We start from the raw sequence: 144,179 nt of genomic DNA, 5'->3' as shown, positions 1-144,179 counted from the left end.
ACTCCTCCTAATCACTGTATAATAGCCTGCTCTGCACAATACATGCTGCTACACTGGCTGCAGGGGGAGGACTCCTCCTAATCACTACATAATAGCCTGCTCTGCACAATACATGCTGCTACACTGGCTGCAGAGGGAGGACTCCTCCTAATCACTGTATAATAGCCTGCTCTGCACAATACAGGCTGCTACACTGGCTGCAGGGGGAGGACTCCTCCTAATCACTACATAATAGCCTGCTCTGCACAATACAGGCTGCTACACTGGCTGCAGGGGGAGGACTCCTCCTAATCACTACATAATGACCTGCTCTGCACAATACAGGCTGCTACACTGGCTGCAGGGGGAGGACTCCTCCTAATCACTACATAATAGCCTGCTCTGCTCAATACAGGCTGCTACACTGGCTGCAGGGGGAGGACTCCTCCTAATCACTACATAATAGCCTGCTCTGCACAATACAGGCTGCTACACTGGCTGCAGGGGGAGGACTCCTCCTAATCACTGTTTAATAGCCTGCTCTGCACAATACAGGCTGCTACACTGGCTGCAGAGGGAGGACTCTGTTGTGAATTTGCTTTTTGCTCCCTCTAGTGGTTACTAGTTTTTTGACTCTGGTTTTTCTGTCATTCCTTTTATCCGCACCTGGGTCGTTAGTTAGGGGTGTTGCTATATAAGCTCCCTGGACCTTCAGTTCAATGCCTGGCAACGTAGTTATCAGAGCTAGTCTGCTGTGCTCTTGTCTACTGATCCTGGTTCCAGTTATATCAGCTAAGTCTGCCTTTTGCTTTTTGCTATTTGTTTTGGTTTTGTATTTTTGTCCAGCTTGTTCCAAATCTATATCCTGACCTTTGCTGGAAGCTCTAGGGGGCTGGTGTTCTCCCCCCGGACCGTTAGACGGTTCGGGGGTTCTTGAATTTCCAGTGTGGATTTTGATAGGGTTTTTGTTGACCATATAAGTTACCTTTCTTTATTCTGCTATCAGTAAGTGGGCCTCTCTGTGCTAAACCTGGTTCATTTCTGTGTTTGTCATTTCCTCTTACCTCACCGTCATTATTTGTGGGGGGCTTCTATCCAGCTTTGGGGTCCCCTTCTCTGGAGGCAAGAAAGGTCTTTGTTTTCCTCTACTAGGGGTAGCTAGATTCTCCGGCTGGCGCGTGTCATCTAGAATCAACGTAGGAATGATCCCCGGCTACTTCTAGTGTTGGCGTTAGGAGTAGATATATGGTCAACCCAGTTACCACTGCCCTATGAGCTGGATTTTTGTATTCTGCAGACTTCCACGTTCCTCTGAGACCCTCGCCATTGGGGTCATAACAGTTTGCCAGGCCAGTATTAAATGTTTAATGCATTGCAGAAGAGGGATTATAAGAAAGAAGATTCTGAGTTTGTTTTTTTCTCCTTCCCCTTTACCTCAGAGTGGCTATGCTTGCTGCAGACATGAATGTCCAGACCTTGATTACAAGTGTGGACCAGCTGGCTACTCGTGTGCAGGGCATACAAGACTATGTTATCAGAAATCCTAGGTCAGAACCTAAAATACCGATTCCTGAACTGTTTTCCGGAGACAGGTTTAAGTTTAGGAATTTCGTGAATAATTGTAAATTGTTTTTGTCCCTGAGACCCTGTTCATCAGGAGATTCTGCTCAGCAAGTAAAAATTGTTATTTCGTTCTTACGGGGCGACCCTCAGGATTGGGCTTTTTCGCTGGCGCCAGGAGATCCGGCATTGGCTGATCTTGATGCGTTTTTTCTGGCGCTCGGTTTACTTTATGAGGAACCCAATCTTGAGATTCAGGCAGAAAAGGCCTTGCTGTCTATGTCTCAGGGGCAGGACGAGGCTGAAGTGTATTGCCAAAAATTTCAGAAATGGTCCGTGCTGACACATTGGAACGAGTGTGCACTGGCCGCTAATTTTAGAAATGGCCTTTCTGAAGCCATTAAGAATGTTATGGTGGGTTTTCCCATTCCCACAGGTCTGAATGATACTATGGCACTGGCTATTCAAATTGACCGGCGGTTGCGGGAGCGCAAAACCGCAAATTCCCTCATGGTGTTGTCTGAACAGACACCTAATTCGGTGCAATGTGATAGAAAAACCGCAAATTCCCTCATGGTGTTGTCTGAACAGACACCTGATTTAATGCAATGTGATAGAATCCTGACTAGAAATGAGCGGAAAATTCATAGACGCCGGAATGGCTTGTGCTACTACTGTGGTGATTCTACACATGTTATCTCAGCATGCTCTAAACGTATAGCTAAGGTTGTTAGTCCTGTCACCGTTGGTAATTTGCAACCTAAATTTATTCTGTCTGTGACTTTGATTTGCTCACTGTCATCTTATCCTGTCATGGCGTTTGTAGATTCAGGTGCTGCCCTGAGTCTCATGGATCTCTCATTTGCTAAGCGCTGTGGATTTACTCTTGAACCATTAGAAAATCCTATTCCTCTTAGGGGTATTGATGCTACACCATTGGCAGCAAATAAACCGCAGTATTGGACTCAGGTTACCATGTGCATGACTCCTGAACACCGCGAGGTGATACGTTTCCTGGTTTTACATAAAATGCATGATTTGGTCGTTTTAGGGCTGCCATGGTTACAGACCCATAATCCAGTCCTGGACTGGAAGGCTATGTCAGTCTCAAGTTGGGGCTGTCGTGGTATTCATGAGGATTCCCTGCCTGTGTCTATTGCTTCTTCTACGCCTTCGGAAGTTCCGGAGTATTTGTCTGATTATCAGGATGTCTTCAGTGAGTCTGAGTCCAGTGCACTGCCTCCTCATAGGGACTGTGACTGTGCTATAGACTTGATCCCAGGCAGTAAATTTCCTAAGGGAAGACTGTTTAATCTGTCGGTACCTGAACATACCGCTATGCGTTCATATATCAAGGAGTCTCTGGAAAAAGGACATATTCGTCCGTCTTCTTCCCCTCTTGGTGCGGGATTCTTTTTTGTGGCAAAAAAGGACGGATCTTTGAGACCTTGTATTGATTATCGGCTTTTAAATAAGATCACTGTCAAATTTCAGTATCCTTTACCGCTGTTGTCTGACTTGTTTGCCCGGATTAAGGGTGCCAAGTGGTTCACCAAGATAGACCTTCGTGGTGCGTACAACCTTGTGCGCATTAAGCAAGGTGATGAATGGAAAACCGCATTCAATACGCCCGAAGGTCATTTTGAGTACTTGGTGATGCCTTTTGGGCTCTCCAATGCGCCTTCAGTTTTTCAGTCCTTTATGCATGACATTTTCCGGAAGTATCTGGATAAATTTTTGATTGTTTATCTGGATGATATTTTGGTTTTTTCTGATAATTGGGATTCGCATGTGGAGCAGGTCAGGTTGGTCTTTAAAATTTTGCGTGAAAATTCTTTGTTTGTCAAGGGCTCAAAGTGTCTCTTTGGTGTACAGAAGGTTCCCTTTTTGGGGTTCATTTTTTCCCCTTCTGCTGTGGAGATGGACCCAGTCAAGGTCCGAGCTATTCTTGATTGGACTCAGCCCTCGTCAGTTAAGAGTCTTCAGAAGTTCTTGGGCTTCGCTAACTTCTACCGTCGTTTTATCGCTAATTTTTCTAGCATTGTGAAACCTTTGACGGATATGACCAAGAAGGGCTCCGATGTAGCTAACTGGGCTCCTGCTGCCGTGGAGGCTTTCCAGGAGTTGAAACGCCGGTTTACTTCGGCGCCTGTTTTGTGCCAGCCTGACGTCTCACTTCCCTTTCAGGTTGAGGTGGATGCTTCGGAGATTGGGGCAGGGGCCGTTTTGTCGCAGAGAGGCCCTGGTTGCTCTGTTATGAAACCTTGTGCCTTTTTCTCTAGGAAGTTTTCGCCTGCCGAGCGAAATTATGATGTGGGCAATCGGGAGTTGTTGGCCATGAAATGGGCATTTGAGGAGTGGCGTCATTGGCTCGAGGGTGCTAAGCATCGTGTGGTGGTCTTGACTGATCACAAAAATCTGATGTATCTCGAGTCTGCTAAACGCCTTAATCCGAGACAGGCCCGCTGGTCATTGTTTTTCTCCCGCTTTGATTTTGTTGTCTCGTATTTACCAGGTTCAAAGAATGTGAAGGCCGATGCTCTTTCTAGGAGCTTTGTGCCTGATGCTCCTGGAGTCGCTGATCCTGTTGGTATTCTTAAAGATGGAGTTATCTTGTCAGCTATTTCTCCGGATCTGCGACGTTTGTTGCAGAGATTTCAGGCTGATAGGCCTGAGTCTTGTCCACCTGACAGACTGTTTGTCCCGGATAAGTGGACCAGCAGAGTCATTTCCGAGGTTCATTCCTCGGTGTTGGCAGGTCACCCGGGAATTTTTGGCACCAGAGATCTGGTGGCCAGGTCCTTTTGGTGGCCTTCCTTGTCAAGGGATGTGCGGTCATTTGTGCAGTCCTGTGGGACTTGTGCTCGAGCTAAGCCTTGCTGTTCTCGTGCCAGCGGTTTGCTCTTGCCCTTGCCTGTCCCGAAGAGACCTTGGACACATATCTCCATGGATTTCATTTCTGATCTTCCGCTATCTCAGGGCATGTCCGTTATCTGGGTGATATGTGATCGCTTCTCCAAGATGGTCCATTTGGTTCCTTTGCCTAAGCTGCCTTCCTCTTCCGATCTGGTTCCTGTGTTTTTTCAGAACGTGGTTCGTTTGCACGGCATCCCTGAGAATATTGTGTCAGACAGAGGATCCCAGTTCGTTTCCAGGTTCTGGCGATCCTTTTGTAGTAGGATGGGCATTGATTTGTCGTTTTCGTCTGCTTTCCATCCTCAGACTAATGGACAGACGGAGCGAACCAATCAGACTTTGGAGGCTTATTTGAGGTGTTTTGTCTCTGCTGATCAGGACGATTGGGTGACATTCTTGCCGTTGGCTGAGTTTGCCCTTAATAATCGGGCTAGTTCCGCCACCTTGGTTTCGCCTTTTTTCTGCAACTCTGGTTTCCATCCTCGCTTTTCTTCGGGTCATGTGGAGCCTTCTGACTGTCCTGGGGTGGATTCTGTGGTGGATAGGTTGCAGCAGATCTGGAATCATGTGGTGGACAACTTGAAGTTGTCACAGGAGAAGGCTCAGCGCTTTGCCAACCGCCGCCGCGGTGTGGGTCCCCGACTACGCGTTGGGGATTTGGTGTGGCTTTCTTCCCGCTTTGTTCCTATGAAGGTCTCCTCTCCCAAATTTAAACCTCGTTTTATTGGGCCTTACAAGATATTGGAAATCCTTAATCCTGTATCTTTTCGTCTGGATCTTCCTGTGTCGTTTGCTATTCACAATGTATTTCATAGGTCCTTGTTGCGGCGGTACATTGTGCCTGTAGTTCCTTCTGCTGAGCCTCCTGCTCCGGTGTTGGTTGAGGGCGAGTTGGAGTACGTGGTGGAGAAGATCTTGGATTCTCGCCTCTCCAGGCGGAGGCTTCAGTACCTGGTCAAGTGGAAGGGCTATGGTCAGGAGGATAATTCCTGGGTGGTCGCCTCTGATGTTCATGCGGCCGATTTAGTTCGTGCCTTTCATGCCGCTCATCCTGATCGCCCTGGTGGTCGTGGTGAGGGTTCGGTGACCCCTCACTAAGGGGGGGGTACTGTTGTGAATTTGCTTTTTGCTCCCTCTAGTGGTTACTAGTTTTTTGACTCTGGTTTTTCTGTCATTCCTTTTATCCGCACCTGGGTCGTTAGTTAGGGGTGTTGCTATATAAGCTCCCTGGACCTTCAGTTCAATGCCTGGCAACGTAGTTATCAGAGCTAGTCTGCTGTGCTCTTGTCTACTGATCCTGGTTCCAGTTATATCAGCTAAGTCTGCCTTTTGCTTTTTGCTATTTGTTTTGGTTTTGTATTTTTGTCCAGCTTGTTCCAAATCTATATCCTGACCTTTGCTGGAAGCTCTAGGGGGCTGGTGTTCTCCCCCCGGACCGTTAGACGGTTCGGGGGTTCTTGAATTTCCAGTGTGGATTTTGATAGGGTTTTTGTTGACCATATAAGTTACCTTTCTTTATTCTGCTATCAGTAAGTGGGCCTCTCTGTGCTAAACCTGGTTCATTTCTGTGTTTGTCATTTCCTCTTACCTCACCGTCATTATTTGTGGGGGGCTTCTATCCAGCTTTGGGGTCCCCTTCTCTGGAGGCAAGAAAGGTCTTTGTTTTCCTCTACTAGGGGTAGCTAGATTCTCCGGCTGGCGCGTGTCATCTAGAATCAACGTAGGAATGATCCCCGGCTACTTCTAGTGTTGGCGTTAGGAGTAGATATATGGTCAACCCAGTTACCACTGCCCTATGAGCTGGATTTTTGTATTCTGCAGACTTCCACGTTCCTCTGAGACCCTCGCCATTGGGGTCATAACAGGACTCCTCCTAATCACTACATAATAGCCTGCTCTGCACAATACAGGCTGCTACACTGGCTGCAGGGGGAGGACTCCTCGTAATCACTGTATAATAGCCTGCTCTGCACAATACAGGCTGCTACACTGGCTGCAGGGGGAGGACTCCTCGTAATCACTGTATAATAGCCTGATCTGCACAATACAGGCTGCTACACTGGCTGCAGAGGGAGGACTCCTCCTAATCACTGTATAATAGCCTGATCTGCAAAATACAGGCTGCTACACTGGCTGCAGAGGGTGGACTTCTCCTAATCACTGCATAATAGCCTGCTCTGCACAATACAGGCTGCTACACTGGCTGCAGGGGGAGGACTCCTCCTAATCACTGTATAATAGCCTGCTCTGCACAATACAGGCTGCTACACTGGCTGCAGGGGGAGGACTCCTCCTAATCACTACATAATAGCCTGCTCTGCACAATACAGGCTGCTACACTGGCTGCAGGGGGAGGACTCCTCCTAATCACTGTATAATAGCCTGCTCTGCACAATGCAGGCTGCTACACTGGCTGCAGGGGGAGGACTCCTAATCACTACATAATGACCTGCTGTGCACAATACAGGCTGCATTACTGGATGCAGAGGGAGGACTCCTCCTAATCACTACATAATGACCCGGCCTGCACAATACAGGCTACTGCACTGCCTGCAGAGGAAGGGCTCCTCCTAATCACTGTATAATAGCCTGCTCTGCACAATACAGGCTGCTACACTGGCTGCAGAGGGAGGACTTCTCCTAATCACTGCATAATAGCCTGCTCTGCACAATACAGGCTGCTACACTGGCTGCTGAGGGAGGACTCCTCCTAATCACTGTATAATAGCCTGCTCTGCACAATACAGGCTGCTACACTGGCTGCAGAGGGAGGACTCCTCCTAATCACTGTATAATAGCCTGCTCTGCACAATACAGGCTGCTACACTGGCTGCAGAGGGCAGACTCCTCCTAATCACTGTATAATAGCCTGCTCTGCACAATACAGGCTGCTACACTGGCGGCAGGGGGAGGACTCCTCCTAATCACTACATAATAGCCTGCTCTGCACAATACAGGCTGCTATACTGGCTGCAGAGGGAGGACTCCTAATCACTACATAATGACCTGCTCTGCACAATACAGGCTGCTACACTGACTGCAGAGGGAGGACTCCTAATTACTGTATAATAGCCTGCTCTGCACAATACAGGCTCCTACACTGGCTGCAGAGGGCGGACTCCTCCTAATCACTGTATAATAGCCTGCTCTGCACAATACAGGCTGCTACACTGGCTGCAGAGGGTGGACTCCTCCTAATCACTACATAATAGCCTGCTCTGGACAATACAGGCTGCTACACTGGCTGCAGAGGGACTCCTCCTAATCACTGTATAATAGCCTGCTCTGCACAATACAGGCTGCTACACTGGCTGCAGGGGGAGGACTCCTCCTAATCACTACATAATAGCCTGCTCTGCACAATACAGGCTCCTACACTGGCTGTAGAGGGAGGACTCCTCCTAATCACTGTACAATAGCCTGCTCTGCACAATACAGGCTGCTACACTGGCTGCAGAGGGACTCCTCCTAATCACTACATAATAGCCTGCTCTGCACAATACAGGCTGCTACACTGGCTGCAGAGGGCGGACTCCTCCTAATCACTACATAATAGCCTGCTCTGCACAATAAAGGCTGCTACACTGGATGCAGAGGGCGGACTCCTCCTAATCACTACATAATAGCCTGCTCTGCACAATACAGGCTGCTACACTGGCTGCAGAGGGAGGACTCCTCCTAATCACTGTATAATAGCCTGCTCTGCACAATACAGGCTGCTACACTGGCTGCAGAGGGACTCCTCCTAATCACTACATAATAGCCTGCTCTGCACAATACAGGCTGCTACACTGGCTGCAGAGGGCGGACTCCTCCTAATCACTACATAATAGCCTGCTCTGCACAATAAAGGCTGCTACACAGGATGCAGAGGGCGGACTCCTCCTAATCACTACATAATAGCCTGCTCTGCACAATACAGGCGGCTACACTGGCTGCAGAGGAAGGACTCCTCCTAATCACTGTATAATAGCCTGATCTGCACAATACAGGCTGCTATACTGGCTGCAGGGGGAGGACTCCTCCTAATCACTGTATAATAGTCTGCTCTGCACAGTACAGGCTGCTACACTGGCTGCAGAGGGAGGACTCCTCCTAATCACTGTATAATAGCCTGCTCTGCACAATACAGGCTGCTACACTGGCTGCAGAGGGCGGACTCCTCCTAATCACTACATAATAGCCTGCTCTGCACAATACAGGCTGCTACACTGGCTGCAGAGGGAGGACTCCTAATCACTACATAATGACCTGCTCTGCACAATACAGGCTGCTACACTGGCTGCAGAGGGACTCCTCCTAATCACTGTATAATAGCCTGCTCTCCACAATACAGGCTGCTACACTGGCTGCAGAGGGAGGACTCCTAATCACTACATAATGACCTGCTCTGCACAATACAGGCTGCTACACTGGCTGCAGAGGGACTCCTCCTAATCACTGTATAATAGCCTGCTCTGCACAATACAGGCTGCTACACTGGCTGCAGAGGGAGGACTCCTCCTAATAACTGTATAATAGCCTGCTCTGCACAATACAGGCTGCTACACTGGATGCAGGGGGAGGACTCCTCCTAATCACTGTATAATAGCCTGCTCTGCACAATGCAGGCTGCTACACTGGCTGCAGGGGGAGGACTCCTAATCACTACATAATGACCTGCTGTGCACAATACAGGCTGCATTACTGGATGCAGAGGGAGGACTCCTCCTAATCACTACATAATGACCCGGCCTGCACAATACAGGCTACTGCACTGCCTGCAGAGGAAGGGCTCCTCCTAATCACTGTATAATAGCCTGCTCTGCACAATACAGGCTGCTACACTGGCTGCAGAGGGAGGACTTCTCCTAATCACTGCATAATAGCCTGCTCTGCACAATACAGGCTGCTACACTGGCTGCTGAGGGAGGACTCCTCCTAATCACTGTATAATAGCCTGCTCTGCACAATACAGGCTGCTACACTGGCTGCAGAGGGAGGACTCCTCCTAATCACTGTATAATAGCCTGCTCTGCACAATACAGGCTGCTACACAGGCTGCAGAGGGCAGACTCCTCCTAATCACTGTATAATAGCCTGCTCTGCACAATACAGGCTGCTACACTGGCGGCAGGGGGAGGACTCCTCCTAATCACTACATAATAGCCTGCTCTGCACAATACAGGCTGCTATACTGGCTGCAGAGGGAGGACTCCTAATCACTACATAATGACCTGCTCTGCACAATACAGGCTGCTACACTGACTGCAGAGGGAGGACTCCTAATTACTGTATAATAGCCTGCTCTGCACAATACAGGCTCCTACACTGGCTGCAGAGGGCGGACTCCTCCTAATCACTGTATAATAGCCTGCTCTGCACAATACAGGCTGCTACACTGGCTGCAGAGGGTGGACTCCTCCTAATCACTACATAATAGCCTGCTCTGCACAATACAGGCTGCTACACTGGCTGCAGAGGGACTCCTCCTAATCACTGTATAATAGCCTGCTCTGCACAATACAGGCTGCTACACTGGCTGCAGGGGGAGGACTCCTCCTAATCACTACATAATAGCCTGCTCTGCACAATACAGGCTCCTACACTGGCTGTAGAGGGAGGACTCCTCCTAATCACTGTACAATAGCCTGCTCTGCACAATACAGGCTGCTACACTGGCTGCAGGGGGAGGACTCCTCCTAATCACTGTATAATAGTCTGCTATGCACAATACAGGCTGCTACACTGGCTGCAGAGGGAGGACTCCTCCTAATCACTGTATAATAGCCTGCTCTGCACAATACAGGCTGCTACACTGGCTGCAGAGGGCGTACTCCTCCTAATCACTAAATAATAGCCTGCTCTCCACAATACAGGCTGCTACACTGGCTGCAGAGGGACTCCTCCTAATCACTGTATAATAGCCTGCTCTGCACAATACAGGCTGCTACACTGGCTGCAGGGTGACTCCTCCTAATCACTACATAACAGCCTGCTCTGCACAATACAGGCTGCTACACTGGCTGCAGAGGGAGGACTCCTCCTAATCACTGTATAATAGCCTGATCTGCACAATACAGGCTGCTACACTGGCTGCAGAGGGCGGACTCCTCCTAATCACTACATAATAGCCTGCTCTGCACAATACAGGCTGCTACACTGGCTGCAGGGGGAGGACTCCTCCTAATCACTGTATAATAGCCTGCTCAGCACAATACAGGCTGCTACACTGGCTGCAGAGGGAGGACTCCTCCTAATCACTGTATAATAGCCTGCTCTGCACAATACAGGCTGCTACACTGGCTGCAGGGGGAGGACTCCTCCTAATCACTACATAATAGCCTGCTCTGCACAATACAGGCTGCTACACTGGCTGCTGGGGGAGGACTCCTCCTAATCACTGTATAATAGCCTGCTCTGCACAATGCAGGCTGCTACACTGGCTGCAGGGGGAGGACTCCTAATCACTACATAATGACCTGCTGTGCACAATACAGGCTGCATTACTGGATGCAGAGGGAGGACTCCTCCTAATCACTACATAATGACCCGGCCTGCACAATACAGGCTACTGCACTGCCTGCAGAGGAAGGGCTCCTCCTAATCACTGTATAATAGCCTGCTCTGCACAATACAGGCTGCTACACTGGCTGCAGAGGGAGGACTTCTCCTAATCACTGCATAATAGCCTGCTCTGCACAATACAGGCTGCTACACTGGCTGCTGAGGGAGGACTCCTCCTAATCACGGTATAATAGCCTGCTCTGCACAATACAGGCTGCTACACTGGCTGCAGAGGGAGGACTCCTCCTAATCACTGTATAATAGCCTGCTCTGCACAATACAGGCTGCTACACTGGCTGCAGAGGGCAGACTCCTCCTAATCACTGTATAATAGCCTGCTCTGCACAATACAGGCTGCTACACTGGCGGCAGGGGGAGGACTCCTCCTAATCACTACATAATAGCCTGCTCTGCACAATACAGGCTGCTATACTGGCTGCAGAGGGAGGACTCCTAATCACTACATAATGACCTGCTCTGCACAATACAGGCTGCTACACTGACTGCAGAGGGAGGACTCCTAATTACTGTATAATAGCCTGCTCTGCACAATACAGGCTCCTACACTGGCTGCAGAGGGCGGACTCCTCCTAATCACTGTATAATAGCCTGCTCTGCACAATACAGGCTGCTACACTGGCTGCAGAGGGACTCCTCCTAATCACTGTATAATAGCCTGCTCTGCACAATACAGGCTGCTACACTGGCTGCAGGGGGAGGACTCCTCCTAATCACTACATAATAGCCTGCTCTGCACAATACAGGCTCCTACACTGGCTGTAGAGGGAGGACTCCTCCTAATCACTGTACAATAGCCTGCTCTGCACAATACAGGCTGCTACACTGGCTGCAGGGGGAGGACTCCTCCTAATCACTGTATAATAGTCTGCTATGCACAATACAGGCTGCTACACTGGCTGCAGAGGGAGGACTCCTCCTAATCACTGTATAATAGCCTACTCTGCACAATACAGGCTGCTACACTGGCTGCAGAGGGCGTACTCCTCCTAATCACTAAATAATAGCCTGCTCTCCACAATACAGGCTGCTACACTGGCTGCAGAGGGACTCCTCCTAATCACTGTATAATAGCCTGCTCTGCACAATACAGGCTGCTACACTGGCTGCAGGGTGACTCCTCCTAATCACTACATAATAGCCTGCTCTGCACAATACAGGCTGCTACACTGGCTGCAGAGGGAGGACTCCTCCTAATCACTGTATAATAGCCTGCTCTGCACAATACAGGCTGCTACACTGGCTGCAGAGGGAGGACTCCTCCTAATCACTGTATAATAGCCTGATCTGCACAATACAGGCTGCTACACTGGCTGCAGAGGGCGGACTCCTCCTAATCACTACATAATAGCCTGCTCTGCACAATACAGGCTGCTACACTGGCTGCAGGGGGAGGACTCCTCCTAATCACTGTATAATAGCCTGCTCAGCACAATACAGGCTGCTACACTGGCTGCAGAGGGAGGACTCCTCCTAATCACTACATAATAGCCTGCTCTGCACAATACAGGCTGCTACACTGGCTGCAGGGGGAGGACTCCTCCTAATCACTGTATAATAGCCTGCTCTGCACAATACATGCTGCTACACTGGCTGCAGGGGGAGGACTCCTCCTAATCACTACATAATAGCCTGCTCTGCACAATACATGCTGCTACACTGGCTGCAGAGGGAGGACTCCTCCTAATCACTGTATAATAGCCTGCTCTGCACAATACAGGCTGCTACACTGGCTGCAGGGGGAGGACTCCTCCTAATCACTACATAATAGCCTGCTCTGCACAATACAGGCTGCTACACTGGCTGCAGGGGGAGGACTCCTCCTAATCACTACATAATGACCTGCTCTGCACAATACAGGCTGCTACACTGGCTGCAGGGGGAGGACTCCTCCTAATCACTACATAATAGCCTGCTCTGCTCAATACAGGCTGCTACACTGGCTGCAGGGGGAGGACTCCTCCTAATCACTACATAATAGCCTGCTCTGCACAATACAGGCTGCTACACTGGCTGCAGGGGGAGGACTCCTCCTAATCACTGTTTAATAGCCTGCTCTGCACAATACAGGCTGCTACACTGGCTGCAGAGGGAGGACTCCTAATCACTACATAATAGCCTGCTCTGCACAATACAGGCTGCTACACTGGCTGCAGGGGGAGGACTCCTCCTAATCACTGTATAATAGCCTGCTCTGCACAATACAGGCTGCTACACTGGCTGCAGAGGGAGGACTCCTCCTAATCACTGTATAATAGCCTGATCTGCACAATACAGGCTGCTACACTGGCTGCTGAGGGAGGACTCCTCCTAATCACTGTATAATAGCCTGCTCAGCACAATACAGGCTGCTACACTGGCTGCAGAGGGAGGACTCCTCCTAATCACTGTATAATAGCCTGCTCAGCACAATACAGGCTGCTACACTGGCTGCAGAGGGAGGACTCCTCCTAATCACTGTATAATAGCCTGCTCTGCACAATACAGGCTGCTACACTGGCTGCAGGGGGAGGACTCCTCCTAATCACTACATAATAGCCTGCTCTGCACAATACAGGCTGCTACACTGGCTGCAGGGGGAGGACTCCTCCTAATCACTGTATAATAGCCTGCTCTGCACAATACATGCTGCTACACTGGCTGCAGGGGGAGGACTCCTCCTAATCACTACGTAATAGCCTGCTCTGCACAATACAGGCTGCTACACTGGCTGCAGAGGGAGGACTCCTCCTAATCACTGTATAATAGCCTGCTCTGCACAATACAGGCTGCTACACTGGCTGCAGGGGGAGGACTCCTCCTAATCACTACATAATAGCCTGCTCTGCACAATACAGGCTGCTACACTGGCTGCAGGGGGAGGACTCCTCCTAATCACTACATAATGACCTGCTCTGCACAATACAGGCTGCTACACTGGCTGCAGGGGGAGGACTCCTCCTAATCACTACATAATAGCCTGCTCTGCTCAATACAGGCTGCTACACTGGCTGCAGGGGGAGGACTCCTCCTAATCACTACATAATAGCCTGCTCTGCACAATACAGGCTGCTACACTGGCTGCAGGGGGAGGACTCCTCCTAATCACTGTATAATAGCCTGCTCTGCACAATACAGGCTGCTACACTGGCTGCAGAGGGAGGACTCCTCCTAATCACTACATAATAGCCTGCTCTGCACAATACAGGCTGCTACACTGGCTGCAGGGGGAGGACTCCTCCTAATCACTACATAATAGCCTGCTCTGCACAATACAGGCTGCTACACTGGCTGCAGAGGGAGGACTACTCCTAATCACTGTATAATAGTCTGCTCTGCACAGTACAGGCTCCTACACTGGCTGCTGAGGGAGGACTCCTCCTAATCACTGTATAATAGCCTGCTCAGCACAATACAGGCTGCTACACTGGCTGCAGAGGGAGGACTCCTCCTAATCACTGTATAATAGCCTGCTCAGCACAATACAGGCTGCTACACTGGCTGCAGAGGGAGGACTCCTCCTAATCACTGTATAATAGCCTGCTCTGCACAATACAGGCTGCTACACTGGCTGCAGGGGGAGGACTCCTCCTAATCACTACATAATAGCCTGCTCTGCACAATACAGGCTGCTACACTGGCTGCAGAGGGAGGACTCCTCCTAATCACTGTATAATAGCCTGCTCTGCACAATACAGGCTGCTACACTGGCTGCAGGGGGAGGACTCCTCCTAATCACTACATAATAGTCTGCTCTGCACAATACAGGCTGCTACACTGGCTGCAGGGGGAGGACTCCTCCTAATCACTACATAATAGCCTGCTCTGCACAATACAGGCTGCTACACTGGCTGCAGAGGGAGGACTCCTCCTAATCACTGTATAATAGCCTGCTCTGCACAATACAGGCTGCTACACTGGCTGCAGGGGGAGGACTCCTCCTAATCACTACATAATGACCTGCTCTGCACAATACAGGCTGCTACACTGGCTGCAGGGGGAGGACTCCTCCTAATCACTACATAATAGCCTGCTCTGCTCAATACAGGCTGCTACACTGGCTGCAGGGGGAGGACTCCTCCTAATCACTACATAATAGCCTGCTCTGCACAATACAGGCTGCTACACTGGCTGCAGGGGGAGGACTCCTCCTAATCACTACATAATAGCCTGCTCTGCACAATACAGGCTGCTACACTGGCTGCTGAGGGAGGACTCCTCCTAATCACTGTATAATAGCCTGATCTGCACAATACAGGCTGCTACACTGGCTGCTGAGGGAGGACTCCTCCTAATCACTGTATAATAGCCTGCTCAGCACAATACAGGCTGCTACACTGGCTGCAGAGGGAGGACTCCTCCTAATCACTGTATAATAGCCTGCTCAGCACAATACAGGCTGCTACACTGGCTGCAGAGGGAGGACTCCTCCTAATCACTGTATAATAGCCTGCTCTGCTCAATACAGGCTGCTACACTGGCTGCAGGGGGAGGACTCCTCCTAATCACTACATAATAGCCTGCTCTGCACAATACAGGCTGCTACACTGGCTGCAGGGGGAGGACTCCTCCTAATCACTGTATAATAGCCTGCTCTGCACAATACATGCTGCTACACTGGCTGCAGGGGGAGGACTCCTCCTAATCACTACATAATAGCCTGCTCTGCACAATACAGGCTGCTACACTGGCTGCAGAGGGAGGACTCCTCCTAATCACTACATAATAGCCTGCTCTGCACAATACAGGCTGCTACACTGGCTGCAGAGGGAGGACTCCTCCTAATCACTACATAATAGCCTGCTCTGCACAATACAGGCTGCTACACTGGCTGCAGAGGGAGGACTCCTCCTAATCACTGTATAATAGCCTGCTCTGCACAATACAGGCTGCTACACTGGCTGCAGGGGGAGGACTCCTCCTAATCACTACATAATGACCTGCTCTGCACAATACAGGCTGCTACACTGGCTGCAGGGGGAGGACTCCTCCTAATCACTACATAATAGCCTGCTCTGCTCAATACAGGCTGCTACACTGGCTGCAGGGGGAGGACTCCTCCTAATCACTACATAATAGCCTGCTCTGCACAATACAGGCTGCTACACTGGCTGCAGGGGGAGGACTCCTCCTAATCACTACATAATAGCCTGCTCTGCACAATACAGGCTGCTACACTGGCTGCTGAGGGAGGACTCCTCCTAATCACTGTATAATAGCCTGATCTGCACAATACAGGCTGCTACACTGGCTGCTGAGGGAGGACTCCTCCTAATCACTGTATAATAGCCTGCTCAGCACAATACAGGCTGCTACACTGGCTGCAGAGGGAGGACTCCTCCTAATCACTGTATAATAGCCTGCTCAGCACAATACAGGCTGCTACACTGGCTGCAGAGGGAGGACTCCTCCTAATCACTGTATAATAGCCTGCTCTGCTCAATACAGGCTGCTACACTGGCTGCAGGGGGAGGACTCCTCCTAATCACTACATAATAGCCTGCTCTGCACAATACAGGCTGCTACACTGGCTGCAGGGGGAGGACTCCTCCTAATCACTGTATAATAGCCTGCTCTGCACAATACATGCTGCTACACTGGCTGCAGGGGGAGGACTCCTCCTAATCACTACATAATAGCCTGCTCTGCACAATACAGGCTGCTACACTGGCTGCAGAGGGAGGACTCCTCCTAATCACTGTATAATAGCCTGCTCTGCACAATACAGGCTGCTACACTGGCTGCAGGGGGAGGACTCCTCCTAATCACTGTATAATAGCCTGATCTGCACAATACAGGCTGCTACACTGGCTGCTGAGGGAGGACTCCTCCTAATCACTGTATAATAGCCTGCTCAGCACAATACAGGCTGCTACACTGGCTGCAGAGGGAGGACTCCTCCTAATCACTGTATAATAGCCTGCTCAGCACAATACAGGCTGCTACACTGGCTGCAGAGGGAGGACTCCTCCTAATCACTGTATAATAGCCTGCTCTGCTCAATACAGGCTGCTACACTGGCTGCAGGGGGAGGACTCCTCCTAATCACTACATAATAGCCTGCTCTGCACAATACAGGCTGCTACACTGGCTGCAGAGGGAGGACTCCTCCTAATCACTGTATAATAGCCTGCTCTGCACAATACAGGCTGCTACACTGGCTGCAGGGGGAGGACTCCTCCTAATCACTACATAATAGTCTGCTCTGCACAATACAGGCTGCTACACTGGCTGCAGGGGGAGGACTCCTCCTAATCACTACATAATAGCCTGCTCTGCACAATACAGGCTGCTACACTGGCTGCAGAGGGAGGACTCCTCCTAATCACTGTATAATAGCCTGCTCTGCACAATACAGGCTGCTACACTGGCTGCAGGGGGAGGACTCCTCCTAATCACTACATAATGACCTGCTCTGCACAATACAGGCTGCTACACTGGCTGCAGGGGGAGGACTCCTCCTAATCACTACATAATAGCCTGCTCTGCTCAATACAGGCTGCTACACTGGCTGCAGGGGGAGGACTCCTCCTAATCACTACATAATAGCCTGCTCTGCACAATACAGGCTGCTACACTGGCTGCAGGGGGAGGACTCCTCCTAATCACTACATAATGACCTGCTCTGCACAATACAGGCTGCTACACTGGCTGCAGGGGGAGGACTCCTCCTAATCACTACATAATAGCCTGCTCTGCTCAATACAGGCTGCTACACTGGCTGCTGAGGGAGGACTCCTCCTAATCACTGTATAATAGCCTGCTCAGCACAATACAGGCTGCTACACTGGCTGCAGGGGGAGGACTCCTCCTAATCACTACATAATAGCCTGCTCTGCACAATACAGGCTGCTACACTGGCTGCAGGGGGAGGACTCCTCCTAATCACTACATAATAGCCTGCTCTGCACAATACAGGCTGCTACACTGGCTGCTGAGGGAGAACTCCTCCTAATCACTGTATAATAGCCTGATCTGCACAATACAGGCTGCTACACTGGCTGCTGAGGGAGGACTCCTCCTAATCACTGTATAATAGCCTGCTCAGCACAATACAGGCTGCTACACTGGCTGCAGAGGGAGGACTCCTCCTAATCACTGTATAATAGCCTGCTCAGCACAATACAGGCTGCTACACTGGCTGCAGAGGGAGGACTCCTCCTAATCACTGTATAATAGCCTGCTCTGCTCAATACAGGCTGCTACACTGGCTGCAGGGGGAGGACTCCTCCTAATCACTACATAATAGCCTGCTCTGCACAATACAGGCTGCTACACTGGCTGCAGGGGGAGGACTCCTCCTAATCACTGTATAATAGCCTGCTCTGCACAATACATGCTGCTACACTGGCTGCAGGGGGAGGACTCCTCCTAATCACTACATAATAGCCTGCTCTGCACAATACAGGCTGCTACACTGGCTGCAGAGGGAGGACTCCTCCTAATCACTGTATAATAGCCTGCTCTGCACAATACAGGCTGCTACACTGGCTGCAGGGGGAGGACTCCTCCTAATCACTACATAATAGCCTGCTCTGCACAATACAGGCTGCTACACTGGCTGCAGGGGGAGGACTCCTCCTAATCACTACATAATGACCTGCTCTGCACAATACAGGCTGCTACACTGGCTGCAGGGGGAGGACTCCTCCTAATCACTACATAATAGCCTGCTCTGCTCAATACAGGCTGCTACACTGGCTGCAGGGGGAGGACTCCTCCTAATCACTACATAATAGCCTGCTCTGCACAATACAGGCTGCTACACTGGCTGCAGGGGGAGGACTCCTCCTAATCACTACATAATAGCCTGCTCTGCACAATACAGGCTGCTACACTGGCTGCTGAGGGAGGACTCCTCCTAATCACTGTATAATAGCCTGATCTGCACAATACAGGCTGCTACACTGGCTGCTGAGGGAGGACTCCTCCTAATCACTGTATAATAGCCTGCTCAGCACAATACAGGCTGCTACACTGGCTGCAGAGGGAGGACTCCTCCTAATCACTGTATAATAGCCTGCTCAGCACAATACAGGCTGCTACACTGGCTGCAGAGGGAGGACTCCTCCTAATCACTGTATAATAGCCTGCTCTGCTCAATACAGGCTGCTACACTGGCTGCAGGGGGAGGACTCCTCCTAATCACTACATAATAGCCTGCTCTGCACAATACAGGCTGCTACACTGGCTGCAGGGGGAGGACTCCTCCTAATCACTGTATAATAGCCTGCTCTGCACAATACATGCTGCTACACTGGCTGCAGGGGGAGGACTCCTCCTAATCACTACATAATAGCCTGCTCTGCACAATACAGGCTGCTACACTGGCTGCAGAGGGAGGACTCCTCCTAATCACTACATAATAGCCTGCTCTGCACAATACAGGCTGCTACACTGGCTGCAGAGGGAGGACTCCTCCTAATCACTACATAATAGCCTGCTCTGCACAATACAGGCTGCTACACTGGCTGCAGAGGGAGGACTCCTCCTAATCACTGTATAATAGCCTGCTCTGCACAATACAGGCTGCTACACTGGCTGCAGGGGGAGGACTCCTCCTAATCACTACATAATGACCTGCTCTGCACAATACAGGCTGCTACACTGGCTGCAGGGGGAGGACTCCTCCTAATCACTACATAATAGCCTGCTCTGCTCAATACAGGCTGCTACACTGGCTGCAGGGGGAGGACTCCTCCTAATCACTACATAATAGCCTGCTCTGCACAATACAGGCTGCTACACTGGCTGCAGGGGGAGGACTCCTCCTAATCACTACATAATAGCCTGCTCTGCACAATACAGGCTGCTACACTGGCTGCTGAGGGAGGACTCCTCCTAATCACTGTATAATAGCCTGATCTGCACAATACAGGCTGCTACACTGGCTGCTGAGGGAGGACTCCTCCTAATCACTGTATAATAGCCTGCTCAGCACAATACAGGCTGCTACACTGGCTGCAGAGGGAGGACTCCTCCTAATCACTGTATAATAGCCTGCTCAGCACAATACAGGCTGCTACACTGGCTGCAGAGGGAGGACTCCTCCTAATCACTGTATAATAGCCTGCTCTGCTCAATACAGGCTGCTACACTGGCTGCAGGGGGAGGACTCCTCCTAATCACTACATAATAGCCTGCTCTGCACAATACAGGCTGCTACACTGGCTGCAGGGGGAGGACTCCTCCTAATCACTGTATAATAGCCTGCTCTGCACAATACATGCTGCTACACTGGCTGCAGGGGGAGGACTCCTCCTAATCACTACATAATAGCCTGCTCTGCACAATACAGGCTGCTACACTGGCTGCAGAGGGAGGACTCCTCCTAATCACTGTATAATAGCCTGCTCTGCACAATACAGGCTGCTACACTGGCTGCAGGGGGAGGACTCCTCCTAATCACTGTATAATAGCCTGATCTGCACAATACAGGCTGCTACACTGGCTGCTGAGGGAGGACTCCTCCTAATCACTGTATAATAGCCTGCTCAGCACAATACAGGCTGCTACACTGGCTGCAGAGGGAGGACTCCTCCTAATCACTGTATAATAGCCTGCTCAGCACAATACAGGCTGCTACACTGGCTGCAGAGGGAGGACTCCTCCTAATCACTGTATAATAGCCTGCTCTGCTCAATACAGGCTGCTACACTGGCTGCAGGGGGAGGACTCCTCCTAATCACTACATAATAGCCTGCTCTGCACAATACAGGCTGCTACACTGGCTGCAGAGGGAGGACTCCTCCTAATCACTGTATAATAGCCTGCTCTGCACAATACAGGCTGCTACACTGGCTGCAGGGGGAGGACTCCTCCTAATCACTACATAATAGTCTGCTCTGCACAATACAGGCTGCTACACTGGCTGCAGGGGGAGGACTCCTCCTAATCACTACATAATAGCCTGCTCTGCACAATACAGGCTGCTACACTGGCTGCAGAGGGAGGACTCCTCCTAATCACTGTATAATAGCCTGCTCTGCACAATACAGGCTGCTACACTGGCTGCAGGGGGAGGACTCCTCCTAATCACTACATAATGACCTGCTCTGCACAATACAGGCTGCTACACTGGCTGCAGGGGGAGGACTCCTCCTAATCACTACATAATAGCCTGCTCTGCTCAATACAGGCTGCTACACTGGCTGCAGGGGGAGGACTCCTCCTAATCACTACATAATAGCCTGCTCTGCACAATACAGGCTGCTACACTGGCTGCAGGGGGAGGACTCCTCCTAATCACTACATAATGACCTGCTCTGCACAATACAGGCTGCTACACTGGCTGCAGGGGGAGGACTCCTCCTAATCACTACATAATAGCCTGCTCTGCTCAATACAGGCTGCTACACTGGCTGCTGAGGGAGGACTCCTCCTAATCACTGTATAATAGCCTGCTCAGCACAATACAGGCTGCTACACTGGCTGCAGGGGGAGGACTCCTCCTAATCACTACATAATAGCCTGCTCTGCACAATACAGGCTGCTACACTGGCTGCAGGGGGAGGACTCCTCCTAATCACTACATAATAGCCTGCTCTGCACAATACAGGCTGCTACACTGGCTGCTGAGGGAGAACTCCTCCTAATCACTGTATAATAGCCTGATCTGCACAATACAGGCTGCTACACTGGCTGCTGAGGGAGGACTCCTCCTAATCACTGTATAATAGCCTGCTCAGCACAATACAGGCTGCTACACTGGCTGCAGAGGGAGGACTCCTCCTAATCACTGTATAATAGCCTGCTCAGCACAATACAGGCTGCTACACTGGCTGCAGAGGGAGGACTCCTCCTAATCACTGTATAATAGCCTGCTCTGCTCAATACAGGCTGCTACACTGGCTGCAGGGGGAGGACTCCTCCTAATCACTACATAATAGCCTGCTCTGCACAATACAGGCTGCTACACTGGCTGCAGGGGGAGGACTCCTCCTAATCACTGTATAATAGCCTGCTCTGCACAATACATGCTGCTACACTGGCTGCAGGGGGAGGACTCCTCCTAATCACTACATAATAGCCTGCTCTGCACAATACAGGCTGCTACACTGGCTGCAGAGGGAGGACTCCTCCTAATCACTGTATAATAGCCTGCTCTGCACAATACAGGCTGCTACACTGGCTGCAGGGGGAGGACTCCTCCTAATCACTACATAATAGCCTGCTCTGCACAATACAGGCTGCTACACTGGCTGCAGGGGGAGGACTCCTCCTAATCACTACATAATGACCTGCTCTGCACAATACAGGCTGCTACACTGGCTGCAGGGGGAGGACTCCTCCTAATCACTACATAATAGCCTGCTCTGCTCAATACAGGCTGCTACACTGGCTGCAGGGGGAGGACTCCTCCTAATCACTACATAATAGCCTGCTCTGCACAATACAGGCTGCTACACTGGCTGCAGGGGGAGGACTCCTCCTAATCACTGTATAATAGCCTGCTCTGCACAATACAGGCTGCTACACTGGCTGCAGAGGGAGGACTCCTCCTAATCACTACATAATAGCCTGCTCTGCACAATACAGGCTGCTACACTGGCTGCAGAGGGAGGACTCCTCCTAATCACTACATAATAGCCTGCTCTGCACAATACAGGCTGCTACACTGGCTGCAGGGGGAGATCTCCTCCTAATCACTACATAATAGCCTGCTCTGCACAATACAGGCTCCTACACTGGCTGCAGGGGGAGGACTCCTCCTAATCACTACATAATAGCCTGCTCTGCACAATACAGGCTGCTACACTGGCTGCAGGGGGAGGACTCCTCCTAATCACTGTATAATAGCCTGCTCTGCACAATACATGCTGCTACACTGGCTGCAGGGGGAGGACTCCTCCTAATCACTACATAATAGCCTGCTCTGCACAATACAGGCTGCTACACTGGCTGCAGAGGGAGGACTCCTCCTAATCACTGTATAATAGCCTGCTCTGCACAATACAGGCTGCTACACTGGCTGCAGGGGGAGGACTCCTCCTAATCACTACATAATAGCCTGCTCTGCACAATACAGGCTGCTACACTGGCTGCAGGGGGAGGACTCCTCCTAATCACTACATAATGACCTGCTCTGCACAATACAGGCTGCTACACTGGCTGCAGGGGGAGGACTCCTCCTAATCACTACATAATAGCCTGCTCTGCTCAATACAGGCTGCTACACTGGCTGCAGGGGGAGGACTCCTCCTAATCACTACATAATAGCCTGCTCTGCACAATACAGGCTGCTACACTGGCTGCAGGGGGAGGACTCCTCCTAATCACTGTATAATAGCCTGCTCTGCACAATACAGGCTGCTACACTGGCTGCAGAGGGAGGACTCCTCCTAATCACTACATAATAGCCTGCTCTGCACAATACAGGCTGGTACACTGGCTGCAGAGGGAGGACTCCTCCTAATCACTACATAATAGCCTGCTCTGCACAATACAGGCTGCTACACTGGCTGCAGGGGGAGGACTCCTCCTAATCACTACATAATAGCCTGCTCTGCACAATACAGGCTCCTACACTGGCTGCAGGGGGAGGACTCCTCCTAATCACTACATAATAGCCTGCTCTGCACAATACAGGCTGCTACACTGGCTGCAGAGGGAGGACTCCTCCTAATCACTGTATAATAGTCTGCTCTGCACAGTACAGGCTGCTACACTGGCTGCTGAGGGAGGACTCCTCCTAATCACTGTATAATAGCCTGCTCAGCACAATACAGGCTGCTACACTGGCTGCAGAGGGAGGACTCCTCCTAATCACTGTATAATAGCCTGCTCTGCACAATACAGGCTGCTACACTGGCTGCAGGGGGAGGACTCCTCCTAATCACTACATAATAGTCTGCTCTGCACAATACAGGCTGCTACACTGGCTGCAGGGGGAGGACTCCTCCTAATCACTACATAATAGCCTGCTCTGCACAATACAGGCTGCTACACTGGCTGCAGAGGGAGGACTCCTCCTAATCACTGTATAATAGCCTGCTCTGCACAATACAGGCTGCTACACTGGCTGCAGGGGGAGGACTCCTCCTAATCACTACATAATGACCTGCTCTGCACAATACAGGCTGCTACACTGGCTGCAGGGGGAGGACTCCTCCTAATCACTACATAATAGCCTGCTCTGCTCAATACAGGCTGCTACACTGGCTGCAGGGGGAGGACTCCTCCTAATCACTACATAATAGCCTGCTCTGCACAATACAGGCTGCTACACTGGCTGCAGGGGGAGGACTCCTCCTAATCACTACATAATAGCCTGCTCTGCACAATACAGGCTGCTACACTGGCTGCTGAGGGAGGACTCCTCCTAATCACTGTATAATAGCCTGATCTGCACAATACAGGCTGCTACACTGGCTGCTGAGGGAGGACTCCTCCTAATCACTGTATAATAGCCTGCTCAGCACAATACAGGCTGCTACACTGGCTGCAGAGGGAGGACTCCTCCTAATCACTGTATAATAGCCTGCTCTGCACAATACAGGCTGCTACACTGGCTGCAGAGGGAGGACTCCTCCTAATCACTGTATAATAGCCTGCTCTGCTCAATACAGGCTGCTACACTGGCTGCAGGGGGAGGACTCCTCCTAATCACTACATAATAGCCTGCTCTGCACAATACAGGCTGCTACACTGGCTGCAGGGGGAGGACTCCTCCTAATCACTGTATAATAGCCTGCTCTGCACAATACATGCTGCTACACTGGCTGCAGGGGGAGGACTCCTCCTAATCACTACATAATAGCCTGCTCTGCACAATACAGGCTGCTACACTGGCTGCAGAGGGAGGACTCCTCCTAATCACTGTATAATAGCCTGCTCTGCACAATACAGGCTGCTACACTGGCTGCAGGGGGAGGACTCCTCCTAATCACTACATAATAGCCTGCTCTGCACAATACAGGCTGCTACACTGGCTGCAGGGGGAGGACTCCTCCTAATCACTACATAATGACCTGCTCTGCACAATACAGGCTGCTACACTGGCTGCAGGGGGAGGACTCCTCCTAATCACTACATAATAGCCTGCTCTGCTCAATACAGGCTGCTACACTGGCTGCAGGGGGAGGACTCCTCCTAATCACTACATAATAGCCTGCCCTGCACAATACAGGCTGCTACACTGGCTGCAGGGGGAGGACTCCTCCTAATCACTGTATAATAGCCTGCTCTGCACAATACAGGCTGCTACACTGGCTGCAGAGGGAGGACTCCTCCTAATCACTACATAATAGCCTGCTCTGCACAATACAGGCTGCTACACTGGCTGCAGAGGGAGGACTCCTCCTAATCACTACATAATAGCCTGCTCTGCACAATACAGGCTGCTACACTGGCTGCAGGGGGAGGACTCCTCCTAATCACTACATAATAGCCTGCTCTGCACAATACAGGCTCCTACACTGGCTGCAGGGGGAGGACTCCTCCTAATCACTACATAATAGCCTGCTCTGCACAATACAGGCTGCTACACTGGCTGCAGGGGGAGGACTCCTCCTAATCACTGTATAATAGCCTGCTCTGCACAATACATGCTGCTACACTGGCTGCAGGGGGAGGACTCCTCCTAATCACTACATAATAGCCTGCTCTGCACAATACAGGCTGCTACACTGGCTGCAGAGGGAGGACTCCTCCTAATCACTGTATAATAGCCTGCTCTGCACAATACAGGCTGCTACACTGGCTGCAGGGGGAGGACTCCTCCTAATCACTACATAATAGCCTGCTCTGCACAATACAGGCTGCTACACTGGCTGCAGGGGGAGGACTCCTCCTAATCACTACATAATGACCTGCTCTGCACAATACAGGCTGCTACACTGGCTGCAGGGGGAGGACTCCTCCTAATCACTACATAATAGCCTGCTCTGCTCAATACAGGCTGCTACACTGGCTGCAGGGGGAGGACTCCTCCTAATCACTACATAATAGCCTGCTCTGCACAATACAGGCTGCTACACTGGCTGCAGGGGGAGGACTCCTCCTAATCACTACATAATAGCCTGCTCTGCACAATACAGGCTGCTACACTGGCTGCAGGGGGAGGACTCCTCCTAATCACTGTATAATAGCCTGCTCTGCACAATACAGGCTGCTACACTGGCTGCAGAGGGAGGACTCCTCCTAATCACTACATAATAGCCTGCTCTGCACAATACAGGCTGCTACACTGGCTGCAGAGGGAGGACTCCTCCTAATCACTACATAATAGCCTGCTCTGCACAATACAGGCTGCTACACTGGCTGCAGGGGGAGGACTCCTCCTAATCACTACATAATAGCCTGCTCTGCACAATACAGGCTCCTACACTGGCTGCAGGGGGAGGACTCCTCCTAATCACTACATAATAGCCTGCTCTGCACAATACAGGCTGCTACACTGGCTGCAGAGGGAGGACTCCTCCTAATCACTGTATAATAGTCTGCTCTGCACAGTACAGGCTGCTACACTGGCTGCTGAGGGAGGACTCCTCCTAATCACTGTATAATAGCCTGCTCAGCACAATACAGGCTGCTACACTGGCTGCAGAGGGAGGACTCCTCCTAATCACTGTATAATAGCCTGCTCAGCACAATACAGGCTGCTACACTGGCTGCAGAGGGAGGACTCCTCCTAATCACTGTATAATAGCCTGCTCTGCACAATACAGGCTGCTACACTGGCTGCAGGGGGAGGACTCCTCCTAATCACTACATAATAGCCTGCTCTGCACAATACAGGCTGCTACACTGGCTGCAGGGGGCTGCAGGGGGAGGACTCCTCCTAATCACTGTATAATAGCCTGCTCTGCACAATACATGCTGCTACACTGGCTGCAGGGGGAGGACTCCTCCTAATCACTACATAATAGCCTGCTCTGCACAATACAGGCTGCTACACTGGCTGCAGAGGGAGGACTCCTCCTAATCACTGTATAATAGCCTGCTCTGCACAATACAGGCTGCTACACTGGCTGCAGGGGGAGGACTCCTCCTAATCACTACATAATAGCCTGCTCTGCACAATACAGGCTGCTACACTGGCTGCAGGGGGAGGACTCCTCCTAATCACTACATAATGACCTGCTCTGCACAATACAGGCTGCTACACTGGCTGCAGGGGGAGGACTCCTCCTAATCACTACATAATAGCCTGCTCTGCTCAATACAGGCTGCTACACTGGCTGCAGGGGGAGGACTCCTCCTAATCACTACATAATAGCCTGCTCTGCACAATACAGGCTGCTACACTGGCTGCAGGGGGAGGACTCCTCCTAATCACTGTATAATAGCCTGCTCTGCACAATACAGGCTGCTACACTGGCTGCAGATGGAGGACTCCTCCTAATCACTACATAATAGCCTGCTCTGCACAATACAGGCTGCTACACTGGCTGCAGGGGGAGGACTCCTCCTAATCACTACATAATAGTCTGCTCTGCACAATACAGGCTGCTACACTGGCTGCAGAGGGAGGACTACTCCTAATCACTGTATAATAGTCTGCTCTGCACAGTACAGGCTGCTACACTGGCTGCTGAGGGAGGACTCCTCCTAATCACTGTATAATAGCCTGCTCAGCACAATACAGGCTGCTACACTGGCTGCAGAGGGAGGACTCCTCCTAATCACTGTATAATAGCCTGCTCAGCACAATACAGGCTGCTACACTGGCTGCAGAGGGAGGACTCCTCCTAATCACTGTATAATAGCCTGCTCTGCACAATACAGGCTGCTACACTGGCTGCAGGGGGAGGACTCCTCCTAATCACTACATAATAGCCTGCTCTGCACAATACAGGCTGCTACACTGGCTGCAGAGGGAGGACTCCTCCTAATCACTGTATAATAGCCTGCTCTGCACAATACAGGCTGCTACACTGGCTGCAGGGGGAGGACTCCTCCTAATCACTACATAATAGCCTGCTCTGCACAATACAGGCTGCTACACTGGCTGCAGGGGGAGGACTCCTCCTAATCACTACATAATAGTCTGCTCTGCACAATACAGGCTGCTACACTGGCTGCAGGGGGAGGACTCCTCCTAATCACTACATAATAGCCTGCTCTGCACAATACAGGCTGCTACACTGGCTGCAGAGGGAGGACTCCTCCTAATCACTGTATAATAGCCTGCTCTGCACAATACAGGCTGCTACACTGGCTGCAGGGGGAGGACTCCTCCTAATCACTACATAATGACCTGCTCTGCACAATACAGGCTGCTACACTGGCTGCAGGGGGAGGACTCCTCCTAATCACTACATAATAGCCTGCTCTGCTCAATACAGGCTGCTACACTGGCTGCAGGGGGAGGACTCCTCCTAATCACTACATAATAGCCTGCTCTGCACAATACAGGCTGCTACACTGGCTGCAGGGGGAGGACTCCTCCTAATCACTACATAATAGCCTGCTCTGCACAATACAGGCTGCTACACTGGCTGCAGAGGGAGGACTCCTCCTAATCACTGTATAATAGCCTGCTCTGCACAGTACAGGCTGTGCCTGCTAGTAGTCTTGTCTCTATGGTCCACACAGCTCAGGTCTTCTCAGCGATGACTCCGTGTGTATGATCACATGACCAAGACTCCTCCCACGCACGTGACTAATCAGTCACATGACACTGACATCACCACAGGTCCTGCTCCGCACAGCTTCTCATTGCATCTTTTTTGCTGTAGTTTATTTCTTGTGTGTGTGAGAGAGCGGAGCCGGCGGCGGGATCTCCTGTGTGCGGCAGCGGCGGCGGCACTGCAGTGTGTGAGTAACGGCAACATTCACCGTCCCCTGCTCTGAGGTGTCAGCTGTGCTGCACTGTCACTGCTACCCAGCACTGTGCACACGGCGGGCCCAGCGGTCAGGGGGGAGACTGAGGGGCACATCTATGTACTGTGTATCTATGTACTGTGCAAATATACATCTATATACTCATCTATACTGACATGTACACACCTATATATACACATCTATACTGACATGTACACACCTATATATATATATATATATATATATACACACATCTATACTGACATGTACACACCTATATATACACATCTATACTGACATGTACACACCTATATATACACATCTATACTGACATGTACACACCTATATATACACATCTATACTGACATGTACACACCTATATATACACATCTATACTGACATGTACACACCTATATATACACATCTATACTGACATGTACACCTCTTTATATACACATCTATACTGACATGTACACATCTATATATACTCATCTATACTGACATGTACACACCTATATATACACATCTATACTGACATGTACACACCTATATATACTCATCTATACTGACATGTACACACCTATATATACTCATCTATACTGACATGTACACACCTATATATATATATATATATACACATCTATACTGACATGTACACATCTATATATACGTCTATACTGACATGTACACCTCTATATATACTCATCTATACTGACATGTACACACCTATATATATATATATATATACACATCTATACTGACATGTACACATCTATATATACGTCTATACTGACATGTACACCTCTATATATACTCATCTATACTGACATGTACACACCTATATATATATATATACACATCTATACTGACATGTACACATCTATATATACGTCTATAGTCTCGTGGAAACCACCGGCATAGAACATGATTCATCGAATGTGGTTATTAATTTGACTGATCATACTTTGAGTAAATCCCATTTGTCTGCATTAGCAAAAGGTCTGAATTTTTGTCTCCCCGAGCCGTTTAATATGGTGGATTTCAGGATTGATATGTACAAGGCGGTAAGAAAGATACACTTGTTTAAAATGTATAAAACGAAAAGTAATAAATCTGCTGCCATAGCGTTACCTGCTGAAATTCCATGTACAGTAGGTCCCCTAGGTTTCTTACCACCCAATAATCAAACAGAAAATATAGGCGAGGATGTCCAGTTATTGTTGAGTCTCACGGATTCCCAGGAAATAAGCACACATAATGCCACAATAAAGCCTTTTTTGGGAGGGGTTAAATCGTCTTTTGTACCTCTGGTGTCACCCGGTAACCCGGTGGACATTTTTGAGGCACAGGTAATCAAGGACGTGGAGGCGCTACTTTATCAAACATCACCACCCAATTTATCTTTATCAGAAAATAAAGCTCTGAAAGAAATAAGAAGTTGGCAGGACACGGTGGTTCGCCCCTCTGACAAAGGAGGTAATATCGTCCTTTTGTCAAAAGATCAATACATGTCAGAGGCTTTAAGACAACTAACGGATGTTACGACTTATGAAAGAATTAAAGGGGATCCCACAATAAAACAGCAATGCGCATTAAGATCTTTATTAAGACAATATGTAGAGAGAGGTGCTATCTCAAAGAAGCAGGCAGAGAAACTAATACCAGGGTCACCAAATAAACCCCATTGGTACTATGTACCTAAGATTCATAAATCAGCTAATAACCCCCCAGGACGCCCTATCGTCTCTGGGGTGGGTTCCCTCACGGAACCGTTATCTAGGTACCTGGACTGGTTGTTGCGTCCCTTGTTACAGGATGTCCCTTCTTACATTAAGGACACCAATCACCTGCTTCGAGTATTGAAAGCTTTCTCCTGGCAGGAAACCTTTATTTTAGCCTCCATAGACGTAGAGAGCCTGTATACAAGGATCCCACAAAATCTAGGGGTGGAAACTGTAAGAGAGATCCTTGGCCAAACACCGACAGATGTCCAGACGATCAACTTTATATGTGATGGGTTGACTTTTGTGCTCAATAATAATGCATTCATGTTTGATAATATATGGTATACACAACGGGAAGGTACAGCCATGGGTACGTCGGTATCATGTACCCTGGCGAACCTTTTTCTAGCATACTTCGAAGAAAAATATGTGTACTCGACTAATAATCCTTTTCTTAGGCACATAAAGTCATTCATCAGATATGTGGATGACATCTTGGTAATATGGGACGGTGCAGTGGAGGACTTTACTAAATTTGTTGATTACTTGTCAGATAATAATAATATGAATATGAAATTTACCTCCACTTATGGGGACCAGACATTGGAGTTCCTGGATGTCAAGATTGCCATAAAAGAGGGGGTAATAGTCACAGAAGTCTTCCGTAAACCCACTTCATCCAATGCACTCCTCCATTTTAAAAGCGCACATCCGCATTACACAAAACGGGCATTACCCTTTAGCCAGTTCTTAAGAGTGAAAAGAATAAATAGTTCCGTTGAGGGCTATGAACAACAATCTAAACAATTGTATAAACGCTTTGAGCAGCGAGGGTATCCACGTCCTCTTTTGGACGCAGCATTGAAGCGAGTTGAGAAAGAAGCTCCCGGCACTTTAAAATCAATTGATAGAGCCAATACAGATGATAACAAACAATTTGTTTTTAGTTTTAAATACGGCCCCATGGATTCATATATTAGATCCACAATCAGAAAGAACTGGCACATTCTGAGTAAGGACGGGGATCTGACAGAAAGGTTGCTAGAAGGTCCCCTCTTTGCAAGCCGACGCAGCAGGAACATCGGGGATATGTTGGTACGTAATCGGGTCACCACAGACCGTTCAAACTGGTTAAATAAGGACACCCCAAAGGGAAATTACAAATGCGGACAATGCAGTATATGTCCACAACATATCATAGGTGGTACTGTTCAGATAGGACCAATAAAACATGAAGTCAAGGATTTTATTTCATGTAAGACCACCTATGTTGTTTATGTGATTTTCTGCAAATGTGGCTTTTATTATTTGGGTAAAACCATCCGCCCCTTGTATATTCGTGTAAAAGAGCATTTTGCATCAATTCGGACAGGGAAGGGTGTCCCCCGACTCATTAATCATATCAGACAATGCCATGCGGGCAATACCCAAACATTATCTTTCGCAGGCATATCACGGATCTATCCACCGCAACAAGGAGGGAATCAGAATCAGCTGTTGCTAAAATGCGAGGCTCGGTGGATTATGCGCACCAACGCCACGGGCCCTATGGGTCTGAATGAGCGCCTAGATATGTCGGTCTTTTTGTGAGACTGGGTCACCCTTCCTTGTCCGTATGACCTTGAGTTGTTTCAATGTTTAAAGTTACATGCAGGATACACCATTTATGTTTGTATTTGTACCTTCCAACTCATGCCGCATTTATAATTCCTTTTGATAGGTCAGGACAATGCATCTAATCGTGGTTTTTAGATTTTTAATTATATATTAATGTTGAGTAACAATTTGATGTTTTGTATTTGTGTGTTTAAAATATGTAGTCGTCACGTAGTAATTAGTGCCACCGGTGGTACACGTCAGCAGGAGAGGCGGCCCTTTGGTCTGAGCAGGACTATAAGTCCCCTTTCCTTGTTCCGTTGACGTTCTGGACCTGTAGAAGCGCACTTTTTGCGCGAAACAGCTGTGTCCCGTGTACCCACCCTGCCCGAACTCACCCGCTTGTACCTGTGATTATGCATCAATAAAGAAGAAGTTTTTATCGTCAGGACTGAGGAGTGCGCAATTTTTTTCTGTACTGCACATCTATATATACGTCTATACTGACATGTACACCTCTATATACACATCTATACTGACATGTACACACCTATATATACTCATCTATACTAACATGTACACACCTATATATACACATCTATACTGACATGTACACACCTATATATACACATCTATACTGACATGTACACACCTATATATACACATCTATACTAACATGTACACATCTATATATACACATCTATACTGACATGTACACACCTATATATACACATCTATACTGACATGTACACACCTATATATACTCATCTATACTAACATGTACACATCTATATGTACACTCCTATATATACACATCTATACTGACATGTACACACCTATATATACACATCTATACTGACATGTACACCTCTTTATATACACATCTATACTGACATGTACACACCTATATATACACATCTATACTGACATGTACACACCTATATATACACATCTATACTGACATGTACACATCTATAAATACTCATCTATACTGACATGTACACATCTATATATACACATCTATACTGACATGTACACACCTGTATATACACATCTATACTGACATGTACACACCTATATATACACATCTATACTGACATGTACACACCTATATATACACATCTATACTGACATGTACACATCTATACTGACATGTACACCTCTATATACACACATCTATACTGACATGTACACATCTATATGTACACATCTATATATACTCATCACTACTGACATGTACACCTCTATATATACACTTCTATACTGACATGTACACACCTATATATACACATCTATACTGACATGTACACACCTATATATACACATCACTACTGACATGTACACCTCTATATATACACTTCTATACTGACATGTACACACCTATATATACACATCTATACTGACATGTACACACCTATATATACACATCTATACTGACATGTACACACCTATATATACACATCTATACTGACATGTACACCTCTTTATATACACATCTATACTGACATGTACACATCTATATATACTCATCTATACTGACATGTACACACCTATATATACACATCTATACTGACATGTACACATCTATATATACACATCTATACTGACATGTACACACCTATATATACTCATCTATACTGACATGTACACACCTATATATATATATACACATCTATACTGACATGTACACATCTATATATACGTCTATACTGACATGTACACCTCTATATACACATCTATACTGACATGTACACACCTATATATACACATCTATACTGACATGTACACACCTATATATACACATCTATACTAACATGTACACATCTATATATACACATCTATACTGACATGTACACACCTATATATACACATCTATACTGACATGTACACACCTATATATACTCATCTATACTAACATGTACACATCTATATGTACACACCTATATATACACATCTATACTGACATGTACACACCTATATATACACATCTATACTGACATGTACACCTCTTTATATACACATCTATACTGACATGTACACACCTATATATACACATCTATACTGACATGTACACACCTATATATACACATCTATACTGACATGTACACATCTATAAATACTCATCTATACTGACATGTACACATCTATATATACACATCTATACTGACATGTACACACCTGTATATACACATCTATACTGACATGTACACACCTATATATACACATCTATACTGACATGTACACACCTATATATACACATCTATACTGACATGTACACATCTATACTGACATGTACACCTCTATATACACACATCTATACTGACATGTACACATCTATATGTACACATCTATATATACTCATCACTACTGACATGTACACCTCTATATATACACTTCTATACTGACATGTACACACCTATATATACACATCTATACTGACATGTACACACCTATATATACACATCACTACTGACATGTACACCTCTATATATACACTTCTATACTGACATGTACACACCTATATATACACATCTATACTGACATGTACACACCTATATATACACATCTATACTGACATGTACACACCTATATATACACATCTATACTGACATGTACACCTCTTTATATACACATCTATACTGACATGTACACATCTATATATACTCATCTATACTGACATGTACACACCTATATATACACATCTATACTGACATGTACACATCTATATATACACATCTATACTGACATGTACACACCTATATATACTCATCTATACTGACATGTACACACCTATATATATATATACACATCTATACTGACATGTACACATCTATATATACGTCTATACTGACATGTACACCTCTATATACACATCTATACTGACATGTACACACCTATATATACTCATCTATACTAACATGTACACACCTATATATACACATCTATACTGACATGTACACACCTATATATACACATCTATACTGACATGTACACACCTATATATACACATCTATACTAACATGTACACATCTATATATACACATCTATACTGACATGTACACACCTATATATACACATCTATACTGACATGTACACACCTATATATACTCATCTATACTAACATGTACACATCTATATGTACACACCTATATATACACATCTATACTGACATGTACACACCTATATATACACATCTATACTGACATGTACACCTCTTTATATACACATCTATACTGACATGTACACACCTATATATACACATCTATACTGACATGTACACACCTATATATACACATCTATACTGACATGTACACATCTATAAATACTCATCTATACTGACATGTACACATCTATATATACACATCTATACTGACATGTACACACCTGTATATACACATCTATACTGACATGTACACACCTATATATACACATCTATACTGACATGTACACACCTATATATACACATCTATACTGACATGTACACATCTATACTGACATGTACACCTCTATATACACACATCTATACTGACATGTACACATCTATATATACACATCTATACTGACATGTACACATCTATATATACTCATCTATACTGACATGTACACACCTATATATACTCATCACTACTGACATGTACACCTCTATATATACACTTCTATACTGACATGTACACACCTATATATACACATCTATACTGACATGTACACACCTATAGATTCAAGATTCAAAGAAGCTTTATTGGCAGGACCAAATACACATCAGTTTTGCCAAAGCAAGTGTATAAAGGCAATTGGAATAGGGACTGTGGGGATGTTGGGTAGGAGCTGTAGGGATGGTGGATGGGGGCAGATCCAGGGTAGGGGCTATAGTCCATGGCATAGGGGAGGTGGATGGGGGCAGATGTGTATATGTAGATGCCGAGCATCAGTATGGGGAAGAAAGGTGATTTGAGTGCCTTTGAACGTGGCATGGTTGTTGGTGCCAGAAGGGCTGGTCTGAGTATTTCAGAAACTGCTGATCTACTGGGATTTTCACGCACAACCATCTCTAGGGTTTACAGAGAATGGTCCGAAAAAGAAAAAAAATCCAGTGAGCGGCAGTTCTGTGGGCGGAAATGCCTTGTTGATGCCAGAGGTCAGAGGAGAATGGGCAGACTGGTTCGAGCTGATAGAAAGGCAACAGTGACTCAAATCGCCACCCGTTACAACCAAGGTAGGCCTAAGAGCATCTCTGAACGCACAGTGCGTCGAACTTTGAGGCAGATGGGCTACAGCAGCAGAAGACCACACCGGGTACCACTCCTTTCAGCTAAGAACAGGAAACTGAGGCTACAATTTGTACAAGCTCATCGAAATTGGACAGTAGAAGATTGGAAAAACGTTGCTTGGTCTGATGAGTCTCGATTTCTGCTGCGACATTCGGATGGTAGGGTCAGAATTTGGCGTAAACAACATGAAAGCATGGATCCATCCTGCCTTGTATGGAGCATCTTTGGGATGTGCAGCCGACAAATCTGCGGCAACTGTGTGATGCCATCATGTCAATATGGACCAAAATCTCTGAGGAATGCTTCCAGCACCTTGTTGAATCTATGCCACGAAGAATTGAGGCAGTTCTGAAGGCAAAAGGGGGTCCAACCCGTTACTAGCATGGTGTACCTAATAAAGTGGCCGGTGAGTATATATATATATATATATATATATATATATATATATATATATACACACACACACACACATCTATACTGACATGTACACATCTATATATACGTCTATACTGACATGTACACATCTATATATATACGTCTATGCTGACATGTACACATCTATATATACACATCTATACTGACATGTACGCACCTATATATAGTGCTATACTAGATCCACCGCACTCCCTAAGTGGAATATCTTGAGCAGAAATATGAATTTTGGAAAATGCCAATTTATTCAAGTGAAAAAAGAACAAACAATTGCGTCGGATCAAGTACAAGGCAATTATAACAAAGTGTATATGCGACTCAAAATGGTGACGTTTCGACCCTCCCGGGTCTTAATCTAGGGTCGCACTTAAACCAGGGTATTTTTTCAAAAGTAAATAATGTGAAAAACGTAGTCCCTGTAGTGTCCGGGGGCAGGTATTGCTCTTTAATAAATGTAGCCTAGTGGGTGATCCGTCTCTGGGTGCAACCTTATAGAGGAATGACAGCGACGTATCAGCGTCTTGCTGGTAATTTGGTAGCCAAGAGGGTGATCCGTTATTGGCTATAGCCTCATTAAAGAGTAACAATGGTGCATCTGCGTTTTGCAGGTGGTCTAATAATGAGTATGGCCAGAGGGGAGATCCGTTTTTGAATGCAGTCTTATTAGGGAATAACAGCGGCGCCTCTGCGTCTTGCTGGTGATATAACAATATATGCGGCCAAAAGGGTGATCTGTTTTCAGATATTGCCTTGTAACAGAATAACAGCGGCGCTTCTGCGTCTTGCTGATGATGTAGGCATGAAACCCTGATAGGCGTGTAAACGGCGCTCCTGCGTCCTGTGGTGTGGCAGATGCACCATTGTTACTCTTTAATGAGGCTATAGCCAATAACGGATCACCCTCTTGGCTACCAAATTACCAGCAAGACGCTGATACGTCGCTGTCATTCCTCTATAAGGTTGCACCCAGAGATGGATCACCCACTAGGCTACATTTATTAAAGAGCAATACCTGCCCCCGGACACTACAGGGACTACGTTTTTCACATTATTTACTTTTGAAAAAATACCCTGGTTTAAGTGCGACCCTAGATTAAGACCCGGGAGGGTCGAAACGTCACCATTTTGAGTCGCATATACACTTTGTTATAATTGCCTTGTACTTGATCCGACGCAATTGTTTGTTCTTTTTTCACTTGAATAAATTGGCATTTTCCAAAATTCATATTTCTGCTCAAGATATTCCACTTAGGGAGTGCGGTGGATCTAGTATAGCACTGACATTGGACCCCATGGTCTGTCACACCAGCACCCCGACCTAATACAGAGTGCAGGCCAATATTTCTATATTTATGTTCACACCTATATATATATACACCTATACTGACATGTACACATCTATATATACACATCTATACTGACATGTACACCTCTATATATACACATCTATACTGACATGTACACATCTATATATACTCATCTATACTGACATGTACACATCTATATATACACATCTATACTGACATGTACACATCTATATATACACATCTATACTGACATGTACACATCTATATATACACATCTATACTGACATGTACACCTCTATATATACTCATCTATACTGACATGTACACCTCTATATATACTCATCTATACTGACATGTACACATCTATATATACACATCTATACTGACATGTACACATCTATATATACACATCTATACTGACATGTACACACCTATATATACACATCTATACTGACATGTATACACCTATATATATACACATCTATACTGACATGTACACATCTATATATCCATATACAGTATATATACACACAGTACATACACTGATGACACCAGTTCCATTCTTTCCCGTGTTTCAGCATGGATGTGTGAATGAGGGCTGACATTGTGCGAGTGCTTCCTGCAGTGTCAGTGAGTGCTGGGCTGAGGATTGTCTGCAGGCAGCGCTGCTTGTCAACCATCATAAGGGGCAGGACAGAGGATGGTAATTGAGTGGTTGGGGTGGTGCCCTGAGCACTCGGCCCCACATAGGGTATGTGTCCACGTTCAGGATTGCATCAGGATTTGGTCAGGATTTTTCATCAGTATTTGTAAGCCAAAACCAGGAGTGGGTGATAAATGCAGAAGTGGTGCATATGTTTCTATTATACTTTTCCTCTAATTGTTCCACTCCTGGTTTTGGCTTACAAATACTGATGGAAAATCCTGACCAAATCCTGATGCAATCCTGAACGTGGACACATACCCTAATAGTGAACCAAATCTCTTTCATTTCCATATATAATAAAATGGTTTTGCACACAACAAAATTAGTTCTCTACATGACTGTATAAATGGTTTAGTTTGAGTTTTACGGGTGACAGATTGCCTTTAATCCTTACATATGTGCACACAAGCCTTCCCGTACATACAAGTTTTCATAGTTTATGTACAAAAACACCATGATGAGTCAATTAGGTTTTATTCCATTCTTAAAAAGATACACAGCTGCAGCAATGTGCAGCAATGGTTCAGACAATTCTGGACTTTTTCAAGCAAAGGTTTAAAGATAAAATGCAGCAAGTAGAAAAATGCACCTTCAGTAACATAATGACTGTAACAAGCATGTATTCCACATACACCAATATACCTAATATTGCAATGGCTCTGCATCTCTCAGTAATACAGGCTGGAGGTGAGCTCTGTGTGTATGCAGACTGCTGCTTTTTTCAGTAGCTCGCACTTTGGCACAGCTTCTTTCCTGCACTTCTCCATGCCCTTTCATCTGTAGCGTTTTTCTCTGTCCTTTCTAACATCAAATAGTTTCCCGTCTCCTCGGGGTGTAGATCTATGTACAACCCCTGCCGCTATCTCTATCACTAAGAGAGGGGATGGCGAGAGCAGAGAGCAGGACATCTGATGGATTCGTTAAAACTCCACAAAGCAGTAAGCTGGATAAAGGGCTTACAGACTTACTGCAGCAGCAAAATGCTAGAATTTTTTAAGAGAAGACTATTTAGATACTTGCTTAATAATAATAATAATCATCGCTGTCCCTATTGGGGCTCACAATCTAGATTCCCTATCAGTATGTTTTTGGAATGTGGGAGGAAACCGGAGAACTGGGAGAAAACCCACACAAACACGGGGTGAACATACAAACTCCTTGCAGATGTTGTCCTTGGTGGGATTTGAACCCAGGACCCCAGTGCTGCAAGGCTGCAGTGCTATCCACTGAGTCGCCGCAGTGCTATCCACTGAGTCGCCGCAGTGCTATCCACTGAGTCGCCACAGTGCTATCCACTGAGTCGCCACAGTGCTATCCACTGAGTCGCCACAGTGCTATCCACTGAGTCGCCACAGTGCTATCCACTGATACACATCTATATATACACATCTATACTGACATGTACACCTCTATATATACACATCTATACTGACATGTACACATCTATATATACTCATCTATACTGACATGTACACATCTATATATACACATCTATACTGACATGTACACATCTATATATACACATCTATACTGACATGTACACATCTATATATACACATCTATACTGACATGTACACCTCTATATATACTCATCTATACTGACATGTACACCTCTATATATACTCATCTATACTGACATGTACACATCTATATATACACATCTATACTGACATGTACACATCTATATATACAGTGGATAGCAGTGCTATCCACTGAGTCGCCACAGTGCTATCCACTGAGTCGCCACAGTGCTATCCACTGAGTCGCCACAGTGCTATCCACTGAGTCGCCACAGTGCTATCCACTGAGTCGCCACAGTGCTATCCACTGAGTCGCCACAGTGCTATCCACTGAGTCGCCACAGTGCTATCCACTGAGTCGCCACAGTGCTATCCACTGAGTCGCCACAGTGCTATCCACTGAGTCGCCACAGTGCTATCCACTGAGTCGCCACAGTGCTATCCACTGAGTCGCCACAGTGCTATCCACTGAGTCGCCACAGTGCTATCCACTGAGTCGCCACAGTGCTATCCACTGAGTCGCCACAGTGCTATCCACTGAGTCGCCACAGTGCTATCCACTGAGTCGCCACAGTGCTATCCACTGAGTCGCCACAGTGCTATCCACTGAGTCGCCACAGTGCTATCCACTGAGTCGCCACAGTGCTATCCACTGAGTCGCCACAGTGCTATCCACTGAGTCGCCACAGTGCTATCCACTGAGTCGCCACAGTGCTATCCACTGAGTCGCCACAGTGCTATCCACTGAGTCGCCACAGTGCTATCCACTGAGTCGCCACAGTGCTATCCACTGAGTCGCCACAGTGCTATCCACTGAGTCGCCACAGTGCTATCCACTGAGTCGCCACAGTGCTATCCACTGAGTCGCCACAGTGCTATCCACTGAGTCGCCACAGTGCTATCCACTGAGTCGCCACAGTGCTATCCACTGAGTCGCCACAGTGCTATCCACTGAGTCGCCACAGTGCTATCCACTGAGTCGCCACAGTGCTATCCACTGAGTCGCCACAGTGCTATCCACTGAGTCGCCACAGTGCTATCCACTGAGTCGCCACAGTGCTATCCACTGAGTCGCCACAGTGCTATCCACTGAGTCGCCACAGTGCTATCCACTGAGTCGCCACAGTGCTATCCACTGAGTCGCCACAGTGCTATCCACTGAGTCGCCACAGTGCTATCCACTGAGTCGCCACAGTGCTATCCACTGAGTCGCCACAGTGCTATCCACTGAGTCGCCACAGTGCTATCCACTGAGTCGCCACAGTGCTATCCACTGAGTCGCCACAGTGCTATCCACTGAGTCGCCACAGTGCTATCCACTGAGTCGCCACAGTGCTATCCACTGAGTCGCCACAGTGCTATCCACTGAGTCGCCACAGTGCTATCCACTGAGTCGCCACAGTGCTATCCACTGAGTCGCCACAGTGCTATCCACTGAGTCGCCACAGTGCTATCCACTGAGTCGCCACAGTGCTATCCACTGAGTCGCCACAGTGCTATCCACTGAGTCGCCACAGTGCTATCCACTGAGTCGCCACAGTGCTATCCACTGAGTCGCCACAGTGCTATCCACTGAGTCGCCACAGTGCTATCCACTGAGTCGCCACAGTGCTATCCACTGAGTCGCCACAGTGCTATCCACTGAGTCGCCACAGTGCTATCCACTGAGTCGCCACAGTGCTATCCACTGAGTCGCCACAGTGCTATCCACTGAGTCGCCACAGTGCTATCCACTGAGTCGCCACAGTGCTATCCACTGAGTCGCCACAGTGCTATCCACTGAGTCGCCACAGTGCTATCCACTGAGTCGCCACAGTGCTATCCACTGAGTCGCCACAGTGCTATCCACTGAGTCGCCACAGTGCTATCCACTGAGTCGCCACAGTGCTATCCACTGAGTCGCCACAGTGCTATCCACTGAGTCGCCACAGTGCTATCCACTGAGTCGCCACAGTGCTATCCACTGAGTCGCCACAGTGCTATCCACTGAGTCGCCACAGTGCTATCCACTGAGTCGCCACAGTGCTATCCACTGAGTCGCCACAGTGCTATCCACTGAGTCGCCACAGTGCTATCCACTGAGTCGCCACAGTGCTATCCACTGAGTCGCCACAGTGCTATCCACTGAGTCGCCACAGTGCTATCCACTGAGTCGCCACAGTGCTATCCACTGAGTCGCCACAGTGCTATCCACTGAGTCGCCACAGTGCTATCCACTGAGTCGCCACAGTGCTATCCACTGAGTCGCCACAGTGCTATCCACTGAGTCGCCACAGTGCTATCCACTGAGTCGCCACAGTGCTATCCACTGAGTCGCCACAGTGCTATCCACTGAGTCGCCACAGTGCTATCCACTGAGTCGCCACAGTGCTATCCACTGAGTCGCCACAGTGCTATCCACTGAGTCGCCACAGTGCTATCCACTGAGTCGCCACAGTGCTATCCACTGAGTCGCCACAGTGCTATCCACTGAGTCGCCACAGTGCTATCCACTGAGTCGCCACAGTGCTATCCACTGAGTCGCCACAGTGCTATCCACTGAGTCGCCACAGTGCTATCCACTGAGTCGCCACAGTGCTATCCACTGAGTCGCCACAGTGCTATCCACTGAGTCGCCACAGTGCTATCCACTGAGTCGCCACAGTGCTATCCACTGAGTCGCCACAGTGCTATCCACTGAGTCGCCACAGTGCTATCCACTGAGTCGCCACAGTGCTATCCACTGAGTCGCCACAGTGCTATCCACTGAGTCGCCACAGTGCTATCCACTGAGTCGCCACAGTGCTATCCACTGAGTCGCCACAGTGCTATCCACTGAGTCGCCACAGTGCTATCCACTGAGTCGCCACAGTGCTATCCACTGAGTCGCCACAGTGCTATCCACTGAGTCGCCACAGTGCTATCCACTGAGTCGCCACAGTGCTATCCACTGAGTCGCCACAGTGCTATCCACTGAGTCGCCACAGTGCTATCCACTGAGTCGCCACAGTGCTATCCACTGAGTCGCCACAGTGCTATCCACTGAGTCGCCACAGTGTGCTATCCACTGAGTCGCCACAGTGCTATCCACTGAGTCGCCACAGTGCTATCCACTGAGTCGCCACAGTGCTATCCACTGAGTCGCCACAGTGCTATCCACTGAGTCGCCACAGTGCTATCCACTGAGTCGCCACAGTGCTATCCACTGAGTCGCCACAGTGCTATCCACTGAGTCGCCACAGTGCTATCCACTGAGTCGCCACAGTGCTATCCACTGAGTCGCCACAGTGCTATCCACTGAGTCGCCACAGTGCTATCCACTGAGTCGCCACAGTGCTATCCACTGAGTCGCCACAGTGCTATCCACTGAGTCGCCACAGTGCTATCCACTGAGTCGCCACAGTGCTATCCACTGAGTCGCCACAGTGCTATCCACTGAGTCGCCACAGTGCTATCCACTGAGTCGCCACAGTGCTATCCACTGAGTCGCCACAGTGCTATCCACTGAGTCGCCACAGTGCTATCCACTGAGTCGCCACAGTGCTATCCACTGAGTCGCCACAGTGCTAGCCACTGAGTCGCCACAGTGCTAGCCACTGAGTCGCCACAGTGCTATCCACTGAGTCGCCACAGTGCTATCCACTGAGTCGCCACAGTGCTATCCACTGAGTCGCCACAGTGCTATCCACTGAGTCGCCACAGTGCTATCCACTGAGTCGCCACAGTGCTATCCACTGAGTCGCCACAGTGCTATCCACTGAGTCGCCACAGTGCTATCCACTGAGTCGCCACAGTGCTATCCACTGAGTCGCCACAGTGCTATCCACTGAGTCGCCACAGTGCTATCCACTGAGTCGCCACAGTGCTATCCACTGAGTCGCCACAGTGCTATCCACTGAGTCGCCACAGTGCTATCCACTGAGTCGCCACAGTGCTATCCACTGAGTCGCCACAGTGCTATCCACTGAGTCGCCACAGTGCTATCCACTGAGTCGCCACAGTGCTATCCACTGAGTCCCCACAGTGCTATCCACTGAGTCGCCACAGTGCTATCCACTGAGTCGCCACAGTGCTATCCACTGAGTCCCCACAGTGCTATCCACTGAGTCGCCACAGTGCTATCCACTGAGTCGCCACAGTGCTATCCACTGAGTCGCCACAGTGCTATCCACTGAGTCGCCACAGTGCTATCCACTGAGTCGCCACAGTGCTATCCACTGAGTCGCCACAGTGCTATCCACTGAGTCGCCACAGTGCTATCCACTGAGTCGCCACAGTGCTATCCACTGAGTCGCCACAGTGCTATCCACTGAGTCGCCACAGTGCTATCCACTGAGTCGCCACAGTGCTATCCACTGAGTCGCCACAGTGCTATCCACTGAGTCGCCACAGTGCTATCCACTGAGTCGCCACAGTGCTATCCACTGAGTCGCCACAGTGCTATCCACTGAGTCGCCACAGTGCTATCCACTGAGTCGCCACAGTGCTATCCACTGAGTCGCCACAGTGCTATCCACTGAGTCGCCACAGTGCTATCCACTGAGTCGCCACAGTGCTATCCACTGAGTCGCCACAGTGCTATCCACTGAGTCGCCACAGTGCTATCCACTGAGTCGCCACAGTGCTATCCACTGAGTCGCCACAGTGCTATCCACTGAGTCGCCACAGTGCTATCCACTGAGTCGCCACAGTGCTATCCACTGAGTCGCCACAGTGCTATCCACTGAGTCGCCACAGTGCTATCCACTGAGTCGCCACAGTGCTATCCACTGAGTCGCCACAGTGCTATCCACTGAGTCGCCACAGTGCTATCCACTGAGTCGCCACAGTGCTATCCACTGAGTCGCCACAGTGCTATCCACTGAGTCGCCACAGTGCTATCCACTGAGTCGCCACAGTGCTATCCACTGAGTCGCCACAGTGCTATCCACTGAGTCGCCACAGTGCTATCCACTGAGTCGCCACAGTGCTATCCACTGAGTCGCCACAGTGCTATCCACTGAGTCGCCACAGTGCTATCCACTGAGTCGCCACAGTGCTATCCACTGAGTCGCCACAGTGCTATCCACTGAGTCGCCACAGTGCTATCCACTGAGTCGCCACAGTGCTATCCACTGAGTCGCCACAGTGCTATCCACTGAGTCGCCACAGTGCTATCCACTGAGTCGCCACAGTGCTATCCACTGAGTCGCCACAGTGCTATCCACTGAGTCGCCACAGTGCTATCCACTGAGTCGCCACAGTGCTATCCACTGAGTCGCCACAGTGCTATCCACTGAGTCGCCACAGTGCTATCCACTGAGTCGCCACAGTGCTATCCACTGAGTCGCCACAGTGCTATCCACTGAGTCGCCACAGTGCTATCCACTGAGTCGCCACAGTGCTATCCACTGAGTCGCCACAGTGCTATCCACTGAGTCGCCACAGTGCTATCCACTGAGTCGCCACAGTGCTATCCACTGAGTCGCCACAGTGCTATCCACTGAGTCGCCACAGTGCTATCCACTGAGTCGCCACAGTGCTATCCACTGAGTCGCCACAGTGCTATCCACTGAGTCGCCACAGTGCTATCCACTGAGTCGCCACAGTGCTATCCACTGAGTCGCCACAGTGCTATCCACTGAGTCGCCACAGTGCTATCCACTGAGTCGCCACAGTGCTATCCACTGAGTCGCCACAGTGCTATCCACTGAGTCGCCACAGTGCTATCCACTGAGTCGCCACAGTGCTATCCACTGAGTCGCCACAGTGCTATCCACTGAGTCGCCACAGTGCTATCCACTGAGTCGCCACAGTGCTATCCACTGAGTCGCCACAGTGCTATCCACTGAGTCGCCACAGTGCTATCCACTGAGTCGCCACAGTGCTATCCACTGAGTCGCCACAGTGCTATCCACTGAGTCGCCACAGTGCTATCCACTGAGTCGCCACAGTGCTATCCACTGAGTCGCCACAGTGCTATCCACTGAGTCGCCACAGTGCTATCCACTGAGTCGCCACAGTGCTATCCACTGAGTCGCCACAGTGCTATCCACTGAGTCGCCACAGTGCTATCCACTGAGTCGCCACAGTGCTATCCACTGAGTCGCCACAGTGCTATCCACTGAGTCGCCACAGTGCTATCCACTGAGTCGCCACAGTGCTATCCACTGAGTCGCCACAGTGCTATCCACTGAGTCGCCACAGTGCTATCCACTGAGTCGCCACAGTGCTATCCACTGAGACGCCACAGTGCTATCCACTGAGACGCCACAGTGCTATCCACTGAGACGCCACAGTGCTATCCACTGAGACGCCACAGTGCTATCCACTGAGACGCCACAGTGCTATCCACTGAGACGCCACAGTGCTATCCACTGAGACGCCACAGTGCTATCCACTGAGACGCCACAGTGCTATCCACTGAGACGCCACAGTGCTATCCACTGAGACGCCACAGTGCTATCCACTGAGACGCCACAGTGCTATCCACTGAGACGCCACAGTGCTATCCACTGAGACGCCACAGTGCTATCCACTGAGACGCCACAGTGCTATCCACTGAGACGCCACAGTGCTATCCACTGAGACGCCACAGTGCTATCCACTGAGACGCCACAGTGCTATCCACTGAGACGCCACAGTGCTATCCACTGAGTCGCCACAGTGCTATCCACTGAGTCGCCACAGTGCTATCCACTGAGTCGCCACAGTGCTATCCACTGAGTCGCCACAGTGCTATCCACTGAGTCGCCACAGTGCTATCCACTGAGTCGCCACAGTGCTATCCACTGAGTCGCCACAGTGCTATCCACTGAGTCGCCACAGTGCTATCCACTGAGTCGCCACAGTGCTATCCACTGAGTCGCCACAGTGCTATCCACTGAGTCGCCACAGTGCTATCCACTGAGTCGCCACAGTGCTATCCACTGAGTCGCCACAGTGCTATCCACTGAGTCGCCACAGTGCTATCCACTGAGTCGCCACAGTGCTATCCACTGAGTCGCCACAGTGCTATCCACTGAGTCGCCACAGTGCTATCCACTGAGTCGCCACAGTGCTATCCACTGAGTCGCCACAGTGCTATCCACTGAGTCGCCACAGTGCTATCCACTGAGTCGCCACAGTGCTATCCACTGAGTCGCCACAGTGCTATCCACTGAGTCGCCACAGTGCTATCCACTGAGTCGCCACAGTGCTATCCACTGAGTCGCCACAGTGCTATCCACTGAGTCGCCACAGTGCTATCCACTGAGTCGCCACAGTGCTATCCACTGAGTCGCCACAGTGCTATCCACTGAGTCGCCACAGTGCTATCCACTGAGTCGCCACAGTGCTATCCACTGAGTCGCCACAGTGCTATCCACTGAGTCGCCACAGTGCTATCCACTGAGTCGCCACAGTGCTATCCACTGAGTCGCCACAGTGCTATCCACTGAGTCGCCACAGTGCTATCCACTGAGTCGCCACAGTGCTATCCACTGAGTCGCCACAGTGCTATCCACTGAGTCGCCACAGTGCTATCCACTGAGTCGCCACAGTGCTATCCACTGAGTCGCCACAGTGCTATCCACTGAGTCGCCACAGTGCTATCCACTGAGTCGCCACAGTGCTATCCACTGAGTCGCCACAGTGCTATCCACTGAGTCGCCACAGTGCTATCCACTGAGTCGCCACAGTGCTATCCACTGAGTCGCCACAGTGCTATCCACTGAGTCGCCACAGTGCTATCCACTGAGTCGCCACAGTGCTATCCACTGAGTCGCCACAGTGCTATCCACTGAGTCGCCACAGTGCTATCCACTGAGTCGCCACAGTGCTATCCACTGAGTCGCCACAGTGCTATCCACTGAGTCGCCACAGTGCTATCCACTGAGTCGCCACAGTGCTATCCACTGAGTCGCCACAGTGCTATCCACTGAGTCGCCACAGTGCTATCCACTGAGTCGCCACAGTGCTATCCACTGAGTCGCCACAGTGCTATCCACTGAGTCGCCACAGTGCTATCCACTGAGTCGCCACAGTGCTATCCACTGAGTCGCCACAGTGCTATCCACTGAGTCGCCACAGTGCTATCCACTGAGTCGCCACAGTGCTATCCACTGAGTCGCCACAGTGCTATCCACTGAGTCGCCACAGTGCTATCCACTGAGTCGCCACAGTGCTATCCACTGAGTCGCCACAGTGCTATCCACTGAGTCGCCACAGTGCTATCCACTGAGTCGCCACAGTGCTATCCACTGAGTCGCCACAGTGCTATCCACTGAGTCGCCACAGTGCTATCCACTGAGTCGCCACAGTGCTATCCACTGAGTCGCCACAGTGCTATCCACTGAGTCGCCACAGTGCTATCCACTGAGTCGCCACAGTGCTATCCACTGAGTCGCCACAGTGCTATCCACTGAGTCGCCACAGTGCTATCCACTGAGTCGCCACAGTGCTATCCACTGAGTCGCCACAGTGCTATCCACTGAGTCGCCACAGTGCTATCCACTGAGTCGCCACAGTGCTATCCACTGAGTCGCCACAGTGCTATCCACTGAGTCGCCACAGTGCTATCCACTGAGTCGCCACAGTGCTATCCACTGAGTCGCCACAGTGCTATCCACTGAGTCGCCACAGTGCTATCCACTGAGTCGCCACAGTGCTATCCACTGAGTCGCCACAGTGCTATCCACTGAGTCGCCACAGTGCTATCCACTGAGTCGCCACAGTGCTATCCACTGAGTCGCCACAGTGCTATCCACTGAGTCGCCACAGTGCTATCCACTGAGTCGCCACAGTGCTATCCACTGAGTCGCCACAGTGCTATCCACTGAGTCGCCACAGTGCTATCCACTGAGTCGCCACAGTGCTATCCACTGAGTCGCCACAGTGCTATCCACTGAGTCGCCACAGTGCTATCCACTGAGTCGCCACAGTGCTATCCACTGAGTCGCCACAGTGCTATCCACTGAGTCGCCACAGTGCTATCCACTGAGTCGCCACAGTGCTATCCACTGAGTCGCCACAGTGCTATCCACTGAGTCGCCACAGTGCTATCCACTGAGTCGCCACAGTGCTATCCACTGAGTCGCCACAGTGCTATCCACTGAGTCGCCACAGTGCTATCCACTGAGTCGCCACAGTGCTATCCACTGAGTCGCCACAGTGCTATCCACTGAGTCGCCACAGTGCTATCCACTGAGTCGCCACAGTGCTATCCACTGAGTCGCCACAGTGCTATCCACTGAGTCGCCACAGTGCTATCCACTGAGCCGCCACAGTGCTATCCACTGAGCCGCCACAGTGCTATCCACTGAGCCTCCGTGCTGCCCAAAGTAACTAAGCTTTTTATGTGTTTACTCCCCCCCCCCCCCCCATTAATTGCAAAGTCAATCATTTTAATTGAATACGTCATTGCAGTTTCGATGGCCGTTTTATGCTCCTTTTTGAGGTCCTGAGAACTGCTGCTCATCAAGATCTGTACTCTATATTCAGACAGTGTGTGGACTTCCCCTGTCTGAGCCCCTTGGCTTCTTAGCCGCATATATGTGTAGCACGGGGTTTGGAAGGGACTGTAACAAAATAAGGCAATAGGTGAGGAGATCAGGACAGTTCAGATCTTTATGCTTTAATTTTGCTTAAGAAAATGCAAGATAAAAATACATTTGTACATAGGCTTTAAAGAATAACTAAACTTTTACAACTTTTTTCTTGTATGTGAGCTCTTTTAATAATTGCAAGCAGAGTGATGGCATCTGGGGCTTGAGGTCCCCGACCGTCCATTCGAATAGTTTCCGTAGCGCGCCCAGAACCTTGTAGCCTATGCTTACCCTTATGTGTGTGCACGCTTAGGCAGGAGCTGTACGCCCCTCATTGGTGAGGTCAGAGGGGACGTCTGAGCGATCAGTGGGGTTCCGGGGTCCTGTGCTCGCACTGATCTGCAAGTCATTGAAAGGGCACTCAAATATTAAAAAAGAAAAAAGGAATATAGGTTTAGTTACTCTTTAAGGCTTTTTAATGGCCACAGATTTTCTCCGTTGAGGTCAGTGGTGGGATCTGGAAGGCTTACAGTCACTCGCTGATGACCTTTGGGGTATTTATCACAGAAGAGCTCTGTCCCTGCACCGTGATGACTATATGTGTACAGATCTTATGGACGACCTCCCTGTACCCAGGATATCAGAGTCCGGAGCATGGCTGGCACATACAGCACCGCTCCTGTCAGAACGTGCTTAGTGTATCCATTATTACACAGGGATGTGGTAGAGCATTAGAAAGGGATGTGGTAGAGCATTAGAAAAACCATTACTCCCCAGCAATACTTTAGGCTGCATCTGGTTGAGATCCCCTAGCAATCTCCAGTCCACATGGCAGTTGGCTTTCAGTAAGCTGATCACATGTGATAAAAACCCGTGACTCGCTCAACCAATCACTGGACTCAGTGGTATCGCCATTAATGAGGCTATCCTGCCGGTAAGGCTACTTTCACACTAGCGTTGTGTGACGTACGTCGCAATGCGTCATTTTGGAGAAAAAACGCATCCTGCAAAGTTGCCCACAGGATGCGTTTTTTCTCCATAGACTTGCATTAGCGACGGATTGCCACACGTCGCATCCATCGTGCAATTGATGCGTCGTGTTTTGGCGGACCGTCGGCACAAAAAACGTTCCATATAACTTTTTCGTGCATCGCGTCCGCCATTTTCAACTGCACATGCGCTGCTGAAACTCCGCCCGCTCCTCCCCGGACTGCAGAATGGGCAGCAGATGCATTGTAAAACTGCTCACGTCTTGCAGCGTCCATCGGTACGTCAGCCCGTCGGGCCCGTACCGACGGATCAGTGTGAAAGTAGCCTAATACTGCTGCTCACTACAACAGAACAGCTGTTCTTCTGGGCTTTTTACTCGATCCGACGGAACTGCTTGCGTCATGCTGATTGATAGCTGGCTTTCAGCACTTATGCAGTGAGTACTCGGCTGTCAATCAGCATGACGTCAACAGAGGGGAAGAGAAGCCGCTGCTATGTCAACTTGATAGCCGAAGCCGCTGAAACGCCGGCAGGATGAATCTGCCCTAAAATCGCCACAAGTCTGCCTAGTCCGTAGAAAGGTGCCCTCTGCAGTCGATGCATGGCAGTATGTACTATAGAGAAGCAGGTGATGAGGAGAGACTGACTATTACCAATAGTAAATCTCTCATTACACCATGGGAATACGATACCAGTCCTGTAATAAGGTATAGCTCCCGTCTGCTGGCGTTTAGACAATATAGTCCACATGCTCGAACACATAATGTCCCACGTCATTATTAACCAACACCCAAAAGAAAAGCTGAATGTCAGACACCTGGTCACACTGATCCTTTGTCTTTTCTAATTGCAGAGACGCTAGCAGAAAATAATTTGGACACGAGGAGCTCCCTATGTCAGAGGCAGAATAGGTATTCACATGGTAAGACAGTCATGTTAACCGAGATATGTTGTGATATGTGATGGTATCTGGCTGCAAGTGTTACATTTTTCTGCAGCACTCCCATAGGAGAAATGTAGTATTGCACGTTTCCTTGTGAAATCGGTGGACTGTGTATGAAATGTTTTGGACTTTTCAGGTCCACCAGCGAGAGGTGCTCTTTGTAGCTTTTCTGGAAGTTGTTGTGGGTTTTTTTCTACATAAATTCTTTTACATTTTAGCCTGTTGACATATTATAGCCTGCGGGTCACATCTGGCGTTTTGGCTGTCTTTGACAGGCTTAGAAATAAAATGTAAGTAAAGTGGTTGTATGGTTCTCGCATCATCGCAGTCTCATTGTACACAGCATGCACCTGATTTTAGCAAACACAAATCACTGCGACACAGCTTACTCCTGGACCTGTCCTGTCCGGCTGCGTGCACCTCATCTGTGTATATGCAGGTCACTGCAACACTACTTACTCCTGGTCCTGTCCTGTCAGTCTGCGTGCAACTCATCTGTGTATATGCAGGTCGCTGCAACACTACTTACTCCTGGTCCTACCCTGTCTGGCTGCATGCACCTCATTTGTGTATATGCAGGTCACTGCAACACTACTTACTCCCGGTCCTGCCCTGTCTGGCTGCATGCACCTCATTTGTGTATATGCAGGTCACTGCAACACTACTTAATCCTGGTCCTGTCCTGTCAGGCTGCGTGCACCTGATCTGTGTATATGCAGGTCACTGCAACACTACTTACTCCTGGTCCTGTCCTGTCCGGCTGCGTGCACCTCATCTGTGTATACGCAGGTCGCTGCAACACTACTTACTCCTGGTCCTACCCTGTCTGGCTGCATGCACCTCATTTGTGTATATGCAGGTCACTGCAACACTACTTAATCCTGGTCCTGTCCTGTCAGGCTGCGTGCACCTGATCTGTGTATACGCAGGTCACTGCAACACTACTTACTCCTGGTCCTGCCCTGTCTGGCTGCGTGCACCTCATCTGTGTATATGCAGGTCACTGCAACACTACTTACTCCTGGTCCTGTCCTGTCTGGCTGCGCGTGCACCTCATCTGTGTATACGCAGGTCGCTGCAACACTACTTACTCCTGGACCTACCCTGTCAGGCTGCATGCACCTCATCTGTGTATACGCAGGTCGCTGCGACACTACTTACTCCAGGACCCACCCTGTCTGGCTGCGCGTGCACCTCATCTGTGTATATGCAGGTCACTGCAACACTACTTACTCCTGGTCCTGTCCTGTCTGGCTGCGTGCACCTCATCTGTGTATATGCAGGTCACTGCAACACTACTTACTCCGGGTCCTGTCCTGTCAGGCTGCGTGCACCTCATCTGTGTATACGCAGGTCACTGCAACACTACTTACTCCTGGTCCTGCCCTGTCTGGCTGCGCGTGCACCTCATCTGTGTATACGCAGGTCGCTGCAACACTACTTACTCCTGGACCTACCCTGTCAGGCTGCGTGCACCTCATCTGTGTATACGCAGGTCACTGCAACACTACTTACTCCTGGTCCTGCTCTGTCTGGCTGCGCGTGCACCTCATCTGTGTATACGCAGGTCGCTGCTACACTACTTACTCCTGGACCTACCCTGTCAGGCTGCGTGCACATCATCTGTGTATACGCAGGTCACTGCAACACTACTTACTCCTGGTCCTGCCCTGTCAGGCTGCGTGCACCTCATCTGTGTATATGCAGGTCACTGCAACACTACTTACTCCTGGTACTGCCCTGTCTGGCTGTGCGTGCACCTCATCTGTGTATACGCAGGTCTCTGCAACACTACTTACTCCTGGACCTACCCTGTCTGGAGTAACATGTTTTATGAATGTATGTTGGAGGGCAGGGGAGTGCGGCTTGGGAAGCAATGGCATCCAAGGGAATGAATCCTGCTACAAATTCTAGTTACTGTGATAATACCCCAGGGGGATCAGCAGCATGGCATCAGAGGGATGATTACTGCTGCAAATTATTTCACCTTCACAAATGAAAAACAGTATGGAAAAATTTGTTAGTTTTGCAGTTTCTTAAAGTGTTGAATAGCTGCTGGTAATACATATTATGGTAAGGCTGCATTCACATATAGAAGTAAGAGATCCCCATGCCGTCCACATTCTTTTTTTATTTTGGAGAGCATACGGACCTATTGATTAAAATGGATCTGTACAAACTTTCGTTAAAATCTTGAATCCAAATATGAGATCTGTGAGACTCGGAGATGGTCTTATTCTGATCTGATTCTGAGGATCAGAGTAGAAATTACTATAGGGGTTTGTGATCTCTCAGAGGAAAAATCTGGCAGCCCACCGACACTTCACAAAGTGTGAATGCAGCCTAAGGCTCAGGCTTTGCTTGCACGTCATTCCCGTTCTGCGTTCTTAGGATTACGATTGAATAACCACAAAACACTAACCCTGAGTGGGCCACAGACGTCAGTGGCACAAACTAAGTTAAAATGAACACAATATGCACATTCCCGGCCACAATTCGACTAGACTGCTTCCTCGCTCAATACAAATGCATTGGTTGAGGCCGCGCACATCTAGTCTGAATGTGTCCGGGAGTGTGCATATCGCATACTTGGCACTGGAGAATTCTCAGCGCATGCAGTGCCATGTGAGGATTCTCAAGCCTGAAGACTTCTATGTTAATACTGGAAAACCATTGCTTAACTTATCATAAAATGTCCTAAGAAAACTGAAAAATGGTGAAATACGTAAAACAACAAACTGGAATTTCACTGTTGTATTTTTTAATTTTTTTTTACATCATTCAGTCACAATAACTTATTTTTACTAGAGCTGTGGGCGGCTTGTTTTTTGCATGGTTCCTAATGAAAAGCTAATGTGTGTTCGTTATTCCCTTGTTTGGCCAGTAAGCACAGATTCCTTATGACACACTAACCCTCTGTAACTCCCTGTTCTTCCAAGCTACAGTGTTTCAGTTGTATCGTTCTGATTTAGCCAAGACCACAAATGGGACATAAACAGAGAAGTTGTAACATTTGTCCTTCTTCCATGTACTGGACCCGTTCCTGGTTCTGAAACTAAAACTCATTAAATAAGACCGTTGTGATAGGAGCCTATAAGGGTGTGACTTACCAGCTAGAGACCGGAGAAGTCTTCTATGATGGACCTAGAGACCAGAGAAGTCTCCTATGATGAACCTAGGGACCGGAGAAGTCTCCTATGATGGACCTAGAGACCGGAGAAGTCTCCTATGATGGACCTGGAGACCGGAGAAGTCTCCTATGATGGACCTGGAGACCCGAGAAGTCTCCTATGATGGACCTGGAGACCGGAGAAGTCTCCTATGATGGACCTAGAGACCAGAGAAGTCTCCTATGATGGACCTAGAGACCGGAGAAGTCTCCTATGATGGACCCAACAGACCATGCTCATGACATATCACGGGGGTCTAGTCCTGTGCCGAGCTCTGCTCTGATCCTGTACTTTCTGGTCTTCAAGAAGTTCTCTATGAAGTTCGCATTAGTTAGTTATTACCTAGAGTGCTGAGTGTGGTGTAAGCATGAAGCCGCCATCTCAGCCCCTCTCCCACACACCGGACCTTTACAAGATAGGTACAGTACAGGCCAAACGTTTGGACACACCTTCTCATTTAAAGATTTCTCTGTATTTTCATGACTATGAAAATTGTACGTTCACACTGAAGGCATCAAAACTATGAATTAACTCATGTGGAATTATATACTTAACAAAAAAGTGTGAAACAACTGAAATTATGACTTATATTCTAGGTTCTTCAAAGTAGCCACCTTTTGCTTTGATGACTGCTTTGCACACTCTTGGCATTCTCTTGATGAGCTTCAAGAGGCAGTCACTGGAAATGGTTTTCAATTAACAGGTGTGCCCTGTCAGGTTTAATAAGTGGGATTTCTTGCCTTATAAAAGGGGTTGGGACCATCAGTTGTGTTGTGCGAAGTCTGGTGGATACACAGCTGATAGTTCTACTGAATAGACTGTTAGAATTTGTATTATGGCAAAAAAGCAGCTAAGTAAAGAAAAACAAGTGGCCATCACTACTTTAAGAAATGAAGGTCAGTCAGTCAGAAAAATTGGGAAAACTTTGAAAGTGTCCCCAAGTGCAGTGGCAAAAACCATCAAGCGCTACAGAGAAACTGGCTCACATGAGGACCGCCCCAGGAAAGGAAGACCAAGAGTCACCTCTGCTTCTGAGGATTAGTTTATCCGAGTCACCAGCCTCAGAAATCGCAGGATGACAGCAGCTCAGATTAGAGACCAGGTCAATGCCACACAGAGTTCAAGCAGCAGACACATCTCTACAACAACTGTTAAGAGGAGACTTTGTGCAGCAGGCCTTCATGGTAAAATAGCTGCTAGGAAACCACTGCTAAGGACAGGCAACAAGCAGAAGAGACTTGTTTGGGCTAAAGAACACAAGGAATGGACCAGTGGAAATATGTGCTTTGGTCTAACCATAGTTGTCCAACCACAGTGTCTTTGTGCGACGCAGAAAAGGTGAACGGATGGACTCTACATGCCTGGTTCCCACCGTGAAGCATGGAGGAGGAGGTGTGATGGAGTGGGGATGCTTTGCTGGTGAGACTGTTGGGGATTTATTCAAAATTGAAGGCATACTGAACCAGCATGGCTACCACAGCATCTTGCAGTGGCATGCTATTCCATCCGGTTTGCGTTTAGTTGGACCATCATTTATTTTTCAACAGGACAATGACCCCAAACACACCTCCAGGCTGTGTAAGGGCTATTTGACCAAGGAGAAGAGTGATGGGGTGCTACGCCAGATGACTTGGCCTCCACAGTCACCAGACCTGAACCCAATCGAGATGGTTTGGGATGAGATGGACCGCAGAGTGAAGGCAAAAGGGCCAACAAGTGCTAAGCATCTCTGGGAACTCCTTCAAGATTGTTGGAAGAGAATGCCAAGAGTGTGCAAAGCAGTCATCAAAGCAAAAGGTGGCAACTTTGAAGAACCTAGAATATAAGACATAGTTTCAGTTGTTTCACACTTTTTTGTTAAGTATATAATTCCACATGTGTTAATTCATAGTTTTGATGCCTTCAGTGTGAATGTACAATTTTCATAGTCATGAAAATACAGAAAAATCTTTAAATGAGAAGGTGTGTCCAAACTTTTGGTCTGTACTGTATGTACAGAACAAATGTCCCTCCGTCAGACACCATCATTGAGTTCACATTCTTAAGCTCCTACACATTAGACTAATATTGGCTGAAGCCGCTGATATCGACCGGTTCAGCTGATGACCTAATTTGTGTGGGGCACCGGCCCACTGATGGTCAGGAGAGGTGTCAGTGGACACGTCTGATATCTGACTGCCGATCACATTGTTCTCCCTGATATAAGCCGACGTGTCATTTGGCTGCTTTCTAATAGAAAACATAGGAGCACTCTGCTGAACGAACGCTCCGGTGTAGGGGAGAGTCAGCTGAGATGGCTGTCAGCGGAATGATCGGCCGAAGCATCGTTTAGCCAAGAGCCATCTAGTGAGTATGGCCGGCTGTAATGTGTGTACACCTCCCAAAGAAGAGCGGGAGATTAGTCTGTGACACTCAACCACAAAACCTGTTTTACTTGTAGATTCACGTTTTACTAGAGGCATGAAAGGGATAAAAAAAAAATGTCTGGGTGGAGAACTGACTTTGTTCGCGAATTTGGAACAATGGATGCAAACGGTACTGGAGCCTTCTCCCAGGGAAATGCCATGTCTGAATATCTCTATGATATGAGGCAGTGTGAATTCTCCATTCACGTGTCTGTAAATTAATATTTGTAGAAATGTCCATACCTGAAGACTTACAGATCATTGCAGAGTTCAGTTTTATCTGGCAACCCATGACAGGCATGTGGTTCTTTTTTAAGAAGAGTTTCTGCAGCAGCTGCGGTGTGACCTACACCCACTGTGCTCCAGGTACCGCAGAACATAACATTTCTGAGTTTCATAGGCGTTAAAGGGCTTTGTCCAGAGCCTCTCACTTTCTCATAAGGAGGTGAGCGGCATCAGTGATGGCGGATCTGCACGTATCAGCCGTGACGCACAATCGGTCGGTGTCACGCTCTTGTCTTGTTCTTTATTCAGAGCACATGCACAACACCAAGCGATCACAAACCGTGCCAATGGGTACACGACAACACTTGGTCATTGTTGCCGCCTGATGAGGAGCTGAGTGACACCAGATCAACCATGTTCTGTATGAAAAGACTCAGAAAACATAGTCATCGAGTAATTTGAAATTTAGATTGTGCACCATAGTGGAGACAGAAAACCAAAGTGATGCTGACCATCTGTGTACAGCACTGCAGAATATGTGTGCACTATTTACATACTATATAGTAAGAGGTTGTGCAGCAGATGTGGTGTGTATGACGAAGAATGTGCCCTGCTCTAAAAGATTCCGAAGTCAGCGCAGATATCTGTGACCTGTACACTATATATACACCTGTACACTATATATACCCATGTACACTATATACACCTGTACACTATATATGCCCCTGTACACAATATCTGCACCTGTACACTATATATAATACCTGTACACTATATATATATATATATATATATATATATACACCTGTACACTATATCTGCACCTGTACACTATATATACACTTGTACACTATATATACACCTGTACACTACAGCTGCACCTGTACACTATATATACCCCTGTACACTATATACCCCTGTACACTATATACACCTGTACACTATATATATAATACCTGTGCACTATATATATATATATATATATATATATATATACACATATATATATATATATATATACACTATATCTGCACCTGTACACTATATATATATATATATATATATATATATATATATATATATATATATATACACTTGTACACTATATATAATACCTGTACACTATATATACACCCCTGTACACTATATATACACCTGTTCACTATATATACCCCTGTACACTATATGCACCTGTACACTATATATAATACCTGTACACTATATATGTATACCTGTACACTATATATACCCCTGTACACTATATCTGCACCTGTACACTATATATACACTTGTACACTATATATAATACCTGTACACTATATATACACACACCTTAAAACCTACAAGAGAAAAAAAGTAAGCAAAAATCCTGATGTAACTAAGTAAAAAAGCAAAAGTGCATTTAAATAACACAGAGTTTTTAGTAATACTGTTTTTTGATCATAAAATAGCATAAAAGCCATCCCACCTCGTCAAGGTAACTCTGATCGGGACAGTCCTACACTGTCTAATATTAAAACCTTACCATGTGTCAATGTTGACCTCAGTGTAAATAAGGGCAGACAAAAGGACTGGGGCCAACTAGTGAAACACTAGACTGTGGAAGCCTTATATATAATCTCTAGCTCTGAAACAAGGAGGCCACACCCTGGCTTGCACAGAATGCAACAATACAGATAAAAAAACACAAAAATTGAGCTTAACTTGTTCTCTATCTATCTATCTATCTATCTATCTATCTATCTATCTATCTATCTATATAGTGTACAGGTGTATATAGTGTACAGGTGTATATATAGTGTATATACACTCACCTGTACACTATATATACACCTGTACACTATATATACACCTGTACACTGTATATACACCTGTACACTATATGTACACCTGTTCACTATATATATATATATATATATATATATATATATATATATATATATATACACCTGTACACTATATGTACACTATATACACCTGTACGCTATATCTGCACCTGTACACTATATACACCTGTACACTATATACACATGTACACTATATACACCTGTACACTATATATACCCGTACGCTATATATACACATGTACACTATATATACACCTGTACACTATATATACCTGTACACTATATATACCCATACACTATATATACATGTACACTATATATACACCTGTACACTATATATACACCTGTACACTATATACACCATATACACACCTGTACACTATATATACACACCTGTACACTATATATACACCTGTACACTATACACACCTGTACACTATATATACACACCTGTACACTATATATACACACCTGTACACTATATATACACACCTGTACACTATATACACCTGTACACTATATATACACCTGTACACTATAAAGGAGTAAAGGAGAGAGGCCTCCAACTGTCCCTGGTACTGGGATTCTTAAGGCTATGTGCCCACGTTGCGGATTCGTGTGCAGATTTTTCCACACCTTTTTTAAAAAATCCACAGGTGAAACGTACTGCGTTTTACTTGGGGATTTACCGCGGAATTCCTGTGTTTTTTTGTGGGGATTTCACCTGCGGTTTTACACCTGCGGATTCCTATTGAGGAGCAGGTGTAAAACGCTGTGGCATCCTCACAAAGAATTGACATGCTGCGGAATAACAACGCAGCGTTTCCACGCCTTATTTTCCTCTGCATGTGCACAGCGGATTTTGTTTTCCATAGGTTTACATGGTGCTGTACACCGCATGGAAAACAGCCGGATCCGCAGCCAAATCCGCAACGTGTGCACATAGCCTAACTATCCCTGTCCCGGGGGTTCTCTTGGAGGTAGAGAGGCCTGGGTCTCCAATCTTACTATGCTCCTGTTAAACACTAATCTGTCCCCTTTTCACCCCATAAGGCATGGGACAGAAATGAAAGGTAAACAAGGCACAAAGACAAAACAGAAATAACAGAAAACACTATCATACAAAAGCACTCACCAAAAATAGGGAGGAGGATAGAGACCGCTGCACGACCAGCTCTACCCTCACCTACTGTACCCTCATCCATCCCTTGTAGATTGTGAGCCCTCGCTTGCAGGGTCGTCTCTCCTCCTGTACCAGTTATGACTTGTATTGTTTAAGATTATTGTACTTGTTTTTATTACGTATACCCCTCCTCACATGTAAAGCGCCATGGAATAAATGGCGCTATAATAATAAATAATAATAATAATATTGGGACTGATAAGTTTTTGCTCCACAGTTAAGGCCCCGTCACACATAGCGAGATCGCTAGCGAGATCGCTGCTGAGTCACTAGTTTTGTGACGCAACAGCGACCTCAGTAGCGATCTCGCTATGTGTGACACGTACCAGCGATCAGGCCCCTGCTGTGAGATCGCTGGTCGTGTCGGAATGGCCTGGACCTTTTTTTGGTCGTTGAGGTCCCGCTGACATCGCTGAATCGGTGTGTGTGACACCGATCCAGCGATGTCTTCACTGGTAACCAGGGTAAACATCGGGTTACTAAGCACAGGGCCGCGCTTAGTAACCCGATGTTTACCCTGGTTACCAGCGTAAATGTAAAAAAAAAAAAACAGTACATACTCACCATCTGTTGCCCGTCAGGTCCCTTGGCGTCTGCTTCCTGCTCTGACTGAGCCGCCGTAAAGTGAGAGCACAGCAGTGACGTCACCGCTGCGCTCTGCTCTCACTGTACGGCGGCTCAGTCAGAGCAGGAAGCAGACGCCAAGGGACCTGACGGGCAACAGATGGTGAGTATGTACTGTATGTTTTTTTTGGTAACCAGGGTAAACATCGGGTTACTAAGCGCGGCCCTGCGCTTAGTAACCCGATGTTTACCCTGGTTACCCGGGTGCTGCAGGGGGACTTCGGCATCGTTGAAGACAGTTTCAACGATGCCGAAGTCGTTCCCCTGATCGTTGGTCGCTGGAGAGAGCGGTCTGTGTGACAGCTCCCCAGCGACCACACAGCGACCACACAGCGACGCTGCAGCGATCAGCATCGTTGTCTGTATCGCTGCAGCGTCGCTGTGTGAGACGGGGCCTTTACTGTTGTTTCTATATTGACACCTCCTCACCCTCCTGAGCAGTGGAACTAAAGGCAAAAGTCCAGAGGTTATCTGGGCTGTATGTAGGAGGTGTAGAGGCGGCATTGAATGGCGTCCTAAGCTCCCTACTGTATATGGCTGTGCCTGGCGCTGCTGCTTTATCAGGTTTGTTTTATTTATTGTTTATCTTTTGTTCTTTATGTTCTGTTGTATGTGTGCAGTGCTGTCAGTTGCTCGCTTCTCCAGTCTCTTTCCGGTGTTGCAGTAAATTGATCCCTGTAGATCTAGTTACAGTTACACAATTATTTGCTCTGTGACTGTATGAGTGATCTATATTATCATAGAAGACCTTTGTGTCCCAATGAGGTATATAGTGAGGGAAGGGGCAGGGTCTACCCTGTGCAGACAAGGGGGCTAGCCAGTGCATGAAGTCATTGTTTTGGCTTCTCTATAGCAACCACAGATCCCATGCACAATGCATGGACTCCAACTGCCAAATTCACACTTGTGAACCTGCAGCTTCTCTGCCGTGCAGGCGTCCCCAGAGCTGTTTTGGTGCTGGGGTCCCCAGAGCTGTGGTGGTGCAGGCGTCCCTGGAGCTGTGGTGGTGCAGGCGTCCCTGGAGCTGTGGTGGTGCAGGCGTCCCTGGAGCTGTGGTGGTGCAGGCGTCCCCAGAGCTGTGGTGGTGCGGGCGTCCCCAGAGCTGTGGTGGTGCGTGCAGTGATGTGGTCCTGGGGTGAAGTTCTCTCCTGGAATGTGGTGAGTTACTCAGTTCTCATATAGTCTGTGTACTCAGCGCTGCTTTCGGATCTACAGACCTAGGGGTCGTAGTGATCGTCTCAGCTGTCATGTCACTCACTGTCCCTACCAGTACACTGTGCAGTGAAGGTGAAGCTCGCCTGGATACAAGGGCCACTTGTACTTTTGTCTGAGCAAATATTTTTCTGCTAACTCTCCCTAAGGCCTTTTTCATACAACCATATAAATCATGTATGTGTAAAACCGGTACTGGTTTCATCAGTGTGTTCTATCAGTGTGTCATCTGTATTTTTCTGGTATGGGTAATGGAGAAACTACAAAGCGTCTCCTATAGTTTGCAGTGTTAAACACGGACAGCCCATGGATGGCACATGTAAGACTGTACGTGTTTTTCACAGATCCATAGACTAACACGGGCAGCCCATGGATGGCACATGTAAGACACTACGTGTTTTTCACAAATCCATAGACTAACACGGACAGCCCATGGATGGCACATGTAAGACTATATCTGTTTTTCACAGATCCATAGACTAACACGGACAGCCCATGGATGGCACATGTAAGACTGTATGTGTTTTTCATGGACCCATAGGCTTGTATTGGCACTTGTCATGTGTGCTGCCAGAAAAAAACTGACATATCTCCATGTATTTTGCATGGACACAGGGTACATGTAAAAACACAGACATGTGCACAGCGGCATAGGTTATAGTGGGTAAGTGTGAGACCATGATAAAAGCAGATAGAACACATGCTGGAAACATGGAAATGTGAAAGCGGTCTCATGGACCTTTACCCTCTAACCGGCTCATGTTCACTCTTTGTGGTAGGTCCACAACAAACCAAACTCTTCGAACCCTCCAAAATTCTGTGTTAACAGGTATGCATTTGTTTTAGTCTTAATCATCCTTCTTCTCTGCTAGAATACTAAAACTTAACATGGACAAAACAGAATTGGTCATCTTTCCCCCATTTCACTCAAACCCTTCCAACAAACCTGTAAATCAAAGTAAATGGCTGCCCACTCTCGCCAGTCCCACAAGCTCCCTGCCTCGGGGTAATCCTTGACTCTGATCTCTCCTTCAAACCAAATATCCTGCCGACTCAAACTCAAAATCATTTCTAAGATCCACAAATTCCTTAATCAAGAATTTGCAAAAACACTAGTCCATGCCCTCACCATCTCCCACCTTGACAGGGCCACTGTCACCCCCCTCCAGCCGTTATAAATTAAAGAGCCACCTTGTGCAGCAGTAATGCTGCAGTCTAACAAGTTGGCTCTTTTAGTTTTTGATTCCGTTATTCCCTCAATAAAGCGTTTTAAAATTTGTACAAAATAACCTGTCCTTAGACCTGGAGGCGGTCCGAAGCTTCCTCGGTGAATCTCCCAACGGCCGTCACTCTTCTCTTTTGGGGGATGTAGTCGCCGCCCCCTGAGCGCTGTTTCTTCTTAAATCCGGCGCCTGCGCTGTGCGTGCCTGCCTGGGGCAGGCGCAGTCTTCATTGTTTGTCATAGGTCAGATGCAGGGTGCCCTGTTGCTGAATCCCCGCCCCGCACTGTGTTATTCATTATGCACAGTGCGGGGCTGGGGTTCCTGGGCATGCGCACTGCGCTGTTCAGACGCTCCCCCGGTCCCCCGCCTTCCAGCGTTGCCGTAATATACAGGTTTCCTTGCCAGCGTTTGGAATGAAGCAGCCGCAAATAACAACGCTGGAAGGTGGGGGAGCTGGGGGAGCGTCTGAGCTGGGGGAGCGTCTGAACAGCGCAGTGCGCTTGCCCAGGAACCCCAGCCCCGCACTGTGCATAATGAATAACACAGTGCGGGGCGGGGATTCAGCAACAGGGCACCCTGCATCTGACCTATGACGGACAATGAAGACTGCGCCTGCCCCAGGCAGGCACGCACAGCGCAGGCGCCGGATTTAAGAAGAAACAGCGCGCAGGGGGCGGCGACCACATCCCCCAGAAGAGAAGAGTGACGGCCGTTGGGAGATTCACTGAGGAAGCTTCGGACCACCTCCAGGTCTAAGGACAGGTTATTTTGTACAAATTTTAAAACGCTTTATTGAGGGAATAACTGAATCAAAAACTAAAAGAGCCACCTTGTTAGACTGCAGCATTACTGCTGCACAAGGTGGCTCTTTTAGTTTATAACGGCTGGAGGGGGGTGACAGTGGCCCTTTAACTACTGCAACCTCATGCTCTGTGGTCTCCCTTATAACACTCTCGCACCCCTTCAATCTATTCTAAACTCTGTTGCCCGTCTAGTCCTCCTGTCTCCCGACTTTTCCCCGGCCTCTCCCCTCTGTCAGTCTCTTCACTGGCTCCCCATTTCCCAGAGACTGCAGTTCAAAACCCTAACCATGACATACAAAGCCATCCACAACCTGTCTCCTCCATACATTTGTGACCTCGTCTCCCGGTAGTTTCCTGCACGCAACCTCCGATCCTCACAAGATCTCCTTCTCGACTCCCCTCTTATCTCTTCTTCCCACAATCGTATACAAGACTTCTCCCGCGCATCATCCCTACTCTGGAACCCTCTAACACAACACATCAGACTCTCGCCTACCATCGAAACTTTCAAAAAGAGCCTGAAGACCCACCTCTTTTGACAAGCCTACAACCTGCAGTAACCACCGATCAACCAAACCGCTGCACGACCAGCTCTATCTTCACCCACTGTATCCTCACCCATCAATGGTAGCTTGTGAGCCTTCACAGGCAGGGTCATCTCTCCTCCTGTACCAGTCGTGACTTGTATTGTTTAAGATTATTGTACTTCTTTTTATTATGTATACCCCTCCTTACATGTAAAGCGCCATGGAATAAATGTCTCTATAATAATAATTATGATGATAATACAGCTCATAATTCTGATATGAAGACATCAGCTTTATTAATTGGAAACTGATGATGATAATTATAGTCTGAATAATCTCTATAAGGTTCTTCAGCTTCAAAAAGGTCACAAACGCCTTAAATTTTGTTCCGGATAGGGCAAAAATGTGCTCTATTTTTATGGACTGAATTTCTGGACGGTTGTCAACCCCTACTGCCGAGCGCTGCGCTCAGCGTTTTCTGCCAGCCTGATTGAGAATGAATGCAGCAGCGGTCAGGCGTCTGACCTCTCACACTATTGTAATAAGACAAAATTATTCCCGTCGGAAAGAAAAAGTCTCCAATCTGCCGATCAGTATAGGCCCCAGAGGAGGGGCAGCCACCGATCAGAAACACTGGTGAGAACTTGTTTTTCTTGGACAACCCCTCTTGTATTAGTTACCAAGCTCTTGGCATTTGACAACCTCTCCTTGTCTCTCGGACAATACCTGTGGTGGGGTTACTCAGGGTCTTCTTCTGTTGTCGTTTTTTCTCATAGTGCAAATACTGCCATCCTTACTGTTGATGCCCAATTGTACCCTTCCTCCGTCTATAAGGGTACATGCGTATGAGGTGGATACATGCTGCAAATCGCCACCAAATGTCTATTCCCAAGCAGAAAATGTGCGTAACCTGTTGTTACATTTTTAAAAATCTCATCTGTATTTTGCTGCGGATTGTCCACACAGAACGTCTTTTCTACTTTTGGTCTTTGTCTGCCGGAATCTCTGCTCATGCCCCCGCTGCTCCATGGACTGTGTGTGTCAGTACGTCAGTGAGCGGCTCCCGGACATGAGATGTTTTCCATTTCAGTGCACACCCAGGTTTATTTGCAGATGAGATTTATCTCAATGTTCTTTTTAAAGCAAGAAAAAATCAATGCAGTAACTGTGTCGTCCTGTTTTCTCCGCTGCAGACATTTCCCAGCGCGGAGGTGGGAGGGCGAGATATGCATTGGGCATGGATAACGCCACATCTAACCTTCCATCCACAACCGTCTTCTGTCTTCTGCTCCTTTTTTTCGTACAATGACACTTTTGAAGAAATCTGTACAAGGAGAGCTGATAGTCACCCTGTCGGGGCCACAATCCCACAAACTGCCTTTTGGAAATGTCCACAGGGGTTGGGGTTGTGTAACTTCGAGGTTTTTCACCGTCATCTGTAATCCCATGTCATTGTTCTTCTAGGAAGCAGATATGGAACCACCTTGTGGAAGGAGTTTCATGCAAGTGCTGTGTGAGAAGTACAGCCCGGAAAACTTCCCGTACAGGAGGGGTCCAGGTGCTGGAGTCCATGTCCCCCCAGGGCCACAAGTGTCACCCATGAAAGGTAACAGATGATGTAATAATAAACTACTTGGCAGAGAGTTAAAGAGTTATCCCAATTTGAGACCTCTGGGATATATCCAAAAGATATGCCATAATATCCCAGATGGACAGCCCCTTTAATGAGGACCTATAAGGTTCCCCAAGGCCCCTAAACCGCCACCGCTATCACACAGAGCCGCATTCCTGCTTTCTAATCTAGATTGTGGGGGGGACAGCTCTGCTGCTATAAGCCTCAAAATCACTTATGTTTCTCCACTTATTATATGCTAATTAAGTAGGACTAGTCCGGGGGGCGTCTATTTCCGGCCTCAGGTGCTGTAATCACACCCACTCGGTGTGATAAGCGTCATATCCTAAGTGCAGGTGTTCAACATCCTGCTCGTTAGCAGTTACTGGGGACTGTAAAGATGTCAATCATGCCGAGGAGACGTGATTATATCACCAGAGGCCCGGATTAGTCTGGAGGTACCGACGCTCCACCGGACTAGTCCTGGCTAATTAGCATATAATGAGCGGAGAAACTAATGTGTTATTGCAGCAGAGCTTTGTCACATCACACACTTGGTTATCCCCTAAGTGCAAGATGACGTTCCTGTACATTAGCACTGGGGTCCGCCAATGACGAGGGCTCGGGAGCTGTAGAGTCCGGCTCTATTACATGGCTGGGATCCGTCTCCACAGCCGAGCTCTGATCATTGGTGATGGCAGCTGTAAATGAAGCGATGCTGGGTCTGTGCTCCTCCACTGCCATCGGCACCACGAGACCTTGTTCTGCTGAAGGACACCATGGCTGCCCCCGGCAGAGCTTCATCGGAGACCACGACTCACAATAGATATTTTAATGCATTAGTCATGCAGTATATAGTATAAGAGATCGAATGATCACAGATTCAAGTCCTATGGGGAATAAAAAGTTACATAAAAAAAAATATATATATATATATATACACTCACCGGCCACTTTATTAGGTACACCATGCTAATGACGGGTTGGACCCCCTTTTGCCTTCAGAACTGCCTCAATTCTTCGTGGCATAGATTCAACAAGGTGCTGGAAGCATTCCTCAGAGATTTTGGTCCATATTGACATGATGGCATCACACAGTTGCCGCAGATTTGTCGGCTGCACATCCCAAAGATGCTCCATACAAGGCAGGATGGATCCATACTTTCATGTTGTTTACGCCAAATTCAGACCCTACCATCCGAATGTCGCAGCAGAAATCGAGACTCATCAGACCAAGCAACGTTTTTCCAATCTTCTACTGTCCAATTTCGATGAGCTTGTACAAATTGTAGCCTCAGTTTCCTGTTCTTAGCTGAAAGGAGTGGTACCCGGTGTGGTCTTCTGCTGCTGTAGCCCATCTGCCTCAAAGTTCGACGCACTGTGCGTTCAGAGATGCTCTTAGGCCTACCTTGGTTGTAACGGGTGGCGATTTGAGTCACTGTTGCCTTTCTATCAGCTCGAACCAGTCTGCCCATTCTCCTCTGACCTCTGGCATCAACAAGGCATTTCCGCCCACAGAACTGCCGCTCACTGGATTTTTTTTCTTTTTCGGACCATTCTCTGTAAACCCTAGAGATGGTTGTGCGTGAAAATCCCAGTAGATCAGCAGTTTCTGAAATACTCAGACCAGCCCTTCTGGCACCAACAACCATGCCACGTTCAAAGGCACTCAAATCACCTTTCTTCCCCATACTGATGCTCGGTTTGAACTGCAGGAGATTGTCTTGACCATGTCTACATGCCTAAATGCACTGAGTTGCCGCCATGTGATTGGCTGATTAGAAATTAAGTGTTAACAAGAAGTAGGACAGGTGTTCCTAATAAAGTGGCCGGTGAGTGTATATATATGTACTGTATATATATATATTTTTATATATATATATATAATATATCCTTTCCTCCAATAAAAATAAAGACATGTGAGAGATAACCGTGTTTGTTATCACCGAATCCATAAAAATCTGGTCTATTAAAATACAGAATTAATTAACCAGTAAATGCTATCAGGAGGAAAAAAAATGAAAAGGCAAAATTGCAGTTTATCACTCCCCAAAGCTCTGTTAAAGAAAACAAAACATTAAGTAAAAAGCGATCAAAATGTTTTACATAGCCCAAAATGGTATCAATGAAAGCAACATTTTGCCACACAAAGAACAATTCCTCAGACGGCTCCAAACTAAAAATGTGACAAGTCTGTGAAAGTCGTGACACAAGCTAAAACATTTTTTTTTCTGAAGTTTTAAATATTTATTTCACCACTTAAATAAAATCAAACCCAAAAAACCCTATTCAAGTTTGGTCTGGCCGTAATTGTACTGACCTGGAGAATCCTATTTACCATACACTGAACATCGGGGGAGAAACCGCATAAAACAGGGGCGGGAGTACGATTTCATTCCACTTGGAATTTAGTTTTCCTTTTTCAGTACATTGTGTGGTAGAATGAATGGGGCCATCAAAAACGACAACAGATGACGGACACTTACAGCGATGGTAACAGGAAAATCTTTTGTAAGAAGGGTAGGAAAAAATGTGTGCAAGTCTAAAAATCGCCTGGTCATGAGTTAAAAAGCAGTGCTAGAGCTCTGCATGACACCTGCGGGAGATGGGGGCCTAGGGGAACATGACACATTCCCTTTAACTAGAAATGGTGCATTAATTTGGGCAGAATTTTGTGCTGGGAGTGTTTCTGCACTCCGGCAGTACAGGGGAGCAGGGCTTTGTGCTGCCGCAGGTGCCCGTGCCGCAGGGTCCTGCCAGGTCTCATATACTCGCACGGCTGAATGAACGGAAGATATTGTTACCGCTGCTTCAATCAGAAATTAAAAAAAAAAAAGGCTTTGCAAATAGATGGTTACAAATATGTCACCGTTGTGTGTCCCCAGGGTCACACATCATAGACACAGCCTGTGTTCCCAGTAGGCGGGGGGTCTGATAGATGGGAGTATGACGGCACTTGTCTCTGCGATCATCTGCTGCCCCTTTTTCACGTTGGGGTCACACAGCCATAGATTTCCTCATCCAAGAGCATCGGACCAATTATTCTAATGACACTGATCAGAGTTTGATCCAATGTCAGCATAATGTGATTTGATTCTCTCAGATGAGGAGAATCGTACCACACTGTGAGGAGCAGATGGAGAACAAAATGTCTCCCATCCTCTCCATTCTGTGAGTCTGCGAAAATCAAGCTGCACTGGGATGTCATCTGAGTGCAGTCCGATGATTTCCATGCACACACAGACTTGAATGGCTGAGTCTCTTAGTAAGCACCTGTTCATTGCCAACAACTGCACCACAACTTCTATCCAAAAGAATAGGAGCTCCGCTGCAGTGCCAGGCGGCAGTGACCAGCAGAGACCGCTACACTGTGACCGGAGCTGTGCTCAGCTGCTACTTTAAAAGAGGCAGAATGACTGTACAAACCAAGTGCAGAAGCTCTGTGCTTCACGGCGGGGCCAGTCATATATACACTTAACCACCTGCTCGGAAGCCGGAGCTGTCAATCACACAAGGGGGGAGGATGGAGATAGATGGAAACCAAGCCGGGGGGAAGGTGTGTATAAATGATTGGCCCCGCCGAGCTCCTGTGCTGGGTTTGTACAGTCATTCTGTGCTGAGAGTCCCTTTATAGAGGGCCGATTCATTATTAGATGTTGCGCACACCAGTCTTAATGATAGGCACACTTAGGCTGTGTGCACACGTAGCAGATTTTTCGCGTTTTTTTCGCTATAAAAACGCAAAAAAAAGCATACATTATGCATCCCATCATTTAGAATGCATTCCGCAATTTTTGTGCACATGATGCGTTTTTTTTCCGCGAAAAAAACGCAGCATGTTCATTAATTTTGCGGATTTTCCACTATATTATTGCATTGGGAACCTCCGGAAAAATCCACACAAAAAAACGCACCAAAAACGCAGTAAAAAACGCGAGAAAAACGCATGCATATTTCTTGCAGAAAATGTCCTGTTTTGCTTAGGAAATTTCTGCAAGAAATCCTGAACATGGGCACACTAATGATGGGCGCGCTAATGATGGGCGCGCTAATGATGGGCGCACTAATGATGGGCGCACTAATGATGGGCGCCCTGGAGTAAGGTGCTTCTGAGTCAATCATGGGTGCACGCCACGTACTGAATTGGGCGCCTCTGACCCTGGGCGTGCTTCTCAGGCCATTACTGGAGGACATTTCTGGATAAGGTACATCTCAACATTTCATGACTTTGCCTTGCCTAGACAACCCCTTTAAGTGGGAAAAGCTGGGTGATTTTTTATATAGTGCTATTCACAAGAATGATGAGGGGATGAACATCACGCAATTGGAATAAGCAGAGCAGCAAAGCAAGAGCGGGTCTACCCGGTATCCAAGGGGCAGAGACGGCTGAACGGATAGGACGAGAATCAGAGACCGGGCAGTCTCTGACATGGGTCTCCTGTGTGGGCGCGGTGCGCTGATCATCTGCTCCCTAAAGAAATGACAAGCGCACAGAGCCGGGCGTGTAATCCAATGCACAGGTCCATTCATACAGAACCACAATGGGCCGCACAGAGCCGAGCGTATAGTGTAATGCACAGGTCCATCATACAGAACCACAATGGGCCGCACAGAGCCGGGCGTGTAGTGTAATGCACAGGTCCATCATACAGAACCATGATGGGCCGCACAGAGCCGGGCGTGTAGTGTAATGCACAGGTCTATCATACAGAACCATGATGGGCCGCACAGAGCCGGGCGTGTAGTGTAATGCACAGGTCCATCATACAGAACTATGATGGGCCGCACAGAGCCGGGCGTGTAGTGTAATGCGCAGGTCTATCATACAGAACCACAATGGGCCGCACAGAGCCAGGTGTGTAATCTAATGCACAGGTCCATCATACAGAACCATGATGGGCCACACAGAGCCGGGCATGTAGTCTAATGCACAGGTCCATCATACAGAACCACAATGGGCCGCACAGAGCCAGGTGTGTAATCTAATGCACAGGTCCATCATACAGAACCATGATGGGCCACACAGAGCCGGGCGTGTAGTCTAATGCACAGGTCCATCATACAGAACCACAATGGGCCGCACAGAGCCGGGCGTGTAATCTAATGCACAGGTCCATAATACAGAATCACAATGGGCCGCACAGGGCCGGGCGTGTAGTGTAATGCACAGGTCCATCATACAGAACCACGATGGACCCCACAGAGCCGGGCGTGTAGTCTAATGCACAGGTCTATCATACAGAACCATGATGGGCCGCACAGAGCCAGGCGTGTAGTGTAATGCACAGGTCTATCATACAGAACCATGATGGACCGCACAGAGCCGGACGTGTAGTCTAATGCACAGGTCTATCATACAGAACCACAATGGGCCGCACAGAGCCAGGTGTGTAATCTAATGCACAGGTCCATCATACAGAACCATGATGGGCCACACAGAGCCGGGCGTGTAGTCTAATGCACAGGTCCATCATACAGAACCACAATGGGCCGCACAGAGCCAGGTGTGTAATCTAATGCACAGGTCCATCATACAGAACCATGATGGGCCACACAGAGCCGGGCGTGTAGTCTAATTCACAGGTCCATCATACAGAACCACGATGGGCGGTGTTGTGGATTCTGTTTGTGGGCTCCCTCTGGTGGTTACTGCTGGTACTGGGTGACTTTGGTGGGTTGCGGCCTTTGGTTTCCACCTGTCCATCAGTGGCTGGGTGTTTCCTATTTACCTGGCCTTTCTGTCATTCCCTTGCCGGCTATCAATGTATTCAGATGTGCTCTGTTTGGTTCCTGCCTACCTGCTCCCAGATCTTTCAGGATAAGCTAAGTGCTGATTTTCAGTTGTTTGGTTTTTTGTCCAGCTTGCTTATTATGTCTCTATGCTAGCTGGTAGCTCTAGTGGACTGAGGTTCTCCCCATGTGCCATGAGTTGGCACATGGGTTCTTGTAATCTCAGGATGGTTTTTTTGATTAGGGTTTTTTGCTGACCGCTCAGTCCCCTTTTGTATCGTTCTGCTTTCTAGTTTACAGCGGGCCTCAATTTGCTAAAACTATATATATCATCTCTATGTGTGTGCCTTCCTCTCATTTCACCGTCAATACATGTGGGGGGCAACTATATCTTTTGGGGTTCATTCCTCTGGAGGCAAGTGAGGTCTTTATTTTCTCTGCAGTGCTAGTTAGCTCTTAGGCTGGTGCGTGGCGTCTAGAACCAACGTAGGCACGCTCCCTGGCTATCTCTAGTTGCGTTTGTCAGGCGTAGGGCAGCGGTCAGCCCAGGTTCCATCACCCCAGAGCTCGTCCGTAATATATTTGTACTTTGCTTGTCCTGTGCTATCCCTAGCCATTGGGATTCATGACAGTATAGCCGGCCCACAAAGTGTTAATTGTTTGGGCTGAAGCAGGAGAAAGAGAAGTGTTTAAGGGAAATTTTTTTTTTTTTTTTTTTTCCCTTCAGAGTTTTGCTGCCTAGCCCTTAATTGCTGTCTAGCTGCTTCTTACCTCCTCTTAACCCTTGAATGGCTCTGATCTTAGCTGTTTAACATGGATGTCCAGAGTTTGGCTTCCAGCCTGAGTAATCTCGCGGCAAAAGTTCAAAACATACAGGATTTTGTTGTTCACACTCCCATGTCTGAACCTAGAATTCCTATTCCAGAGTTCTTTTCTGGAGATAGATCTACCTTCCTGAATTTCAGGAACAATTGTAAATTGTTTCTTTCTTTAAAATCTCGCTCCTCTGGAGACTCTGCTCAACAGGTCAAGATTGTAATATCTTTCCTGCGGGGCGACCCTCAGAATTGGGCATTTGCATTGGCACCAGGGGATCCTGCATTGCTCAGTGTGGATGCGTTTTTTCTGGCATTGGGATTGCTCTATGAGGAACCTAACCTGGAGATTCAGGCTGAAAAGGCTTTATTAGCCCTCTCTCAGGGGCATGATGAAGCGGAGATATATTGTCAGAAGTTTCGGAAATGGTCGGTGCTTACTCAGTGGAATGAGTGCGCCCTGGCTGCAAACTTCAGAAATGGTCTTTTTGAGGCCATTAAGGATATTATGGTGGGGTTCCCTACGCCTACAGGTCTGAATGAGTCTATGGCTATGGCCATTCAGATTGATCGGCGTTTACGGGAGCGCAAACCCGTGCACCAGTTGGCGGTGTCTTCTGAACAGGCACCTGAGACTATGCAATGTGATAGAATTCAGTCCAGAAGTGAACGGCAAAATTATAGGCGGAAAAATGGATTGTGTTTCTATTGTGGTGATTCAGCTCATGTTATATCAGCATGCTCTAAACGCACAAAAAGGGTTGATAAATCTTTTGCCATTGGTACTCTGCAGCCTAAGTTCATTTTGTCTGTGACTCTGATTTTTTCACTGTCTTCCATTTCCGTCGATGCCTATGTGGATTCGGGCGCTGCCCTGAGTCTTATGGATTGGTCATTTGCTAAACGCTGCGGTTTTAGTCTGGAACCTCTGGAAGTTCCTATTCCTCTGAAGGGAATTGACTCTACACCATTGGCTATGAATAAACCGCAGTATTGGACACAAGTGACCATGCGCATGACTCCCGTTCATCAGGAGGTGATTCGCTTCCTTGTACTGTATAATTTACATGATGTACTAGTGCTTGGTCTGCCATGGTTACAAACTCATAATCCTGTCCTGGGCTGGAAAACAATGTCTGTGTTAAGCTGGGGATGTCAGGGGGTTCATGATGATGCACCTCCGATTTCAATCGCTTCATCTACTCCTTCTGAGATCCCTGCGTTTTTGTCTGACTATAGGGATGTTTTTGAGGAGCCTAAGCTCAATTCGCTCCCTCCGCATAGAGATTGTGACTGTGCTATAGAATTGATTCCTGGCAGTAAGTTCCCTAAGGGTCGTTTATTTAATCTGTCACTGCCAGAGCATACTGCTATGCGGAATTATATTAAGGAGTCCTTGGAAAAGGGACATATTCGTCCATCTTCGTCCCCTCTGGGAGCAGGTTTTTTTTTCGTGGCAAAAAAAGATGGTTCCCTGAGGCCTTGTATAGATTATCGCCTTCTGAATAAGATTATAGTCAAATACCAGTATCCATTGCCATTATTTACGGATTTGTTTGCTCGCATTAAGGGGGCTAGGTGGTTCACTAAAATAGATCTTCGTGGTGCGTATAATCTGGTGCGGATAAAACAGGGTGATGAGTGGAAAACCGCATTTAATATGCCTGAGGGCCATTTTGAGTATTTGGTAATGCCTTTTGGACTCTCCAATGCTCCGTCAGTCTTTCAGTCCTTTATGCACAATATTTTCCGTGAATATCTGGATAAGTTTATGATTGTGTATTTGGATGATATTTTGGTGTTTTCTGATGACTGGGAGTCTCATGTTCTACAGGTCAGGAAGGTGTTTCAGGTTCTGCGGGCCAATTCTCTGTTTGTGAAGGGCTCAAAGTGTCTCTTCGGAGTCCAGAAGATTTCTTTTTTGGGGTACATTTTTTCTCCTTCTACTATTGAGATGGATCCCGTCAAGGTTCAGGCGATTTGTGACTGGACACAACCTACATCTGTTAAGAGCCTTCAGAAGTTCTTGGGGTTTGCTAATTTTTATCGTCGGTTCATTGCTAATTTTTCCAGTATTGTTAAACCTTTGACTGATTTGACTAAAAAAGGTGCTGATGTTGCTGATTGGTCTCCTGCGGCCGTGGAGGCCTTTCAGGAACTTAAGCGCCGGTTTTCTTCTGCTCCTGTGTTGTGTCAACCAGATGTTTCACTTCCTTTTCAGGTTGAGGTTGATGCTTCCGAGATTGGAGCGGGGGCGGTTTTGTCACAGAGAAGTTCTAATGGCTCGGTGATGAAGCCATGTGCATTCTTCTCTAGAAAATTCTCGCCCGCCGAGTGCAATTATGATGTGGGTAATCGGGAGCTTTTGGCCATGAAGTGGGCATTTGAGGAGTGGCGTCATTGGCTTGAGGGTGCTAAACATCGTGTGGTGGTCTTGACTGATCACAAGAATCTCATTTACCTTGAGTCTGCCAGGCGTTTGAATCCTAGACAGGCTCGTTGGTCGTTGTTTTTTTCTCGTTTCAATTTCGTGGTTTCATACCTGCCAGGTTCAAAGAATGTGAAGGCAGATGCTCTTTCCAGGAGTTTTGTGCCTGACTCTCCTGGAGACTCTGGGCCTACTGGTATCCTTAGGGATGGGGTAATATTGTCCGCCGTATCCCCAGACTTGCGACGTGCATTGCAGGAGTTTCAGGTGGATAAACCGGATCGTTGTCCACCAGAAAGACTGTTTGTTCCGGATGATTGGACCAGTAGAGTCATCTCCGAGGTCCATTCTTCTGTGTTGGCTGGTCATCCTGGAATATTTGGTACTAGAGACTTGGTGGCCAGGTCTTTTTGGTGGCCTTCCTTGTCTAGGGATGTGCGTACCTTTGTGCAGTCTTGTGAAGTGTGTGCTCGAGCTAAGCCTTGCTGTTCTCGGGCCAGTGGGTTGTTGTTATCCTTGCCCATCCCGAAGAGGCCTTGGACGCACATTTCCATGGATTTTATTTCTGATCTCCCGGTTTCACAGAAAATGTCCGTTATCTGGGTTGTGTGTGACCGCTTTTCTAAGATGGTTCATTTGGTGCCCTTGCCTAAATTGCCTTCCTCCTCTGAGTTGGTCCCTTTATTTTTTCAGAACGTGGTTCGTTTGCATGGGATTCCGGAGAATATCGTTTCTGACAGGGGATCCCAGTTTGTGTCTAGATTTTGGCAGACGTTTTGTGCCAAGATGGGCATTGATTTGTCTTTCTCGTCTGCATTCCATCCTCAGACGAATGGCCAGACGGAGCGAACTAATCAGACCTTGGAAACTTATTTGAGGTGTTTTGTTTCTGCTGATCAAGATGACTGGGTTGCTTTTTTGCCACTGGCCGAATTTGCTCTTAATAATCGGGCTAGTTCTGCCACGTTGGTCTCTCCTTTTTTTTGTAATTCGGGGTTTCATCCTCGTTTTTCCTCTGGTCAGGTGGAGCCTTCGGATTGTCCTGGAGTGGACGTGGTGGTGGACAGGCTACATCAGATTTGGAATCAGGTGGTGGACAATTTGAAGTTATCTCAGGAGAAGACTCAGCAGTTTGCTAATCGCCGTCGCCGCGTGGGTCCCCGACTTCTTGTTGGGGATTTGGTGTGGTTGTCTTCTCGTTTTGTCCCTATGAAGGTCTCTTCTCCTAAGTTCAAGCCTCGGTTCATCGGTCCTTATAGGATCTCGGAGATTCTTAACCCTGTATCTTTTCGTTTGGATCTCCCAGGATCGTTTGCTATTCATAATGTGTTCCATCGGTCGTTGTTGCGGAGGTATGAGGTGCCCGTTGTTCCTTCGGTTGAGCCTCCTGCTCCGGTGCTGGTGGAGGGAGAATTGGAGTATGTTGTTGAGAAGATCTTGGATTCTCGTGTTTCCAGACGCAAACTCCAGTATTTGGTTAAGTGGAAGGGTTATGGTCAGGAGGATAATTCCTGGGTGGTCGCCTCCGATGTTCATGCGACTGATTTGGTCCGCGCCTTCCATAGAGCTCACCCTGATCGCCCTGGGGGTTCTCGTGAGGGTTCGGTGACCCCTCCTCAAGGGGGGGTACTGTTGTGGATTCTGTTTGTGGGCTCCCTCTGGTGGTTACTGCTGGTACTGGGTGACTTTGGTGGGTTGCGGCCTTTGGTTTCCACCTGTCCATCAGTGGCTGGGTGTTTCCTATTTACCTGGCCTTTCTGTCATTCCCTTGCCGGCTATCAATGTATTCAGATGTGCTCTGTTTGGTTCCTGCCTACCTGCTCCCAGATCTTTCAGGATAAGCTAAGTGCTGATTTTCAGTTGTTTGTTTTTTGTCCAGCTTGCTTATTATGTCTCTATGCTAGCTGGTAGCTCTAGTGGACTGAGGTTCTCCCCATGTGCCATGAGTTGGCACATGGGTTCTTGTAATCTCAGGATGGTTTTTTTGATTAGGGTTTTTTGCTGACCGCTCAGTCCCCTTTTGTATCGTTCTGCTTTCTAGTTTACAGCGGGCCTCAATTTGCTAAAACTATATATATCATCTCTATGTGTGTGCCTTCCTCTCATTTCACCGTCAATACATGTGGGGGGCAACTATATCTTTTGGGGTTCATTCCTCTGGAGGCAAGTGAGGTCTTTATTTTCTCTGCAGTGCTAGTTAGCTCTTAGGCTGGTGCGTGGCGTCTAGAACCAACGTAGGCACGCTCCCTGGCTATCTCTAGTTGCGTTTGTCAGGCGTAGGGCAGCGGTCAGCCCAGGTTCCATCACCCCAGAGCTCGTCCGTAATATATTTGTACTTTGCTTGTCCTGTGCTATCCCTAGCCATTGGGATTCATGACAGGGCGGCACAGAGCCGGGCGTGTAATCTAATGCACAGGTCTATCATACAGAACCATGATGGGCGGCACAGAGCCGGGCGTGTAATCTAATGCACAGGTCCATAATACAGAACCACAATGGGCCGCACAGGGCCGGGCGTGTAGTCTAATTCACAGGTCCATCATACAGAACCATGATGGGCCGCACAGAGCCGAGCGTGTAGTGTAATGCACAGGTCCATCATACAGAACCATGATGGGCCGCACAGAGCCGGCCGTGTAGTGTAATGCGCAGGTCCATCATACAGAACCATGATGGGCCGCACAGAGCCGGCCGTGTAGTGTAATACACAGGTCCATCATACAGAACCATGATGGGCCGCACAGAGCCGGGCGTGTAGTGTAATGCACAGGTCCATCATACAGAACCATGATGGGCCGCACAGAGCCGGGCATGTAATCTAATGCACAGGTCCATCATACAGAACCATGATGGGCCGCACAGAGCCGGGCGTGAAGTCTAATGCACAGGTCCATCATACAGAACCATGATGGGCCGCACAGAGCCGGGCGTGTAGCGTAATACACAGGTCCATCATACAGAACCATGATGGGCCGCACAGAGCCGGGCGTGTAGTCTAATGCACAGGTCCATCATACAGAACCTTGATGGGCCACACAGAGCCGGGCCTGTAGTGTAATGCGCAGGTATATTCATACAGAACCTCGATGGGCCGCACAGTGTCGGGCCTGTAGTGTAATGCGCAGGTATATTCATACAGAACCATGATGGGCCGCACAGAGCCGGGCCTGTAGTGTAATGCGCAGGTATATTCATACAGAACCTCGATGGGCCGCACAGTGTCGGGCCTGTAGTGTAATGCGTAGGTATAATCATACAGAACCATGATGGGCCGCACAGAGCACTTCTTCCCTGTGTCACACGACGTTGCCAGCAGATGGCAGTGCTGCATAGTGCAGAGTCACATCTGGCCGCGGAGGATGTGCTGCAGTGTGCACAACTTGTATCCAGCACTGCGCACATTGTCTGCAGTTAACACAGTAGGTAGCCCATCCTGGATACCATGTGCCTCTCACTTTACAAATTTTTTTCCGATTTCAGTAAAATGTTCTCCCCAAACACAGTTCAGTATAAAATAACAAATGTGTCTATGTACCCTCCCCAGGTCCGGCCCTGGGCTCGATCACTGAGCTCAGGGGCTTGTACTGTCTACATCAGGACAGCTGCTGAGTGCGTTGATTGGCTGAAACACTGTCTATGTGGAGTCAGTGCTGCAGACAAACAACAGAGAGGCCGCACTGGACCCGGGGAGGGTGAGTGATGTTTAGTTTGAGTTTTTGTTCTCAATCGCACCAGTTTACTGAAACTGGAAAACCACTTTAAAAGTGTTATCTAGGCCAAAAAGAAAAGTTTCCCTTGGGCGTGGATCTGTAAAAAGATAATAAACTAATTGATATTCACCTACCAGCTCCCACCTGGATCCAGCACAGGTCACAGGGAGAGGAGACATCACCGTTCCACCAGCAGCAGGACCGCTGCTGCCTGTGATTGGCAGCAACAGTCAGGTGACATCAGAAGGACATCCGATAATGCACTGCCCAAGTCATCTGACTGCTGCAGATAGTCACAGGCCGCAGCGGTCCTGCTGCCAGTGGAACGGTGATGTCACCTCTCGCTGTGTAACTATGGAGCAGCCTACGCGGGATCCAGGTGGGTGTCGGAAGGTTAGTTTTTACAGACCCGGACCCCAGATGTTTCTTTTTGCCCCAACATCACAATTAAGCTCCAGTCAGGTTTGGTCTAAATGGTAAAAGCCTGTCTTATCCGCTTAGTAATCCGTCCTTTGCTTGGTTGTCAATGCGGTGTTTAGGCCCTGGGTTGTCACAGGTGCGGTGTTTAGGCCCTGGGTTGTCACCGGTGCGGTGTTTAGGCCCTGGGTTGTCACCAGTGTGGTGTTTAGGCCCTGGGTTGTCACAGGTGCGGTGTTTAGGCCCTGGGTTGTCAGTGCGGTGTTTAGGCCCTAGGTTGTCGGTGCGGTGTTTAGGCCCTGGGTTGTCACAGGTGCGGTGTTTAGGCCCTGGGTTGTCAGTGCGGTGTTTAGGCCCTGGGTTGTCAGTGCGGTGTTTAGGCCCTGGGTTGTCAGTGCGGTGTTTAGGCCCTGGGTTGTCACCAGTGCGGTGTTTAGGCCCTGGGTTGTCACAGGTACGGTGTTTAGGCCCTGGGTTGTCAGTGCGGTGTTTAGGCCCTGGGTTGTCAGTGCAGTGTTTAGGCCCTGGGTTGTCACAGGTGCGGTGTTTAGGCCCTGGGTTGTCACAGGTGCGGTGTTTAGGCCCTGGGTTGTCAGTGCAGTGTTTAGGCCCTGGGTTGTCACAGGTGCGGTGTTTAGGCCCTGGGTTGTCAGTGCAGTGTTTAGGCCCTGGGTTGTCAGTGCGGTGTTTAGGCCCTGGGTTGTCACAGGTACGGTGTTTAGGCCCTGGGTTGTCAGTGCAGTGTTTAGGCCCTGGGTTGTCACCGGTGCGGTGTTTAGGCCCTGGGTTGTCACAGGTGCGGTGTTTAGGCCCTGGGTTGTCACAGGTGCGGTGTTTAGGCCCTGGGTTGTCACAGGTGCGGTGTTTAGGCCCTGGGTTGTCACCAGTGCGGTGTTTAGGCCCTGGGTTGTCACCAGTGCGGTGTTTAGGCCCTGGGTTGTCACAGGTGCGGTGTTTAGGCCCTGGGTTGTCACAGGTGCGGTGTTTAGGCCCTGGGTTGTCAGTGCGGTGTTTAGGCCCTGGGTTGTCACAGGTGCGGTGTTTAGGCCCTGGGTTGTCAGTGCAGTGTTTAGGCCCTGGGTTGTCAGTGCGGTGTTTAGGCCCTGGGTTGTCACAGGTGCGGTGTTTAGGCCCTGGGTTGTCAGTGCGGTGTTTAGGTCCTGGGTTGTCAGTGCGGTGTTTAGGCCCTGGGTTGTCAGTGCGGTGTTTAGGCCCTGGGTTGTCAGTGCGGTGTTTAGGCCCTGGGTTGTCAGTGCGGTGTTTAGGCCCTGGGTTGTCAGTGCAGTGTTTAGGCCCTGGGTTGTCACAGGTGCGGTGTTTAGGCCCTGGGTTGTCAGTGCGGTGTTTAGGCCCTGGGTTGTCACAGGTGCGGTGTTTAGGCCCTGGGTTGTCAGTGCAGTGTTTAGGCCCTGGGTTGTCAGTGCGGTGTTTAGGCCCTGGGTTGTCACAGGTGCGGTGTTTAGGCCCTGGGTTGTCAGTGCGGTGTTTAGGCCCTGGGTTGTCGTCAGTGCGGTGTTTAGGCCCTGGGTTGTCAGTGCGGTGTTTAGGCCCTGGGTTGTCACAGGTACGGTGTTTAGGCCCTGGGTTGTCACAGGTGCGGTGTTTAGGCCCTGGGTTGTCAGTGCGGTGTTTAGGCCCTGGGTTGACGGTGCGGTGTTTAGGCCCTGGGTTGTCACCGGTGCGGTGTTTAGGCCCTGGGTTGTCACAGGTGCGGTGTTTAGGCCCTGGGTTGTCACCGGTGCGGTGTTTAGGCACTGGGTTGTCACCGGTGCGGTGTTTAGGCCCAGGGTTGTCACAGGTGCTGTGTTTAGGCCCTGGGTTGTCACAGGTGCGGTGTTTAGGCCCTGGGTTGTCATCGGTGCGGTGGTCAGCCGAGCATTGTGTGCGCCATCTATTCTGGTGTGTCGGTTTTGCCCGGCGTGTTGCTTTACGTCACACTGTAACATCATAGCTGTGTGCAGCAGGCGAGTGCGTGGTGCTCCATTGTCATTGATCGGGACCCTGTGTCTGTATGTTCTGTGTCTTAGATCGCCTGAACCTTCCCAGTATCCTGGTCCTGAACAGCTGCGGCATCAGCCACGCCGGGGATGAGAGTGAGATTGCCGCATTTTGTTCCCATGTTTCTGAATTGGACTTGTCTGGTAACAAGCTGGACAACTGGCAGGAGGTAAGAGAAGCCCCCCTCATTGTGACGGCCCCCCACCACCCGACACCACCCTACTGTCCATGGCTCACGTGATGGAGCTGTGATTCCACAAGTGTCATGTCCGCCTGGCCGTACACTCTGAGAGCTCTGATAAGGAACGCTGTGGGTGCGTTGGAAACGCGTGGCTGTGTCCATCCTCCACATGGATTACTTTTTTAGCTGTCCGTGAATTTTTGGGAATAAAATTTGAAATGTTTTGAAGCTGGGTTTTCTCGTTTCTTTGTTATTAATCATGGGTGCGGATGGGTACTGCAGATTCACTCTCATTTATTTGTATAGCTGTGGATCTGCAGTACCCCATTGTGGCCACTATGCAGATGTTGGCGCTGTGCTGCTCCATTTCTCAACCAATCATATTTGGCCAGCGGCGCCACTGGAAACAGCTGATTGGTCACGGTGCCAGGTGCCATCAATATAAAGTATCGGACAACTACTTTAAAGCTTCCCCCTTCTCACCTGCTGCCATGACAAAACAATTATCATGATCATGGGGGATGTGATGGGGCATAGGGTGACAGAGGTGCACCCCATCTGTCCAATTACTTACGTGCCACAATCCAAATTAATTAGCCGCGATCACTTCCACTATAGGCGGGTGCCAACTGTGTAGCAAAGCCGGCACCAGCTGTGTGTGGAGCGTCATCAGCTCCTGAGCCGGCTCCAGTAATGGGGACGTGACATGTCACGTGTCACATGTGGAGAAAGGGTTAAAATAACGCCAGCTAATAGCTGACCTGTGCATCAGCCGTAATGTCCGAGGTCAGAGAATGGCCTTTCTGCCATTGTTTAACCCTACGTTTGCCACTCAATCTGTGCCCATATGTGGCTAAAAATGAAAAATCCTGATTTAGAGTAAATGATAAATAAAGTGAGACAAATAAAAGTATTTAAAAAAAGTATATTGGCAAAAAAAAACCTAAATCAAATTTATTAAATAAACACCATAACATATACAATGGGGGAAATAATTATTTGATCCCTTGCTGATTTTATAAGTTTGCCCACTGACAAAGACATGAACAGTCTATAATTTTAAGGGTAGGTTAATTTTAACATTGAGAGATAGAATATCAAAAATAAAATCCAGAAAATCACATTGTGTAAATTATATACATTTATTTGCATTTTGCAGAGAGAAATAAGTATTTGATCCCCTACCAACCATTAAGAGTTCTGGCTCCTACAGACCAGTAAGACGCTTCTAATCAACTTGTTACCTGCATTAATGTCAGCTGTCTTACATAGTCACCTTTATAAAAGACTCCTGTCCACAGACTCAATTAGTCAGACTCTAACCTCTACAACATGGGCAAGACCAAAGAGCTTTATAAGGATGTCAGGGACAAGATCATAGACCTGCACAAAGCTGGAATGGGATACAAAACCATAAGTAAGACGCTGGGTGAGAAGGAGACAACTGTTGGTGCAACAGTAAGAAAATAGAAGAAATACAAAATGACTGTGAATCGACATCGATCTGGGGCATCATGCAAAATCTCACCTCGTGGGGGATCCTTGATCATGAGGAAGGTGTGAGATCAGCCTAAAACTACACAGGGGAACTTGTTAATGATCTCAAGGCAGCTGGGAGCACAGTCACCAAGAAAACCATTGGTAACACTACACCGTAAAGGTTTAAAATCCTGCAGTGCCCGCAAGGTCCCCCTGCTCTAGAAGGCACATGTGCAGGCCCATCTGAAGTTTGCCAATGAGCACCTGGATGATTCTGTGAGTGATTGGGAGAAGGTGCTGTGGTCAGATGAGACAAAAATTGAGGTCTTTGGCATTAACTCAACTCGCCGTGTTTGGAGGAAGAGAAATGCTGCCTATGACCCAAAGAACACAATCCCCACTGTCAAGCATGGATGTGGAAACATTATGTTTTTGGGATGTTTCTCTGCTAAGGGCAGAGGACTACTTCATTGCATCAATGGGAGAATGGATGGAGTCATGTACCGTAAAATCCTGAGTGACAACCTCCTTCCCTCCACCAGGTATTAAAAATGGGTCGTGGCTGGGTCTTCCAGCAAGACAATGACCCAAAACATACAGCCAAGACAACAAAGGAGTGTCTCAAAAAGAAGCACATTAAGGTCATGGAGTGGCCTAGCCAGTCTCCAGACTGCAATCCCATAGAAAACTTATGGAGGGAGTTGAAGCTCCGAGTTGCCAAGTGACAGCCTCAAAATCTTAATGATTTAGAGATGATCTGCAAAGAGGAGTGGACCAAAATTCCTCCTGACATGTGCGCAAACCTAATCATCAACTACAAGAAACGTCTGACTGCTGAGCTTGCCAACAAGGGTTTTACCACCAAGTATTGAGTCTTGTTTGCCAGAGGGATCAAATACTTATTTCTCACTGCAAAATGCAAATGTATATAATTTATACAATGTGATTTTCTGGATTTTATTTTTGATATTCTATCTCTCAATGTTAAAATTAACCTACCCTTAAAATTATAGACTGTTCATGTCCTTGACAGTGGGAAAACTTACAAAATCAGCAAGGGATCAAATACTTATTTCCCCCACTAAATTCATATTCGGTATCCTCACAGCCCCTAAGAAACTGAAATGTCTATGAAATAAATCCAGCCACGCTATGACCCCTGGAATGTGAAGTGAAAGAGGAAAAAAAATCTCCTTGTTCTACTGGGGTTATAAAATACAGGGCTTAAAAATAAAAAAAAATGTTTATCATTTCAAAGTTTGCATTGGTTTTGGTATGTACCATATGTGGCAATGTTTTAATTCAAATATGACAAAGCCATTCACTATTATTGGCGGTGTCCTTGGGAACAACGCCTACACAAATAAGACAAATGTGAAAGATCAACAACCCAAAGATCTGTAAATATAAAGATGACCTTTCCCCATTTGAGTAGGTTACCATCTGGCCACATCAGAGAATAGTGGCCGCAAAGCTGAGTAAAACATAGTATTTATTTTTTAATTTCTCATTTCCGTTGAGGAGATAACAGCTTGTAAAGATTAGTTTTTTATTTATAAGTTCAAGGGAGCATTACCCAAGATTCTTCTTTGGGGGTGTGTACTTAATCCCCTGCTTGACATTAACCAATCATAAGCAGGAGGTGCCATGGAGAGAAGAAAAGAACACGCACTGAGCTCTGCTGCTACTGTGTCCTATACAGCTGAGCTGAGTGTGATTACAAACACTTCCAGAGCTCCTGTCATGGCAGTCAGTGTGAGGGGAAGGGCTGAACACATAGACCAGTGCTAGGACAGATGCAACCACATAGTTTAACATGCTTAAACTGGTGATATGTCCTCTTCGACAGCTTGATATATTAGTCTTAATCTTAAAAGTTTAGATGGCAAAACCACCCTAGTCATTTCCCACGTAACTTATCCTCTCCAGCCTGTCCTCCTCACTTAAGCTACTCACTTGCTACATGTCCGAGTGTAACTCTCTGGCTAAGCGAGCGCAGTCAGCTAGAACCTGGGGAGCTACTCCTAATCCAAATTAAGGGGGCATAACTGTGCATAGAGCCCACAGAAATGATGCACCAAGCCCCTTCATTTACATGTGGGATAATATAGGGGCTAAGTTCCCATATAACTATTTAATTTGCATTTTTGGAGTGAAGAATTCCCTCTAAATAATGTCTTTTTTTTTAGGTTTTTTTTATTTTTATTAAAGAGACGCTCCAGCCACCTGAATCTCCATTCAGGATCGCCACTTTAACCCTTTAAATTCTTTGTTGATTTTTTGAGGTGCACCAGATTGTAAATGTCTTATCAGAATATTACTGCTTAGCGTTTTACTTTCTACATTTCCTAAAGGTCAGCAAGATTGTGTCTAATGTGCCTCAGCTGGAGTTCCTGAACCTGAGCTCCAACCCCCTGCACGCCTCGGTCCTGGAGAGGCAGTGTGCCGCAACGTTTTCTGGTATTCGGAAGCTGGTCCTCAATAATTGTAAAGTTTCCTGGGAGACCGTGCACACCCTGCTGCTGGAATTACCGGAGTAAGTATGGGGCCGCGCGCCTGGATGGGACGCACCTGTATATATGACATGGAGGGTGTATATAGAAAGGCCAGGATCACACATTGTAGTAGATGACAAAGGAAGCGCAAGAAAAACTCTCACAGGTACGTTCCCACCTGACGTTCCCTCTTGTGTTGGCAGGAAAAATGCTGCGTAAAATTCACACTTTTTTTGTCGTATTTTTTAAGAGTGTTGTTGTGTTGCAAATTATTCCCCACTCATTAGTACGGGTGAAAGAATTAATGCGCTGCAGATTTACGGTAAATCTGTTGCAAATCTCTAGTAAAAAAAATAACCATCGTGTGCACGAGACTTCATGGTTCTCAGTCACTTTGCAGGATTTAGGAAACCCTTTAGGTTTTGTGATAAATCTGTGCTGAAAGAATTCCGGTAAAACCCCAATGTGTACACAGCCCCTTATATAAATGTACCTGTAGAGAATTGCTTTCCTTTAGGGGATGTTCACTTTTTCCCTTTACGCAGGGAGGGATAATGCAATCTCTGCTCTAACATATGCCATATTACCAGGAGGGCCCCCTTTGGTATGGGGGCTCGGGGCAATTGCCCAGTCTGCCCTGTAACTCTAAGTTTAAAAAAAACTGACCGTCACATCCAAACATAGACCAAGTGTGAACAGGTGCTGATCCTAGAGTCACCAACTCGTATACACTCAAATAAGGCAGCACACTGTGGCGCCAAAACCTGCAAACATGAAACATTACTGCACTAGAAATATGAAAAATTGAGAAAGTTTAGCTCATAATTTGGCCAATTCATGTGTACCTGGAAGCCACGTTAAGGCGATTCTCGTTTACCCTGTAACTCTGACCCTGATTGTCCATGGCGGGAAATTTTATTTTTGTATGTGCTAAACGTTCCCACAGGAAATGTGCCAAAAGAGTGTTTGTTTTTTGGCATACTTCTGCCCAAAATTTATCTACATACTTTTTTTTTTTTCTTTTCAACTGAATGTGAAAAAATTGTGGTTATGTCTAGTGGTGTCTAAATCATGGCTTTACGTCCGACATATATGTGCTCCACGTCCGACATATATGTGCTCCACTGGCACTAGCAGCAAGAGTTAATTGAGTTAAGGAGTTAATATTGGAGCTTTGCACCGTTGTAGCCAAATTTTGCTCCGCGGACAGGCCAGGGTCACGATTGTCCCTCTACATCACATTTCTATGTCGACTTCCAGAGATAGATATTACTTTGTACCCAGGAGAACCAAAAGAAACCTTGGCATCACCGAGTGATACAATCATGTCTTCCCTTTTCAGCCTGGAGGAGCTATTCTTGTGCCTTAACGACTACGATACCATCGTCAGGTCTCCGGTTTGTTTCCATTCCCTGAAGCTTCTTCACATAACGGACAATAACCTGCAGGACTGGTCGGACGTGTGTAAATTAGGCATCATGTTCCCGTGTCTCCACACCCTCGTCCTTGCAAATAACAACATTTTGGCCATTGAAGATTCGGACGAATCTCTATCGCAGCTGTTTCCAAACCTCCGCTCAATAAGCCTTCATAAATCGGGTGAGAGTTTCTTCATCTTCTGCTCTGTTGCACTTTTGCACAATCAGATGAGCAGGTAATGGCGTTCTTTAGTCAAACTGTGCCCCAATGTCAGAAAACGAGGGTGCTGTTTTACCCAGGCAGCTGTATAGGTGGTCCATTATGTGGAGAAGGTGTAATGTGACCCATCCTGAGTTATATTCAGTGCCGCCATCACATCTTCTATATTGCACATGTTTGCTGGTACGGATCAGACATCTACCGGTATTATATACCGGGTACTTAGATACTTCTAAGCAGCATGCTGGGAAAAAAGCAAGGAGGCTATGCTGCACACGTACTGACAGAGTTATAATTTATTACTAAGGACCCTGTATAATTATTCAACCGGTTGTGCAAAATTTGGCAACTTACAATATAGATGAGAAGAAAAGGACACACTATTATGGAGATCACCAAACTTGTACACAATTAAATACTTTATTCAATTGTGCAATCAGACCAAAACTACCTTTAAAAGCATTTAAAAACTTGAAGAAAATCCCGGTTATCCAGTAAAACACATGTTTGTTTTGGCACCTGGTGGGGAGGGTTAGTTACTCCAAAATAACAGAATGCCTATTGTTATGGTTTCATCAAAAACTGCATCCCTGTATCCTGCTGGGTAATCAATCTGCTGCAGTACAATATAATATATAATATAAATGTACACAATTCTCCCTAGCGACGAGAAAAGAACTGTCCTATAGCCACTAATACCTTAGCCATGATAATGTCAGTCGTGCAAGCCGTAATAATGGAGTGTATTATGTACACATCTATCCCCAAATCAGAAGAAGTACAAAAAAATCAATATAGTGCAGATATAAGTACAGAAAATACAGATACTACCTATTGAACACGACCAGCCGAAGTGTAGGTGGATGGAAAAAGGATTTCCAGAACCGTCAAGAGACCACAGTAGGGTAAATGCAATCGCACTAGGTGGCACAGGGGCAAAAGCTGTTGCCATAAATCTAAAATGGGTCCATGGGGCTGCAAAGCCCAATGCATGTCGCCACACACGGTGGCTTCGTCAGGGGCGGAAGTTACTTTGGCAACTTAAAAACAGTTTTTTAAAATATTAACATTAATATCATTACGCCTTTTGAGTCTGTTGGATTAATTAGAAAGTTGCTGGTATCTATCGAAAAAAAATGATTGGGGAAACTCACCCATAGAAATTCCATTCTATAATGATGTTATTAGTAATGTCACTGATGTCACCGGGAGCTGTGGGTGCATCAGATGATAACTTGCTATGTTTTAAAGGGAACCTGTCTCCCCCAGAATCGAAGGTGAGCTAAGCCCGCCGGCATCAGGGGCTTATCTACAGCATTCTGTAATGCTGTAGATAAGCCCCCGATGTATCCTGAAAGGTGAGAAAAAGAGGTTAGATTATACTCACCTGGGCGGGCGGTCCGATCCGGTGGGCATCGCGGTCCGGTCCGGGGCCTCCCATCTTCATTGGATGACGTCCTCTTCTTGTAGTCACGCTGTGGCTCCGGTGCAGGCGTACTTTATCTGTCCTGTTGAGGGCAGAGCAAAGTACTGCAGTGCGCAGGCGCTGGGCCTCTCTGACCTTTCCCGGCACCTGCGCACTGCAGTACTTTGCGCTGCCCTCAACAGGGCTGACAAAGTATGCCTGCGCTGGAGCCGCAGCGTGAAGACAAGAAGAGGATGTCATCATAAGAAGATGGGAGGCCCTGGGCCGCAATGCCCATCGGATCGGACGGCCCCCCCAGGTGAGTATAATTTAACTTAATTTTTTATTTTCATCTTTCAGGATACATGGGGGGCTTATCTACAGCATTCCAGAATGCTGCAGATAAGCCCCTGATGCCGGTGGGCTTAGCTCACCTTCGATTTTGGGGGTGACAGGTTCCCTTTAAGTAGTTTGGTCCTGTTTTTTTCTCATTTTCCACAATTGCTAAACTTTATATCTCCGATCACAATGGCGGGCTAACACTGTCTCTGAACAGCGGTGATGATTTTACCACCAATCAGAAGCAGTGTTTGCCGCACTGTCATGTACATGACAGCGCAACAAACACCCGGTGTTCGGGGGGGCGATCCCAAACAGTAACACGGACTTCCTGGTGAAGTCAATGTTCGGTGTCCATGCCAGAACAGTAGATGTCTGGTACAGACGCCGACCTTTACTGTTTGGGTTCGCCCATCTACCCTAAGAACTATCAGGCAGGTAGTTGCTATCTACCTGCCTGTTGTGCCCGGCAACAATCTATTCTGACAAAGCAGCTGTGACTGGAGCTTCTCTTACACTCTGCTCCATTGATTGCGCATGACATAGTAACATAGTAACATAGTTATTAAGGTTGAAGGAAAACTTTCCGGAGACCAGAACTGTACACAGTATTCTAAGTGTGGTCGAACTAGTGACTTGTATAGAGGTAAAATTATGTTCTCCTCATGAGCATCTATGCCTCTTTTAAGGCATCCCATTATTTTATTTGCCTTTGTAGCAGCTGCCTGACACTGGCCACTGAATATGAGTTTGTCATCCACACATACTGCCAGGTCTTTTTCATTGACGGTTTTGCCCAGAGTTTTAGAATTAAGCACATAGTTATACATCTTATTACTTCTACCCAAGTGCATGACCTTACATTTATCCCCATTATAGCTCATTTGCCATTTATCAGCCCAAGCTTCTAGTTTACATAAATCATCCTATAATATAAAATTGTCCTCCCCTGTATTGATTACCCTGCAGAGTTTAGTGTCATCTACAAATATTGGAATTCTGCTCTGTATGCCCCCTACAAGGTCATTAATAAATATGTTAAAAAGAAGAGGGCCCAATACTGACCCCTGTGGTACCCCACTTCTAACCGCGTCCCAGTCCGAGTGTTCTCCATTAATAACCACCCTTTATTTCCTATCCCTGAACCAGCTCTTAACCCACTAACACATTTTCCCCTATCCCCATTATTCTCATTTTATGTATCAACCTTTTGTGTGGCACCGTATCAAAAGCTTTTGAAAAGTCCATATACACTACGTCCACTGGGTTCCCTTGGTCCAGTAAGGAACTTACCTCTTCATAGAAATTGATCAGATTAGTCTGACAGGAACGGTCCCTAGTAAACCCATGTTGATATTGGGTCATGAGGTTATTCCTCCTCAGATACTCCAGCATAGCATCCCTTAGAATGCCCTCCAGGATTTTACCCACAGTAGAGGTTAAGCTTACTGGCCTATAATTACCGAGTTCAGTTTTTGTCCCCTTTTTGAATATTGGCACCACATTTGCTATACACCAGTCCTGTGGTACAGACCCTGTTATTATGGACTCTTTAAAGATTAAAAATAATGGTCTATCAATGACTGTACTTAATTCCTGCAGTACTCGGGGGTGTATCCCATCCGGGCCCGGAGATTGGTCAATTTTAGTGATTTTTAGACGCCGCCATACTTCCTGCTGGGTTAAGCAGGTGACATTTAATTGGGAATTTTTGTTATCACTGATCATATTGTCTGCCATGGGATTTTCTTGTGTAAACACTGATGAAAAAAAGTAATTTAGCATATTGGCTTTTTCCTCATCCTCATCCACCATTTCACCCAGACTATTTTTAAGGGGGCCAACACTTTCATTTTTTAGTTTCTTACTATTTATGTAGTTAAAGAATATTTTGGGATTATTTTTACTCTCTGGTGATGAGTCTGTCTCAATTTTTGCTGCCTTGATTTGCTTTTTACAGAATTTATTTAATTTTCTGTATTTATTTAATGCCTCATCACTACCTACTTCCTTTAATTCTCTAAATGCTTTCTTTTTGTCCCTTATTGCGCCCCTTACAGCTCTATTTAGCCATATTGGTTTCCTCCGATTTCTAGTATGTTTATTCCCATATGGTATATACTGTGCACAGGTCCTATCCAGGATGCTAATAAATGTCTCCCATTTTCTTTGTGTATTTTTGTGTCTCAGGATATCGTCCCAGTTAATTGCACCAAGATCCTCTCTCATCCGTTGGAAATTTGCCCTCCTGAAGTTTAGTGTCCTTGTCACCCCTCTACTACACATCTTATTAAAGGATACATGAAAACTTATTATTTTGTGATCACTATTCCCCAAGTGACCCCCAACCCTTATATTTGATATGCGGTCTGGCCTGTTGGTTAATATTCGGTCTAGCATTGCCCCCCTTCTTGTTGGGTCCTGAACCAATTGTGAAAGGTAATTATCTCTCATAGTTGTCAAAAAACGATTACCTTTGCTGGAACTGCAGGTTTCTGTTCCCCAATCTATTTCAGGGTAGTTGAAGTCCCCCATAATAATGACTTCTCCTTGAGTCGCAGCTTCATCTATTTGCTTTACGAGGATATTCTCCATTGCTTCCATTATTTTTGGAGATTTATAACAAACCCCTATCAGTAATTTATTATTTTTTCCCCCTCCCCTTATCTCCACCCACAGGGACATTACATTTTCATTAAATTCACCTATATTATCACGCCGGATGGGTTTTAAGGACGATTTTACATACAGACACACCCCTCCCCCTCGCTTATCTGTACCGTCATTTCTGAAAAGGCTATAGCCCTGCAAGTTAACAGCCCAGTCATGGCTCTCATCCAGCCATGTTTCAGATATCCCCACCATGTCATAATTATGCTCCAACAACATTCATTCTTATTCCTCCATTTTGTTGGTGAAGCTTCTGGCATTAGTATACATACATTTTATGTATCTCTCTGCACCTCTTTTCTTTCTTAAATTATTAATTGTCCTAACCCCACCCCCCATGCCACCGCCACCCCCAACTTCCTTATTTGTGCCCAGGTCTCTATCTGCACTATCTTCCCCTCCTATAAAATGAATACCCTCCCCCCCCAATCCCTAGTTTAAACACTCCTCCAACCTTCTAGCCATTTTCTCCCCCAGCACAGCTGCACCTTCCCCATTGAGGTGCAGCCCGTCCTTAGCGTAGAACCTGCAGCCAACTGAGAAGTCGGCCCAGTTCTGCAGGAACCCAAACCCCTCTTTCCTACACCAATTCTTGAGCCACTTATTAACCTCCTTAATCTCCCATTGCCTCTCTGGCGTGGCACGTGGTACAGGCATTATTTCGGAAAATACCATGTTGGAGATCCTTGCTTTCAGCTTGCAGCCCAATTCCCTGAAATCGTTTTTAAGGACCTTCCACCTACCTCTAACTTTGTCATTTGTGCCAATGTGCACCATGACCGCTGGGTCCTCACCAGCCCCTCCCAGTAATCTGTCCACCCAATCAGCGATGTGTCGGACTCGAGCGCCAGGTAGGCAGCACACTGTTCGACGATCCCTGTCTTTGTGACAGATTGCCCTATCTGTTCCCCTAATAATTGAGTCCCCCACTACCAGCACTTGTCTGGCCTGCCCTGCTCTCCTATTTCCCCCTTACTGTAGCAGTCACTCCTCCGGCTTTCAGAGGACATGCCTGGCTGCAGCAGTGCTACCCCTGTACTGGCACCCCCCCTCATCTGCCAACTTAGCAAACTTATTGGGGTGTGCCAGATCAGGACTAGCCTCCCTGGCACTCTTCCCTCTACCCCGCTTCCTAACTGTCACCCAGCTTGCTACTTCACTGTCCTGCAGCTCCATCCTACCATCCCCCCCCTCATCTATCCCATTGAGCGTCTGCTCAATGAGCAGAAGACTCCTCTCCATATTGTCTATGGATCTCAGTGTTGCCAGCTGCACATTTAGATCAGAATCTGGGCTTCCAAATGCTCAACGTGCTCACATCTCGCACAGCAGTATGCACCCTCGACCGGCTAATCAAGGACTGCATACATGTGGCAAGATGTGCACTGGATGGCATTAACAATAGTGGAGCATATTTCCTAATGGGGATTGCACCAGACAGAAGCGTTAAATAAAAAATAAATGCAAATTATCAATAAAGCACAGATAGAAATTCAGTAATTCCCCCTTGGAAACTCCCTGAATCCAAAGTCACTGAATCACAAGTCACACTTACCGCCGTTCACACTTACGCTCAGCTCACACTCAGCTCGTACACACTCGCTAAGCTGAAGATATAGATTTTTTTTTTCTTTTTCCCCTCAGCAGCAATCCACCTTGCTGTTCAGTGCACTGCCAACATCATGCTGGTTGACAGCTGGCGCCCCACTGCTCAACTGCAGGAAACTGATTGTCAATCGGCATGACATCTGCAGTGATGCCCCATCGACAGAGCAGTCCAGGAGAAGAGCTGCTCTGATGATGTGGAGCAGTTGATTCATCAGCTGGAGTGATCAGTGACTGCTCTGAGCCGGCGCCGGGTAGAATAGGCAGGTAGCTGCCTCTGTTAGCAACTACCTGCCTGTTAGTTTTTAGATCCATAGTAAAAATATTAAATAAAATAGTCCTGGACAACCCATTTTATGTACAAATTCTTTTGATTTGTCATAGATTACATTGGGAGCATTCAATCAAATATCCCTTTTTACATTTGCAGAATGTCAGATTTTGGGCCGCCACTGATTTGCGAGCAAAAATACTCAAAACATTCACACAGTATTCGAAAACCAACTACAATCATATGTCCCCCAGTAGCATCCATAGGGTGTAAAGGCAATTTACACTTTTCTCATTTTTTGTATATAAATGTTAGTGGTAACTTTTATTTAATAAAATTGCAGTTTGTTTCATTCTATAATTTTTTATTCCTTCATTCATTTTCAGAACCCCTCAGATCAGACTGTAAACTGCATATATATTTCAGATTTTCCTCTTTCGAGATGTCTCTCCCATTAACATAGTGTGGGTCTGTGTAATGCCTGTGTGTATCCAGGGAGCTGCTGTCTTCAATAGCTCATATATCACAACAGCTTCAATCATTCTCTTTCTATGCCTCTTCATTTGCTTTCCTCTTTTTCTATATCCCGTTTTTTGTCTGCCCTCTCTGAGACTCTAAATGCTTTCTCCCCTCCATATTGTGGAAATCTATGTACAATCATTTTTCCCTTCCTGCTGCTCACGACTTTGGAGTCAGTCGGTATAAAATGGACCGACTCCTAAAATATATAATAAATTGAGTTCGGTAGTACAATGCAGGATGTGCTGTAAATTTCTTCATATTAATTTGGGAAAGTGATTAAATGTCTTATAAATGTCTGTTCTGTTCCTGATCTAAGGATAAGGGCTTTTAGTTGAGATGAATCTGTGCTGCACCTTATGTACAGGCTCAGTAGTGACCAGTGCTGTGGAGTCAGAGGTGAGATGAATCTGTGCTGCACTTTATGTACATGCTCAGTAGTGACCAGTGCAGTGGGGTCAGAGTCGGAAGTTGGAGGTTTGCCTTATTGACTCCACAGCATTGCTGCTGCTACCTCCAACACTGAGAGAAGGGATTGACGAAGCACAGTAACACAAAAGAACTGAGCAGGAGATTTGGTGTATTAATATAATTTTTGCAGAACACTCGTGAAATAGTAAATACTTTTTAATTAAGACTATTTAGAGAGTTGCTTAATTATTCAGTTAGGAGGAAACAAAATGAGAAAAAAAGTAAATTTTAGTTACACCTTAACATATCAAAAAATCTTTTTCACCTTTTCATGGAGCTCTAACCGTGTCACCACTTTTCTCCTATGAACTAAACATAGAGGGGTGAACAGTGCGGGGGCTGCGTCTCTACATTTTATAAATTGAACTATAGCCCTGATCCCTATTATCTTTCCTTCTAGGAATGTAAATTTAAGGTGATCTCCGCCAATAACTCTTTGGGGTTTTTTGGACTCCTTCAAGCATAATTTACATTGGCCCCAGAACGCACAATAGAGCTCAGGCCTCTTCCATTTCTAACATGTAAGGGTAACCCGTAAGTCAGCCGCACACCCCACCATGTCTATTTCATAGAAACGTAGTGTTGACAGGTCCTGTCGCAGTTCTCCGGCACAGACACAGCTTTGTATCATGGAGATTCCCCTTATTAGGCGCAGTTGACAGCTTCCTTCTATGACCTGGGAATATTTCTCTCTCTTTCTATAGGTATAAACTCCTGGGAAGACATTGAGAAACTAAACACTTTGCCTATGCTTGAAGAAATTCGATTGCTTGGTATACCTCTCGTGGAGCCTTACAGCACAGAGGAGCGTAGAAAATTAGTTATTGCAAGGTACGTATTTTACTTGTATGGGTTCTTTCCAACCGGGCAATTATAATCACTGTGTGATGTGTTAACAGTCCTATTTCTGTATCAATGCTTAGGAAAAGAATCAATGCCAAAGGTATATAAATTGGAAAGGACCCAAAAATTTAACAGGGTTGTCTATTTCAAACACATTTTCACATTGGTGAAGTGTAACTTTTTTATGCCATTCTGACCATTGTTTTCAACTTGGACAATCCCTTTAATTACATATCCATATCAGCCGTGCGTTTACGGAAATTTGCACATTTACTTTGTGTAGCTGGCCCTGCTCCATACAGCATGGGTGCCGACTCTTATACAGACAGCACTCAAGATAAACTGCTGCATTTAGAGCCAGTTGTACTCACTACTAGAGATGGGCAGACCCCTGTATGTCAGGTCTGGCCGAACAGTTAAAAGAAAGTTTGGGTACGGATACCAGAACAGTACCTGGACGCGAAACCGTACCCTATTCACTTAAATGGGGGAGCCGAACATCCAATGTTTGCCAAGCTGTCAGCGCGGCAAGCTCTGCTTCTCATCGGCGGTAAAATCATATGAACCCCACTTGCCACCGCTACAGGGCAAGTGGGAAGAGCCTGGCAAAGTGCCAGAATTGGCGCATCTAATAGATGTGCATTTTCTGGGCGGCTGTGGGCTGCTGTTTTTAGGCTGGAGAAGGCCAATATACATAGCCCTTTACCAGCCTGAGAATATCAGCCCCCAGCTGTCTGCTTTAGCAAGCCTGGTTGTCAAAAATAGGGGGACCCTACGCCGTTTTTTTTCATTATTTATTTAAATCATTTAAAAACCAGTGTGGGGACCCCTCTATTCTTGATAACCAGCCTTGCTAACTCTGACAGCTGAGGGTTGCAGCCTGCAGCTGTCAGTTTTTTCTGGCTGGTTATCAAAAATACAGGGGAACCCACGCCGTTTTTTAAAGATTATTTAGAGTGCAGGCATGGGCTGATTAATATGCCCATCAGCCGTGCCTGCTCTCGCTGTTATTAGCGGCAGCAGGCGTAGGCTGATGGGAGCAGTAGTCCCATCAGCCGACGCCAATGACCGGAGGTAAACTTTATACCTCCGATCACAGCTGTGGGCGGTAATGACTTTACCGCCGATCAGAAGCAGTGTTTGCTGCACTGTCATACACATGACAGCGCAACAAAAACCCGGTGTTCAGGGGTTCGAATAACGGACTTCCTGGTGAAGTCCATGTTTGGTGTCTGGGTCCGAACAGTTGGTGTTCGGTACGGACGCTGAACTTTACTGTTCAGGTTCGCCCATCTCTAATCATAACTTAACCTCTTAGATGCCACTGTGAATAGTGATAGAGGCATTTAAGAAGTTAGAAATGGGAGGAATGGAATTGCTTCCGACTCCCACCGCTCCTTCCCTTCATGTGTACTAATGCATTGTAATTTCAGATGTTCGCCTTTTGAAGTACACATGTGAAGCTCAGCCCTTTGCTGGGCTTCATAGCAAGCTGGTAGATAAACAGTGCACTGCAATACTATAGTGTATTAATGTATTGTATAAGTGATCAAGTGATCGTAAAGTCAAGTCCCCTAAGGGGACTAATAATTTAAGTTGAAATACACATAAAAAAATATTTTCTAAAAATTATATATATATATATATATATATATATATATATATATATATATATATATATATATATATACATATATATACATAAATCCCATCCCCCTTTTCGAAAATAGTGAAATGTAAAACAAAAAAAAATTACATATTGGTACTGCTGAATCATCTGTAAATATATGAAATATTCATCCCATGCTCTCTCTTTGGTCACGTGATTTCTTAAAAAGATGGAATAGGAGGAAATCAAAGTTGTTTGGACTCCAAAACAAGCCGTCATACTACTGTCAGCTGAAAAAAAAAAAAAAAAAGTATAGCTTTTTTTCAAAATAGTAAAACCAATAAACTATAAATTTGGTATTATCATTCACCATCCCTGACCTATAGAGCAAAGTTATAAGGTTGTTTACTACATAAATTCAAAATTGCTATAACTGTATTGACCCTGTAGTGGAAAGTTTCCAGATCATTTTACCCCAAAGTGAATGCCCAAAACTGGATCCCATATTCTAGAAGTGGCCTCACCAGTGATTTTTATAAAGGGGTAATAATACGTTGGGATCGCAGGATTTTATCTCTGTTTTTCTACATCCTAAAATCTTGTTTGCTTTTGCGGCTGCTGCTTGACATTGAGTACTGCTGCTCAGCTTACTTGTAACCAGAATACCCAAGTCCTTCTCCTGTTCTGTAGTCCTGAGTATTTAATGTATATACAGTAATAGGATTATCCCGTCCTAGGATTACTCCATCCTAGTAGGTCTAGTGCAGTGCAATACATAAGTATTGCAGGATATTAGACCAGTGATCAGACTAGTGATAGTCACATGAAAGGGATTAAGCAAAAAAAAAAAAAACTAATAAAATACAAAGTAGAGCTAAAAAAATAACATACCGTACATTTTTTTTCCACTAAAACTATTTTTATGTAAAAACAAAACAAAAAAAAACTATACATTATTGTTATCACAGGCATCTGGAATGACCCAAGCTATTAAATTGTACCATTATTTAATCCATAAAATAAACACTGTAAAAATAGTAATAAAAAAAACACCAGAATTCAGGTTTTTCTTTATGCTGACACAAAAAAATCAATAAAAAGTGACCAAAAGTCATGTAAAAAAAAAGGATCACCAAAAACGTTGTCTTGTTCCTTAAAAATTAAGCTCTCACACAGCTCAAGTCCCAACACAGCTGTTTCAGAGGAAATATAATAAAGTTATAGCTCTCAGAATATAGTGATGCATTTTGTAAAAAATATAAAGTGTGCAAAAATAGCAAAGTTTACAGTATTCTATATCTGGTGTCGCCGTAATCGTACTGACCTGAGGAATAAAGCCATCTTATCTCGGTTACCGCATGGTGAACACCATAAAATGGCGTTTCAAAAAATGTAAACCTAATTCCTCTTTATTTGTTCATTCTGTGTCCCAAAAATCTGAATAAAAAGCGATTATAAAATGTTATGTATACCGCCTAATGGCGCCAATAAAAACGCCAACTCACCCCACACAAAAAACAAGCCACTACTCAGACCTGTCGATGGCAAAATAGAGGATTTCCACATTACTAGTAGTTCAAAGACGCTGGAAAAGCAACATTGCTCCAAAACAACAATCCAGTAAAATCCACACTACCAAAGCCAAACGGCCCCCTCTGAGGCCCACAGCGTACCCAAGCCACAGCTTAGGCGGACATGTGGGGCATTGCTGCAGAGGAGAGGGCGCACAGAATGGGGTTCTCCAGGACGTAACGATGGATGACCTATCCATTGGTTGGGTCATCAATAAGAGATAGGTAGGGGTCCGAAACGCGTCAACCCCCCGATCAGCTGAAAACCTTTCAGCTTTGGCCCCTTACATTGCGTAGTGGGTATTTGGGAGAAATGCCATACTAATTTACAGGGCTATTTTTTTTCTTCTTAGCCATGGTCAAAATGAAACATTTTGATATGAATCCGCTCATTATTGTCACAAAAGTAAATTTTCACGCAACCGAATAGTAAAGAAATCGGTGAAAGGCGTTTGGGGTAAAATGGCTCGGTACACCCATAGGTGATTTCTCTGATGGGTGCAGTTTCTGAAATGGGGTCACTTTGTTGGTCTTCTTCTGTTCTGTTATCTCCGGGGAACTGCAAGTGTTGGCCACTACATTTCTATAGCCCCTTGCGAAAATGAAAAATTTGGGGCTAAGGCAATATTTTAGTGGAAAAATTATAATTTTTGATTTTCTGACCCAGCATCTGTGAAGAACCTCAATTAATTTCTTACGGGCTCTAATTTACAGATTGGGGTAACTTTTGAGGGTTTTCTGCTACTCTGGAGTCTCGGGGGATTTACAAATGTGACATGAAGCCCAAAACTATGAAATTGAAAAATTTCAGGCTAAAGAAAAGAAAAACTTTTTTTCCCTTTCCCCAATGTTATATTATTATTATTGTACTATTGTAAAGCACCTGTGAGTCCAAAATGGTCATTACACCCCTAGGTGAGTTGCTTAAGATGTGTAGTAGCCAAACTAGGGTCACTTCTGGAGGGGGGTCCTGCTGTTCAGTTCCTTGGAGGCAGTGAAAATGCAACATAACATTCGCAGTCTATTTCAGCCAAAAGTCAAATATGGCTCCTTCTCTTCCATTCTGTCACGTGTGCCCTAACATTAGATTCTGTCCACATTTGGGGTATTACTGCCTTTGGAGAAATTGCGTAACAAATGTTTTGAGTGCATTTTTGCTGCCACTTAGACCAACCCCGCTCCCCACCACTGTTTGGCAGCTTTCTGCCTATGAACAGCGTACACAGAAAGCAGCCAATCATTGGTGTGGGTGAAGTTATAAAGAGCTTAGCATTCAGAGGACTGCGTCAGAAAAAACAAGGCTTTTATCAAAACTGCAGCAAGCAGCCCAATAAGTGATACATCGCCAGAAAAAGGATCGTTGCCCCTACATCAGGCTGCTCTCAGATGGGGTAGCAAAAACCTGCTGATAGATTCCATTAAAGCCTTTTTGGGAGGCTTTTTCAATAACTTGTGACGGAGTATAGAATTTGATCAAATATAGAAATTGCCCTTACTTAACCTATCCATCAATCAATCACCTGACCGCTGCAGCCAATCACTGGCTTCAAATGTGACAGTGCCATGAACTGCATATGACAACAGGAGGCTTTTGTATCTAGCCGTGAAATATAACAGTCCCCATATGAAAAGCCCAAATGTACGGTCTCTGGTGGGGCTGAATGAAGCTGGTGTGCTGGGTCCTATAGACTGCTAATTCATTCTGACAGTAATACATCCAGGTTTTATCACTTTATGAAACATCTTGAGACTGCAGTGATGAGCGATTGCTTTGCAAGACGAGTCCCACAATCGCTCTGGAATTTGGAGATGACCTGGATGATATTCATACTTTCTAAAGTTTCTTGCCCGCACTATTTCTATGGGGTCACCCTGGTACATTTAAGTCTTTTGGCAGTGAGACCCGGGAGTGAAAGCATATTGATTTCATGAACAGACAGATCAGGGCATTCTCCTCTCCACTTTTAATGCCGCGTAGTGATGGTCTCGCTAATCTTTTCCTCTCGTATGAACTCCTAGATTGCCGTCTGTTTCCAAACTGAATGGCAGTGTTGTCACAGAAGGTGAAAGAGAAGACTCCGAGAGATTCTTCCTCCGTTACTATATGAATGTCCCAAAGGAAGAAGTTCCATTACGGTGAGACTATAGACAATAGAAAAAAAAAAAGCTTCATAAGAAGGCCCGATGCCCAGACACAATTTACTTTTTTTTAATGGGAAGTGATTACGGTAAATATTGGTCCTGGGGCATAATGACCATCATTGTCCTCATTAATTTATCTTCATCTTCTTCTAGGAACTCGTTACTTCTAGTAAATTTCTTGCTCAGTGTAAGTAAACCGAATGGCAGTCAGCCGATTATATCGGTGCCGTCTATCTAGGATATGCAAATCCTAGAGATGGAGACCCCATTCCCTTGCATAGCCTTTAGGCTGCCATTTTTGCCTGTGACAAGGCAGACAGAGCGTGTATCTACTGACTATAGGAATTCACTATTTTGTTTTTTTTTCTTCTGAATTGTTTTTAGCCTATTAATAACACATTCCCTATTTTTCACCATTATTTTCCCAGGGCTGTAATAGTCCACTATGGGTTGTACTGGTGACACGACATTTATAGTGTGGCCATGATCCTGCTCTCTGTTGTGGGTGCCACCTTCATCATACACAGTCTTCACATCACAAGAATTGCCAGGATCAGGGGAGATCTGGAGACTTTCCCGGCCATGGACCCATCATTTCATTTCTTTGTTCAGATCACATCTATTAAAGGGAATCTGTCAGATGGATTTCATCCTCCCTAAACTATTTACAGTATATGTGCAATTCAGCATTTAGATTGATATACAAATTAAGCTGAAGAGCTATTTGTAGATCTGAAGCCTTTGTCACTCCAGTATTATTCCCAGCACCACCAATTCTTCCTGCTTGACCCAGCACCACCAATTCTTCCTGCTTGACTGACTGCTCCTTTACCTTCATACGCAGAGCACAGAGATGGTCAATCAAGAGGAGGCGGCGTGGGGCAAGGAATAGATCTGGAGTGACAGAGGCTTCTGATCTACAAATAGCTCTTCAGTTTCATTTACATATCAATTCAAACGCTGATATCTCAGTAATGGAGGAGACAGACAGGCCATGTAAAGGTATTGATGAACTTGTCTTAGAAAGAGCTACACAGGCATATAAATAGTTCGGAGGGTGAAATCCTGTTGACAAATTCCTTTTAGGCTAAGTTCACACTGGGCATTTTTGCTGCTTTTTTTTCTGCAGCAAACCCTGATTTCTTGGCAAGAAAGAAGCTGCAGCAAAAACGCATGTTTTGGTGCGTTTGTTTCATGCGTTTTTTGGACTAACTTTTGTCTCTTTGTGCATGCTAATAAAGTTTAGTGCCACCAGAGAAGAAAAAAAACGACTTCCTGAACTGGAAAAAATCGCAGCATAGATGAAAAGCCAGCAATTCAGCATTCAGCAGCCGTGTACAGTAATCACAGAGGGACCCTACAGGATGGAATAGACAGAATTACATACAGTATATACACAAAGAATAGATAGATATAAAGATGTCAGGCACATATATAATTAGTACAGTGAGCGCAGCTACTGTACATGTATTTAATTATTAAAAGATTATTTTTCAGAAATGGCGTGGGCTTCCACAAAATGTCCTTAACCAGCAGAGGGAAAGCTGACGGCTGGGGGCAGATGTTTATAGCCTGGGAAGGGGGTATTACCCATGGAGCTTCCCAGGCTATTAATATCCGCTCACAACTGTATACTTAGCCTTTACTGGCTATTAAAATGGGGATCACCCCAAAAAATAACATAAGGTCCCCTATAATTAATAACCATCAAAGGCTAAACATGCAAAGCACAAAATCCTGATGACATAAAAAACAACGTGTGCGCATGAGATTTCTGAAATATCATAGGCTTTGCTGGTACTGTAAAAAGCAGCTGAAAATTAAAAAACGCAGCAAAAACGACCAGTGTGAACATAGCCTTAAACTTCTTAAATGTCAGCCAATAGTGAGTGCAGGGCCCAAGCAGTTTGAAAGAGGAAAGATGTTATCCTTGGCTTATATGCTTTACTTTAGAACATGGTAAACCAAAAATTAAAAATACATATAAACTATAACGACAATCAAAACAATTTTTAGACAAAAAAGATACCATATAAATTTGTGATTGCTGTAAAAAAAAATATGCATAAGAAAAAAAAGAAATGAAAAAATCAATGGCAGATTTACTCTACCAACATATTGACTGAGAAAAAAAAATTACGGCTCTCAAAAGACAGTTTTTTTATGTCCTGAAGTACTAAAACATAAAATGTGTGTAAATAATATATTTAAAAATAAGAAAACCTGATATTTCCTTTCCTCAGTGGCGTTCCCTGTCTTTGTGCACTTGTAGCTGAGTCGCACTGGTATCATGGTTCCCATCGCTGAGCGCTGATGCCAGGCTTCATACAGTCAATAGCCACTGCCTATAGTGAACATTGGTCTTTCCTTTGTAAAGAATCATGTAGTCTTAATATATGTCTGTCTATTAATGCCTGCCTTTATTGTCCTTATAATGCTATTAGTAGTAGTAATAATATTTCATAATATTATTATTTACTCATACTTATTGTTACAAAAAATATTATAAATATATTACTACTATTGAAAAAAATAAGATATTATTTTAATCTATATATATAATTGTCTAAGGGTTTTTCTGTCTGTCCTGGAAATCCCGCGTCTCTGATTTGTCGAGGCCATCAGGCCTCGACCAATCAGCGACGGGCACAGTATCGACGAAGAAATCCCGCGTCTCTGATTGGTCGAGGCCTGGCGACGGGCACAGTATCGACGTAGATGTCATAATGGTTGCCATGGCGACGATGATGTCATAAAGGTTGCCTCGACCAATTAGCGACGGGCACAGTCTGCCGCGAATTCTGGAATCATCATTGTCCATATACTACGGTGACATGCATATTCTAGAATATATAATATAGAATCGGGCCACAATCTAGTATTGTATAATTGTTTTATCAAATTTTTAATAGCAGTAGTATTAGTGATCAGTTATTATTATTATTATTATTATTATTATTAATAATAATAATAATAATAATAATAATAATATCATCGCATTTGTGTGGGTTTCCTTCAGATTTTTTGGTTTCCTCCCATTCCCCAAAGTCATACAGATAGGGAATGTAGATTGTGAGACCCAATGGGGACAGCGATGATGATGATGTCTGTAAAGCGCTGTCGAATTAATGGTGCTATATAATTGAGATCATCTTGTGTTACTAATAGTAATATTCATGTTCTATTCTTTTCCTTAATGAGGTTGTCCACTACTTTTATCATTGATGACCTATGTTAGGATAGGTAATCAATGTTTGATTGGTCGGGGTCTGACCCCTGGCACCCCTACCCATTTTCTGTCCTTGGTGGCCCGAAAGCTTTAATTGTGGAGCTGCTCGGTCTTCTGATGGTGGCCGCGGACGAGTACTGCACATTGGCCTCCTATTCAGATCTATAGTAGGCGCATGTGCAGTACCGGCCGCGGCCACTATCAGAAGACGGCGCAGCTCCACAATTGAGTATTTTCAGCTACCGATTAGGTAAGGGTAGGTCATCAATGATAAAGTAGTGGACAGCCTCTTTAATATTATTATTTTATTTGTATAATAAAAAAGAAATGATAAAATTAAAAAATCTAAAATATTATTTTTGCCCATATTTTTTATTAATGGTTCATTATTATTGTTATTATTTGTGTTCATATTAAATTTCTATTTTATTGTCTTGAAATTAAATGTGTTTGTGAATTTCACCATATGGATGTTGTCCGTGTCCTTGGCTAGGGCGACATGGTGCGTTTCCGATGTTGCGCTTGTAAATCGCCCCAATGATAGTGGATGTGGTCTCATAGTAATATGTAAACCCGCAGCATAATAGCTGGGATTTAGCAGTGGGACTCTGTGGTCTCAAGGTTTCCGTGTAGCCCAGCCTCATAGTGCCGGCAATATCCCGCACAGATGCTGCAATAACGATTCATCTTTTCGTCACTGTTTGTTTCATAAAACAGGCATCACTTAAAAGCAGAAGGTACCTGCGACTTCAGTCCCGGAGACTCGGAGCAGAGTCCAAGCTCCCCGCTGTCAATGAGCTCTTTGTCCATGGCTCTCCATCTGTGCAATGTGAAAAAGAGACCGCAATAGGTCTTGTGCAGTGATTAATGGCTGAGTCTTTCCAGTTCACAGAACCAGTGTGCTATTCCAAACTGCCTGCATCTCCGGTTGCAAGTGGCTGGGTCATTCTCCCCTGTGAATCCTCATGTTACTGCCTTACACCGTGCACGGTCCCTCACATTTGTGTCCGCTTCATGTTAAAGTTTACTGGGAAGTTTCAGCGTAGGATTTATCCTGGGAATCTCAGCCAATGTCTTCAAGTTATTTCAGTTTAAAGAGGCTAAAAAATGTCTTTATATATCATTGACATGTATAACGCCAAAATACTCCCTGCAGAATTGGTTGGCCCAAACTCACGCTCAGGATTGGTGCCTGTCCTTGCAGATGGAATCCCCCAATTAGAAAGACAGTGTGTGTATATGTGTATATATATATATATATATATATATATATATATATATATATATATATATATATATATATATATATATATATATATATATATATATATATACAGTCATGGCCAAAAGTATTGACACCCCTGCAATTCTGTCAGATAATACTCAGTTTCTTCCTGAAAATGATTGCAAACACAAATTCTTTGTTATTATTATCATCATTTAATTTGTCTTAAATGAAAAGACACAAGAGAATGAAGCAAAAAGCAAAACATTGATCATTTCACACAAAACTCCAAAAATGGGCCAGATAAAAGTATTGGCACCCTCAGCCTAATACTTGGTTGCACAACCTTTAGCCAAAATAACTGCGACCAACCACTTCCTGTAACCATCAATGAGTTTCTTACAATGCACTGCTGGAATTTTAGACCATTCTTCTTTGGCAAACTGCTCCAGGTCCCTGATATTTGGAGGGTGCCTTCTCCAAACTGCCATTTTTAGATCTCTCCACAGGTGTTCTATGGGATTCAGGTCTGGACTCATTGCTGGCCACCTTAGAAGTCTCCAGTGCTTTCTCTCAAACCATTTTCTAGTGCTTTTTGAAGTGTGTTTTGTGTCATTGTCTTGCTGGAAGACCCATGACCTCTGAGGGAGACCCAGCTTTCTCACACTGGGCCCTACATTATGCTGCAAAATTTGTTGGTAGTCTTCAGACTTCATAATGCCATGCACACGGTCAAGCAGTCCAGTACCAGAGGCAGCAAAGCCACCCCAAAACATCAGGGAACCTCCGCCATGTTTGACTGTAGGGACTGTGTTCTTTTCTTTGAATGCCTCTTTTTTTCTCCTGTAAACTCTATGTTGATGCCTTTGCCCAAAAAGCTCTACTTTTGTCTCATCTGACCAGAGAACATTCTTCCTAACCGTTTTAGGCTTTTTCAGGTAAATTTTGGCAAACTCCAGCCTGGCTTTTTTATGTCTCAGGTTAAGAAGTGGGGTCTTCCTGGGTCTCCTACTATGCAGTCCCTTTTCATTCAGACGCCGACGGATAGTAAGGGTTGACACTGTTGTACCCTCGGACTGCAGGGCAGCTTGAACTTGTTTGGATGTTAGTCGAGGTTCTTTATCCAACATCCGCACAATCTTGTGTTGAAATCTCTTGTCAATTTTTCTTTTCCGTCCACATCTAGGGAGGTTAGCCACAGTGCCATGGGCTTTAAACTTCTTGATGACACTGCGCACGGTAGACACAGGAACATTCAGGTCTTTGGAGATGGACTTGTAGCCTTGACATTGCTCATGCTTCCTCACAATTCGGTTTCTCAAGTCCTCAGACAGTTCTTTGGTCTTCTTTCTTTTCTCCATGCTCAATGTGGTACACACAAGGACACAGGACAGAGGTTGAGTCAACTTTAATCCATGTCAACTGGCTGCAAGTGTGATTTAGTTATTGCCAACACCTGTTAGGCGCCACAGGTAAGTTACAGGTGCTGTTAATTACACAAATTAGAGAAGCATCACATGATTTTTCAAACAGTGCCAATACTTTTGTCCACCCCCTTTTTTATGTTTGGTGTGGAATTATATCCAATTTGGCGTTAGAACAATTCTTTTTGTGTTTTTTGATTTAAGACAAATTAAATGAAGATAATAATACCAAAGAATTTGTGTTTGCAATCATTTTCAGGAAGAAGCTGAGTAGTATCTGACAGAATTGCAGGGGTGTAAATACTTTTGGCCATGACTGTGTGTGTGTATATATATATATATATATATATATATATATATATATATATATATATATATATATATATATATATATATATATATATATATATATATATATATATACAAAAGTTTGGACACACCTTCTCATTTAAAGATTATTCTGCATTTTCATGACTATGAAAATTGTAAATTCACACTGAAGGCATCAAAACTGTGAATTAACACATGTGGAATTATATACTTAACAAAAAAGTGTGAAACAACTGAAAATATGTCATATATTCTAGGTTCTTCAAAGTAGCCACCTTTTGCTTTGATGACTGCTTTGCAAACTCTTGGCATTCTCTTGATGAGCTTCAAGAGGTAGTCACCGGGAATGGTCTTCCAACAATCTTGAAGGAGTTCCCAGAGATGCTTAGCACTTGTTGGCCCTTTTGCCTTCACTCTGCGGTCCAGCTCACCCCAAACCATCTTGACTGGGTTCAGGTCTGGTGACTGTGGAGGCCAGGTCATCTGGCCTAGCACCCCATCACTCTCCTTCTTGGTCAAATAGCCCTTACACAGCCTGGAGGTGTGTTTGGAGTCATTGTCCTGTTGAAAAATAAATGATGGTCCAACTAAACGCAAACCGGATGGAATAGCATGCCGCTGCAAAATGTTGTGGTAGCCATGTTGATTCCGTATGCCTTCAATTTTGAATAAATCCCCAACAGTGTCACCAGCAAAGCACCCCCATACCATCACACCTCCTCCATGCTTCACGGTGGAAACCAGGCATGTAGAGTCCATCCGTTCACCTTTTCTGTGTCGCACAAAAACACGGTGGTTGGAACTAAAGATCTCAAATTTGGACTCATCAGACCAAAGCACAGATTTCCACTGGTCTAATGTCCATTCCTTGTGTTCTTTAGCCCAAACAAGTCTCTTCTGCTTGTTGCCTGTCCTTAGCAGTGGTTTCCTAGCAGCTATTTTACCATGAAGGTCTACTGCACAAAGTCTCCTCTTAACAGTTGTTGTAGAGATGTGTCTTCTGCTAGAACTCTGTGTGGCATTGACCTGGTCTCTAATCTGAGCTGCTGTTAACCTGAGATTTCTGAGGCAGGTGACTCGGATAAACTTATCCTCAGAAGGAGAGGTGACTCTTGGTCATCCTTTCCTGGGGCGGTCCTCATGTGAACCAGTTTCTTTGTAGCGCTTGATGGTTTTTGCCACTGCACTTGGGGACACTTTCAAAGTTTTCCCAATTTTTCGGACTGACTGACCTTCATTTCTTAAAGTAATGATGGCCACTAGGGTTGAGCGACTTTTGCTTTTTTAGGATCGAGTCGAGTTTCGTGAAACCCGACTGTCTCGAAAGTCGGATCGTGTGAAATCGGCCGATTATTGTGAAAAGTCGGGGGGGGCGACCGAAACACGAAACCCAATGCAAGTCAATGGGGATTGATTTTTTTTCTTTCTTTTTTTTTTTTTTCTCTCTCTCTCTCTCTCTCTCTCTCTCTCTCTCTCTCTCTCTCTCTCTCCCTCTCTCCCTCTCCTCCGTCCCTGCAAAATTTGTGTTTCACTGTGGGAATCGCTATATCCCAAACGTTAAGATGGCGCTTTTACCCCTTGTGACGCCGCACAAAGCGAGCCGGAACCCATGTCATCACGCTGCACACACTCCTTCATTGGCTGAAAAAAATGGCGGGGAAAGCGTCATACGAAACGCGACTTTGGCGCGAAAATCGCCGACCGTGTGGCCGATCCCACGCTGGGGTCGGGTTTCACGAAACCCGACTTTGCCAAAAGTCGGCGACTTTTGAAAATGACCGATCCATTTTTCTTTACTTAGCTGTTTTTTTCTTGTCATAATACAAATTCTAACAGTCTATTCAGTAGGACTATCAGCTGTGTATCCACCAGACTTCTGCACAACACAACTGATGGTCCCAACACCATTTATAAGGCAAGAAATCCCACTTATTAAACCTGAGATGGCACACCTGTGAAGTGAAGAGTGTGCAAAGCAGTCATCAAAGCAAAAGGTGGCTACTTTGAAGAACCTAGAATATAAGACATAATTTCAGTTGTTTCACACTTTTTTGTTAAGTAAATAATTCCACATGTGTTAATTCATAGTTTTGATGCCTTCAGTGTAAATGTACATAGTGATGAAAATACAGAAAAATCTTTAAATGAGAAGGTGTGTCCAAACTTTTGGTCTGTACTGTATGTGTGTTTCGAAGTCTGTATATGACTTCTTCCTCAGGAAGTACCACACACATATGTGTGTTTCGTAGCCTGGTACGTACGGAAAGTATTCAGACCCCTTTAAATGTTTCACTGTTTGTTTCATTGCAGCCATTTGGTAAATTCAAAAAAGTCCTTTTTTTACATTAATGTACACTCTGCACCCCATCTTGACTGAAAAAGAACAGAAATGTAGAAATTTTTGCAAATTTATTAAAAAAGAAAAACTGAAATATCACATGGTAATAAGTATTCAGACCCTTTGCTCAGTATTGAGTAGATGTACCCTTTTGAGCTAGTACAGCCATGAGTCGTCTTGGGAATGATGGAAAATCAGGGGCTCTGTAAAAGCAAAACCACTGTCAGGTAGACCAACAAAAATTTTGTCCACAACTACCAGGAAAATTGTTTGGGATGGAAAGAGAAACCCACAAATAACATCAGCTGAAATACAGAACTCTCTGAAAACTAGTGGTGTGGCTGTTTCAAGATGCACAATAAGGAGACACTTGAAGAAAAATGGGCTGCATGGGCGAGTCGCCAGAAGAAAGCCATTACTGCACAAATGCCACAAAGTATTTACAAGGCGCAAAACAGCACAAAGACAAGCCTCAAAACTTCTGGAACAAGGTAATTTGGAGTGATGAGACCAAAATTTAACTTTTTGACCATAACCATCAACGTTACATTTGCAGAGAGGTCAACAAGGTCTATGATGAAAGGAACACCATTCCTACTGTAAAGCACAGAGGTGGATCGCTGATGTTTTGGAGATGTGTGAGATACAAAGGAACAGGAAACTTGATCAAAGTTGAAGGAAAGTTTAATGCAGCACTTTATGAGCAAATACTGGAGGCAAATTTGCACTCATCAGCCCGGAAGCTGCGCATGGGACGTACTTGGACGTTCCAACATGACAACGATCCAAAACACAAGGCCAAGTCGACCTGTCTGGCTACAGCAGAGCAAAGAGAAGGGTCTGGTGTGGCCATCTCATTCTCCTGACCTCAATATCATTGAGCCACTCTGGGGAGATCTCAACCGCACAGTTCATGCTAGACAGCCCAGGAATTTTCAGGAACTGGAGGCTTTTTAACAAGAAGAGTGGGCAGCTTTACCATCTGAGAAAATAAAGAACCTCATTCACAACTACCACAAAAGAGTTCAAGCTGTCATTGATGTTAGAGAAGGCAATACATGGCATTAAGAAATGGGGTATGTGTCAGGAATCTGAACATTTTTTATTACCTTTTTGTGCATTACTGCCCTTTTCCAAGATGGTGTCTTGGGTCTCATGTGCACTGTGTCTTCCTGCTATAAAACTCCACCCCAGCCTTCAGTCTGTGCTAGAGTATTCTGCCTTGCATCCAGCTCCTGACCTCTGGTGACTCCTTGGCTATATACCTGCTCCTGTGAACCTGTGGGGTTATCCTGCTACTCTGCTCTGAGTTCCTGCTGCATACACCAGTTCCAGTAATCCTCCTTCATCTGCTGCTCGTGTTTGCTTCCATCTGCATTTGCTGGACATGTAAGCTGTTTCTGCTCTGCAAGAACCTGAGACTATTACCCAGACCTCCCTGGGTGAGCTAAGATATTATTTGAACTGCCTTATAAGCATATCTATCTGTGTTGTGGACTAAGCAAGGACTTATTCGTGTCAAGTATCCTCAAGAATAATTGTGCTTCATAGACTTTCTGCATGATTGTATTTTCCTCTGAAGTTTCCTATAGACTGCTGAGCTGCATTTGATATTTGCACCAAGTGTTGTGGACTTCAGCTTCTCTCTGCACCTGTTTGAATCACCGTGTGATAATATAGACTTTACCACTTATAAAACTGTGTCCTGTAGTTGTCTTGTTCCACGCAAAGAGTCTCCTGAGTTATCCCCTATAATTATTACAGGATACTATAGCCTAAAAAAAAAAAGGAGACTGCTGGAACAATGACTGCAGAAAGCAGACTAGAGCAGGTGTTTTCCGTAATTAGATCACTGCAGAAAGATGTGGAAGGTCTGCAAAAGAAGTTTGGAAGCTTTGAACTCAATCAACAAGTGTTTGGACAGACTTTTGATCAGGGTCATTTGGATGTTTTGGGTTATCATTATTAGAGATGGGCGGACACCTGGATGTTCAGGTCTGGCGGGTTCGGCGGAACAGTTACAAAAAGTTTGGGTTCAAGTACCAGAACAGTACCCGGACCCGAACCCCGTTCACTTGAATGGGGGCCCGAACATCCAGTGTTTAATGCGCCGTAATGTGCATGACAACACAGCAAACACCACTTCTGATCAGTGATGAAATCATCCCCACCGGTCTGAGAGCCGCGGTTCCAAGGCTGTCAGAAGACAGCGTGAGCGCTCAGCTGTGATCGGAGGTATAAAGTTTACCTCCGGACACTGGTATCAGCTGATGGGACTACTGCTCCCATCATCCAACACCTGCTGTCGCTAATAACAGTGAAAGCAGGAGTGGCAGATGGCAGCATTCATCAGCCGCTCCTGTGCAGTAAATAATTAAAATAAAAAACTTGGCCTGGGTTCCCTTGTATTTTTGTTAACCAGCCAGGCAAAACTCACAGCTGGGGGCTGCAACCCTCAGCTGTCAGCTTCAGCAAGGCTACTTAGCAAGAATACAGGAGTCCCCACACCGTACTTTTTAATTATTTAAATAAATGATTTTAAATAAAAAAGGTGTGGGGTGCCCCTCATTTTTGACAACCATCCTTACTAAAGCAGACAGCTGGAGGCTGGTATTCTCAGGCTGGTAAGGGGCTTGGATATTGGCCCCCTAGCCTAAAAATAGCAGCCCGCAGCTGCCCAGAAAAGGCATATCTATTAGACGCACCAATTCTGGTGCTTTGCCATGCTCTTCCCACTTGCCCTGTAGCGGTGGCAAGTGGGGTGATAGTTGGGGGGTTTGATGTCAACGTCAGGTGATATCAAGCCTCGAGGTTAGTAATGGAGAGGCGTCAATACGGCACCCCCATTACTAACCCCGTAGTCACGTTGTAAGAAAACAGACACCAAAAATAAAGTCATTTATTTGAAAGAATGACACCGACTCTTTTAATAATCTCAATTAAACCTTACTTACGACCTCGCCTAATTCCACCGAAGCCCTCGTTCTCCTGTAATAAACCAAAAATAAAAAAACAATATACCTTACCTATCTGACTGCTGTGCTTGCCAACAAGGATTTTGCCACAGTATTATGTCTTCTTTGCCAGAGGGATATATATATAAAATATTCAGGCCCCTTTAAATTTTTCACTTGTTTCATTGCAGCCATTTGGTAAATTCAAAAAAGTTCATTTTTTTCTCATTAATGTACACTCTGCACCCCATCTTGACTGAGGAAAAAACTGAATTTTTTGCAAATTTGTTAAAAAAGAAAAACTGAAATATCACATGGTCATAAGTATCCAGACCCTTTGCTCAGTAGTGAGTAGAAGCACCCTTTTGAGCTACTATAGCCATGAATCGTCTTTGGAATGATGCAACAAGTTTTTCACACCTGGATTTGGAGATCCTCTGCCATTCTTTCTTGCAGGGCCAGTCAAAAATGGTCACAGAGTTGTTCTGAAGCCATTCCTTTGTTATTTTAGCTGTGTGCTTAGGGTCATTGTCTTGTTGGAAGGTGAACCTTTGGCCAATTCTGAGGTCCAGAGCACTCTGGAAGAGGTTTTCATCCAGGATATCTCTGTACTTGGCCGTATTCATGGTTCCTTCAATGACAACCAGTCATCTTGTCCCTGCAGCTGAAAAACACCCCCATAGCATGATGCTGCCACCACCATGTTTCACTGTTGGGATTGTATGGGGCAGGTGATGAGCAGTGCCTGGTTTTCTCCACACATACCCCTTAGAATTATCACCAAAAAGGTCTATCTTCGTCTCATCAGACCAGAGAATCTTTTTTCTCATAGTCTGGGAGTCCTTCATGTGTTTTTTATCAAACTCTATGCGGGCTTTCATATGTCTTCCACTGAGGAGAGGCTTCTGTCGGTCACTTTAGGCCCGACTGGTGGAGGGCTGCAATGATTGTTGACTTTGTGGAACTTTCTTTCATCTCCCTACTGCATCTCTGGAGCTCAGCCACAGTGATCTTGGGGTTCTTCTTTACCTCTCTCACCAAGGCTCTTCTCCCACGATTGCTAAGTTTGGCTGGACGGCCAGGTCTAGGAAGACTTCTGGTGGTCCCAAACTTCTTCCATTTAAGGATCATGGAGGCCACTGTGCTCTTGGGAACCTTGAGTACTGCAGAAATTCTGTTGTAACCTTGGCCAGATATGTGCCTTGCCACAATTCTGTTTCTGAGCTTTTTGGTCCATTCATTTGACCTCATGACTCTCATCTGGTCTGACATGCACTGTGAGCTGTGAGGTTTTATATAGACAGGTGTGTGCCTTTCCATATCAAGTCCTATCAGCTTAATTAAACACAGCTGGCCTCCAATGAAAGAGTAGAACCATCTCAAAGAGGATCACAAGGAAATGGACAGCATATGACTTAAATATGAAGGTCTGAGAAAAGGGTCTGAATACTTATGACCATGTGATATTTCAGTTTTTGTCTTTTATTCTAATTTGCACAAATTACTACATTTCTGTTTTTTTCAGTCAAGTTGGGGTGCAGGGTGTACATTAATGAGAAAAAAATGAACTTTTTTGAATTTACCAAATGGCTGCAATGAAACAAAGAGTGAAAAATTTAAGGGGTCTGAATACTTTCCGTACCCACTGTATATGAATCATATTGGGGAAAATAAGCATTTGATACACTGCAGGGCATGCAAGGCCCCCATGCTCACTCCAACACATGTCCAGGCCCGTTTGAAGTTCGCCAATGACCATCTGGATGATACAGAGGAGGCATGGGAGAAGGTCATGTAGTCAGATGAGGCCAAAATAGAACTTTTTGGTATCAACTCCACTCGCCGTGTTTGGAGGAAGAAAAAGTTTGAGTTCAACCCCAAGAATACCATTCCAACCGAGAAGGTTAGTGGGGGAAACCCAATACTTTGGCTGTGCTTTTCTGCAAAGGAACCAGTACGACTGCACCGTATTGAAGGAAGGCTGGATGGGGTCATATATCATGTGATTTTGGCCAACAACCTCCTTCGCTCAGTAATAGCATTGAAGATGGGTCGTGACTGAGTCTTCCAGTATGACAATGACCCGAAACACAGCCAGGGCAACTAAGGAGTGGCTCCGTATGAAGCATTTCAAGATCCTGGAGTGACCTAGCCAGTTTTTGTATCTGAACCCGATAGAAAATCTTTGGAGGGAGCTGAAACTCAATGTTGCCCAGCGACACCACTATAGCCTGAAAGATCTGGAGAAGATTTGTATGGAGGAGTGGGCCAAAACCCCTGCTGCAGTGTGTGCAAACTTGGTCAAGAACTACAGGAAATGTTTGACCTCTGTAATTGCAAACAATGGTTTCTGTGCCAAATATTAAGTTCTGTTTTTCTATTGTATCAAATACTTATTTCATGGAATAAAATACAAATTATGTAAAATCATACAATGGGATTTTCTGGATTTTTTTTAAGATTCTGTCTCTCACAGTTGAAGTGTACCTACGATAAAACTTATAGACATCTCAATTTTTTGTAGGTGGGAACACTTGCTAAATCGGCAGTGTATCGAATACTTATTTTCCCCTCTGTATATATGTATAAAATAAATTCTAACTTTCCTGTTCATTGAAATAATCATTGTTATTTTCTCCAATAAATAAAATGAGCTAAGATTGTGTCACTTTTGATCTTTCTCTAGATATCAAGAGCTGGTAAGGAAGTATGGTAAATTGGAACCACTGGCTGAGGTTGACCTCCGGCCCCAGAATCAAGCTAGCGTTGACATTCACTACGAGGACAAAGTCCAGAAAATCAGTGTCCGACTTGATCAGACCGTGGCCGAATTCAAGAAGCAACTTAAGACTGTGGTACAATTGTCCACAAACAACATGCGACTTTATTACTTGGACCACGAGGTCCCCTTCGGGCCAGAAGAGTTGAAATTCAGCACACGGGCTTTGCATTCATATAATGTTCGAGACGGAGTCAAATTTTATGTGGAACCAAAAATCAAATGACCTTTAGTAATATATGTACAGTATAGCTATATATGTGATCTATGTACAGATTTTTAATTGTCTTTAATTTTATGTCTTTGCCCCAACTTTGCCTGCGCAGCTATGCACTGGAGCCCCCAATTTCATCTCTCCTTTAAGGAGGTTTCCAGCTTAATGTACATGAGGCTTAATCATTTTAAAAGGAAATTAAACCTACATGAAAGATCTCTGTTTGCTGCCAGTGAATGCCAACAATTTTGTCCACATTCAGAGAATGAATCTTGCCTTGATCGTGTGCTGCCTACACAGGGCATGGCTCATTATGTATGTATGTCGGACATGGCCAGTATGAGAATTCTTCATGGACAGCAAGCAAAGATACAGGTGCTTCTCATACAGTTAGAATATCGTCAAAAAGTTAATTTATTTCAGTTTTTCAATACAAAAAGTGAAACTCATATTGAGTCATTACAAACAGAGAGATCTTTTTCAATTGTGTATTTCTGTTAATGTTGATGATTATGGCTTACTGCCAATGAAAAACCAAAAGTCATTATCTCAGTAAATTAGAATAATTAGCAATAAACACCTGCAAAGTTTTCGTAAGCGATTAAAAAAGTCCCTTAGTCTTTTTCAGTAGCTCCACAATCATGGGGAAGACTGCTGACTTGACAGATGTCCAGGAAGTTGAGTGGAAAGAAAAAGTGTGGTAGAAAAAGGTGCACAAGCAACCAGGATAACCACAGCTATGAAAGGATTGTTAAGGCCATTCAAAAATTTGGGGGAGATTCACAAGGAGTGGACTGCTGCTGGAGTCATTGCTTCAAGAGCCACCACACACAGACCTATCCAGGACATGGGCTACAAGTGTCACATTCCTTGTGTCAAGCCACTCATGTCCAATAGACAACGCCAGAAGCGTCTTACCTGGGCCAAGGAGAAAAAGAAATGGACTGGACTGTTGCTCAGTGGTCCAAGGTGTTGTTTTCAGATGAAAGTAAATTTTGCATTTCATTTGGAAATCAAGGTCCCAGAGTCTGGAGGAAGAGCGAAGAGGCCACAATCCAAGCTGCTGGAGGTCTAATGTGAAGTGTCCACAATCAGTGATGTTTTGGGGAGTCATGTCATCTGCTGGTGTAGGTCCACTGTGTTTTATCAAGACCAAAGTCAGCGCAGCCGTCTACCAGGAAATTTTAGAGCACTTCATGCTTCCCTCTGCCGACAAGCTTTTTGGAGATGGAAATGTCATTCTCCAGCAGGACTTGTCACCTGTCCACACTGCCAAAAGTACCAATACCTGGTTTAAAAACAACAGTATCACTGTGCTTGATGGGCAAACTCGCCTGACCTTAGCCCCATAGAGAATCTATGGAGTATTGTCAAGAGGAAGATGATACACCAGACCCAACAATGCAGATAAGCTGAAGGCTGCTATCAAAGCAACCTGGGCTTCCATAACACCTCAGCAGTGCCACAGGCTGATCACCTCCATGCCACGCCGTGCTGATGCAGTAATTAATGCAAAAGGAACCCCGACCAAGTATTGGGTGCATTTACTGAACATACATTTCAGTAGGTCAACATTTTGGATTATAAAATCATTTTTCAAGCTGGTGTTATAAAGTATTCTAATTTACTGATATAATGACTTTGGGGTTCTCATTGGCTGTAAGCCATAATCATCAACATTAACAGAAATAAACACTTGAAATAGATCACTCTGTTTGTAATGACTATATAATGATTTTCACATTTTGTGTTGAAGAACTGAAATAAATGAACTTTTTGATGATATTCTAATTTTGTGAGATGCACCTGTATTTCAGATATTGAACAACACAAACTTATTTTTATCTTAGTTCTTGGCATAAACTGAGCTCCAAATACCTGCAAATAATTGTGCATCATGGCCTCCATTCAGCAAAGCCAAAATTCTTGCATAAATCGCTTGTCATATGCTCATAGTTCATTAGTTTACACCAGTCTTTATGAATCGGCCCTTATGTTTTAAAAACGTGCAACTTTTCTCAGCGCTCATCGCTTTTGAAAAGTACTAAGAAAAGCAGGAGTATCTCACATCTGTTAGACAGATTTATTACAGGGAATCTGTCACCAGGTTTTTGCTACCCCATTTAAGAGCAGCATGAAATAGTGTCAGAGACACTATGAACACCATAGTGCACCATGAACTTAAAAATGCAGCCAGTCATTGATGGGGGTGGGGTTGAATTACCTGGCAGCAGGTTTACTAGTCTACTAGTGAATAACGCCTGCATTTACACTGCTCAAAAAATAAAGGGAACACTTAAACAGCAGAATATAACTCCAAGTATATCAAACTTCTGTGAAATCAAACTGTCCACTTAGGAAGCAACGCTGTTTGACAATCAATTTCACATGCTGTTGTGCAAATGGAATAGACAACAGATGTAAATTATTGGCAATTATCAAGACACCCTCAATAGAGGAGTAGTTCTCCAGGTGGGGACCACAGACCACATCTCAGTACCAATGCTTTCTGGCTGATGTTTTGGTCACTTTGAATGTTGGTTGTGCTTCCACACTTGTGGTAACATGAGACGGACTCTACAACCCACACAAGTGCAGCTCATCCAGGATGGCACATCAATGCGAGCTGTGGCAAGAAGGTTCGCTGTGTCTGTCAGCGTAGTGTCCGGAGGCGCTACCAGGAGACAGGCCAGTACACCAGGAGACGTGGAGGGGGCCGTAGGAGGGCAACAACCCAGCAGCAGGACCGCTACCTCCGCCTTTGTGCAAGGAGGAACCGGAGGAGCACTGCCAAAGCCCTGCAAAATGACCTCCAGCAGGCCACAAATGTGCATGTATCTGCACAAACGATTAGAAACTGACTCCATGAGGATGGTCTGAGTTCCCGATGTCCACAGATGGGGGTTGTGCTCACAGCCCAACACCGTGCAGGACGATTGGCATTTGCCACGGAACACCAGGATTGGCAAATTTGACACTGGCGCCCTGTGATCTTCACAGATGAAAGCAGGTTCACACTGAGCACATGTGACAGACGTGACAGAGTCTGTAGACACCTTGGAGAGCGATCTGCTGCCTGCAACATCCTTCAGCATGACTGGTTTGGCCGTGGGTCAGTAATGGTGTGGGGTGGCATTTCTTTGGAGGGCCGCACAGCCCTCCATGTGCTCGTCAGAGGTAGCCTGACTGCCATTAGGTGGAGAGATGAGATCCTCAGACCCCTTGTGAGACCATATGCTGGTGCGGTTGACCCTGGGTTCCTCCTAATGCAGGACAATGCCAGACCTCATGTGGCTGGAGTGTGTGAGCAGTTCCTGCAAGATGAAGGCATTGAAGCTATGGACTGGTCTGCCCGTTCCCAAGACCTGAATCCGATTGAACACATCTGGGACATCATGTCTCGCTCCATCCACCAACTTCATGTTTCACCACAGACTGTCCAGGAGTTGTCAGATGCTTTAGTCCAGGTCTAGGAGGAGACCCCTCAGGAGTCCATCCGCCGCCTCATCAGGAGCATACCCAGGCATGGTACAGTAGGGAGGTCATACAGGCACGAAAAGGCCACACACACTACTGAGCATCTTTTCCTTGTCATGAGGCATTTCCACTGAAGTTGGATCAGCCTGTAATTTGATTTTCCAGTTTGATTTTGAGCATCATTCCAAATCCAGACCTCCATGGGATATTCATTTTGATTTACATTGATAATTGTTATGTTTTATTGTTCTGAACACATTCCACTATGCAATGAATAAAAATTTGCAACTGGAATATTTCATTCAGAGATACAGTATCTAGGATGTGGTATTTTAGTGTTCCCTTTATTTTTTGAGCAGTGTAGTTTATTGAAATTACGGCAAGTAGCCCAGTAAGTGACACATCGCTGGAATCAGGGCATCTGCCCCTACATTATACTGCTCTTAGATTACATAACAAAAACTTGATGACTGTTTCCCTTTAAAGGGGTTGTGGGAGACATGGAAAGTGCTGCACATTGGCAGCAATATCGCTGAAATAATACTCGCCCTCTGTTCCAGCTCTGCATATATCCCATATATCGTATAGCCCATGGATCTCACGTGGCCATATGATCTAGCAGCCAATCACTGCAACCAATCACGGGCTCAGCAACACTGGTGTAGCGGTCTGCGGCCTGAGACTCCTGACGCCAATGATTGGCTGCAGCCATCACATGGGGCTTACAGGCAGTGAAGTCTGCAGCCAATGTAAACGGTATACAGATGGGGACGCAGTGCTGGTACGGGGGGGTGGGGGGCAAGTATTATTTCATTGGTTTAGCACTGTGGAGCACTTTACGTATCTTAGATAAACTCTTTAAGACTAAAGCCAGAAAATGATCACGTTTTAGCACAAATCTTATTAATCCTCACGCTCACGGCATGCAGAGACTGCATTTTTAGACAATCCAAAACTCATCACATCTAATGCTCCTATGATTAAATTTGGCACAATTACCTTCTTGTGTATTGAGCGTGAATATTGAAAAATGTGGGAATGTTTACTAGAAAGTTTTGAAGCTTTGCCTTTTCAGCAGCCACTTGTACAGCCCTACAGAATCGCTCCGAGCAATGAGCGCACCCAGCAGACTGATTTGTATTGGGTTGATGCTCACACCCTGGGTAAGTCTGCACATTGGTGGCACTACATTTTCTACAAACTTTGCTACATTGAAATCGACACAGATTAGTTACCGGATATTTAATACATTTAGATCATAAAGTAGGTGAAAATACTGCAGAAAAGACAGGTGTGATCCTAAACTAATAAAAAAAACTATAATCTACCTAACATGTATGTATTAGCTATGCCCCGTGTTAATGTGTACCCATCCCATGTCACAGGACTCTAAAAGACAGGTCTGGGTTTGTGTTGAAAATGTTTTAAACAAAAAGTTTGTTCCCTTGGGGTCAGGAGGAGTGAAGAGTCCACAATTCATAGTCTATGAGGATGTCGTCTACCACTCATTTGTCAGACCTCAACCAGGTCTTCTGTGATTAGCACAAGTCAGAGTGGAAAATCCTACGTAGCTAATGATTGTCCCACTTCCTAGAGACTTCGATCAAAGCAGGGTATTTATGGGATAGTTCTTTATTATGGAGCAGAGCAACAACGTGTTTTGAGAGCATATCGCTCTTGTCATCAGGTATAAGACAAAAAAAAAGACCAAGTCTTCTATGATGGTGTTTATTTTATTATTTGCACTTCGGTCACAGCCAGTTTCACGTACTGACATTCTACGATTTGGTGCAGCAACTGCGATCCTGTTAACAGCTCAGCGGACAACTGTATTTTCAGTCTGAGTGCGACCCTACAAAACATTGGATCACACTCGGACCAACATTAGTCCATGTGGCCATGCACATGTCCGATTTTTTTTTTTTTTTTTTTCTTTGAGAAAAAAATTGCAGCATGCCCAAGCTGGATCCGTTTATCAGACCAAGGCCATGCAAGTCAGTGGAAAGCATTGGACTGCACTTGGATGACATCTGAGTGCGGTCCGATCTCCACAGACTGACACAATGGAGAAGATGGAGAATATTTTCTTTTTTCTTCAATCTTCTCAAGAATCAGACCACATTATGCTCACACTCTGATCTGAGTGTGGTTAGCATAATCGGAATATATGGGCGTGTGACCCTAGCCTGAAGCTCCATGATCATCTACGATTTCACTTTAGTAGATCTGCATGGGGTCAAAGTTCGGGTTCCGGTGATCACACAGACCCCAAAGTGGTTACTCTTTATGTGTTATTAGCCTCTTAGTTTGGTCAACCCATCCTTCACAAAAGTGTTATTTTGAGAAAGAGGTTATGGGTAGGGGGTGGCACTCCCGTTGAAATCACAAAATGCAATCCTTATCCATCTGTCTTCTGCTTTTTCAGCTTCATACTTCATTGACTTTGGATAATTTTAGATGGCAGAGGCAGAAGGGAGTTATCTTCTGTATTAAAGGGTTACCTTTGCTGTAATGTCTATTGTCTGTACAAGTCCCCTCTATAAGTTGTAAAGCGCTGCGGAATATGTTGGCGCTATATAAATAAAAATTATTATTATTATTTGTTCTGTAAATACAGGTTTTCTTTGTATTATGGAAAGTTCTATCATTTCTAATACACTTCACAACAATTTCCAACATCTCTGCTAGCAGTCGTTAACCAAGATGGGGCTCAGCCTGTCCCAAGACATTGCCCGGATAAGTACAGTGTCAAACTCAGCGCCTGTATAGCCATCCCATAAAATGGGCGGCTGTTGAATGACATCAAGCAGGGATCTTGAAAACTGTGAGAAACTGATGAAAATATGTTGGAATATTGATAAAGAGGTTATCCAGGACCTTCTTTTTTTCCCCCAATGGGGCTACGCATTTAGTAGCAGGTGGGTGGTAACTACCTGCCTCTTGTGCCCTGCAACGATTTCCCCCTACTCGGGTTGGGGGACTGCTCCTGCAAGTGATTGTCCTGTCGACAAAACAGTTCCTTCTCTTCTGCTCTGCTCCGTCTGTGAGGCCTCACTGCCTACATAGATGTAGATTAAGAGCTGTCTCAGCCCAACGCAGCGAGGAGCCGGCTGTCTATATGATGTCAGTAGTGAAACCCCCTCAACAGAGCAGAAGAGAACAAACTACTTTGTCTACGGGAAAGCAGGAGCTGTCGAGGACCGCTCTCAGCCGGGAGAGATCGTTGCAGGGCAGAACATACCTGCCAATAAGTGCTTAGTCCCATAGGGGATAAAAAGAAAGCCCTGTGTAAACCCTTTGAGATTTTCATTGAAAGGAACCGGCTACTATATTTGCGGCACCTAAACTAAATGTCAAAACTGTCCTGACCTTACATATTAAAATAATGCATACATTACTGAGCCGTGTTCAGTGGGAGCCGGCGTATGCTCGTTACATAGATCGGGTGTAAAGGCATGCGCATTGTGAGTGAAGCGAGCCGTACTGTCCTCGGCTCCTGACGCGCCTCTTGACTCATCTCTTTTGTAATGTGCAAGGCCTTTTATTACCTTTATGCCATTTTTAACTTTATTCGGAACCCTAAACCCCACCTACGTAATAAACCGCTGATGGTTTACTGTCCCCAAACCTGGCAATGGGTCCCTTTAATTTCCGACAATCCTTCTTACTATTATATCTATATGTATATTTCATTTTCAAATATTTAAAAATAAATATTTATAGCCAATATTTTTTATTTAAAAATGTTTTATGGTTATATATGACATTGTCATTTATTTATGCTGATTCCATGTACAGTATGTTCTGTCTTTCGGGAACTGGTTCTAGCTTCTTCTTTTTCTGTTGCCTTGTTCCAATATTTGCCTTATGGGATCTTCTCCTCTACGCCTCGGCAGCAGAGGTTCTTCCTCTGACCTTCTCATTAGCCTGAATGCTGGAGAGGGCCGGATCTGAGATGAATATTTGTGAATCCCCCGGCCTCCTTCTCCACCTATAGTCGCCTTTCTTCTTTTTCTTGCTGGCAGAGAATCTTTATCAAGTTTTAATTAAAGTCTCATTGAGTTACCTCTGTATGATTTCCGATGTGGATTTCTTTCTTCTTCTTTCTTTGACATTCCCTGTATATTCTTTTTCTTTTTGCCTTCTCTCTGTGATGCTCATGAAGTCTCTCTCTTTAACAGTGTTTGGAGGATTTTGTTTCTTTCCTATTTACGTGAATATAACAAGGAACAATGTAAATTGTGAAGCTGGCTTCCCAGAGGCTTTGCTCCAACTCATATTTCACTCAAAGGGGTCACATAAAAAGAACTATTTAACTCCGAGAGACTTGCACAGGACAATACGTACAAAGAAATATAACAAATTGACTTCAACAACACCGAGATTAGCCACATCATCGGGAACGGCTCGATGGAGCCCTGCCCCAGTATATGGATAGGTAGAGTAGTCCCGAGAATGAATCCTTTTACTCCCAAACTCTTTATGAACTTCTGTTAATCACATGAAACTTTTTCTGTTTTTACTATATGTATATTGGAGTAACATCTTGGAGATATGGCAATGTTTGCTGTACAGCAATGAATAAAGAAGGAAACTGCACTACCATCCTGTGTATCCGTGGTGTTGTCTAGCTGCAGACCATACGTCTGATATCTGCTCGTCAGTATTAATCATGCGAGAGGTTATAGGAGACCTTTCAGTCACTTCATGCTGCCTAAACCATGAGCAGCATGAATCGGAGCCGGGCTGTGTGATTGCAGCCATAGTTTGAAGACACTATAGGACTAAGGGGTAACATTTCTCCATGTGGAGAGTGACAAGCCAAGCCTGGCATGTCAAAGCGAGGAGACTTATCTGGCACGCATGCTCCTCTGGGAAATTAAATATGCAAATTGTCTCTTCACAGAGGAAGAAGGCTAGAACTATAGTGCCAGCTATTGGAAGCAGCGATCCTAAAAGTCAATATTGACTTTTTAACGAGCCTTGCAATATCATTTAGGATATTGCAAGGCTCGTTAAAGAGTCTGTATTGCCTTTTAGGATCACTGCTTCCAATAGATGTCACTAAAGTTCTAGTTCTCTTTGAAGAGACAATTTGCACATTTAAGAGACTATAGGGAAAGAGGTGACCAGTCTGATGCCGCCGACGTCCTGTGCCCGCCTTGCTCCAGTTTACTGACAGGTCCCTCCCGTGTGTGTATGTGTAGTGACAAACCTGTAAATCATCCGGACTGGGCAGGGGGAAGTCACCAGAGGCAACGGACTAGTCACATCCCTCCCTATAGTCCCCGATGCTTCAAAGTACGATTTCTCTAAAAAAAAAATAAAGCTGACTGCAGTTATGCAGCCAGGCGCAAATTTAAGCTGTCTGTGTTTCGGGTGACAGGACCCCCTTTAAGGAAAGTGGACCTAAAACGCTGTAAAATAACTAACAGAGCAGATACTCGCCCTCCCAGGTCCGGCGCTGGCTCGCCACCACTGCTTTGCGTCTCTGTGTTTTGGCTGCAGCTGTGATGTCACGTCAAGAACGCGCATCCTGGCTGCAGACAATCACTGAGCGCAGCGGCTTGGGCCATCTACCTCGGCCTGAGTTGCTGACCTCAGTGATTGACTGTGACTATGGTGCACGCTGAGAACATGTCTCTGCTGCAAGCAAAATGCCAAGACCAGAGCAGCGGCAAGGAGCCAGCCCTGGACCCGGGAGGGCGAGCATTTGCTCTGTTTGTTATTTAGGGATATAAAGCATTTGGGATCCACTCTCCTTAAAAGTGTACAACCCCGCTACCCTCTTTCTGCCAATTTTGCTCATTATGACCCAACACTATTAAATGTTTTTTATTATTTTATTCATCCAAGTGATTGTTTTTGTGACCTTCTATATCTTAATTATACATGTTTTATCTGTTTCTTTATTACAAACGCTTTTTCTAAGTTGAAAATGACTTTTGTAAGTTTACATTTTGTTTTGTAAGACAGATAATTTCACATAATACTACACAAAATAGATAATATTTAAAGAGGTATTCCCAGGTACAGGATATGTCACTGTTGTATGGTAGCAGAGGGTCCCACCGATGGGATCTGCATTTTCCTGGTGAGAGAGGTCCTTTGCACCGCAGTGAGTCACAAGCCTTGTTCTTAAGATAGATACAGGTCCCATTGGGGGCTCGCATGGTCTGTACACTTATGGCATATCCATTGGGACGGGTAACACCCATTTTAAGAGACTACATCACATACTTTTTACTAAGTAATGTGAAAGCAGCATAATGTATGGGGCAGAGTCCCTGATTCCAGCGAGGTCTTTTAATGGGCTACTTGGCGACGTTTTAATAAGCACCACTTTTTTTCTGCTACTGATCTACAGTTTTCTCTTATTTTCTGTATACCTCCGCCCACACCACTGATTAGCAGATATCCATGCACACTATGCATAGGCAGAAAGCTGCCAATCAGTGGTTGGGGCAGGGTTACACAGAGCAGGAGGACTACATGGCTCAAGATAACTAGTCCTCTAGTGATGCCCAGTAAGTGACACATCTCTAGAATCAAGGTCTCTGCCACTTCATCATGCTGCTCTCAGGTTACATAGTTAAAGCTGCTGACAGATTCCCTTTAACATTTACTACATATGCTTTCTTTGTTTCATAAGTTTTAATTTCTTTGCTTGAAGAAACCACAATTCCAAAAAAAGGTGGGACGCTGTGAATAATGAAAAGAAAACACAAATGTAATCATTTAGAAATCTCCTCTAGCCATATTTTATTCACAACAGAACATAGCAAACAGATCAAAAGCTGAAGATTTAGACATTTTTCTATTTTATTTGAAAAAAGTAACTAATTTAGAAATTAGTGACAGCAACACATCTTAAATAAATAGGACAGGGTCGTTTCCACCATTGTTTAATATTTCTTTTTTGTTCCAACAGTCTGTAAATGTCTGGGAAGTAGAGAGAGCAATTTCTAGGGTTTTGGAAAAGGAATGTTGTCCCATTCTTGTCTGATGTAGGATTCTAGCTGCTCCACAGTCCTGGGTCGTTTGTGCCCGAATTTACTGTTCAACCCCTTTACGACCTGTGACATATAGGTACGTCCAAGGTTGCATCCCCCTGTTTGATGCGGGCTCCAGCAATGAGCCCACATCATTTTATCAGCTGACATGTGCCCCTAACAGCCACGGGTGGAATCGCAATCCACCCACGGCTGTTAACATGGTAAATGCCGCTGTCAATCTGTGACAGCCGCATTTAACACAATCGCGCGTCACAAACCTCACCCATCAGCGCCCGTGTCACATCACCGAAGGTTGCTTATGGTCGCCGATGGGCTAGTATAACAATCCGGGGTCTGCAGGAGACCTCTGTGGTTGTTGTCTCTGATCTGCTATGTGCGCTGCCCAGTGGTCGGCGCTCGCAGCTTAAGCTAAAGCCCTGCTCTGTGTAGCACAGGCGATCTGATGATCGCAGCTTCTAGTCTCCCATGGAGACTATTGAAGCCAGTAAAAAAAAAAATGTTTTTGAAAAAAAAATAAAAAATATAAAAGTTTAAATCACTCCCATGCGCCCCATTCAAAATAAAACAAAAAAAATTAAAAGTACACGTTTGGTATCGCCGCGTTCAGAATCGCCCTATCTATCAATATATAAAAAGAATCAGATCAGTAAACACCAGAATTACGTTTTATTGGTCGGTGCAACATTGCATTAATATGCAATAACGGGCGATCAAAAGATCGTATCTACACCAAAATGGTATCATTAAAAAGGTCAGCTCGGTACGCAAAAAATAAGACCTCACCCGACCCCAGATCACGAAAAATGGAGACGCTACGGGTATCGGAAAATTGCCACTTTTTTTATTTGTTTTACAAATTTTGGAATTTTTTTCACCACTTAAATAAAAAAGAACCTAGACATGTTTGGTGTCTATGAACTTGTAATGACCTAGAGAATCATAATGGTAGGTCAGTTTTAGCATTTAGTAAACATGGTAAAAAAAAAAAAAAAAACAGTAGTGGAATTGCACTTTTTTTGCAATTTCACCGCACTTTCATTTTTTTTCCAGTTCACTATATGGTAAAATCAATGATGTTGTTCAAAAGTACAACTCATCTCACAAAAAAAACGCCCTCACATGGCCATATGGAAGGAAAAATAAAAAAGTTATGGCTCTGGGAAGAAGGGGAGCAAAAAACGGAAATGCACTTCCTTTCCGAGCTCCACCTTGCACCCAAACAGTAGTTTTCCTCAACATATTGGGTATCAGCGTACTCAGGAGTAATTTCACAACAAATTTTGGGGTCCATTTTTCCCCTTATCCTTGTGAAAATAAAAAACTGGGGCTAAAAGTAAATTTTTGTGTGTAAAATGATTTTTTTTTCATCTTCACAGTTCTACGTTATAAACTTTTGTGAAGCACCTGGGGATTCAAGATGCACACCACACATCTAGATACATTTCTTGAGGTGTCTAGTTTCCAAATTTGGGACACTTGGGGTTTCCACTGTTTAGGCAGATCAAACGCGACATGGCGTCCACTCTCGAGTCCAGCTATTTTTGTTTTCAAAAAGTCAAACAATGCGTCTTCCCTTCTGAGACCTGAAGTGCGACCAAACAGTGGATTTCCTCCACATATGGGGTATCGGCGTACTCAAGAGAAATTGCACAACAAATTTAATGGTCCATTTTCTTCTGTAAGGCAGGGTTCATATTGCATTGCTGCAGTCCGTTCAATGCATTCCAGACCCCCCACTACTGTGTTTTATGCAGCCCCCAAATCTAAGAAGCATCATTGTCAGAAGCTCGCTGTCCTCTCCAACAGCTGCAGGTACCTTTTCTTGCAACCAGAAAAAATGTAAAACCTACCCATTTATAATGACCACGGACAAGATAAAGATCCCCAATTCACATCAGGACTACAAGATACCAGGTACTTTCATCTGCATCACTTCTAATATGGTGTACCTAATTATTTATACTAAATGTCCAACTGGGGGTCTGTATGTGGGGGAGACAGGGCAAAGACTGAGAATAAGGATAAATCCTCACCGCAACATAATAAGAGAAAAAAGAATGGATCTACCTGTGGCCAAACATTTTTGTCTCCCCGATCATAGCATTATGGACATAAAATTACTTGTATTAAAAGGTAACTTCAAATCTCAGAGAGACAGGAGAATCTGGGAATATAAACTTATGACTACCTTTGACAGTCTTAGTGCAGGAATGAATGTGTTGCATGGATTTATGTCTTTTTACATCAATTAAAGAATTTGCACTTCAGACCTTTTGGGGTCATCGGAATCAGAATCAGACCCCAATCAGAGGACAACAAAACATTCCTTATCTACAAACTGTTCCAATATTTATGGGCACAACTGTTTATCACTTCTCCATAATGACAGTTCTGTGCTGTATTGTGTATAAATATTTGATTCTTCAGATGTTGTATTAGTCTATGCCTGATGAAGAGGCCTCGAAAGCTTGCAATTTGTTACCATCTTTTCAGTTAGCCATTAAAAGGTATCAGCCACTGAGGACTCTCAATTCCAAATATTATCTTCACTAATACTTTTTGAGTTGGGGGAAAAAAGTAAAACTGTGGTTCCTTTGTGAGTGTTGGAGAATAAAGTTTATTTTTGCATTTCCCATTAAGGCTGTGTGCCCCCGTTGCATTTTTTATGCGTTTCTGCCACGTTTTTTGCCGCAGCGGAAATGCTTAAAAACGCATTCCCATGCAATCCTATGGGATTCCGCAGTTGCTGTGCCCATGCTGTGGATTTTCCCTCGGTGGAATCACATAGCGGTAAAATCCGCAACATGTTCATTATTTCTGCGGAATCGCAGCGATTCTGCCTCCATAGGATTGCATTGAAATGCTCACTTTACGCATGTGGCTATGCCCACCATGCGTAAAGTTAGCGCTTCATGTGCGGATGGTACCCGAGTCTGGAGAAGAAGAGACTCTCCTCCAGGCCCTGGGATCCATATTTCTGTAAAAAAAAAAAATTTAAATAAAAAATATGGATATACCTTCCTTCTGATGGCCCCCGGAGTCCTCCCGCCTCTCTCACATGCACGCGGCGGCTTCCGTTCCCAGGGATACATTGCGCGAAGGACCTGAAATGATGTAGCAGTCATGCAACCGTGATATCACAAAGGTCCTTCACGCAAAGCATCCCTGGGACCGGAACGTACCGGGAGCGCCGATGAGGAGATCGGAAGGTGAGAATAACCATATTTTTTAATTATTTTTAACATTCTATCTTTTACTATTGATGCTGCATAGGCAGCATCAATAGTAAAAAGTTGGTCACACTTGTCAAGCACTATGCTTTACAAGTGTGACCAACCTGTCAATCACTTTTCCAAGCGATGCTTCAAATCGCTTGGAAAACGCAAGCATTCTGCACGCTAAAAACGCTTGCAAAATGTTAGGACTAGGAAGTGGACCCTCTGGGCCATGACTTCAGAGCCCCCGGGGGCGAGTGAACCAGACGGTCCCACCCCCTGTACAGGGAGCGTTAGGGACAGGCCCAAGGAGGGTGAAGCCGCAACTGCCGGAGCCAACGGGACGACTGAAGATATAACAGAGGGATCAGAGGACGGAGGGAAGAAGGTGCAACTGAAGAGGCTAGAATGGCGGAGGCACCGGACAGATAGAGGTAGTAAGAGACAACGTACTGACCGGGAAGATGAGGGCAGACGTGGACGAAGACAACGGAGACTCGGAAGTAGCAGGCACAGCAGGAATTAAGGACCGGCAGGCACGTCAGGAACACAGGACTGGAAGGCACGTCAGGAACACGGGACTGGAAGGCACGTCAGGAACACGGGACTGGAAGGCACGTCAGGAACACGGGACTGGAAGGCACGTCAGGAACACGGGACTGGAAGGCACGTCAGGAACACAGGACTGGAAGGCACATCAGGAACACGGAACTAGAAGGCACGTCTGGAACACGGGACTGGAAGGCACAGCAGGAACACGACACTGGAAGGCACAGCGGGAACACGGGACTGGAAGGCACGTCACGAACACGGGACTGGAAGGCACGTCAGGAACACGGGACTGGAAGGCACAGCAGGAACACGGGACTGGAAGGCAAAGACAACCTGGAAACAAAGCAAGAGACGCACGGAGCCTAGGAACCTAAGGAGATGCTGGTATTAACCAGCGAACGCAATAGACGCAAAGGCGTCTTACCCGGTCAGATGCAGGAAAGAAATACCCGACGGGTGCCGCTATATTGGGGCGGGGCCAGCGAGTCACGACCTCCCAGAAAGCCCGGCGGTGAGAGAAGCACGTCTGCGCATGCGCGGACCGCCGAAGGGACGAACACCAGGGAAAGCAGAGGAAGAGGAGCGAGGAGGAGCGTCGGTAGCGCGCCGGCCGGACAGGTAAGTATTGCGAGGTGTAACACAAAACAGTTGTGTTTTGCTGGAAAATGCATGAGAATTCCACATGCGTTTTACCCGCGGCAGGGAGTTGCGGAAATGCTGCAAACACTTCCGCAGCATTTCTGCAACGTGGACACATAGCTTTAGGGTAAATTCACACAGGGCGTTTTTGCTGCTTTTTTTTCTGCAGCAAAACCTGATCTTCTTGGCAGGAAAGAAGCTGAGTCAAAAACGCAGGTTTAGGTGCATTTTTGGTGAGTTGGGTTTTTTTTTTATACGTTTTTTTTCTCTTTGTCCAGGCTAATGTCCTTGAATTCTCAGCAGCAAAAACGCAGCAAATAATGATACCTGTGTTTTTTGCTGCAATTTTTCAACACCCATTCAAGTCAATGGGTGAAAAACGCTGAAAAAATGCAGCAAAATTGCTGAAAGTAGTGACATGCTCTATGTCCAAAAAAACGCAGCAAAGCACTAAATACTGATCACACAAAAAACTAATGTGTGTGCATGAGATTTCTGAAATATCATAGGCTTTGCTGGTACTGTAAAAAGCAGCTAAAAATTAGCATAAAAAACGCAGGAAAAATGCCCTGTGTGAACTTACCCTTAATCAAACTGCATTTTCAGCAGCATTGGTGTAAATTTATGAATTTTCTAAACCATCTGGGACTTCCACTGAATATAAAGTAATGGCATATTGGAATGGTACGATACAAATGACGTGGGAATAACACTGTAGATGCCCCTATTTCTATATAAATGTATGGATGCGCTGATTACATTACTGGATTTGGGGAGAATTCTTTTTTAACTTACAGGCCACACTTTGGTTACAAAATTTAGCAGATTGTGGCCACATACACATTGAGGTACACTGGCTTCTTACGACCTTTGAATCATATACAGTCATGGACAAAAATTTTGAGAATGAGACAAATATTAATTTTTCCAAAGTCTACTGCTTCATTTTTTCTAATGGCAATTTGCATATACTCCTGAATGTCAGAGTGATCAGCTTAACAGCAATTACTGTACTTGCAAAGTCAATATTTGCCCAGAAAATGAACTTTAACCCCCAAAACACATTTCAACATCATTGCAGTCCTGCCTTAAAAGGAGCAGCTAACATCGTTTTAGTGATTGATCCATTAACACAGGTGTGGGTGTTGATGAGGACAGGGCTGGCGATCAATCAGTCATGATTAAGTAAGAATGACATCACTGGACACTTTAAAAGGAGGCTGGTGCTTGGTATCATTGTTTCTCTTCAGTTAACCATGGTTATCTCTAAAGAAACACGTGCAGCCATCATTGCACTGCACAAAAATGGCCTAACAGGGAAGAGTATCGCAGCTACAAAGATTGTACCTCAGTCAACAATCTATCGCATCATCAAGAACTTCAAGGAGAGAGCTTCCATTGTTGTCAAAAAGGCTCCAGGGTGCCCAAGAAAGACCAGCAAGTGCCAGGACCGTATCTTAAAACTGTTTCAGCTGCGGGATCGGACTACCAGCAGTGCCGAGCTTGCTCAGGAATGGCAGCAGGCTGGTGTGAGTGCTTCTGCACGCACTGTGAGGCGGAGACACTTTGAGCAAGGCCTGGTTTCAAGGAGGGCAGCAAAGAAGCCACTTCTCTCCAGAAAAAACATCAGGGACCGACTGATATTCTGCAAAAGGTACAGGGAGTGGACTGCTGAGGACTGGGGCAAAGTCATTTTCTCTGATGAATCCCCTTTTCGATTGTTTGGGACATCTGGAAAACAGCTTATTCGGAGAAGAGGTGAGCGCTACCACCAGTCTTGTCTCATGCCAACTGTAAAGCATCCTGAAACCATTCATGTCTGGGGTTGCTTCTCAGCCAAGGGAATCGGCTCACTCACAGTCTTGCCTAAAAACACAGCCATGAATAAAGAATGGTACCAGAATGTCCTCCAAGAGCAACTTCTCCCAACCGTCCAAGAGCAGTTTGCCGCCCAACAATGCCTTTTCCAGCATGATGGAGCACCTTGCCATAAAGCAAAGGTGATAACTAAATGGCTCATGGAACAAAACATAGAGATTTTGGGTCCATGGCCTGGAAACTCCCCAGATCTTAATCCTATTGAGAACTTGTGGTCATTCATCAAGAGACGGGTGGACAAACAAAAACCAACAAATTCTGGCAAAATGCAAGCATTGATTATGCAAGAATGGACGGCTATCAGTCAGGATTTGGTCCAGAAGTTGATTGAGAGCATGCTAGGGGGAATTGCAGAGGTCTTGAAGAAGAAGGGTCAACACTGCAAATATTGACTTGCTGCATTAACTCATTCTAACTGTCAATATAACCTATTGGTACTCATAATTTGATTGCAATTATATTTCTGTATGTGATATAAACATCAGACAAACACTAATAAAAACCAGAGGGCAGCAGATCATGTGAAAATATAATTTTGGTGTCATTCTCAAAACTTTTGGCTGTATGATCCACAGGAACCTTTCTGGATCCCGTGGGTACCAGACCCCAAGTGCGACTGAAATCCCTGCACCCACTATACTTATGCCCCTGCTCTCATTAATATAATTTTTCTAATATTTTATTACATGACTATGTCTGCTTTCCTGTAGGCAACAGGAGTCGTCAGAACTCAGGAGCTCTGTGCAGCTGCCATCTAGTGACCAACTCTGAAAAGCCATAGAAGACTGCAGCTACTTGTAGACGTAGTGAGAGCAGGAAAAGGAAAAGAATTCCTCTAACAAATATATCTGGATACAAATTATTTTATTGTAGCTTCCTGAGTTTGAGGGGATTTTTAGGAGGATGATTCCCAATCTTTCAGATACGGATCTCATTATAGATCGTATCCATCGTCTTCCTAAGCCTCCTTCTGTCCCTGAAGACCTCCCTAGAGATGTTATCATGAAAATTCACTTTTATCACATTAAAGAGAAAATACAAAACCTGGTCAAAATTAAAGGAGGATTCCCGGAACCCTATCACCATCTTAAGTTGTTTGCTGACATGTCCAAAGCAACTATTGAGGGTCGGAGGCACTTTAGATCACTCACCTCCGTTCTGAGAGGGAAAGGCCTTCCTTACAAGTGGGTTTTCCTCTGAGGCTCATCTTTAATTATAGGGGGAAAAATGCAGTTTTTCTTACACCTAAGGAGGGTCTCCTATTTTTGAAATCCCACGGTGTTATTCCTTCCGTTCCTGCATCTACTTCCACAGGTCCAGGCCATGTCACTTGAGCTCAATTTGTCATTTTTTGATTTGCGTACCTGGGTTTTCTAATATTGTATGATATTGTGCTTCTATTATTCATTTGTTCAATCTTAAATATTTGTTATTGGTACTAATGAGGGTCTCCTTGGCCTTGCGCTGCACGGACTTTTTCCCCGGTACAAGAAGGAGAGCCATTTTCTTGGTTTCCCTCTAGTGCTCTAGTACTGTAAAGTTTAAAGTTTGTACTTTTCTTTGTCTATTTAGTCTTGGTAGTGATTTCTTTTTCTTGTTACTTTCCAGCCGGTGATTGCCTACTACTGCCAATTTTTTCTTTCTTTTTTCTCTCATGGTGCTTACTTTGGTTATCTATAATGTGAGGGGTCTTAATAGCCCAAATAGACGTTTTTCCTTTCAGAGGGAAATTAATAAATCTGTTGCGGATGTGGTGTGCCTGCAAGAGACTAAATTTAAGATACATAATCATCCTGCATTTGCCCTAAAAAATTACCCCCATGTTTTTGAAGCCTCTTGGGTCCTTCTAAAGGGGCAGGCGTTATGACCTTGATCAGAGACTCCTTGTCGTTTGAACTATTGGAGGAATTGGTTGATGTGAATGGTCATTTTCATGTCCTTGTTTGCAAGTTAAATTCCCAAATTCACACAATTGTAAATATTTATGCTCCTAATAAGGGTCAAATTAAATTTTTAGATAAGTTGCTGAAAAAAATTGAACCACTTAAAAAAGGCATTCTTTTACTTTTAGGAGACTTTAATTTGGTCCCTGATAATATACTTGATGCCTCATCCTCAGATAGGCTTAACTTCCCCTCTTTAAATAATTGGCTTTTTACTCACGAACTTTATGACATCTTTAGATGTTTAAACTCTACTTCAAGGGAATACATGTATTTTTCTGACTCCCATTTGTCAGCTTCTCGCATTGATCTGATATTATCAGATGTGTTCTCCCTCCCTAGATTTTCCTCTATATCCATTGTTAATAAATCCATTTCGGATCATGCCCCTGTCATTTCCAAACTGATTGAAGGTCACTCTATCAATAAGCAACCGTTGTGGAAGTGTAATGCTTCTATTTTTCAAAATCCTACATACCATGAGGAAATTTCTAGATCTCTTAAGCTTTATTTTTCTGAGAATGTGTATGACCTTTCCAAGCCATTCCTCCAGTGGAGCGCGCACAAGGCCGTTCTACGTGGCACTCATTCATATTTCCTCTCGTATTAAAAATTTTAACTGCCAAAAGATTAAACGTTTACAAGCCTTCATTAAAGAGAAGGAGTTGGAGCTGGCATTGACCAATAGCCCAATCCCTTGTTCCAAAACTTTGACTGATTTATCCCATCTTTGGAATGACTTGAGGGCCACAATTTTTTCATTTTATGACTCTGCGGTCAAACAATCAAAACTCAATCATTATATGTCCCTTAACAAGCCCACTTGTTTTATGTTCAATAAAATTAAAAAGGTTAGAATACCTAATCGAATCGACAAGATCATTTCTCCTAAGGGCATTTCTCTCACCCACCCACAGGACATTACAAATGAATTTGCATAATATTTCAATCAATTTTATAATTTGCGGTCTGATCCCTCTCTTCCCATTCCAGGTGCGAGATCTATTGATGACTTTTTGTCTTCTGTCAATCTTCCACAACTTGATTCCATGGATCCGATTTTTGTAGCTGTTCTTGTGGCATGGTGGAAATTTCTCAAAATTAAAAGCGGTTTTGCCAAGATGGAGCTTATGCTGAGACTTCCCCTCTCTTTTTTGGCTACTGTTTTCTCGTTTGATCTGCATTCAAATTGGTCTGACTGGGGAATCTCTAAACTACATGACATCTTTGATGGTAACAAGTTTGTGTCATTTACCCACCTTAAAGATAGGTTTGGTGTTCCGTCATCGGCTTTTATGCAGTTTACTATTTTAAAGGATTTTTTGAAGCCACTGGTGACTGGTCGCCCTCCTTTATCGGAGCCGGCGATTAATATTTTATGCAACTCTGGTCGTAGCATATTTTGGTCTACTCAATATATCTACCAGTGGTTTAATAATGATTTCAAAATTATAAAATCCCCATACATGAGCAAATGGGAATCTACTTTGAATCTTTCTGTAGCTCTAGATGATTCGGAACTGGCCATGTCCTTGACTTATTCTGCCACCATGTCCATGGCTCTTCATGAGTCTTATTTTAAGCTTATCTCTAGGTGGTATTATTCACCGTCTCGCTTAGCATTTATTAATCCTTCCAATTCCCCTCTCTGCTGGAGGGATTGTGGACATTATGGTAGCCTTTCCCATTTATTTTGGTTTTGTCCACGTATTAGACCTTTTTGGGATGAAATCTCTTCTCTTATTTCTATTATATTAAAACGTTCGGATTTTTCTCTGTCTCCTCAGTTGGCCCTGCTCTCGTTGAATGCAGATCAATTGACTCCACCTTTTAGGAAACTTTTTATACATCTGCTTTTAGTTTCTAAGAATGCTATTGCTTTTTTTAAAAATCTTCTAAAGTACCCTCTTCACAAGAAATTGACAAACTGGCTTTGCATAAATCCTATGAACAAAAATTGGCGTTACTGAATGGCTGCTTTCCTTCCTTTTTGAAAAAATGGTCTCGCTGGCTGGAAATATTTCCATAAGAATTTACCGTATATACTCGAGTATACGCCGAGATTTTCAGCCCACTTTTTTGGGCTGAAAGTCCCCCTCTCGGCTTATACTCGAGTTCATACCCAGGGTTTGGCAGGGGAGGGGAAGCGGGGGCTGTCTAATTATACTTACCTGCTCCTGGCACGGTCCCTGCAGGTCCCTGCACGTCCCTGGTGCCCCAGCTTCTTCCTGTACTGAGCAGTCACATTGTACCGCTCATTACAGTAATGAATATGCGGCTCTACCTCCCATAGGGGTGGAGCTGCATATTCATTACTGTAATGAGCGGTAACGGTGACAGCTCAGTACAGGAAGAAGCTGCGGCGTCGGGGAAGCAGGGACTGCACCGCGCCAGGAGTAGGTGAGTATAATGCCTGAATGTCAGTGCAGAAGACGCTGAAGATGGAGCCGCACCGGAATGAAGTCAGGTGAATAAAGAAAGTGCCTCAGGCCTGAGCGACGGAGAGGTGAGTATGTGATTTTTTTTTTATCGCAGCAACAGCAAATGGAGCAAGTGTCTGCATGGAGCATCTTATAGGGCCATAACGTTTGTGCAGCACTATATGGGGCAAGTGTCTGTATGGGGCCATAACGTTTGTGCAGCACTATATGGGGCAAGTGTCTGTATGGGGCCATAACATTTGTGCAGCACTATATGGGGCAAGTGTCTGTATGGGGCCATAACGTTTGTGCAGCACTATATGGGGCAGGTGTCTGTATGGGGCCATAACGTTTGTGCAGCACTTTATGGGGCAAGTGTCTGTATGGGGCCATAACGTTTGTGCAGCACTATATGGGGCTATTGTCTGTATGGGGCCATAACGTTTGTGCAGCACTATATGGGGCAAGTGTCTGTATGGGGCCATAATCAACGTTTGTGCAGAACTATATGGGGCAAGTGTCTGTATGGAGCATCTTATGGGGCCATAATTAACATTTGTGCAGTACTATATGGGGCAAGTGTCTGTATGGAGCATCTTATGGGGCCATAATTAACGTTTGTGGAGCATTACGGTATATGGGGCAAGTGTCTGTATGGAGCATCTTATGGGGCCATAATCAAGGTTTGTGCAGCACTATATGGGGCAAATATTTTTATGGAGCATCTAATTGGGCCATAATCAACATTTGTGCAGCATTATATTGGGCAAATGTGTCTATGGAGCATCTTATGGGGCCATTATTAACCTTTATGCAGGATTATATGAGGCATATTTTAATATGGAGCATCTTATGGGGCCATCATAAACTTTATGGAGCATTATATGGGGCTTCTGATTCAATATGGATATTCAAAAACACTTAACCTACTGATGTCTCAATTAATTTTACTTTTATTGGTATCTATTTTTACTTTTGACATTTACCAGTAGCTGCTGCATTTCCCACCCTAGGCTTATACTCGAGTCATTAAGTTTTCCCAGTTTTTTGTGGCAAAATTAGGGGCCTCGGCTTATACTCGGGTCGGCTTATACTCGAGTATATACGGTACTGTATTTATTGTTTTGCTATTTTATTTTATTCTATTTTTAGTTTTATGCTTCATGAATGTTTCATGTCATTGCATTTATGTTAACCTTGCTCTCTCTATGTCTTGTTTTGGTTGAAAATGTTAATAAAGTTGTTTGGAAAAACAAATTATTTTATTGTAAATTAACTAATGCAGTGAACACATTTAGGTATTAATGGGTTTAAATAAACACCATGATTGATTGGACTGATTCTTGCGTTTTTTTATATTGCGTTTTTGTCTGGATTTAGGGGGGCATATACTGTATAGCCATCAGATGTTGGCTGTGAGTGAACACAAGTATAATTTCATTTTCACGTCATTTTTTTTTTGGGTGTTTTCAGTGTGGTTAAATTGTCAAAGTGTAAACTCGTGCTTTAGATAGTGACGAATCTATTTTCTTACCTCTGTCACTGTTTACCTCTGTTTCAAGTACCAATGTCACAAACTTAAGTCACACTGTATTCAGCATAAAGTCAGAGTTCTTGGGGTTCCAAAACCCTTTTTTTTGCCTTTCATAGATTTTGCATTCAGCCATTGTCATTAGGACTCCATTTAGACCTCCTGATTTTTTGCAGTTGTATTTTTCACCATTGAGATTGTTCTTTCTCCTCTTCAGAAGTAGACGCACCCTGAAGCTGAAGTAGTCTCTCAGCGAATAACATATGGTTAGAGGTGCAGTGTAATTTATATTTGGCTGTAGAGGGTCAAAGGAGATCTGCCGATCAGAGGATCTACCCCTTTGCCTTAACCAGGTAATACATTGAGTACTTGGTTATTGGAATGTAAAAAATCCTAGGAGTAATTACTACACCTGTCTTCCATCTTCAAGTTCTTGTCTCTTTTAGGTTTCTTAATGTTCTCCACAAATTCCTTCTAAAACATTAGTGATCTCCAGCTTTCACAGCCAAGTTACCATCTCCTCCTGTCATTGTTAAAGGCTTTCCTAAATTTGAGGTTCCACAAATTAATGATTTTCCATTTACCCACGACAGCACCAATGGGATACGATGTCTCAGCTGCAGAAGGTCAATAAATTTATAGCATATAAAAAGACAACATTCACTTCCCCCTTCAGAATGTCAGACTGGTTGCCTCTGGGTCATAACTCTCCATGTGAAGCAGTCCATTAGTCTGGTTTCCCTTCTGCTGCCTGCTGCTTCATGTTTTGGACTGCTATCTCATGGCGTGGCCAACGGTGTCATAGCTTGGCATGCCAACTTATGGCTTGGCCTGACCTGCTACATCATGCCTTATGGATTGGCTGGACCAGGTGCCTCACGGATTGGCTTTGCCTGCTGCCTCATGGTTTGGCTTGATACCTCATTTGTTTAACGTGGCCTGATGTCATATGCCTCTGATCTATTGACTCATATCACAATAGCCATAATCTCCTGTGGTGCAACCTTGCATTGCAGAGTAAGCCAGTTTATATCCTTTTGATATAGGTTAACTTGTTTACTATGCCTTGTCCTTGTGAAAGGAGATAGAAGAACTTGCTGAAATCTAGCAAAGCCAGTAAAGTCTAGTCGATGCTTCTTAATTTAGATAAGCAAACTGGCTTAAAATCTGGAGAGACCAGTTAAATCCCAGTTTATGGTCCTAGTTTGGAGTGGAAAACTGGCTAGTCTGCTCTAATTCGGGTGAGCAGAGGAATCAGCAATTGGATTTTAGCTTCTTCCTCTCAGTCAAGCTTCCTTTCAAGCTTCGTCACTTCCATGAAGGTTATACTTGGTAAATGAAAACCATTTGGAAAGACTCATGTAAGACTGTTCTCATTGTTATAAAAGTACATAATTAGAAACCCATAAGGTGTTTTTTTATATTTCTGACTATGATACCTTTGGTTTAGGTCAATTTGAGTCTTATTGTTTTATACATTTTTATATGACAGTGATCTCTCCTTGTATTACATCCATATGTATGGAATATACTCAGAGCACTTTTGTACAAGAAGGTCCCGATTCACCAAATGAGAGGTAAGTTCATCAGGAGAATTTCACTGCAATGAACTCGTCTCTGCACCCTGTCACTTTCTCAGGGTGCTAGCGTGAATATCACCAAGGTCACCACAGTTCAGCCCGGCTGGGAACGCAGCCTCAGTGACGTCACCGCTAGTCACTGAAGCTGCGCTCGCAGCAGTTCATTCACCAGTGTTTCTCAGCCTGGACAGTCGCATCTTGGCACCGTCCAGGTTGAAAACTATTTCTCTCCCAGACATGGATTACAGCGTGGGACAGAACGACAGAGAGGTATGGTATATTGTTGTTTTTTATTTTAGTTTTATTCCAGGAGAATGAGATGGAATTAGGCGGGGTTGTAAGTATGGTTTAATTATGAATATTAAAGCAGTCTGTGTCATTCTTTCATTAAAGGACTTTTTTCTGGGTGTCTGTTTTCTTACAATGTGACTATGGGGTTAGTAATGGGGGCGTCTTATTGACGACTCTCCATTACCAACCTCTGGTCTTCATGTCACCTGACAATACAAAGGTGACATCAACCTTCTCAACTATTACTCGACTTGCCACAGCTACAGGTCAAGTGGGAAGAGCGAGGCTAAGTGCCAGAATTGGCGCATCTTAGAAATGCGCCTTTTCTGGGGCAGCTGAGAGCTGATGTTTTTAGCCTGGGAGGGCCAGTATCCATGGCCCCTTCCTAGGCTATTAATATCAGCCCACAGCTGTCTGCATAGCCTTTGCTGCTTATTAATTATAGGGGGACCCTATGTCATTTTTTTAGGGTCCTCCATTTTAATAGCCAGTAAAGGCTAATTATATAGCTGTGAGCTGATATTTATAGCCTGGGAAGCTCCATGGGTATTACCCACTTTCCAGGCTAAAGGTACCGTCACACTAGGCGATATCGCCAGCGATCCGTGACGTTGCAGCGACCTGGATAGCGATATCGCTGTATTTGACACGCAGCAGCGATCAGAATCCCGCTGTGAAATTGCTGGTCGCTGCTAGAAGGTCTGCACATTATTTGGTCGCTAGGTCGCCGTGTATCGCCGTGTTTGACAGCAAAAGCAAGGATACCAGCGATATTTTACACTGGTAACCAGGGTAAACATCGGGTTACTAAGCGCAGGGCCGCGCTTAGTAACCCGATGTTTACCCTGGTTACCAGCGTAAAAGTTAAAAAAACAAACAGTACATGCTCACCTGCGCGTCCCCCAGCCTCTGCTTCCTGACACTGACTGAGCGCCGGCCCTAAACTGAAAGTGAAAGCACAGCGGTGACGTCACCGCTGTGCTGTTAGGGCCGGAGCTCAGTCAGTGTCAGGAAGCAGACGCTGGGGGACGCGCAGGTGAGCATGTACTGTTTGTTTTTTTAACTTTTACGCTGGTAACCAGGGTAAACATCGGGTAACTAAGCGCGGCCGTGCGCTTAGCAACCCGATGCTTACCCTGGTTACCCGGGGACCTCGGCATCGTTGGTCGCTGGAGAGCGGTCTGTGTGACAGCTCTCCAGCGATCAAACAGCGACGCTGCAGCGATCGGCATCGCTGTCGCTATCGCTGCAGCGTCGCTTAATGTGACGGTACCTTTAAGTAAATCAAACTTCTGTGAAATCAAACTGTCCACTTAGGAAGCAACACTGTTTGGCAATCAATTTCACATGCTGTTGTGCAAATGGAATAGACAACAGATGGAAATTATTGGCAATTATCAAGACACTCAATAAAAGAGTGGTTCTTCACATGGGAACCACAGACAACATCTCAGTACCAATGCTTTCTGGCTGATGTTTTGGTCACTTTTGAATGTTGGTTGTGCTTTCACACTCGTGGTAGCATGAGATGGACTCTACAACACACACAAGTGGCTCAGGTAGTGCAGCTCATCCAGGATGGCACATCAATGCGAGCAGTGGCAAGGTTTGCTGTGTCTGTCAGTATAGTGTCCTGTTATGATCCGGTGACTTTGGAGCCGCATGAACTTTCTCTGGAGTAGGTGGAAACTGTACTGACCGCAAAACCTGAACTAACACCGCAACTAGAAGTAGCCGTGGGGTGTGCCTAACAAACCCTAGATGGAACCTATAGATGGAAATAGGAATACTACCTTGCCTCAGAGCAGAACCCCAAAGGATAGGCAGCCCCCCACAAATATTGACTGTGAGTAGGAGAGGAAAGACACACGCAGGCAGAAAACAGGATTCAGCAAAAGAGGCCACTCTAGCTAAATAGGGAAAGATAGGACAGAATACTAAGCGGTCAGTATTAAAACCCTTCCAAAAATATCCACAGCAGATAATACAAAAAGTTCCACAATCTAACTAAAGACATGGAATGTATATCTGCCACTCCAGAGAATCCAACAAGACTGAGAAAATACTGACACAATCTAAGCTGGACAAAAAAAAACACTGAATAGCACAGAATTATTAAGCACACAGCATGTGTGCCACAGAAACAAAACCAGACACTTATCTTTGCTGATTTGGCAGAAGGCAGAAGGAACCAAACCAGGACCAAAACCTCCCAACAACCATGGACAACTGGCAAGGACTAATGAATCCTGCACGCCTAAATACCCCAGTCAGAACTGCAATCAGCAGATACACCTGACCAGGACTGCAACTCAGGGACAACTGCATTACCACCTACAACCACCGGAGGGAGCCCAAAAGCGGAATTCACAACAGTACCCCCCGTTTGAGGAGGGGTCACCGAACCCTCACCAGAGCCCCCAGGCCGATCAGGACGAGCCAGATGAAAAGCATGAACCAAATCAGCAGCATGGACATCAGAGGCAAAAACCCAAGAATTATCCTCCTGGCCATATCCCTTCCATTTGACAAGATACTGAAGCCTCCGCCTCGAAAAACAAGAATCCAAAATCTTCTCAACCACATACTCCAACTCCCCATCAACCAACACAGGGGCCGGAGGATCAACAGAGGGAACAACGGGTACCACATATTTCCGCAATAAAGATCTATGGAAGACATTATGGATAGCAAAAGAGGCCGGAAGTGCCAATCGAAAAGACACCGGATTAATAATCCCAGAAATCCTATAAGGACCAATAAACCGAGGCTTAAACTTAGGAGAAGAAACCTTCATAGGAACATGGCGGGAAGACAACCAGACCAGATCCCCAACCTGAAGCCGGGAACCAACACACCGACGATGGTTAGCAAAACGTTGAGCCTCCTCCTGAGACAACACCAAATTGTCCACCACATGAGCCCAAATCTGCTGCAACCTGTCAACCACCGAATCCACACCAGGACAGTCAGAAGGCTCAACCTGCCCAGAAGAAAAACGAGGATGAAAACCAAAATTACAAAAAAAAGGCGAAACCAAAGTAGCCGAACTAGCCCGATTATTAAGGGCAAACTCGGCCAATGGCAAAAAGGACACCCAATCATCCTGATCAGCAGACACAAAGCATCTCAAATAAGTCTCCAAGGTCTGATTAGTTCGCTCGGTTTGGCCATTTGTCTGAGGATGAAATGCAGAGGAAAAGGATAAATCAATGCCCAGCCTAGCACAAAAGGCCCGCCAAAACCTAGAAACAAACTGGGAACCTCTGTCAGACACAATATTCTCCGGAATACCATGCAAACGAACCACATGCTGAAAAAACAACTAAACTAAATCTGAAGAGGAAGGCAATTTAGGCAAAGGCACCAAATGAACCATCTTAGAAAACCGGTCACAAACAACCCAGATAACCGACATCCTCTGGGAAACCAGAAGATCAGAAATAAAATCCATAGAAATATGCGTCCAGGGCCTCTCAGGGACCGGCAATGGCAAAAGCAACCCACTAGCACGGGAACAACAAGGCTTGGCCCGCGCACAAGTCCCACAGGACTGCACAAAAGAACGCACATCACGTGATAAAGAAGGCCACCAAAAGGACCTACCAACCAAGTCTCTGGTACCAAAAATACCAGGATGACCAGCCAACACAGAACAGTGAACCTCAGAAATCACTCTACTAGTCCATCTGTCAGGAACAAACAGTTTCCCCACTGGACAACGATCAGGTCTGTCAGCCTGAAATTCCTGAAGAACCCGTCGTAAATCAGGGGAAATAGCAGAAAGAACCACCCCTTCTTTCAGAATGCCGACCGGTTCAAGGACCTCAGGAGAATCAGGCAAAAAACTCCTAGAAAGGGCATCTGTTATGATCCGGTGGTAGGATCACCAAACTGACCTGATAGGTAAACCCGAATAGTAGGACAAGCTCCGGGAATGTGGAACTATACCGACCGCAATCCTGATCCTATCCACACACACTAAAGGCAGCCGTGGAGCGTTACCTAAAAACCTAGACGCCTCTTCACAGCCTGAGAAACTAGCTACCCCTAGAGAGAAAGCAAAGCCTCACTTGCCTCAGAGAAATAACCCCAAAGTTTAGACAGCCCCCCACAAATAATAACGGTGAGTTAAGGGGAAAATACAAACGTAGGAATGAAAAACAGGTTTAAGCAAATGAGGCCCGCTAACACTAAATAGACAGAAGATAGCAGGGATCTGTGCGGTCAGTACAAAAACTATCA

The 144,179-nt window shown here is 45.7% G+C and overlaps 1 protein-coding gene across 6 annotated transcripts; it reads left to right on the top strand.

The window, feature by feature from the left end:
• The first annotated feature begins 28,622 nt into the window (after positions 1-28,622).
• TBCEL (tubulin folding cofactor E like) lies at positions 28,623-123,604 on the top strand. Of its 6 annotated transcripts, none has more exons than XM_077250478.1 (9): positions 28,623-28,758; positions 51,643-51,700; positions 66,416-66,557; positions 81,691-81,830; positions 85,676-85,857; positions 87,159-87,415; positions 95,439-95,565; positions 100,777-100,893; positions 115,086-123,604. In XM_077250478.1, exons 3-9 carry the CDS (start codon positions 66,425-66,427, stop codon positions 115,402-115,404), a joined length of 1,275 nt encoding a protein of 424 aa, XP_077106593.1. In that variant the 5' UTR covers positions 28,623-28,758; positions 51,643-51,700; positions 66,416-66,424; the 3' UTR covers positions 115,405-123,604. The 6 variants fall into 6 exon arrangements, with proteins under 6 accessions (XP_077106593.1, XP_077106592.1, XP_077106594.1 ...); XM_077250477.1 differs by having other exon boundaries at positions 51,643-51,711; XM_077250479.1 differs by lacking the exon at positions 51,643-51,700 and having other exon boundaries at positions 28,636-28,758.
• Positions 123,605-144,179: the final 20,575 nt, after the last annotated feature.

The sequence above is a fragment of the Ranitomeya variabilis genome, chromosome 4 (assembly GCF_051348905.1).
Source record: "Ranitomeya variabilis isolate aRanVar5 chromosome 4, aRanVar5.hap1, whole genome shotgun sequence".
Classification (NCBI taxonomy): domain Eukaryota; kingdom Metazoa; phylum Chordata; class Amphibia; order Anura; family Dendrobatidae; genus Ranitomeya; species Ranitomeya variabilis.
Note: the sequence above shows the minus strand (reverse complement) of the source record. Positions and strands in the feature narration are given on the sequence as shown.

Coding starts and splice junctions, on each gene's coding strand:
- TBCEL (XM_077250475.1), top strand. CDS start 62,054: ATGCACAATGCATGGACTCCAACTGCCAAATTCACACTTGTGAACCTG. Junction 95,566..100,776: donor AGAAAATTAGTTATTGCAAG/GTACGTATTTTA, acceptor ATGAACTCCTAG/ATTGCCGTCTGTTTCCAAAC. Junction 100,894..115,085: donor AAGGAAGAAGTTCCATTACG/GTGAGACTATAG, acceptor ATCTTTCTCTAG/ATATCAAGAGCTGGTAAGGA.